Source organism: Erythranthe guttata, chromosome 8, assembly GCF_056151865.1.
Source record: "Erythranthe guttata isolate IM_541 chromosome 8, IM_541, whole genome shotgun sequence".
Lineage (NCBI taxonomy): Eukaryota > Viridiplantae > Streptophyta > Magnoliopsida > Lamiales > Phrymaceae > Erythranthe > Erythranthe guttata.
In genome coordinates this window covers 24235685-24378671 of record NC_142540.1, presented here as the reverse complement: position 1 = coordinate 24378671, position 142987 = coordinate 24235685, and the positions used below count along the sequence as shown (strand labels likewise).

Sequence of the window (142987 nt, the reverse complement as noted above, 5' to 3'; positions counted from 1 at the left end):
AGACTTTTATCTAATTTTCCTTTTAAAAAACCATCATTTCTCGCTGATGAATTTTATTGTTGTTCGTTGGGTTACAATAATGTGGGCAAGCTATCTTAAAAATTAAATAAAATATATTTTGGGCTAGTTGATACAGCTTGCAGATTGGACTAAGAATTATGGTCGATCATGAAATTATACACGCTCTAAGCATATTCATACCAATAATCATAAATCGCAAATCTTTTGTTTTGATATATCGGATGATAGGCATATTTAGAACAATAATCCTATATCAAAAATATTTTGTTTTGACATGTCGAACATATGGAATTTTCTGTGTTTACATGTTTGTTTTGTTGGTTTACAAATGAAATTTGAATTCTATATATAATATTCCACCTTCGTAATTAATGGTATAATCAATTTAATTCTACGGTTGAGAGCAGCAGTTCTATAGAGCAACTCATATTCTAGTTACATTCTAGAAGGTAAATATAGTCGAAGATTGTAGAAAACTCTTAGAAATCTTTACAACTTGGAGATAACTTCATGTATATCTACAAGTGGTCTACTCGAGCTATTTGTTTTCTATTTTCATTCCAATGAAAACCTCTTTAGGCCAAATACCATAGAACGATTAGAATTGTATATAAGCATACAAACTATATTTTTTTCCGGGGACTTATTTAGTTCGGGCCCTAAATGAGTTTCTATATGTTACGGCCAAAAATCGAGTTTTAATTGTGCTTGCCATACTATTTTGGTTTTCTATATGTTACGGGCAAATTGCGTATAGATCCAGTAGCCCATACTTAAATAAACATATATTCACAACGAAGGTAGTTTCGTAAATAAGCTTATTCTTTGTCTTTTGTCGGAAATTCCCCTCTGAGTATAATTTACATCAATATTATCAATAAAATCATAACTTTAACTATTATTGCATATTGACCTCAATTTTAACAAATATATCATATTAACCCTATATTCTTTTGATTGATTTTGTTTTTTTCAGGAACTTTCAGTACACTTATACTAATCATTAATCAGTTAATCATTTGTGAGTAATGGATTCCGATAGGCCCAAACCAAAAGAACTTCAATTCAAGGGCCCAATATAGTTCAGGATCCAACAGGCCGACCGTCATTCTTAATACAGAAAAATATAAATAAATTTAAGGAAGTACTCCCTCTGTTAAGACATGATCACGGTTCGGTTCGGTTCGGTTCGGTTCGGTTTCGATTCATGTTCCAAACTGCTAGTTCTGGTTCCAATTTTGGAGGAATCGGAACAGAACCGAATATTTCCAGTTCTTTACGGTTCTGTTCTGAGCGGTTCCCGGTTCAATTCCGGCTCGGTTCCTAGGAACCGGCCGGTTCTTAGTAATATTTTTTTAATTATATTTTACTTTTAAAAAAATTAAAAAATAGTTACTTTAAGAAAAAAAAAACAATGGAACGGATACTTAAAAAACCTGATTTTTTTTAAAAAAAAAATACTTAAAAGTTTTTTAAAAATCCTTAGAAAAATATTTTAATACTTAAAAGTTTTTTTGCTTTTGAAAAATTGATCGTTTGAGCTGCCACGTGGATTTTTTTATTTATTAATTTGACCGATAAAAATTAATATTTATTTATTTATTTTAAAAAAATCGGTTCGACCGGTTATAACCGTCGGTTCTAGTTTTCGAAAATGGGGAACCGAAAGGGAACTGTTTTTTTTTATTTCGGTTCCGATTCTGGTCATACCAATTTCGGTTCGGTTCCAGTTCCGATTCGGTATGTCTACCTCCGTCTCATTTTATATGTCGCGCATATATTAAAATAATCAATAAATGTACGTGATCCTTGTACAAAAATCAAATTAACTCATACGAGATTCGAGGTCGTTCTTTAACAATCGTTTGAGGTCAATGTATTAATATAACAAACCAGACTTTAAAACGTATTTTCATTTGATAACATACGAAACTAGGTCGAACTCGAGTTTGATTAAAAATTAATAAATATGTGTTAATTATCAAATGACTCGAAAATGATCCTTGTTCGTTTTGATTAAAGCTCATTCAAGCTCAACTGATTGTTTATCAATAAAACACATACACAATTTTAAAAGCTCGATTTAATTCTTAAACAAACTTGAACAAATATGCGTATGACTCGACTCGAATCTTTTACACCCCTAATCCTCTCCGACAAAAAGAATCTAGATTAATTAGTAATTATTAATTCTTAGTTTTAAATATCTCATAATATAGATTTCTTTTTTAGAAAAATAAAATGGGTAAATTACAATGACCCCCCTAAACTTAGATTAAATTACAAAAATCATCTCCACATATTCGTAATTTCCAAAAAACTCCTGTGGTTTTTTTTTTCCGGGGAATAGACCTTACACAATTTCAGATATTTTCTTTTATTTCTCACCTATTTAACAGTAGATATAATAGACTGTACACATTTTCTGTTAAAAAACTCGATCATTAGTTAATCATAGGGTGATTTTGGTTATTACGGATAGATGAGGGGTGTTTTGTGTTATTTAGCCTATGTTCAGGGGTTACATAACAAATAAAACTATGAAATCTAAAGCACACCCTATTTACCGGTAAATCAACGACCCACCCAATTCCTTCACAAAACTCGAAACTACGATTTCTTCACAGCTACGCAACCCCACGCGCCCAATCACGCGCTCCCACATTTGGAAACAGAGCGAGATTTATATCCCCCAAAAAAATGATGGAGCAGCAGCAACAGCAGCACACAAACAACATCAGTAAAGAAGACGCCGATGCCGGCGAAAGGACGCCACTTTCACCGGGTAAGGATCCGAACCCGAACCGGAAACCCGAACCGGATCCGAATACCGATTGTAAAACTGATAGCACTACTATCGACATCGATTTAAATGTGAGCAGTAGCAGAGCGGAGGATGGTGGTATTAGATCGCCGACGGCGGGTGGTCTGAAACCGAAGAAATCGGTGCGGTGGAGCCACGATCTGGTGATGGAATCATCGGCGGCGCCGCCGCCGCCGCGGGATTTCCATTACGGATCCGCGGATCCGTACGTCAATTACGCCGGGGAGCCTTCCGCCAATTCCTCACCCTTCAATTTCAAAGGTCGGTGATTATTTATTTATTTTATTTTGTTTATTTATTTTAATTTGAGTGCAATTTGCATATATACGAAATATATGAGTTTATTAATTAATTTTGCTGAAAAGGAAATAAAAATACTGGATTTAAGGTATGTTGTTGCAAGTCCGACTGATGTCGATTAGTTTAATAAATCGAAGCAAAATTGAACGTATATTTTCATTTGATAAACTACAAAACTCAGCTAGAATAGAAAAGAATGTGGCTATGTACGAAAAATCATGCTACTCGAGCTCGACTTGATTGCTTATCAAATCAAGCTCAAACACAACTTTGATCGATAAAATTGAAACAAATCCAAAGAAGTGCGTGTTTGGCTCGACTCGATTGGTTTAAACCGTTAATTATGGAGAATATGATAAATGAATTAGGAAATTAGCTGCGGGCAAATAGTTGGGCTGCCAATAAAATGCAATTTGACTTAAATTGGAGCAAGGTTTTGCGTTATATTTTTTAAATTTAATTTTTACATGTTTTATATACCGGGTAAATTACGGCCACCCCTGAGGTAAGGTCAAATTACGAAAAAAAACCCTCATGTTTGGATAATTACAACAACCCTCAACTATGAATCTTCCTACACGTTCACCCTTGCGGTGTCAACTTCAACAAAATCCAGTAGAATGTTTTCTAGTTTGTACTCATTTTGTGTAAAAATGCAGCTCCAGATGCACCACAATTTGATAATTTACAAGCCAATAGACACATCTTATGATCATCTTGTTTCAAAATGTGGAGCTCGAATGGGTTTAAAAAATGGGTACAAACTGGAGAAGATTCCACTAAATTTGACACCGCAATGGTGGACGTGTAAGAAAATTCATAGTTGAGGGGGGTTGTAACTACCCTAACAAGAGAAGTATTTTCGTAATTTGACCTTACCTCACTTGGGTGGCATAGAGAGAGGGATCAGCGGGGTGGCCGTAATTTACCCTTTATATATATATATATATATATATATATATATATATATATATATATATATATATATATATATATATATATATATATATATATATATATATATATATATATATATATATATATATATATATAGAGTGAGGGATCTAGTTGTGGTTATTCTTTATTGATAAATTTGATATTAGGAATGGTCGCATTGGATTTGGAAATTCAATCGCTTTTGTTTTTTTATGTTTATGAAAGTTTAGTTCTGGCCCAAAAAGCATGATTCTATGAAGTTGATTTGGTTAAGTAGTATGTTCATATATACAATGAATACTGAATTCTTCTCTTTTTTTTTTGGGTTTTCAGATACTGTGGGTAGCATGAAGGATGTGCTGGGGAGATGGGGGAAGAAGGTGGGAGAAGCAACCAAAAAGGCTGAAGATCTTGCTGGGAACACATGGCAGCACCGTAAGTTTTCTAATGATTTCGTTTTCTTTTTTCCCGATTTTGCGGTGCTTGTTTTATATCTACTTCATATACCGTGAATTTATATTGTGACTGCTATACACTTTTATAGATAAGTTACAGAGTACTGCTTTACCCTTTCGACTTTCGTGATATTCTTATTAAAGCACACGTTGAAAGTTGAAGAAAATGTGTGATTTTTTTATGATCGTAATATGAGCACATAATTTTAAAGAGTGTATTCAGTGATAGCTTTCGAAAATACGGTTTAATAATTTTACTGAGTCGTACGGTACAGAGGATTTTTCTATGTCCTAATTTCGTCTCATTGAAGAGTACTCTCTTGAACTTGTATTTAGTTTTACCCTTGAAAATGTAGTAGATAATGGAATGTCGAATCGAAAAAATCACTTATCTTATAATAATGTAATAAAACTTATTTGATTTTCCTGCTGAGAGATTATTTTGCTGTGTTTGACAAGTTTTATTTTGATACTGAATTGCATGAAAATGGTTGCTCTTTTTTTTTTTTTAACATCGCATGGAAGTTGTTTGTACAAGATAACTTATTACATTTTGTCTTTGCAAAAATCTATGTAATCGCTTGATTGGTTTAGACAGTTATATCTCTTTATGCGCATGTTTTATTTGAGGTTTTATTGCGATAATTATACAAGTAACAATCACCTCTCTCTCTCTCTAACACAGTGAAAACAAACCCTAGTCTGGCGGATGCCGCCCTAGGAAGAATTGCACACGGAACAAAGGTCTTAGCTGAAGGCGGCTATGAGAAAATATTCCGGCAAACATTCGAAACAGTTCCAGAGGAGCAGCTGAAAAATTCTTACGCGTGTTACTTGTCCACATCAGCCGGTCCGGTCATCGGGGTTTTGTATGTCTCTACAGCAAAGCTCGCATTTTCGAGTGACAATCCGCTTTCATCGTACGAAGCTGGCGACAAGACTGACTGGAGCTATTATAAGGTATCTATCTATACATGTGCTTTCTTGCAAGGATATGTGTTTTAAGTTCTGTGTCGATGTACTAACACGAGCATTATAAATGTAAGCCACGTTTGGGAATATTGATAGGATTAATAAGATTGATTGCATTGGGTAGGAATTAAATTCCGGGCTCGTTTTTAATCACATGCTTGAAACATAAACTTTGAACATTTGATACATCTTGATTATAAAGTCGATCAAGTCCGATCCTTATTTTGCAAACAAGGCCTTAAGTGAATGTTTGGAATCAATTCCGTCATATATTTTTGTTTGAATATAGTTCTGGGAGAAATATGTTTCGAGTGATGCGCAACTATTAATCCGATGAATCATATAATGCTAATTAAATTATTGTATGATTTTTTTTTTTAAACAGGTTATCATCCCATTACATCAACTGAAAGCTGTCAACCCTTCGACAAACAAAACCAATTCAGCCGAAAAATATATCCAGGTAATATCAATCGATAACCATGAGTTTTGGTATATGGGATTCTTGAATTACGATGGAGCAGCAAAATGCCTGGACGAACTCGTACAGGATCGCCACCTCCAATCTGTGTAAAATAACAAAATATATCGAAAAGTGTAATTTTCAGGAAATTAAATTACATATTCTGCCTCTGGATATGAAAGGTTATATTAAGACAGTTTACAATTCATGATTCATATTCATATTCTTTTGTAATATATATTCAGATTTGTAATAATAAATTCGTTGATGGTATTATGGTACGATTAATTAGTTTTAAGGGCAAGTTGAGATACCCCTCGAATCTAATTTTATTTGAGGTAAGGTCCGGTTTTTATTTTCATTTGACAAAACCGTCCTTAGTCTTTATACTTGTGAAAATATTTCACATTTTCATTTGAATTAGTCAATCCAGCTCCAGAAATGGTTGACTGATATTATTGACCAATGCAAATCGACTTATTTACCTTAGCAACTACCAACCAACCAAATTTTACTTGGGTCGTTTGAGATTATCAACCCAAGTATAACGGGTTGATTACGATTTATTATCGATTACAAATTATGGTTTGATAATAAATCAATTCTTGGGTAAAATCGATCAATGCACAACCCTAATTATGAGTATTTATGTATGTAGTTGGGTATAGCCCCATTGGCCATTTTTGTTGGGTCCGATTTGGATGCTTTTCAAATAAATTAGTTTATATTGTCAAATCTATACTCTGCAATTTAAAAACATATTAATAAATTAGGATGATTTTTTTTTTCGACGGACAACGACTCGATGATTTAATCCACACCCACTTTGAGGAGTTACGAGCAGTCAAGTACGGAACAAGATTTTCTCCGCGGGCTATAAAGCCCGGAACAACACATATAACCCGAAAAGAAGTTAGCAAATCTCCACAAGGGGCGGATCCAGGGGGTTTTCTTGGGAGGCTGAAATATCGGGGTGATTTAAGAGAAGATTTTTTTTATGGACTAAAGTGTACAAAATTAAATATTTGAGGAGGCGAAAGTGCATTAACTAATACATAAATAACAAATAAAAAAAAATTCTTGGTGGGGGGCAGGGGTCACCTCAGCCCCCAGGCATATACATGGGTACGCCCCTGATCTCCACTTAGTAGTTAGCAAATCACGAGAGGGATCTGAATCATTCTAAGCATAGATCAATGTGTGACAAATTCGTTCTAAAAAGTTTTTGCACGAAAATCCAAACTCGAATAATTTGATTGTGTACTTACTCTATTATTCCATCAATTAGGCCACATTTTTTTTCTTTTCGAGGCGGCTGCCCCGAAGACATAGCTTGGGTCCGCCCATGCGAACATGCAAACACACACCGAAAAATTGTATCCGACAGAACACACACAAATTATTATTTAAGTCAACTCTCAAGTAAGTGAACTCTTAAATGAGAGTTGTATAAATGTTTTCTCTTGTTTTTACAATAGTTTTAACATATTCAAAAAATTAAAAAAAAAAAATAGATACCTTTTTATGTTTATATTTCAAAAAATAAATAAATCATTGATCCTAAGAATAATTTGATTCTGCAATTTTCTGTTATCAAGTGAGAGAATTGCAAGGAAAGGGGAACAAAGATTGTGACAAGACAAAGAAAGGCAAACCTGATTTTCCATTTCTAACATTTGCCCTTTTTTCCCCAAACCAACAAATCCTTATAATTAATTTATTTTTTAATTAAAATAAAAACAAATACAATTGTTTTCATGTTTTTTGTCTCCTCCCTCCTTTTTAACTTCTCATTTTCATTACAGCTAGGTTTGACATGACCTCAATAATTCTATTCATTTTTCATATTTTTTTAATTTATAAATAATGCTTCTACTCGATTTTTTTTAATAAAAAAAATGTAATAATTATCTATAATCAAAAGAAATATGTATTTATAAATACTTTCGACTTTCGGTTTCAATACAAAAAGATAAGAATACAAAATCACTAGTTACTCTTGTGTATTTCTTTATCTTGCACAAGTAAAATAATAATTTAGAAGTACAAAATAAGAAATAAAATATATTGTCAGTAATGAAAATTGCTTCAAAAGTTAAATGTCGTCATACATTTATTTATTTTTATTAAAATATCCCAATAAATCGACGCATAATGCATTTTGCCATAAGATATATAATTTGAGGGGAACCATGAAATTAACCCATTTTGTGTATAAGAAATCACATGATTTTCTGAGAAAATGGTTGAAGGATACTAAAAATTTAATTTCACACTACGAAGATAAATATATCAAAAAAACGAAAAATATCCGAATTGAAAACACCCGTTATTGTTTCCTCTAAGAAAGAACGTCACTATTTTTTTCACCAATTTCAATGAAAACAAACCTATGGATCGAATAATTTTTTGATACAAAATTTGTAATTTTATTTTGGGAAAGAAAATAATAATTAAAAGTAGTTTGATGAGATATAATTTTCTTTTATTTTTGGATTTTGTATCTTGGAAAAAGGTCGAACCGACGTGGAAAAATAAAAAAAATACTGGCCATTAAAAAGGAAAATCCCTCATTCACTTCTAAGATATTATTTTTTGGGGCATTGTGAATGATTAATTGTATAATGAGAGCGAAAAATAATATTAAATATTTTGGATATTTCAAATATGTACTAGGAGTATCTTATAAATTTAGCGAATTATTAATTTTGGTACGTTGTTCCAAGATCACGACTGATTTTTTTTATTATTTAAACAACGCTATTAATTTGTCGGAGATTAATTTATTTTTTTAATTAGTAGTAGTGTACTCATAATTTTCTAATTATTCAATAATAGTTGTCAGAGATTTTTTTTTTTCTTTTTTTTTTTAATGAAAAAAACATGACAAGATTGAGTAGCACCAACAATGGTGTTAGAACAATCTAAGAACCACATATGTAAGTATGAATTGACGTTTGTATGATTAATTTGGACAGAAAATGGGCTGGCATTTCTCTTACATATATAATTGCACAATTGAGGGATGTCATATTTTTTGATAGACATTTTTTTGTCCATTCATATTTGTCTCTATGATGCTTGTGCTAAGTTAGTACAACATTAATTCATATCATTAACTTCAACTTCTACTTAGAGTTTAAATTAATTGAATTGAATTGAATCTTAATTTTTTTTTTTTTTAATTTTGATAGAGTTTTTACTTTGATTGGCAATGTAGACATAATCAAACTGAACACGAATCGAGATAGTCTAATTTAGTTTTATACATTTATTTTTTGTATTTTTATTCAAATTGAGCCGGAACTCGAGTTTAGATCCATATCCGAAAGAAAACACCAAAAGAAATCACAACTTTGACAAGAAAGAAGAGAAACACTTGCCAAAAGGAAAAAAAAGACTCATAAGAACACGGAGCGCGATAAGAGGGGCATGTGCTATGTTTTGGGAAGGATATGGTTGCCTTCTCTCATCTCGTTACGTTTGGAAATTGTTATCGAATTCGAGAATCCAAACGAAAAATTATGTTCGTAGATTCTTTAATTGGTACAGCAAAAATTATTTCACTAAAATACAAATAAAAATAGTTCATTTCAAATTCTTCGTTCTTTTTTCCAACACTTTAAACACGGTTAACACTTGGCTTCAACATATACAAGATTTTGAATCACATAATAAAGAGAGGGAAAGAAAACCCATAAATAATTTGAAAGATATGAGTCTTAAGAAAAAACGACGCGAGTTCCATACATTTTTCTTTCATTCACATAACCGTACTCGATTGCCACTATAATTATACTAGTATCTCCTTCAATGCGATAACTATATTAAAGTTATTGTTTCAAGCAAATTTTACCGTGAGGAAGCGTAACTTTCGCTTCATCCTAAATACGGTTAGCCAACGACTACCCAAAGTATTTCCTTCCAATCTAGCAACTCAAAATACAAATAAACGATACTTTCGAATCAACATACCCAACATACCACACCCCTCAAAATGATGTAAGAACGACAATTCGTATCTTCGAATCAACTTGATATATAGACCATCATATCGTAATTAGGACTTTGGGAAGAAAAAAAAATAGAAGTGGAAAACCAATTAAAATCATATTTAAAAAAAAAACTTTGAAAGAAAAAAAATCACATATTAGAATTTCACAAATTAGGATGAACAAAAAAAATTGTTCCAAAAACTATAATTTTTCAGATCGAAATCGGCAGAAATCAAAAATATATATGAAATTAATATTACAAGTGCAATTTGGAAGTGAATGAAATATTTTAGGATTATTTCAAAATTAAAAACTAGGTCAATAATCAGAAGCTCGTATATAATTCACTTCCGTTCCAAAAAAAATAATACAAAAAAAAACCGAAATCGAATTTTTCGGAATGTTGTTGTTCCATACATAGGGCAATGCCAGCCAAATAAAATACGACATCTATATATATATATATATATATATATATATATATATATATATATATATATATATATTATCCAAAAAAAAAAAGAAAATACACACGTAGACACACAAATTAAACATAGATGGCCTACAAATATTCGCATGTACAAAAACACCATTGGTTTCCTTCCAGCTGACAGGAGTGTGTGAGTGTGTGTGTGTGTATATATAATATATATATATATATATGTGTGTATGTGTACATGTGTGTGTGTTTTGGGTGCAGTGTCAGCAGCAGTAGTAGCACATCAAGTCATTCATACGTCTTTGAAACCCATCCTCACTTTAAGGCTTCTCACATGAACCCCGTCAGTCCCATGGACCCTGCACCACCCACCACCACCCATTCTCTCTCTCTCTCTCTCTCTCTCCATATTTTCTAATCATTTATTTAATTTTTCCAAACAGAATAAAATATAATTTAGGGTAACTAACGGGGCAAGTTTTGAGGTCAGGTCAAATTACGGAAAATCCCTCTTTTTCGAATCTTTTTACATGTCCAGTCTTATGGTGTTAAATTCAACATAGTCTTCTAGATTCTGTGAAATATTCTCTAGTTTGTACTTGTTTTGTGAAAAAATGCAGTTGCTGATATTTGCAAGGCAAGAGACACATCTTATGATCATCTTGTTTCAAAATGAGGGGCTCGAATGGATAAAACGGGTACAAAACAGGAGAATATTCCACATAATTTAGAAGATTTCACCAAATTTGACACCGCAAAGTTGGTGTAAAAAGATTCATAGTTGATAAGGATGTTTATAACTACCCAAACATAAAGAGTCCTTTCATAGTTAGACCACACGTTAAGAAGATTGGCCGTAATTTACCCTATAATTTAATATTTAGCATTCACTTTCCTTGTGAACTTTTTTTTGTTTTTTCTTCTTTTAATTATCTGTGGGAATAGCTTTTTAGAAGAGCTTTATCATCACTAAAATTTCATTAATATAAATTAGATTTACTTTTATTTTTGTTTTAAAAAGCCCATCAAACACGGATCGCGGACGGGAGCTTAATTAACTATATACTATGCTCATGTTCGAAAGTTAAAACTATTACTTACGTTTATTAGATAAAAATAAGGTTGTAATGATATGCAATATTAATTTCACTTGTGCAAGATCAATTTAAAGAAAATATTTTATTTATTAATATTAAATATACCCATAAATTAAATTGGTTTTTATTTGCTCATACAAGACCAAATAACAAATAATGCAAAAAAAAAACGTGAAAATAGAAAAAAAAAAAAAAAAAAAAAAAGCCAGCTCCCCGTGAAACTCTTCCCGTCGACTCAGCAGCACCGCCCAAGCCCCTCGCCGTCCGCGCCACTGCCAGAGTAGTCAATTGTTAATTTCTTATTTTGTTCAACCTTCAAAAAAAAGAGGGAAAAAATTGAAACTGGTAAAAATCAACACCAAAGTGTCGAAAAACTATGCTACAAATCGACACTTAAGCGTCGAAAAAAAAAGACCCAAATTCGACCTCAAAAGTATGTCGAATTTAATAAGTAAAAATCGACATTGAGATGTCGAATTAATAGCACAAATTCGACATTGTCAAAAGTCAAATTTTATACTCCAAAATCGACATCTAAATGTCAATTTTTACCTATAAAATTCGACCTGTACATGTCGACCGCCTTTGCGCGAGATTTTTTTTTAGAAAAACGATATTCTAGCTAAAAAACACATAAATGCATACCTTGGGTTTTTCCACCGCAAAATCTTTTATTTTGATGTCTTTTGACTCCATACTTGCCATCTTTGTAAGATTTGTTGAGTTTTGGTGATTTTGAATGTTTAGGTTTTGTGTGCTTATGGAGGAGAAAGGGTTTGTGGGTTTTGAAAGATGAAGAAAATGAGAGTTGGTCTTATTGTTTTGTAATAGGATTTTTTGTGCTTTTGAGTTTTTGATATTGCACATTTGGAATTTTCTATTTTTTTTAACAAGTAAGGATATTATAGTATTTATACATTGGAAAATTTTAATTTGATCTTATACAAGTGAAATTAGTCTTGCATAGCCGCAGCCTAAAAATAATTTTGGGACTTGACTATTTTGATTAAACTCTTCAGTTAAGCTCTCAAAAGAGAGTTTAGTTCAGGGTTCTTAGTCATCAAATTCTGCATGTCGCGGTCTGTATTTTTTCTTTTGATCATGAGATTTATAGCTGATGATGCTAGAGATAGATCACCTTAAATAAATGAGGTAGGATGAGCTGGGAGAGCAAAGTGGATCACTGGCTCACGAGTTTGATGACCTTGAGATACCTGCGATCATAGAACACGTAAACTAAGTCGGGGGTTAATCCGGCGGAAACCCCTCCGACGCTCAAGTCAGACGTCCAGAGAATATACATTTTGTAGTATTACTTAGTTAATTGGACGCACCTAGAGGTAATGAGTTCAAACCTTGATGAATGTAAATCATGGTAACTCAACGGCCCGTTAAGGTAGCGGACCCGGACCTGGTGCCCACAAGGAACCAACCCTCATTGGAGTTGAAATTCCCACACTGCGGCTGCCAGGATTCGATCCTAGGACCTTGCACCAACTTACCACCTCCGGAACCAGTTGAGCTACACCCATGCGGGCTACAATGAGTTCAAACATTTATTTATAGCTTAGATGAGAGCTTAGATGAGATTGTTGGGTCCAAACCTTATTTGAAGGTGATTGGGCCTCGATGATGGTGGTCTTCAATATTGGGCTCATAGCCCCGTTGGTAAATAAATTGTAAGCCAATTGGGTTGGCCCAATTAGGCATATCAATAGCAAAAACAAATGTTGTCCTGGTTGTAATATAATTTTATTACACGAGATTGTTTTCCAAAATTCTCCATTTTTTTATAAAAAAAAATATGCATTCGGAAACTACCTTTAATTTATATATTTTTATAACCTTTTAATTATGATCTTAAAGTAATATTCTCTCCAGCTCCTTAAAATATTGTAAAAATGATTTTGCACTTTTCTAGTTCATTTAAGATTTGAAAATTAATATATGCAATATTACAGTACGTGTTTTTTTTTTTTTTTGAGTAAATTCAAGTCCATTACAAGCAGAGGTGAGAATGAGCCGAGCTCGAGCCACTTTTGGCCAGCTCGAGCTCGAGCTCATTTAATTTTTTTTTTAATTATTATTTAATTTTTTTATTGAAATTATTTATTTTTTTATTAAAATCATTTAATTTTTTATTAAAAATTATTTATAGGAAAATAAAAAAGATATATAAAATAAATAATGAACTCTAGTTATATATATTTTTTTATTTTTTCTATTATTATTATTATAATATTTTTATTACTATGAATTTTTTAAGTAATATAGATTTGTTTCTATTTAAATACTAGAAATATTTATTATTATAGACTATTTACTATTTAAGTTATATATATATATATATATATATATATATATATATATATATATATATATAATTAAAAAAAAAAAAAAAAGAGGCAGCTCGCGAGCCGGCTCGCGAGCTGTCGAACAACTAGATTTGGGCTCGAGCTCGAGCTGGTCCGAAGCTCGAGTTCGAGCTCGAAAAACCTGAGCTCAAGTTCGAGCCTTTGTCGAGCCGGGTCGTCGAGTTCGCGAGCCGGCTCGACTCGTTTACCACCTCTAATTACAAGGGAAAGTAGAAGAGGGGGGACTCGAACCCTGAACCTTTACCCTATTGGTGATGGCTAGGTACCAACTTTCAGTACGTTTCTCTTCAATGTATTCGTTTGTCATATCTACGTCATTTTCAAAATTGAAGAAATCTAACTTAAAAATGAAATTTTAATCAAGTTTATTTATTCTTTTGTTTAATTCTTACAATTATATTAGAATTTTTTTTTTTTAAACATAATATTTACAATTGCTTACTGTTCATCTTGCACGCCTTCCAGCTATAGAGTTATAGGTCAAAATTAGTCGGTTGACTATTAATCAAAACGTGGTATGATAATTTGGGACAAATTAAGGGATACACCAAATTTGATTTCTTGAAATTTGGACAGAAAATAGAATGTCTTAATATATATTTAATATTGCATCTAATCGTTAGATTTTGTAATATCCTGTATAATCATTAAGGTTTAGAAAACAGGGCAGGGGATGTGACGTTTTTTGTTTTATGAAAGCTAGGAATTTCAATTTCTAATTTGTTTTGGATAAAAGTTCGAAAGTATTATTTTGATTTTCAATCCGTTTTTAATTTCTAAAAATAATGCTCAAATTAATATTCATTAACGACACTTACAATATTGATACTTTTTAGATTTTTTTTTTTATTTTCATCGTTACTATCCAAACAATTCCAATTTTGGAACAATTTGTTGCATTCCAATTTTCAAAACTTCAATTTCTAATTGTTTGATTTTTTTTTTAATGGAATTATAAATAGTTTTTCACTTGAGAAAAAATTGAAGTTCCTTTAAAGTGCTAAGTCTGATTCATCCATCTGCTTTTCATCTTTATTTTCAAATAGGGCTCATTGTTTTATTTGTTTACATATTATCATATCATCACTAATTCCGAAGTCAAATATTTTCTAAACATAATTAATATAATAAAGTGAAATTTTATTAATAAATACTCATTAAATTAAATAGTTAAAATTGCATTTTTGACTTCTCAAAATTGTAAAACCAAAATTTAATTGTTTACAATTACTTGTCATTTTTCGATGTTAGTTTCTAAATTATTTTGTATGATTTCATGTGCTATCAGTTATCCTAAAATCAGTTAGTAATAGAAAGTGAGCAATATTTATTTTTAATACACTCATCGCACATAAATGTTCAACATCGTCCAATTATAATTTGATCTAGGGGTATGCGTGGGTCATAAACCAGCGAGTTCTAGCAAAACTGCCCTCGTCCTGTCAATCAATAGTTCTTTAAATAGTAGGACCCAACCTTCATGGGCCGAAACCCGTCATAATTTAAACATGTTATTCTTTTAATAATTTATAAGTTTTACGCAAAATTATTTAGAAATTGAAATGAATGACTACGCGTAAAATCTTAAATTTAAACCAACATGAATAACATCAATGTTAAATATCAAGAGTAAATCAAAATAATACGTTTTAATCATAAATCCATTAAAAAAATGTAACCAAATCCAAAGCTTTGTAAGACAAAATTTAAAATAAATAACGATGTCATCGTTATAGATATAAGTTTTAATATGTAAGATATTTTTTATTCATATATTATATATTATTAATTTATTATCCTACATAATATAAAGAAAACGACGTTGTTTTGTATGGCGAGACGGGACGGGTTTCACGGGTATTAAAAAGATTTAAACCCGTCTTAGACCCAATCTCGCGGATCTTCTCTATTTAAGTATACAATCCTATTGATAGATCCATCCGTCTGATTTTAATGGGACATTTTTTACTTGTTTGACTGGTTCAAACGGTTGATGGGTCCGAGTTGCTCACCCCTAATTTGACCTACTCTGAAATTCCAGTACAGCGCAATTGGTGACTTATTCCAAATTGGACCTCTATTATGGAACAATTGCAGTTGATACCTTATACCTAGGCTAACATATTTGAAGTTTTAAATAATGGAAGCCTATTTTTTTTTTTTTTTTTTGATAAGAAATAATAGAAGCCTATTAAAAGAGGATAAGTACAATATTTAATTTGAATTTGATGAAATAAAGATAATAACTAAACCATTCTTATCCCACATTATTTATAGTTATACTGCCGATACAGCATCATTAATTAACCCTGACGTCTGGATGGCGTCATCCAACTCAGTAACGCCACCTCCCCATAACATTGAATAACAGCTGTCTTGAATGCTGAGTACTACTTATATTGTAGTTAAGATTAGGGTAAAATTCATTTTGCACCCCTGTACTATGCGAAATGTATCATTTACCCCCCTGAAGTATAGAAAACATCAAACACCCCCCTGCCGTTAGTTTTTTTCTAATTCCGTTAGTCAAAACATTTGACCGACTATTGCAAAGAAATGTTGGTTTTTTTTTTATTAACGAAAATACCCCAAAAAATTTCTATATATAGGATGCTTCGTTTTGACAAATGTTTACCGGATTTTTCATCTTTTGCAGCCCTATTTTTTTCACTTTATTCAATCATTTTTTTAACATTTTCATATTATAATGGAAAAATCCTCGAAAAAGAAAACCAAAAATAAAATCAAATTCTAAAATCGACAAAAAACCATAATTTGAACGAACACTAGAAATCGTCAATAATCAACAAAAAATATGCCTAGAAAAAATTAGGAATTATATCAAACATAAAAACAGGGCACTCAAAATTTAACACCGTTAAAAATTTGACCATTGACCGTTAAAAATAGGGGGGTGTTTGATGTTTTCTATACATTAGGGGGGTAAATGATACCTTTCACATAGTACAGGGGTGCAAAATGAATTTTACCCTTAAGATTATATTGTTCAAAGGTAAATTAAAACCGTTACTATGTATCAACTTACGAAAAAATCCAATCTTGTTTGAATAATTATATTCACCCCTTCAATTATGATTTTTTCTCATAACTCCACCTTTATAGTGTTAAATTCAATATAATTATTTAGATTTCGTGGAATGTGCTCTAGTTTGTACTTGTTTTGTGCAAAAATACAGGTTTTGATGCACCACAATCTGATATATACAAGCCAAAAAACACATTTTGATCATCTTGCTTCAAAATGTGGAGTTCGAATGGGATAGAACGGGTACAAAAATAATAATATTCCATATACTCTCGAAGATTCCACTAAATTTGAAACCGCAAGCGTGGACGTGTAAGAAGATTTATAGTGGCGGGTGGTTGTAATTACCCAAACAAGAGGGGGTTTTTCGTAATTTGACCATACCTCAGGGGTGGTTGTGATTTACCCTAATGTTCAATTTTTCTTCTTTTTTTCTTTTTTTCTAATCGAGTTTTGTTAAATCACCACCTCAATCAAAATTGTATGCTTATGTTTGAAGTCTTGCAATCGAAATATTTAAAATGGAACTCGTGACCTTTTTATTTGAACTGTTGAATGACCACCTCCACTGAAAATCAAAAACTCAAATTTTTAGTGAAATATATATTATTTACTATTAATATTGTACCTTTTACTCTCTTTGTAACATATTATATGTCTTTTGAGGGTTTTTTTCTCCAAATTATTTGCCATTATATTTTAGAATATAATTTCCATAAAGTATTAATTGCATTTTAGAAGTATTATATGATACTAGCGATTATTAATTTATGTTGGATTACTAATTATGTCAAAAAAATAAGTATTGTTTCCTTAAAGCAATTCAAGATTGTAAATGCTTTTTAAATGCTCAAAATCTTCTATTTAAGGCATAAGAGTTCGTATTTTATTGATTATATTAACTCACCTAGTGAGGAAAGATTTATTTTTCCAAAATAAAATTGCAAAGTAGAAACTATTAAAATGAATTACAGGTCTATGAGATGTTACATGTGGTGTAACACACCGGTGATTTTAAACCACATATCGATCGATACAAATATAATCACTCACTAGGCACACTTACACACGAGTGTATGTGCGTTATTATATACATGTAGGTCTATAGTTTAAAATCATCTAGTATTTTTCACCGAGTATAATATCTACAAAACCTGAATTACATGTATCACAATAATGAATACGCCTGAAATATATTGAACGTACCCAAGAATTCTACGCAAGTTTATGGTTTTGTAGATGTTACAACCGGTGAAGTACATCGGACGATCTTGAACCATTGACTTACACATAATAACACACATTCATGTGTACGTGTTCTTAATAAATAGTTATTTATCTAGATCAATCGTTCAAAACCATCCGATTTGTTACACCAGATGTAGCATCTCATAGACATAATTCTATCGGCAATAATTATCGTTTTCTTATAAAATCGCCTCTTTTCCTCTTTATTTTACAACTTGTCTTATAATTTTAAATGTTTCATTCAGTTTATTTCTACTTTGATTTTCTCTTCATATGTCCATCTGAGTACAAAATTATTTTAATTGGGAAATAAAAAAAAAAAAGAAAAAAAAAAGTGAATAATAAAAAAAATAATAAAAAACCCAGTGAATATAGAACCGTTACATTCTGTACTGGCTTTATTGGGCGATGTCCAAAAATGAAAGAAGACAATTTTTCGTGAAATACCGATTTTGCATTATCTTATCTCTTCACTTCTCTTAAATAAATAAATAAATATTAATTACCCAAATATTTATCAACAAAATACATATATACAAAACCTGTACCTCCGGTTTTGCCTAGTATAATCTAACAACAATGCTATTACTATATGTATACATATAGCCTATGTATCTATATATATATCTATATTACTAATTATAACTTTAGCTAAGAAAAAAATGGAGTATGAGGATCAAGATGACCCGGGTGAGTCCGGGTCAGGACCCGGTTACAACGACTCACTCGGCAACTCCAACTCCACTCACCCGCCGACCAAATTGCCCAGCCCTGTCGGCGAGGCGGCGGGCACGCCGCCGCCTCTCCGGAGGCATCGCTACAAGGAGTGTTTGAAGAACCACGCCGTCGGCATGGGCGGCCACGCCGTGGACGGCTGCGGAGAGTTCCTCCCGGCGGGTGAGGACGGCACCCTCGAATCCCTCCGGTGCGCCGCCTGCAATTGCCACCGCAATTTCCACCGCAAGGAGAACGAGGGCGCCGCCGCCGCCGCCGCCGTAGGCGGCGGCGGCGCGTTCCCCCTCCACCAATACCCTCACCACCAGCAGATGTTCTTGACCCACCACCCACATGGGCATTTCGGCTACCGCGGCCCGACCGGGTACCTCCAGGTGGCGCCGCCGCGGGCGGCGGCGCCGCCGCCGCTGGCACTACCTTCCAGCTCCGGCGGTGGAGCTGGGAGCGGGTCGAGGGATGAGATGGAGGAGTACTACTCGAACCCGAGCAGCAGCGGCGGCGCCGCCGCGAAGAAGAGGGCGAGGACGAAATTCACGGCGGAGCAAAAGGAGAAGATGCTGAACTTGGCGGAGAGATTGGAGTGGAGAATTCAGAAGCAGGATGAAGAAATGGTGCAGCAGTTGTGCGGGGAGATGGGCATAAAAAGGCACGTGCTGAAAGTGTGGATGCACAACAACAAAGTCACTCTTGGTAAGAAAACCTAGGATCTTGGTCGGAAAATTATTAATTATTAATTATTAATTATTGGGGGAATTAAATCTTTTGATGTTGTTGTTGTTTAGTAAGTTTTTTTTGTTATTAGAGTACATGCAGAATTGAAGAAGAATTAATTAATTGATTAGAGCATTATTATTGTTTTGAATTTGAAATTTGAGAATTTAGTTTGTTCGGATTAATAATCTATGTTAAATTAGGGTTTCTTGAAAAAAGAAAAGATTCTTCATCTTCTCCAAAATGTGGTTAGAGCATTTATTTCTGCAGAAAAGCATAACTGTATTGTATGTGTTTTTTATTGGTGTTGGTAGATTTTGGAAGTCTGTGCTTTTAATTTTCTGATGAATGAATTGAATTGACTTTTTTGACATATTTTCAATTTTCAAGATTTACCCTTGTGCTATATGTGAATTTTGGTAAAAAGCACAATTCATTTTTTCTCTGTTATATTCTATTGTACATGTGTATAGATTTTTGTATTTCGTGTCCTGTGCACACAAATGAATTACTATTTTTATTCTATAATTACTGACTCTTTAGATTTCTAATACTGCATCAAATGCATTTTCATGTTTCAATATTATTAATTAAACTCTCAGTATTAATTTACTATTATTACTTCATTAAATGATCAAGGTTATTCTAGTCTTTCTTATGTGTTTTTTTTTTCTTAAAATCATGATTATTTATTGAGATTCTTAAATCTTAGAGCATCTCTCACCCATCACCAAATCTCATATTTATCACCTAATTTAGGTGTTTTTAGTCTCCCAACCTAAATTTCTAAATCACCATTACACCTAAAATTATAGTGATTTAGTTTAGTCTCACACCCTGGTCAAACTCTATATCATTATATCCTTAAATCCTATATTTTCACCAATTTTTTTGGTGAAGAAATTTTCATCTACCATATTTCTAACATTTTACCATTTTCTCCACTAAATTCTATTTTTTCTATCAAATATAGAAGTGAAAATAGGATTTGGTACAATTAACACCATTTTATAATTAACATATAAAATTATTATATTAACTAATTTCATGTGATTACCAATGAAATAATGTTTTTGGCAAAAAAAAAATGTTGTAATGTTTTTATGATTAATTTATGTTGTAACATTTTTAAACAATAATTTATGAAATTATTGTTTGTGTGGTTTTATTATTTTATGTAAAATAATCAAAGTCCGTTTTCATTCATGTTTCCATAAATTTTTTATATTTATCATAAATTTTAAATTATATACTTAATAAAATTATTGTTTAAGATCAAATTTATAATCAATATTTTGGTAATAAAATAGACTAAATTTACAATTAACATTAAACTTATAATTTTGTAATATATTTTGTGAAATGCCATGGGAGACCAAACCAAATCCTATTCATCAAATTTATAATCAATATTTTAGTAATAAAATAGACTAAATTTACAATTAACATTAAACTTATAATTTTGTAATATATTTTGTGAAATGTCATGCGAGACCAAACCAAATCCTGTTCTCTATAAAGGGTAAAATGATGAAATATTAATATTTTATTATTTGGTGTAAAATTTGATGGAATTGTTGGAAGAACAAATACACTATTTTGTCACTAAACATAAAGAAATTATAAAATGGTGTGCTACATGTGGGAGATAACACTATTTTTCACCACCAAAAGTAGGATTTGGTGAAAAAATGGTGTCAAGGGTGGGAGATGCTCTTAATAGTTGTTCAAAGCTAAAAACGACAGTTAATTAGAAATGAAAGGAGTATTTGCATTTACTTGTAATCGAGAAGCATATTTTATATAATTTGTAGCGTTTGCTAATTGCTTATCAATTCAAATTATATTTATGAATGAAATCGAAATAAAAAATTAAGTACCATTTTGAGTACTCGTGAGTTTAGATCGTATGTCATATGCGTGAATTATAAACATGCATTCGCAACTTTTATTCAAGTTATTGTAACTCGAAAGCATAATCACGAATTGTCAAATAACCGTTAGATTTTTCACATTCAACTCTATAAATTATGCACATTCCTTAATTGTTTTATTTGTTGTATGATATAAATTAAAAAAAAAAAAAAAATCAGATAATTGTACCTGTTAAAATCATGATTGCACAAGTGATTATAAGGGTGATATGCCTTTTGTGTTCAATTTTGCATAAATCAAAATGTATGTCATTCTAACTGGTACTCCTAACTTATAAAATATTGTTTCAAGTACTCCTAATAAAGTAAACTTTAGATCTATATATATTAAATATTAAAGAAATATATATGCACAAGAGTACATTTTGTACTGTGTTTGTGCATTGTAAGTCAATATATAGGATGTACCTTATCTAATTGAAATTTAATTTGCACCATGTTTCAGTTTCATCTTACACCCATCCATTATATATATATATATATATATATATATATATATATATATATATATATATATATATATATATATATATATATATATATATATATATATATATATATATATAGTGTATTTATTAAAATATTATCTAAGTATATCTCATTATTAGTAATTAACTAATTTTATCAAATAATATTTATATTTTTATCAGCAAAACAATGATGACATTTCAGATAGAACTCGCTACGATCCATATCATATGTCGTTTTTTTATGGTTACGCACGTATTAAAAAACTCAATAAATGTGCATAGATTATAGCAGAACAATATTAAAAATATTAAAATATCATTGTCATTAATCGTTTCTCAACTAACTAGTTAAGAGTGATACGAGATAAAATTGAAAAAATGCAATTAATATATTTATGAAATTTTAAAGTGACAAATAATTTAGGACAAAAAAATTCTCCAAAGAAAAAAATAATATGGGACAGAGAGAGTATAACCATATATTTATGAATATTTTTCAGATTTTTCACATAAATAATTTACTAATAACATAATAAAAAATTTATATATATATTATACATTGGGAATGAAAGAGCTGATGAAACAAATAGTTCCATGCATGTATACACATGAATATTGTCTTCATCTCATTACATTACTTTGTTTTATAGTATTATGTAATAACAAGAATACTGCATTGGGAAGGGAAATTTATATATACATATACAATATATGCATGTAGTTTAATTTATTTTTTGTGTATATATATATCTATCTGCTACAGTTTCAATATTATTGTGTGCTGTATTGTGTAGTATATAGTAAACCTAAATAATAAAAAAACTCGATAGATCCAAATCTTTATTTTACTATGTAATATAAAAAAAAATTATTGCTATATTTAATTTAATTATTATAACTTTGTAATATAATGTTCGAAAGGGGGAACATGTGGGCACAAGTGCAACATATAGCATAGACATAAATGCATGAATTTACACCAACATATGAAACATCGATTCTATTCTATACAATAAATATATACATACACAGATCTCCACAAACACATTACTACATTTTATTTGTGCAGTTGCACTTCCCAAAACATCAATCATTTGATTTTGTACTAGATTGATTTCGCATAATCAAAATGGTTGTAGGAGAAATTTTTAATTTAGATATTGCCATTTGATTGGTGGAATGTTTCAAAGATAATTATTGTAATGTTTCTTTTAGGGGTAATATGATATTTTGGTCCGACGTTTGGAATGTGTTGTAAATTAGATTATGATACAGATCTTAGTTATATCATATTTGTATTTCGTTACCCACTCCTCAAGTGAAGGTGAATAATATTTGAATTGGGTGGGATTCGAACCAATGACCTTTTTCATTTGATCTGGCTCTGATACCATGTTGAATGACCATCTCAACCAAAACTATAAGCTGTTTGTGAAGTGTATCATTTAATATTAATATCTCCAACATATCACAGACATCCATAGTCACTACTAATTTACTAACAAAAGTGTTGGTCAAGGACACAAATTCAAACATAATATTAGAAGTTTGATAAAAGTTCGAACAAGTTTGAACAATCATACGTGTTTTTGTTCAATTCGTTGTTGTCGTAAGAATTTTTTTTTTAAATTTTTCGGCCCGATTTAGATATGCATTGATATAAAAAAATGCAAATTATATAATTTCTCCCTATGATTTGTCTTTAATTTAGGGATTTGAATAAACTAAAAGGCAAAAAATAGGAGTTAATAATAATAATTTGAATTTTGTGGTGCAGCCCATGCTTACCTGCAACACCTCATGATATTGTGGGTGATTATTCAGGATCTGCAAAAAAGCTGATAATGGTGGTCCACAGGTCAAGGCTAATTTGGTCAATTATATAATCATTTGCCCTTGAAACATCAATATTCCAGACGTTTAAGAAAGTGACTACACCTTGTTTGGCTACTTGTTTTATAGACAAAATATTTTATTTTAAAAATAATAATGGCTTTCAAAATAGTCATTCCAATAAAGAATCCCAACCTCTTTTATAATAAAGATGGTAAATTTTAGGCGAAATTACAATTTGCACCCTAAAATATGTGCAATTTGGCAAAGGGCACCGTCAAAAAAATATAATTACATATTGCGCCTTCGCATTAATATTAATTTTTCAAATTGCACCCATATATACATATGCATCTACACATTGTTACCCCTATAGTCTATAACATCAGCTATGACTCAAGTGTGATCGAGTCATAGGTCGAAGTGATGCCAAGTGACAATGGCACCAAGCAGCCACACGTCGGTTGCACTTTGGTTGAGTGATACATACATTAATTGGGTGTCTATTTGGTCGATATGTGGCACGTGCGAGTTTCTGCAGTACTCGATGTCTGGCACAGGGGTGGCTCGACAGACGACACAAGTGATACTCAGCGGGACGACTCATGGCTGGCATGTACGTTACTCGATAGCCAATGTTGATAAATGTGGGCGGGACTTGGCAAATATACGTGCTAAGTAACTTTTGGAGTTGCACGGGTAAACTGTGTCCCATGGTACTAAAGCATGATTGGGTGGAACGAGCAAAGGGCTCAACACGGATGGGTCGGTAACACCCCATAATGTGGGGGCCTAATAGTGCGGACGCACGCACATGTAGTGAGGCAAACAACCTGATGGGCGGGCGCACTGGCATACCCGTGAGGGCATTGTGTAGTAATTCATTTTTAAAGTGGCCCATTAAATTTGGTCTCAAAATAAATAAATTCGGTTTACCTTAAAGTAGCCCATTAAAAGATATCAATTAATTTTTAGGTCCATCATATTAGATAATAAGCCTTTAACGTTGCCCATTAGAAGAAAATCAGGCCCATCTTGTATATACGATAATTTAAAAACATTAATATGAGTCACCAATTATATTTTGTTTACAAATAACTTTTTTTAATAAAAACTCTAATTTTATAGGATATATAAAACAGCTATATAGATACAAGTTTCGTTTAATTAGAGCTTAGTTTATTGTAAATAATAGAGTTTTATTTCTTTCATGATTTCAACCTTGTATTCTTCATCTTGTGAGCATCTCTTTCTAGTTCCGATTTATTGTTAGTTCTACGCTTTACTTACGTTTCATTGTGTTTTGCGGAAAATTAATCTATGTAAGAGATATTGATACAATTTTATCGAAACCAAACAAAATGAAGCTCTTGATTAGACGAATAATATAGTGTGAAATACTAGTCAGATTCAGCAAAGAAAACACAAATTAAAGAACGTAATGTTATTTGGGCGGATGAAGAAATAATATGGTTAACACAATTTCAATGCGGGTGTGTCAATTTTTTTCTATATATTGATTTACTAGAAACACACAAATTAGAATTCTGAGTTACTTGGATGAAAAACTGATTTATGAGTTAGTTCTTAAGTTGCATCTCAGTGAAATGTGAAAACGATACAGAAACGACATATTCCAAAAATTAGGATACATGAATGTGGGGATACGTGTAAATATTAAAATATATCGATATATTTATATATATGTAACACACACATCTCTCTCTCTCTCTCTCTCTCTCTCTCTCTCTCTATATATATATATATATATATATATATTATATTTAGTATATTTTCAAACAAATATGTTCCAATAAATATTAATTATGAACGGTCATTTTCAATTGATTATTAAATCATATAAATAATTAGGGAAATAACAAAGGGTTATAGAAAATTGCTTTATACATATTCTTTTATGTTCAAAATTTGCAAAAATGACCTATAAGTGTTCGGTGGGTGTCCGCTAGTGTTGAACGCAAAATAAGTCCGAAACGCGAATATTTTAAGAAGTTGAAGTGTCTGTATAACACAAGTCACTTATGTAATAACTTGATCGGAGAGGTGTCTCTCATCTTACACATACACAAATAGGTTTCATTTCATTCTAATTTTATCGTTTTTCGGAAACGAGTTCGTGTTTATTAAACTTTTCAAAAATAACTTAGACAACAATTTCAAAAGTTTCTCTTTCCTCTACACATGATTGACTGCTATTGTAAAAATATTTGATTGGTATGAGTGAGTATGACAACAAATGTTCTCACAAAAAGAAAACAAACAAGCATCACCTTAATTTTAAAAGTTTTCTTCTAAAATACATTTTCTCCATATTTTTAAAATGATTTGACTGTTATAGTGTATTTTATTTCCTCTCAAATTACAAATAAACATTATTCTCATTCTCAAATTATTTCCACAAATCAAATTTGCCCAAAATAAAATGAAAATAAATCCCAAAATGATTCCGCACACTCCTTGGACTATAAAATGTAGTTGGAAAAAGAAAAACTAGAAAAATAACTTAGGATAAATAGCATTTAATCCCTTGTGGTTTCACCTTTGTGCACTTCACCCCCCTTTAGTATCAATTTAGACACTTAAACCCCCTGTGGTTTTCCATTCGTAGCAGCCGTCTAATTAACTAACGGAAAATATTAAATACCTAAAATACCCTTTTATTTTTTCAACTATTTGTAGGTCAAAACCATGACTAAACTCTTATATTTTTCTTTTATTAAAAAATATGAATTTAATTTGATTTAATCATAAATAACCCAAATCCATGAAACTAAACTACAAATTTTCAGATTTTCTTGAAAACCCCCATCTTCTTCTCCTTTCACAATCCCTTCCATGCTTCTCCGTTCACATCATCCACCTCTTTCCTTCCACTGTCTTCTCTCCACAACAATCCTCCATTCCCTTCTTCTCGTTTTAATTGGCGTCGCCGGAGGATAAGGTGAAAGGTTGGGGCCTGGGGTGTGTGTGCGTACGGCGGATCTTCTGAAGAAAGAAATAATTTTAATTAAGGTTTAAAAAGTTTCAATCTAACCCCTTTAGTTTCAGTAATGTTTTCAATTTGGTCCCTTAATTTTAAAAATTGCCTGTTTAGGGACTGAGCGAGTCAGATGCGCTCAATTTGGGAGAGTGGGCTGCACTCTCCGTTAGTTTTAACAGATTCTTAAACGGCCGCTACACCTTGACAACCATAAGGGGGTAAAGTACTTAAATTGGTACCATAGGGGGTGAAATGCAAAACTGAAAAACCACAAGGAGGTTTAAGTGCTATTTACCCAAATGATTTATAATGAGTTAAGAAAACATTTTGATGGTTTATCCACGTGGGGTGTCAGGTGAAACCAAGAAAGAATGTAGGACCTATTTGCACAAAATCGCAAACATTAGGGTTAATATCGTCATTGCAAAAAAAAAGCCGCTTTCAATAATTCGATAAACCCCCGTTGAAAAAGAAAAAAAAACACTAAAAAGTAACATCAGTTGTGAATATATTCTTTGTCGGCTACCCATTATACAAATTTTCCTCTCTCTTTCTCCGTCACTCCGATCACCCCACTCACATTGTTTTTCTTAATATATATATATACATACACACATATATACATACACATGTTCGTACAGGCTTCTGAAATTTCTAAGCTAGGAAAAATTTCAGTTGCCAGTTGCTCAATTAATGGAAACGATTTCGCCGGCGATCAATCCGGGTTTGATTTTGAGGCGAATTACTACTGCTAGCTCCGATCACGCTCAGCTCAATTTCGGGTCTTACAGGAATCCGACCCGTACCCGGATCCGGAAGAGAATCGAGGTTAAAGCCCGAGTTGGGAAGCCCGAAAGCGTTGATTTCAGCGATCCGGATTGGAAGTCAAAGTACCAGACCGACTTCGAGGCCCGATTCCGCATCCCGCACATCACCGATGTGCTCAACGACGCCGTTTCGTACCCCTCCACTTTCTGCCTCAGAATGAGGTTTTCTTTTTTTTTTTTTTTTTTTTTTTGTTTTTATTATTATTGATTGAAAAAATTCACTTAAAAATTGGATTTTTTTTTTGTAATTTCTAGAGAGAGAATTAATTTGAGATTTCTATTACAGGACGCCGGTGAGTCCCGATTTTGCGGAAGGTTATCCATCGGATGAGGCGTGGCATGGTTACATTAACAACAATGATAGAGTTCTTCTTAAGGTATAGTATAATGTTTTATTCTTGATTTGTTTTTTCTTTTTTTTGTGTGTTCTTGTTGTTTGTTGTATTTTACTGCAGCTTTTTACTGTTACATATACGTAGGTTTTCTGATTTCGAATATTATTATTACATCTTGTTGGATTTTCTTGACAGTTCGCCGAGAAGTTGATAAAATGAATGTCGAACATGGATTGATCAGATAATTTGTTTGATCATGGTCAAAACTACTATTGATATCTAGGCCTCATTTGGTTGCCAGGATAAGAATAAATAATCTAATTAAAATTCCTTTTTTATTTTATTGAACCCCGAAAGGTCGAACAAAAAAGCTACGTACGAGAAGGATAAGGCATGATAACATAATACTTACGGAGAAGTTATTGGATTTACCAAACATCAAACAAAGTCCAATTATATAGTTAATCATGGCTAATCTCCCCAACCAAACGAGGCATTAGTGTTGTATTAGAGTCTATGATTTTGCTTCTATTGTTGTTCTCTATATTTGGTGACCTCTGATGTTAACGAATTAAGACTTACCAAAAAGATTCACATCGATAATCGGTTAGAGTAACGGATACAGAAAATCATATTTCTTGATTGGTTATTGTGAATTGGTTATATGAACTATTTGTACTATCTGCATTTATTAGTTATTCCAATTTAACTGTGTATCTCTAATGCCAATTAAAATCCTAGAATTTTACGATTTTACCACCCTCTATTTTAATCAGGATTCAAGTTCGGGGGTTAGTATCCTTAACGATTTTACTGGTGACATACTTTATTTATGTTAGAAAATGTTTTATATATGTTGATTTATGTAAGACTTTGACATGCTATATAAATGTATAAGATACGTACAGTACCATGAATTTACTATCCGATTTTACGATTTTTTTATTTTACAGCCCCGTTTTGATTCTACTTAAAAAATCCCGATTTCTTTGTTCTAATTGTCTCTGAAAAATTTCTTCATTTAATGGTTTCAGGTGATTCGTTATTCTTCTCCTACATCTGCAGGTGCTGAGTGTATCGATCCCGATTGTACATGGACTGAGCAATGGTAAAATATTTTCTATTCTCACATTGCAAAAAAAAAAATATCAAATAATTTATTTCAAGCTTCTAATTTTACAATATCATCACTCACTTAATTTCAAGGGTCCATCGTGCGGGGCCCAGAGAAAAAATATACTTCAAACCGGAAGATGTAAAAGCAGCAATAGTTACTTGTGGGGGCCTTTGCCCCGGTCTGAATGACGTCATCCGACAGGTATTTTTTCATACTCAAAACAAATATATTTACGTATTCTAACTTAATTAAAATGGAGACCAATATTTATTTCGTATGTTGTTATCGTTGCAGATTGTCATCACACTTGAGATATATGGCGTGACAAAAATAGTCGGAATCCCTTTCGGTTATCGTGGCTTCTCTGATACTAATCTAGCTGAGATGCCAGTGAGTATATATTAATTATTAATCCAATTTTGCGGATTTTATATTTTATTGAGTAACCATTTATCTTTTTATTTTTATATTACTAATCTTGCTGAAAACGACACTTTTAAAGAAACGGGAGTAACAATTATCCTTTATTTATGATATTTTTTTAAAAAAAATATCAAATTTAATCTTAAACGAGAGTTGCGCTTATTGATATATGATTTCAGCTATCGAGGAAAGTGGTCCAAAATGTGCATCTCTCCGGGGGAAGCTTGTTAGGAGTGTCGCGTGGGGGGCCCACAGTTAGTGAAATTGTGGACAGCATGGAGGTAATTAATTAATGCTAATTATACTTAGTAATTTTCACAAAGATTTGGTTTTTTTTTCTTTATTTTTTATTTTTTATCTAATACTAATTCAAGAATTGTTTGCAGGAAAGAGGGATAAATATGCTATTTGTTCTCGGTGGAAATGGTACACATGCTGGTGCCAATGCCATACACGAAGAGGTCTTTTTCAACTATTAGCCTTTATACTTGAGAAAAAAGCTACCTCCTTTATAGACGATTTGTGCATTTAAATATCGAATTTCTAATTTAGGGTTGAAATTGCAACAGAATTTGTGAATCCCACAGATTCCAATTTTGGAACAATATTTTTCATTCCAAATTCTGAAATGTCCGGTTCCGATTTTTACAAATTCTTTTTGGAATGCAATTGGGAATTTATACTTGATTCTTTTTAATTTCTGAAAATATTTCCGTACATTCCGATTTTTTTTTTTTTTTTTTTTTTTTTTTTTGGAATAATTCTTCTCATTCCATTTTCTGAATTTCCGATTTCCAATGGAATTAGTTTTTCACTTCTAAATTGTTTATATTATCCCAGTGCCGTAAAAGAAGATTGAAAGTAGCTGTAGTTGGTGTACCGAAAACGATAGACAACGATATCTTGCTTATGGATAAGACATTCGGTTTCGATACAGCTGTCGAAGAGGCACAACGAGCAATTTATTCCGCATATATCGAGGTTTGTTTTTCACACACTTTTCTTTTAAATAATAACTAGTTCCTCTTAAATCAATTTTTTTATTATTATTTTATTTATTCTCTCTCTAAATAATATGACAGGCGCACAGTGCTTATCATGGTATCGGAATAGTGAAATTGATGGGGCGTAGTAGTGGTTTCATAGCCATGCAAGCATCTCTTGCTAGTGGACAAATCGATATATGTTTGATCCCCGAAGTGCAATTTAATCTGCATGGCCCGCATGGCGTATTGAGTCATCTTAAATATCTACTCGAGCGAAAGGGATCTGCTGTTGTTTGTGTCGCCGAGGGAGCTGGCCAGGTTCGATTTTCACAATTTATTCCGATTTTATTAAATTCCACGATTTTTTTAAGTCTATAAATTCGGTAATGTGATTATATTTTATGGACTTCGTATTTGGACAAAAAAATGTAACTACAATATCCAGTAGGGGTGGAAATTGGAATTCCGCTGATTCGGATCCGAATTTTTTTTGATTTTTTGAACATTATTTTTCATTCTGGATTCCGATAAGTTCCAATTTACGATTTTGTTTTTAAATGGAACTGGAATACGTAATAGATTTTGATTCTGATCTGATTTGAATTTCCAAATATTCCTATTATTTTCCCCCAAAAATTACACTTATGATATCAATATTATTAAGTATTTTGGTTTATAAGTGACCAAAATATTGAAAACTTTTAATTCCGCTAATTACAGTCGGAATTTGTCGATTTTCGAACAAGTTTTTTCATCCAATTTTTCCGAAATTCAGATCTTCAATTTCCGAATTTCCGATTTGTTTGGAACGGAATTGGAACAAGTTTCCCACTTCCGAGAAGAAAAAAGATTGTTTTGTTTCCAAAAATGTGCTTAATCGGATCCGATCCTTCTTGCTAAAGATTAACATTTTGCGATGCAGGATCTTCTCGAGAAAACCAATGCTAAAGATGCATCGGGAAATACTGTACTAGGAGATATCGGTGTTTATATACAACAAGAGGTAATGCTTGTAACATATTCAACAGACTTATTTTTTCGCCATATATTATGCTAAAATCGGACTTGAAATGTAAATTATTATTCTACTTACGACTTTGTTATAGATAATACATGAACCAATTAAGAGATATTGTGATTGGGCAACAAAAGTAAATTAAACGAACATAGTTATTATGTATTCTAAATTGTCATGATACTTCTTATCTTTTTCGGTAAATTACAACCACCCCCCTGAGGTAAGGTCGATTTACGAAAAAAAAAACCTCATGTTTCCATAATTACATTCACCCCTTGTGATTTATAAATTTCTTACATTGACACCCTTTTGTAGGGGGGTGGATGTAAGATATTTACAAACTGCAGGGGATTGGATAATTTCTAAAAATAAGGGGTATTTTTTTAATTAAACTTTACCTCAAGGAGTTGGTTGTAATTTACCCTATCTTTTTTATAGTTCTATTTTAGATGGTTAAATGTTTAATTATGCCTCACAGACGAAGAAGTTCTTTAAGGAGCTCGGATTTCCAGCAGATGTGAAATACATCGATCCCACATACATGATCCGTGCTTGCCGTGCAAATGCATCAGACGGGATTCTCTGCACCGTTCTTGGTCAAAATGCCGTAAGTCCTTTTGTTTTTTTTTTTATAAATCAATTTTCAATATGCTCGAAAAACTGTTACATAAATTTAATCAAGAAGCATGCCCACATTTTGAACCGGACCCAATTAGTGGATCCGAATTGTACCGGATTTTGAATGGATCTAGACGGGGCCCTTGGTGAATTTATTTTCATTTATTATTTTTTATTTATTTTTAATTACTGAAAATCGAGAAATTGTTATGGGCAGGTACATGGTGCATTTGCAGGGTATAGTGGAATAACGGTGGGAATATGCAATACGCATTACGTATATTTCCCAATCCCGGAAGTCATTGCACAGTCGAGATCTGTCGATCCTAACAGCCGTATGTGGCATCGTTGCCTAACCTCAACGGGTCAACCGGACTTTATCTAGAAGTAAAAAAACGAGTAATTAATTTATGCTCGAGAAATTTAAACTTTTGTTTATTTTTAATTTAAAATTGTATAGCATTCACATAGCCATTTAGAAAGTGGTATGTTGGCAATAAAAAGAAAATATTTTTATGGCTTTTTAGGGGAGAAAATAAACTCTAAGAAAAGCCTTTACTTAATTGGGACAGCTGAATCTGTTGTTGTACTGGAAATGAAACAATTATTGGATTTCCTTGTGTACAATTAGTTTTTATTTGAATAAAAATGAATCAATCATTTTGGGTGATTTTTAGCTTCCAATTTCCTCGTTTCACAAAAAAATAAATTAAATTAAATTAATAAATTATCGTGTAATTTGCGAGCTATTGCATGATAACGAAGTTTACCCACAGCATGTTAAGTGGTGCGATTTCTGTTGTCAACAATGATAATCATAACAAGATAAAGTGGATGATTGATTTACACTTCACATTAGGGATGGTAAATGAGCTGAACCGACTCGTGAGCTGACTTGAGAAAAGCTCGAACTTTTTTTTAGTTATTCGTGAACTCACGAGTCGGCTCGCGGGCCTTCATTTTATTTATTTTTTTATTTTTTATATAATAATATAAAATGTTCTAATAATAATATAAAAATTAAAAAAAATTGCTCATTATTTATTTTGTAGTTTTTTTGTTATAATATAAATAATTTTTAATAATAAAAATTAATTTGAAAAAAAAAAAAAAAACCAAAATGAGCTTGGGCTCAAGCTCCTCAAATTCGACTCGAGCTCGAGTTCGAGCTCAAGCCAAAAAAAAAAATACTCAATGAACTCGAGTTCGACAAAATAGTTACGAGCTCGAGCTCGAGCCTGCCACCCTACTTCACATTCGTTAAATTGGTTGTAGGCTATGTTGTACGGACACTTCTAGGAGGTGAAGAGTCTCCGTATCCGACACCTGGACACTCGGACACGCCCGGACACCCCTCGAACACCCGTGTCGGGTCGTATCGTAATTTCGCTAAAATAAGGATACACGTGTCGGGCAGTGTCCGCAATTTTAAAAAAGTTAGACACACGGCTCTTATGTTTTAAGAGAAAAACCTAATAAAAAATATGCATTTTCTTTTCTTTGTAACACATATTTCCTCTGTCTTCTTTGAGAATCAACCCAAAAGTCCAAAATTCTAGCGACAACGGTGACCAAGAACACGAGCAGCAAGGGCGAGCGGCTCTCTTATGCGATTTGGCGACTTATAAATATATTTTTACAATTTATAAATGTATCTCTATATTTTTATAATTTATAAATATTCCCCTATATTTTTTATATTTACGCGTATCCCCACGTATCCGTATCCTAGTTTTTTGGAAATGTCGTATCACCGCGTCCGTATCTGCGTATCGCCATGTCCGCGTATCCGTGTCCGTGCAGCATAGGTTGTAGGAAATTAATATGAAATGGGAACACGTATTAATGGTTTATGACTACCAAATTCTGAAGCTGATGACTTCATAGCGAGATTGAAAAACAATACAGATTGGCAATGTTGAAATATAAGTCTAATGTTGGGAACAAAAAATATATTTTTTTTATTTTAAAAAATTCGGTTTCCAATTTTGCCATGTTTTCAATAAAATTTAAAAAAAAAATTAGATTCTGATTTTCGACTTAGATTTTAATTTTCAAACTTACACTTATAATAAAAATATCATTATTATTTTATATTATATATGAACAAAAAAAAATGAAATTTTCGATCTACAATTTTCTTACCTTTTTAAATTGAATTAAAATTAGAATTTTTAAAATTAGAAACTCCATAGAATCATCACCACCCAAAATCCAACACTTCACTTTATTTATTAATTCAAAATGTTGATTTATTGATTAATTTAAGTAGTATACAAAATTGCATTCCCAAGGTTTCTTATTCCACAGAAAATTCATTCTTTATATAGTAGTTTCAGAATTAAATAATAAAACAAAATAAAGTAATAAATAATAAAAAAAAAGGAAGTTGACTGGTCATACACAAAAAACAGTCAAAACAAAAAGGGGTGTAGACTGTAGACTTGGGGGAATCAGGCCCACTTGCCCAATTTTCAGATCCCAAAAAACAGCACGACATGTAATCATTACCAAAACGACATCGCATCACGCATATAGCCATCTAGTCTTTAATGCCCTAATTGGGAAATTGGATGTAGAAATTGCCTTCACATGATGAATTGCACTTATCAACTTCCCCTTTTTCTTCTTTTTAGTGTACATGTAAAATTAAATAAATTGTATTTTATTTCAAAATTATTATATTTATTTTAAGTTTGACTATGAGAATATCTATGGCATACAAAAATACTAAAAAATATATATATATATCAAAAAAATAGTTTTTAAGTGCTTATCAGCTCGTAAACATTGTATAAGATGCTTTGAGATTTTTATAAGCTTAGTCGAATCTCCTCTTAATAGTATATATTATGATATATATGGTTGCGCCTAGCGCGTGCTTATTATATATAAGATATCATGTAAAGAATTCAAAAAAGGAAATCGACGGTTATATTAATGTTACATCGGGTAAAATGTGCTTTACTGTTGTATTTACGTATACACTTTATACATAGATAAATAATGATAATGTTATTTCCATTTAATTCATCCAATGTAGCATCAAACAAAACAAACTCGAGCATTAGTTACTTAGTACAAAAAATTTATTCTTTATTATATAAAAGGGGAAAAAATACATAGTGTGGCCCAAAACTAAATAAATAAAAAAAATTAAACAAAAACTATTTGAGACTCCATTTCTTCTTATAGTATTTCTTTTAATTTTTTTTTAAATTTCAAAGAAAAATATAATCCACACATAAAATATATTTTTTTTATTATTATTATTTATTTTAATTTCAAGAATCACTAATTTTCCTCCTTTTATTGTTTGGAGTTGTGTGTGAAGAAGAAGTTGGACATGACTCAACTGTCCTAATTTCATCACTTTTATTATTACAGCTCAAACACATCCCTGCTTCCAACACTCCATTTGGGCTATCTGGCTCTATTCTTGAATTCAAATAATTACTAGTAGTAATATTTTTTGATCCCATTTCTTTTATCAATTCATAGCACTTCACCACTCTCCCCTGCAACAAAGGAACACAAATTAAAAATTAAAAATTAAAAAAAATTAAAAATCTTGTAATAAAATTAAATAGCCAACATTGTAATAAAAATAAAAATAAAACTACCTTGTCAATTCCTACAAAACTATCAAGAATGTCAATTTCTTGTTGTGTTTCCCCTGAAACAACATGTACAGCCACAGCTGCAGCTATTTCAGATGACCTGAATTCCAAGAATTCAATACCTGCATTCATTTTTATTTAATATTTATTAAATATTTATTTGTTTATTTATTTTTATTATGTTTCGAGTAAACGAGATCGACCTTCGATTGTGCTTAATATGATTCGGAGTGATCTATCGATCGAATCCCTTGACGGGAATTCGCCGTTATTCATCTTTGTGAGGTAATAGTCTATGAAATTGAACGGCGTGTACGCTTTGATCTTCCAACTGAGTCGACTCAGCACCAACATCTCCATTCTTTGGATCGTTTTTCCTTCGAACAAGAACTTGGGTCGACCCACCTGTTCCGTTATTATTACACCACATTACTTAATCAAATTGAACAAATAAAAAAAAAAAAAAACACGTGAAATTCGAACGAAACATCGTAAGTCCTATGTTTTTATTACCTGCAAATCCACCGTAGACGGAACGTTAACCTCTTCGATTTTGGCTGCGATTGATAAACAAGCGACGGCCACCAATTGAATTGCCCATATTTCATTTCCCTAATCAAGAAATAAATAAAACCAGCATTCAAACACAACATAACAAAATTCCATTCAAAAGTATTGAATCAAGAACACCTTTTTTTTTAATTTATTTACTATTTTACCCTTTTCAATGAGCATACAGGCAATTCATACACAGATAGGAATCGATCAAGGTAACTCATTGCTGAGTATAGACACATTTCTCCAAAATTGTAGTGACCACAAGCCTGCAATAAAAAAAAATAATAAATAAATAAATAATTCTTGAATTATTAGTTAACTGATTAGAAAAGAAAAAGATTAATTTTTTATTACCAAATCCAAGAACCCTTTTGAATAAAACCCCATTTTAGAAAAAAGAAAATCAAGAGAAAAAAAAAATTCAAGGATTCATAAAAAAAATAAACTTTAATTAAAAAAAAACATTTCTTGAATTATCAATTAAATTATTAGAGAAAATTATAAAATAAATAAAAATAAATAAAGATTACATTTTTAATACCAAATCCAAGAACCCTTTTGAATAAAACCCCATTTTAGAAAAAAAAAATCAAGAATTCATAAAAAAATAAACTTTAATGAAAAAAAAAACATTTCTTGAATAATTAATTAAATGATTAGAGAAAATTAAAAAATAAATAAAGATTACATTTTTAATACCAAATCCAAGAACCCTTTTGAATAAAAAATCAAGAATTCATAAAAATAAAAAAAAAATAAAAATTATAAACCTTAAACATCCAATCAAGGGCCTGTCTTCTCAAACTGAAATCCAGCTGTCCACACCTGAATCTGCTGACGTAGTCATCTCTGGGCAAGTGCTCCCTCTCTCTCTCCACCATCCAACGTATGCACTCTTCACCCAACAAAGGCAGACGAAACGACGCCGTTTTTGAATCCGACGGTGATCCGCCATTGTTAAAGATCACACCTTTTTCAACAAGAACATCTGAATTATCCTCCTCATCGTCGAAGAAGCAGAACCCTTTTGTTTCTTCATTACAGAGAAGGTCAGTTGTTGCTTCTTGGCAGTCAAAGCTGCTGCAATCATCAGCCATTTTTTTTTTTTTTTTGTCAATTGAAAGTTTTTATCAAAATCTCATAAAGAATGGATTTTTATTTAAAAAAAAAAAATTTAATGCTAAAGATTTATTTATTGGCACTATGTTTCTGCCATATCTGCAATGCCCAGAGTGATAAAAGAGAGGAGTGTGAGTCAGAGTCTAGAGAGAGAGAGAGAGAGAGAGAGAGAGTTGTTGGATGGGACAGTGGGGATGGAGGGGGGGAGCTTTATGTAGGAAATGTGAGCATTTTGTCTTAAAGACAAATGTAGGGTCAAAGGGAAAGAGATTATAAATGTAATGCAAAAAATCAAAAACCTCTACATAAATATTAATGAAATAACTAAGTGAACAATATTGAGGGTATAGAATTTTGATTGTACAAGAGAAATATGTTGAAAATGCACTTTGTAATTTGGATTTTGTAGTCAAATGTGTGAGATTTGATGGAAAAGAATTGTTAATTCTCTTTTGGGTACATTTTTCATGGGAAAATAATGGTATTTTTAGATATTATGTATCGTGAAACGGACCAGATCGGTTTTTGTTTTCATATTTGATTTACATGCAGTTACATATTAATGTGTATGAAATATGTATAAATTTATATACGTGTATGGTATGATATAGCTCGGTGAAGTTCAGTTCGGTTCAACGGAGTGTAATGTAAAACAAATAAAAAAATAATTGAGGTGTTAGCAAGGGAGTTGGAGTAAGTGATGATGTAATAATGAATCCAATATAATTGAACAAGATTGCATTTTATTTTTGATATTGAAAATTTTAATCACATTTTCAATTTTTACCACACTATTTCCTTCAATTAACACCTTCTAAAATGAGGTATATTTAACATAGTTACTATTTATTTCGGAATAAATTCATTACAGCTATGTACGTTAATACGACGAGTTCGAGCTGAAATCACAAATATTACCGTTTAATCTTATTTGATTTTTTTTTGGTAAGTTTTTAGGTAAGTGAAGCTTGAATATGATGTAAATGTGCCGAGTTCGAGTTGGAAATGCAAACATTACCGTTCAATCTTATTTGAATTTTGTTAGGTAAGCAAAGCTCGAATAGCTTCATTAGTATACGTATTTTTATTTTATTTTCTCTAATTTAGCGAATTTGTAAATAGTTTTATACTTTGTTCGTTTCACTTTACTAATCAGCTCAAACAAATTCTTAATCCTCTATTTTGAATCGATGTCAAACCATCGATAAATTGAACATATTTTTCCGCTATAACTATATATAATTTCAATTTCCCAATATCTCCATCTAATTTTCTTTTATTTTTATTTTTATTTTGCACTTTTCCACATATACTAATTAGTGTTATTTTGTCCTAGGTTATGTTCGGCTCGATCGCTTATCTGACCATCTCAATCAAACACAACTTTGAAATCTCGACAAACATTTAAACTAACATTATATTAAATTGGACCCAATTTAAATATTACACTCCTTTAGTTCCATACTTTTTTTTTCTTCTCCTTCATGTTTTCAATGTTTTAAAATTTGTGTTACTTAGGTAAGAATTATATAAAATAAAAAATAATAATATTTTAATTCAAATAAAAACAATATATTATAGTAAAGAATTGCGAACAAGATTCACGCTATACGTCACTAAATCGATGACTACGATGAAAGAAAAGATTCCTATATTCTCTAAAGTTATATAACCTTATTTGTCTGCATCTTACTTATAAAATCACATTTGTAACGTTTTCATCCCATATTTTCAGTGGTGCAAAAAATCAAAATTAATAATAATAATTAAATAAATTAATAAATAAATTAATAAAAAAAAAGTCCTCCAAAATTATATAATTTTGACTGGGAAGAATTTTGTGAAATTATGTTTGGATATACACAACTTAACACGAAATTATTGTTGCACAACTTGTTTTACATTTGGAATTGTTGTCACCTTTCCATATAAAATACAAAGAATTAAATGAGAAAAATATGATGCAACTATACGAGATTTAAATCTAATCACCCTATTTTTGCTTGTCCTGCATTTTTAGTGTTGAAAAGAGTTAACAAATTACGTGAATGGTCGGTTTTGTAGATCAGTAGATGCTACACTCAACGAAATATTATTGGGTGATTCTGTACCATTGATGTATACATAATAACACACACACATGTGGATGTGTGCTGAATGTGTAGTTATTTATCAAATAATTTTAAATTCATGACGGACATTTCAACTTATTAACGTATCCCGTGTTGGATCCGAACGCCCATAGGACGCTTGTTGGGCCACTATTGTAATTATTGTTTAGAAAATCTACAAATAATTTTGTTAGTCCCTTAATTCTTTACATGATTTGAAATCGATTGCAAATTGATGGATCATAGCAATATTTATATCAATTGCAGAACGAATCGACGAATCAAATAATAAATTATAAGAACTACTCTATGAATCACGTTACGAAAAATTACGGAATTACATTGTCTTCCTCATGTGAATATAATCATTCAACAGGTCAATAATGATATATCTATGTTGTACGGACACTCAACTTGTTAATGTATCTTGTGTCGCACACTTTTTCGTTGCATAAAATATGAAATTTTCGAGCTCGAATCGATTAAAATATAATAAAAATAAAATAATAATCAAACTACTCGATCTCGAGTGTGTATTAATCAAAACAAATAAATTAAATATCGATAAAAAAAATTGATGCGATTCGTCTGCACCCCTATTTCCAACCCAAACGCACAAAAGAAAATATTAACAAGAAGCCTCAAATATCACGTGTTTCATACAAAGTTCATGAATCAACTTTCTTGCAGCTCAATTTTGTGTTCGTGACATAATACTTAATAAATAAAAATAAAATTGGATCAAGAAATATAGTGAATAAAATAGAAAAAAAAAAAAACTTTCAGCTTGTTTTATATATATATATATGTAAAATAAATTAATTATTTGTCATATTTTAATTTCGTTTTATATCCTTTAATCTTTGTATCTTTATGGGCAAAGACTCATCATTCCAAAATACAGAAATGGTAAAAGAAAAAGAATCAATCGAGTCAATACAACTTTTCTACTGGTGCTATTGTACTCTTAAGTTGCTTGAAAAGTTTAATAGATTTATTCAATAATGAAGCAAAATAATCATATACAACATTCTTTTAAAAAAATTAATTAGAAATAAATAAATAATCATATATAATATAGAGAGAAACGTAAGAGAGTACTAACACCTGTTATTCAAAATGAGTACACCCAACTAAAGCTCCGGTACCACTTATTGTGTACTCACTTTGCAATAAATATTTTACCAATAGAAATACAAATGAAAGAATGAGTACAAAAAAGATGAGAGATACAAACATAAATAACTCCAACACATGGAGCTGTAATTTATATTCATTGGTTCAGTTCCGTCACACGGTCCAGTCATTTGTTCAGAATATCTAAATGGAAGTAGCACCAACAGGTTTCGGGAACAAAACATTCACCAAACTCAGAAACGCCCCACTCGCCACTAAGATGACTCACCAACGCATGCACAATCAACCAGGCAACAAGAAACACTCTCAATTACTCAAAAAGACATTGTTTCACTCAGAAATATTCAATCTACTCATAAAAGGAAGATTGAAGTCAGAAGATGGATTGACTTTGAGAGGAATGTGTTACCTTGTCTCTCTCTCTCTCTCTCTAACAGCGGTATGAAACTCCACAAAGGCAACGGTCTGTAGCATTAAATGTGCTTCCAAAGTCACCCATTGTCGGTAAGGACTGTAAAGCTGTCGCCGAAAATCTTTTTAAATGACCACATGAACGGTCAAGATCAATCAAGTAAGAATTAGTGGTCAAGATCACTCAAGTTGGGCTTTGGATCTGGGTTTGGACTGAAGCCAATGTTGTGCCGCACTTAAAAGAAAAATAGGATTATGAGATTGGCTGATAACTAATCGTATCAAACACATTTTAAATGGCATTATTTCTCCTGCCCAATCGGCATTTGTCCCTAATCGCCTTATTAATGATAATATTCGTGTTGCCTTTGAAGTTAATCACTATATTCGAACTTTGGAAAGGAAAAAACAAAACAATTGTATGTATGTTAAGCTTTAGTAAAGCATATGATCGAATCGAATGGGGGTCTCTTCGACAAGTTCTATTACAATTTGATTTTCATATTTATGTCATTGATCTTATCATGAGTTGTGTTTCTACCTTTACTTGTTATTTCCTTGTTAAATGTATTAGGTGTGGCTTGTGTGCAGATCTTCTTGTGTCGATGCTTGATCACGAGACGAGTAGGAGCAGCTTAAAGGGGGTTTGCATACGACACGTTACAAAAGAAGAAGAAGCAATATTCTTGAAGGGTGTGCTGGAATTTTATGAAAGAATTTCGGGTCAGATTCTAAATGCTGCTAAAATCTACAATGACCTTTTACGTCCGGGAACAACTGCATGTATCCGAAAAATAATTGTTCCGTAGAAAAATCAGAAACAGTCCAATTTGTCGACGATGTGGCTCGGCGACACATGTTATGAATGTTTGGAGAAGCAACCATTTCGTAATGGTGCTAAATTCACTTTTCATATTCTACATACATAGACTATATTTTTTTTTCAATAACAGTGATTTACTATATAGTATAGTGTCTTTTTTACAACACTAATAAAATTTTCTATTTTTTCCCTTAAACAAAAAAAGAGTAAATACAAAATAAATTTTAAATTAGATATAAATTAATTGTTAGAATAAAGAAATTTAAAGAGTACCATACATAATTTTATCCCTTCACACAAAATTAGAACATTATATTCTCTTAATATAATATCACTAGCATTCTATTTTATATACCGTATCACTGTTTTCAAATGCACAAATGCAGTTGATAATTTTCAACCTTTGATTACACACAATCACACACATAGACGTATAGATCTGTGTAAGTTATGTATAGATATATGCACGCGCATAGTAGAATATAACTCGGTAAAATTCACCGAGTATAGAATGGACCAGATCAAAGGTCTAACCCTAGTCTTAAAATACGGACTAAAAAATGTTAAAACAAGGGGAACGAGAGCACGAATCGAATCGAGTATCGTTGAAACCAACCGCGAGACAAAATTGTACATGCTCAAACAAAGGATAGATAATGAAGAAAAGGCATGATCAGCTAACAACATATTTTGCTTCGATGTGAAGGGACATTTTCTGGAGTCGATCATTTCTTTTTTCCTTCTTTTTTTTTACATTCTACGAATTAACAGAGAAAAAAGCATATTTGAGCATTTTAACGAGCTTCGGTGAGGAGTTTAGATGAATCAAGTCACAATAACAGAATACGGAAAATACAAAAGACGTTTTTGCCAGTTGTGTATACGAAAATTACAGAGAATTCATGACATTCAGCCCACCTCCTTGAGGAGTACGACAAAGACACGCGTTCAAGCATCGTCAATTTGGTCCTGCGTAAATCCCAAAAGATACAAACATAAATTTCTCGATATATAAAAAATCAAACACAGATATATCTTTGTAAATGGTATGCAGTAATTGTGACTAATGTATGCAAGAGGCTTGTATATAGTAAGATGAATAGATTACTTAAAAGAGAGGACTCAGATTAATGTTTGCATAGGCTGTAAACGAATACGTATATTATTTTAGTTTATATTCAAATCACCACCACATGGAAACATAGTATCAATAAATTAAAATTTTGTAATCAGCATTAGAAAATGTTTCAGCACAATTGTAGTGCATGCAACAAAAGCAAAGCAGCAAAATTAAATCAGACAAAAATTTTCATAACGCCTTGATCGTGAACCAAATACCGACTAGCATAGATTATGACTTATATACCAAATCCTATTTCACAAACTTACACGTATTTCAATGTATACAGAGAGAAACAAAAGAACAATTTGGTTGAAATCTGATTCATAAAGCATATTGCAGCTTGCGAGGAAGAAAAATCGGAACAATGCCTAAGAGTATTGTGAAAAGGGTAAAAAAAAGTAATTTGTTCCACTGATAAGACGGAGCGAAACCATTATTTTGAAGATATATTCTCATTTATTGAAACAAAAACACTCATAATACTTCCGTTAATTTACAAAATCAAAGGAACATCTTGCATTAAATTCAGTGACAAGCGACGATTCAACAACATACGAAATAAAATATCTTCTTATCACATTCTGCAATTTGAAATACTTTACCAATGTCGAGCATTTAATGTGGTGCTACATGGTTAAAAAGGCATGTTAACTATTATAGAATCTACACAAAATTTAAGATGGATTCTTAACCCAACATTTCTGATGAAAGCATAAGATTCGACTGGGGTCTAGGAACAAAGCTATGAAAAAAGATTTACCCTATCATTTATCGAGCAGACATATTTTGCGTGGAAGTATGAAAATTCTCAATTTGAAGATATGAACTTAAGATAGTTCTAACTATATATCAACCTCTAATGCCCGTCATATTTATGTATCTACATTAGTCTATGTTCACCTATGAAAAAGTGACAGGTGTCTCTTATTATTTTCGTAGAAAAACTACCATGTACTGTTTCGTACCTGCATGTCTGAGGTCCAAAGAGTGAGATTGTCCCTCAGAAGCTGCATGATGAGAGTGCTATCCTTGTACGACTCTTCACCCAAGGTGTCCAGCTCAGCAATCGCTTCTTCAAAAGCCTGCTCATAAACATTAAAAATATTTTCAAATTACTGCCAATAATTCTCGGTTGCTGTTTAGATTTATGTCGGACAAAAACATCATGGTACAACTATTATCTGTTTTATTTTTCCTTAAAACATGTTGCAAATGAAACAGAAATGAGTTTCGTATCACCGCTAGGTTCACACGAACGACAAATGATCATGGGAAAGTGTCATTAGTTAAAATTTACAAAGTTAAGTTCAGGGAAAAAATCGAGGCATTGTAGAGTGAGTGCAAATAATTATTACAGGATGATGTTTAACTGACCTGTTTGGCCATGCTGCAAGCTTTCTCAGATGCATTGAGAATTTCATAGTAGAAAACCGAGAAGTTCAGCGCCAAGCCCAAACGTATAGGATGTGTGGGTGCAAGATCAGCAAGTGCAACATCCTATTTATCATTAATCACGCCATAAAATAAATGGTCAGGTAATAGAGAACAAATACACATAATATACATTACATATATACAGATACATATATATAGAAACAATGTAAACTCGAGTGTCTAATTTATTAGTCACAAATTTAGAGAGGATCACATGGCCTTCAATTCTTAGTAAATACAAGTAATCAATTCACAATTATAAACTAAAAGCTTTGCATCGTAATCTCTTAATCTGAAATCGCCACGTATTTACAGAATCAAAAGATCCTCCCAACTATAAGAATATTTCCGAGTGTTCAATAATACACACCACACTCTGTAATATCTAGATCGACATCTTCGATTCATAAAACGTGATTTACACGTAGTCTAATACGATTGGATCCAGTCCAACAAATGTATTACGCTGGTGTTTTGAGTCTAGTTTACACTGTTTCATTTCATTGAAACAAAATAACAATTTCCAATTTTAAACAAGATGATGAGTTGCTACGACAGTAGAAAGTATACAAATCGACAAAGAAAACTCGCGATTCTAATCTACGAACTCTGCATCTTATGCTCTTAACCTAAAATCGACACATATTCGCAGCATCAACTGTTCCCTTGCGACTAAAGAGTAATTTCAGAGTATTCAATAATACACACCACATACTGGAAAATCTAAATTGACATATACGATTCGTAACACGTCATTTCAAATGTATAGTTGTCACATACAAATGTATATGCCACTGCTTCGAATCCAGTCTTCTATTTCATTACGTTGAAACAAAATTATAATTTCCAATTCAAACAATACCGTGAGTTCCTACAACAGCAGAAAGTATTCAAAACGACATAGAAAACCTCACCATTTTAAGAGAAAAAAAAACAACTATACCCCAATTTTCATAAAACACCATTTCCAGGTAGTCTTATACGATCGAATCTACTGCTTCGAATCTAGTTTTTGTACTATTCATTTCATTGAAACAACAATAATAATTACCGATTTCTTCAACAACAGCAGACAGTATACAAATCGACAAAAAAAGTCACCGATTCAAGCAAAATCAACACCAATCCCCAATTTACCCTAAACAATTATATCAGCAAATTACTTCAAACAATTGTACGCATATGTATATGTAATATATATACCTGAGCAGCTTTGTAAGCGAGCATAGTGTTTTCGGCAGCCTCCTTGCCCTCAGCCCCAACTTTGAACTCGGCCAAATACCTGTGATAATCGCCCTTCATCTTCAAGTAGAAGACCTTCGACTCGCTCGAAGCCGCCGACGGGATCAGATAGTCCTCGAGGAGTTTGAGAATTCCGGCGCAGACCTGCGTAAGCTCGGTCTCGACCTTAGATCTGTAGTTTTTGACGAGCGGCACGTGGTCGTCGTTCTTCCGCCCTTCCTCCTTCTGCTCGATGGAGGAGACGATGCGCCACGCGGCTCGGAGCGAGCCGATGACATTTTTGTAAGCGACGGAGAGGAGGTTCCGCTCCTCGACGGAGAGCTCGGCGCCGCCGGAGCCGGCGACGAGGCTGTCCATGAACTGGACCATCTCCTCGTAGCGCTCGGCTTGCTCGGCTAGCTTCGCCATGTAGAGGTACTGCTCGCGGCTGAAGGAAATCGCCATCGGAGCCATCGGAAAGCTGTTTCTAGAGAGAGAAAGTGGAGAGATTGGGATTTTTTTTGAAAAATAATTGGGGAAATTTGTTTGTGAGGGAAACAGCGAGGAAAGAGATTGAAATTGGAGCATATATAATACACGAGGTGTGTGTGTGTGTGAGCTTTTATCTGAGGGGGAGTAGGGTTGGACTTTTTTCCAGTGGAGATTTTTTTTTTCTTTTTTCTTTTTTCTTTTTCTTGACGGCGCGTGGAATTAGGAATTAGTGGCTGTTAATGACTTGGATTTCTTTCATTTATTTTATATATATATAAAATATAAAATACATTATATATTATTGTATTTTCTAAGAAGCCTTAAAAAATTAAAATTAATATTTTAAAAATGTTGGAAAGGGATGGGGGGGGGTAAAATAATTTTGTTTGCATACAAATACACAACTATTAACGAATTATTATTAATTTATTGCATGATTTTGATTATAATGATTATCACGATTATCAAAATTAAGTCAACTTATAGATTCCATATTTTAGCTAATAGGAGAAAGAAAAAAAAAAACTCACTCTTCACCTAATGCAGCACGGCCACGAAAACATAATGCAGCACGGCCATGAAAACAGCCACGCGTGGAAACGGGGAATTGAATACGAGAAATGGAATGTCCCAGAAATAGCGATACGAGAATTTGGGGAAAACGTGTAAATTTTAGAATTATAACGATATATTTATAAACAGGCTATAAAACCATAAATAAGGTTTTATTTATATATAATTTTTTTATATATATTCTCATAAAAATAAGTTCAAAATAAACATTATTATCAAACCATGAATTTGCAATTAATCAATAAATCATGTAAATAATTAGTAGAGCAACAAAAATATTTAGAAAATTTTCAAACAGGTTTCTAACTTTTCAGAAATTTCAAAATGGTCCATAAAGTGTCCGGCAAGTGTTCCCGAGCGTCGGGCGCGAAATGTGTCCGGAACACAGATACGTTAAGAAGTTAAAGTTTCGGGCTACATAGGTCCTACCTTATTTTATTTAATGACGTCGGTAGCAAATATTTGTTGTTTTAGATTTAAAAAAGTATATGGAAGGAGTATAAAAACAATATTTACATTTAGAAGCAAAAGAAAGAATAAAAGAAATATTAACGTGGAGGCGAGTACATATTAATATCATAATCGCGCGAGTAGTCGGCAAATTGTTTGAGATAAGTATCAGCTGAGGTGGGGTCGAGTCAGATTCCACAAGGACCACTTCAACGGCTCAACGTCAATTTCCGCGCTATTTGTTTGGGCTACTCTTATTGCAAACAATTTTGGGGCCTACTTTCATTTATTGCTAGTTATGTTTTCTTAATTTCTCTCTTTAAAATATATAAAAAAATTCACCAACCACCAAAAATCTTTTCTATATATTTTTCTAATTTTACTCTCAAAAAATTTTATTATCCATTTTTTGCAATTATTTTATGTTTCACCAAAAAAATTAGCGTAAAAATAGGATTTTAGTATACAGTGATGTAGGTTTGACCATCATCGAGGCTCAAGCTAGAATCAGTTTTCCAATATTTAAGTCTAATGAGGGTTTGAGAATTGATCAGGGTGGGCTGGCTAAAAATATTTAACGGTAAATTTCAGACATCCCTATCAGTTAAGCTTAAATAATTTACGAACACCCCATAAAACTGACAGTGCATTATAAACTCTAATAGGATGAATGAATCGTCTAAATTACCATTTTATTAAACAAACAAATTATGAGTAAATTATGGTAAAATTTTGAAGTAAGACAAAATATTACATTTATTTCCATGGGTATTATTACATCTACCCTCATGGGGGTAAATTTGAACATTCGTATAGAATATTCTATGGAATCTTCAAGATTATGTTAGTCATAGATTCGTTATAAGATGTAACTGTTAGACAGACCGAAATGTGTAAGTAATTTGGTCTTACCTCAAAAAATTCCCGTCATTTACCCAACATTTAAATTAAGTGGTAAAAATAGGATTTAGAGATTGGTGGAAAATGCTACAACATACACTGTTTATTATTTATAATATATGTTCTTTGATGATTTTTTTTGTAAATCACTAATCGAATACTATATTGTTATTTGTTGTTTAGTAAATTTTATATTGTAGGGTTGGATTTATTTTATTGTTTTTTGAATATTACATTATACATAGAATCTATTTTCAACCAATTATATAATTATGATTATAATAGTGGATAGAAAATTTGATAGTTGAGATGGAAGGAGAGACATTGAAGCTGCAAGTGAGGTGTCATGTAACTGAATCTGATGACAAGTGGACAACAAAGTTGCTTCATACATCTCTACACCATGTGAATTGCAGTGTGGATGACAACTAAAATTATAATTTTCAATATATAATATGTGTGTACTATATATATAATGTATGTATATTTATAAAGGAACAATATGTTAAGAGATTTGTCAATGAAATTTAGTAGCAATAAGTAAAAGGGCAAATTACAACCATCCCAGATGTATGGTCAAATTACGAAAAAATCTCTCATGTTTGGGTAATTACAACTATCCCTCAACTATAAATTTTCTTACACGTCTACCCTAATGGTGTCAAATTGAAAAACAATTTCAAGATTTCGTTGGAATGTTTTTCTAGTTTGTACTCGTTACTTTTGTGCAAAAATACAGTTTCTGATGCACCACAATCTGATATATGCAAGTCAAAAAACACATCTTACTTCAAAATGTGGAGCTCGAATTGAATAAAACGGGCACAAACTTGAGAATATTCCATATAATCTAGAAAATTTCATTAAATTTGACATCGCAAGAGTGAACGTGTAAGAAGATTCATAGTTGATGAGAATCGTTTTAATTACCCAAACATGTGAGGATTTTTCATAATTTGACCGGAGATGGCCTTAATTTACCCTTAATACATTTTTTTTTTTCAAAAGTATGAAGATAATTATATCTCCCTATCATCGAGCTGTCTCGGTTGTTCAACATATCCGTACACTCCCACTACATATTTTTCTATATAAATAATTAAATATTCGAACTACCGTTGACTTGTGTTCGTTGACTTGACCATCTGTAATTTATGACGATTTAAATCACAATTCTTATACAAATTAGTTCAATAGACTTTAGTAAAATGAAAAAACCCATGGAAAAAAAATAACAATTTTAAAAAAGCATATAAATTAAAATTACACAGAAAGATGAAGTGGTTATACTTATACAGTTACACATACTCCATACTTCAACCATTATAAAAGGAAGCAATTATTCTTCCGAGGTAAACAAGAATAAAAGAATTTGAGAGCAAAATAAAGAACAAAATAAAACAATATTAATTCAGTCCAAAAATAAAGCTTCCAAATAGTCGTCGACATAAGCCAAGCAAGGCCAATGATCGGTTCTAATCCGAACCAGAGTCGAAAACTCACGAATTTCCATTCGAAAAAGCAGATGGAATCTCGGAGGTAGAAATATCAAAACCTGAAAATAGCCGATATTTTTCCTACTCGCCGGAATGTGGGACCCACCCTCGTCCTCATCCCCCAAGTACTTGAGGTAAAGCGGGGCCCCCACAGCGCCAGCTGGCTGACGTGCCACGTCAAACTCGGAATCCGAATTAAAATATTCCCTCCACAACACATCCTTCACCACACCCCCACCTTTCACCATATCAACAAGCTGATCCCCAATAACACAAACAACGAAAGGCGCCAGGTGGCGCTCCACGCCTCGAACCAGATCCGCAGCGGAAACTTCTAGAAGCTTCACGGACCGGGTCCCGCTTATAGCAGCCGCCCCTCTCCCTCCTTTCAAGACGAACGTTTCTCTACCTGTACTTGACGACGACTCGCACGCTTCCCATAAAGCGTCGAACAGATCAGCGTAGTAACTCGCCACATCAGCATCCGCCACGTCATCAGGTAAAATAGCTCTGAGAAACATATCCTCGATCCCGACGGATATACCATGAAGCTGTCCCTTAATTATCTGACCATTGTCCGAATTAGCTTCGACGAAAATATCTACCAGACCAGGCATGGGTTCGCGCGGTTCCAATTCTATACATACACGAGCTTCGAAATTCTCTTCTCTTGAATAATGACCATTATTCTTATTCTCATCGATTGGAACAATAGCTAATAATGAAGAATCGTCGGTTTGGCTCGAACGCTCGCCTTTCTTCGGTGGTGTTCCTAAAAGAAAAGGAATATGAAAAGACGAAATGGTTCCGTATTGTGCGGAGGAAGTGAATTTGAGAATCGTTGCGTAAAGGGCAGGTAATTTCTCCACTCCGTCGTCGGATAATAAGGGCTCACATTCGAATCTCAAACTACATTCGATTTTAATCTTGAGTCCTTGCATGTGTCTATAATCGGGAATACACGAAAAATGCCGCCTCAGTTGACCGACAATTTCGGAGATTTTTGCATCCATTACACGTAGAGGCTCTTTTTGCCGATGAATGGTTATTTCAGAGTCTTTTTCCTCGACTATTGGTTCAGGATCGGCTATTCCTTGAAATAAACTAGGTTTATCGGAACTGGTGCTGAAATTTGGCAAGGAGAGGGACCATGATTGCTTGACCAATGACGGTGTGACACGTTGGATGTGCATGTAAGAAGAGATAGTGCTGGATTTTTTTAGGTTGGATAACGAGTGAGGAGACTGTGTATTATTATTAAAGAATGAGGCGGAATGAGTAGATGGAGATATTCCGGGTAAACTTCCCCCGGTTTTCAGTATGTGTTTGAGTTTCTTTCCTGGTATACACGTAAGCATTCGCAAGTGAAATCTGCAATAAAAACACCTTCAGTGAGAAAAAATACTCACTGTGTTGCTATTTTTGTGCAAAAATAACTCGTTCGTAGGGGTGGGAATTGGAATGGAAATTCCGATTTCCACCGATTTTGGAATCATATTTTTCATTCCAAATTTTGAAATTCCGTTTGATTTTTTTTTTATCGGAATTGGAATACATATGAGATTCTGATTTTCTGATCCGGTTTTAATTTCAGATAATTCCGAAAAATACACTTACAATACAAAAATTATTATTATATTAATTTTAGGTTAAAAATTGGAATTTTCCGGATTCCACTGATTCCAAACCGAAAATTTCCGATTTTGGAATAAGTTTTTTCATTCCAATTTTCGATCTTTTTTTTAACAGAATTGGAATTACTTTGAACTTCCGAAAGTCCTAATTCTGTTACGTCCGATTTCTACCCCAACTGGTTCGAAATTTTCTCCAAGAAGTAAAAATCGAACCACCCTCATCGTATTCGAAAGTTCTTCATTATATAAAGAGAAATTATAAAATCGAAGGCGTACCTCGCGGTGTCACGAACCTCCAAATCAGGAAAATAAAGACAAGTAGACGCCAAAAGATGAGACAATCCAGTAAATAAGCTCGAGCTGTGATGGTGGATTAGCATCGTTCTGCAAATGTGGAGAATTTTACTGCCATGTCGCCACGATTTCAACCCTGTGTCAGGACCATGTTTCTCAACGAGAAAAACCATGAAACTCATGAGGAGTTCCAACAGTCCACCTGGCGATACTTTGGCGTTTTCGGAAATTCTTTCGAATATGGGGAAGTACGATCCGAGGCTGTAGTCCTTTTTAAGTTTTGGAAGTAGACGTTTGTCTAGGGTTTCTAGAAGGTGCTCGCCCAACCAGCGGTGTGTTTGGCAATTCAATAAACGGTCGATGGATGCGACTATTATTGGAACTAGTCCCTTGAATTCTGAGGTAGAGTCCACCATCATCTTCTGCTCATTAAAATGGCATGTCAGTATGCATATGCAGGTTTGTGTATAAATATAAACGAGCATCAGATACATTATATTGACATGCATAGAGAACTATTCGTTTTGGATTATTGGACTTACTGACGAGCTTCTGACAAAGAAATATCATTTTAAAGAAAGAAACAAATAGTATCGCCTAACAGAAGCCACACGTGGCTATATTTCAGTCAATCATAGCAACAAGTAGCTCAACTGTGCGTCGATTTATATCAACTACATGAGTTAATAGTATAATTCGTTTGCTGCTTATATAGTTAATATTTTCCATGAATAAAACTTGACGTTAAAACAAAAAATATCTTCCCTGTCTTACAAAAGCAGCCTAATGCATGATTTTGTCGGTCATTTCAGAAGGTTTCATGTGCTTACACTATAATACTGTTTCTCTCCTTATTGTCATTTTGGTTCTTTTTACCATCAAATTCAGATTATTCGTTTGGGTGTGTACAGGACAAGTTTACCACGTCTAATCTGATTAACTTGTGATTAAGCATCACATAAGCCCAATAAAAAGGCAGTCCTCCATCCTGAAAGACGGCAAAAAATATTTTGATTAATCATAAGACTAACCAAATTAATGAATATTTTTCTATACATATGCAAGTCCATGATAACAGCCTCATTAATCGGCAATACGAGGCCACAAGCCCTTCTTGTTTTGTATCATTATTTAGGGAAAGCCCGACTGGTTTTAACGGCATTAACGAACAAAGATTTATAACCAAAGCAAATAAGCAACTGCAAGCAAGAAGCAACAAAAAAATCCGTATATATTATGCAACTCAATGATACAATCATGTGAACAAGCCTTTCTTTGATAAAATCAAGGTACCAATAACTGGTATAATCAAATGGGTTGGACTCCAACTTAACACAATTTATGCAGCAAAAAGCAGTGAATAAAAACTTATAGTGTAGAAGTTCAGAGCGAGTTATCAACTTCCACGTTTATATATTTTAAGATCTTTGCAGAATTCATGCAAAAAAATTCTTCAAAAAGTTTGTTTTTCTATTACCTGACGACAAACCAAATCTTATTAAGGCAATTCCAGACTCGTTAATTTCATAACAGAAAAACTGTCATAATCAACTGATATTACTTAATTGGGTGACGATGCTAATAAGCAAATTGTATCATCCCCTCAGTTTCAAAAATTTTAAAGATCATAAATATAAAACTTCAAAATCAACAAATTTAAGTTACCTAAGCCCATCTCAATAAGCCAAAGAAATCGAAAGGGGTACAATTATAAATAATCTGAAACAAAGCTTCAAGAAGAATAACACACCTGTAATGCATGAAAGATATTCGATTCCATAAGAGCACTAACAGACGAAGCAGCAGCATCATCAGAATGTGGCAATCCACCAATCAGAAACTTATGAAATGCTCGAAACGCCACCGCAGTTTCCGTACTGTACGAAGGCATCCATTTGAAAGCCGATACAGAAACAAGCCCATCTTTAAACATCTTCACCTCATACGCCTCCTTTTCTCCCTCCACACCCTTTACAGCAACACCATTTGCATCTCCACGATTAAAAACCAAACTAGAGCAATAAGCAAGCAAGTCGAGCTTCAACGCCTTCATAGCCAGCGAATCGAAAATTGTAGGATAAAAGCTCGAGCTCATATCAAGAACGCTTTTCTTCTTCGCCTCCTCATCACCCACTACCGAACCGAAAAGTCCCAAAATCCAGTGAAGACCCAACAACCGAAAAACCAAATGGTGCTGCGATTCCTTCGACAGTAACAACAAACGAGAAGCCACTTCGAATTCTTGCCCTCCGAACGAATTGAAAAACTTCAAATACAATCCCAAGAAAGCGTGACAAAGCAACGGCTCGAACGTGTATAAAAGCCACGAGAACTGTACCCTCAACAAAGAAGTTTGGAGCTCCAACTCTTCAGCTACGGGTATTATAGCAATCATGAATTCGACCAATCCAAACGGAGTTAATAACTGCGGGCATTCGAGCATAAAAGCAACCACTTTTCTCAACTCTTTGTAACAAATCTCCTTCTCCTTCCACACAAAATCGCCTCCGACCCCATCGATTAAAAACTGCGGGAAATTAAACGGGACTAAAGGGATTGTAGCATTACCAATCGAAGCAATCGAGGTGTCGTTGGGCTTCAATTTGACAACATTGAGCATTGTTGTTGACAGTAACAGAACGTACCATTGAGAAACGTGGGTGCGCTCGCTTTGGCAGAGAGACCACAAATGGGGGACGATTTCGGACAGCAGACATGGGAAAGCGAGCTCCAATTGGCGCAGACACTCGCAGGCGATGCCTCTGGTGTGGCGATCGAGGCTGTGATTGGGCCGATTGATGATGGTCAACAGGAGCTCGACCAGGCCGGCGAGCGGAGAGCCGGAATTCGAACAATCGTCGCTGTCCAGTAGAGATGGGATGAAAACGGCGGTGGCGGAGACGAGGAATTGTTCCTTGAGGGAGAACGGTTCGTTGGGTGATTGGATGACGGCGCGGAGGGCGTCGAGGAGGCGGGATAGGGAGGAGGACGGCGGCGATGGATCGTCGAGGGAGTGGTGCTCGAGGAAAGTGAGGAGATGGAGTTTGAGTTGGAGGGGAAAGTCTTTACGGAGGAGGGAGGCGAGGCAGAGGTCGAGTACGGGAGCGCCGTTGGTCCAGCGGTGGAGACGGGCGGCGCCGGCGAGATTGTATTCGTCGATTAGTGACTCCCATTCCGCCGGGGATAAGGGTTTCGGCGGTGCTCCGGCCATTGGTGTGTACCCCTCTTTGGTTTATGAACTGAACATGTTCGATAAAATGTTTGACAGACTTGAATTGAAGTAACCATCCTTGTCAAAAATGAAAATCGAAAATAAGACCATTTCCTTTTTTCTAATGAGAGATGGTTTGTAATTTGTAAATGAATCCAATCAAAATGTATTTGATAATTAAATAAAAAGAAATGTATTTGATAATTTAATTTACCTGAATTTATCTGAGTTTTAAAAGTTGTGTTTGAATTTGATTTGCTACGTAATGGAATTGCACTCGATCGAGCTCCCATGGAGCCGAATACAATTCGAGCTAGAGTGATTTGATTTTTTATTTTTTAATACATGTTATGCTAATTTATTCTAATCGAGCTCCAATTTGAACCAATGAAAAAATTAGTTCAAAAAATTTAATTTATTATGTTATAGATCTCGAACTCAAATGAATTTTTAAGTTTTAACCATCGATCTCGAATAAATGTCATGTAACTCGATTTAATTGTATTTCATATTATAGAACATGAAAAAAATATTAGGTTATCTAGTTGTTGGAGTAAGTGAGTGATGTGTTATTTCTCTCGAGTTCGAACCTCAGTGCTCAACCTTTTTTAAGTTGAGCTCGTTGTGCATCTTATATTTTTGGTACAAGTGTACTTTGGGTGGCTGCAAGTTCTCTTATTAATAGTGATATGTCTTATTAGACCAAGCATAAGTTCATTAGGATTTACTTATCCCACTTAAAATTTTATTTTAATAAGAATTTTACTAATTACATTATAAATAACTCATCTAGCTCACTATTTAAGATACGTAATATTCTCTACGCATGAGTTACCTAGAAGTCTATTGTGTTACGTAGGATCTGGTTGCCTAGGCAACTATATATTGACTTGAGCGCGAAGGGGTTTCCGCTGAAAGAACAATCTAGCTTAGTTTATGTGTGCTTACACGTGCAGGTTCAAGACCCAAGCGTTTATAGTTCCCCATGGCAGTGACTCAACCTGAGTCACATACTCGCGTGAAGTGACCTACTATTGCATTCTCTTAATCTACCCAAGGTGAGTGATACAACATCAAATAGTAATACTATATATATATATATATGTTATTATTTGAGGTGATGACAATTTTTCTTTGATTAAAGTTCATTGCACAGTCTTACTATTATTTGAGGTGGTCGCAATCTTTTCATGTCTATTTTTTTGAGAAAAATAAATTCAAACAATTAATATTATTTTGCTTGACCATATGGAATATATGGACCACTCCATAATAGAATTTTTTTTGGGCTAGTTCACCATATCAAGCAGTTCTATTCAAACACCGAGGCCCAAATTTATTTGTGCAAATATCCATGCTATCAATTATCTAGTACTTTTTTTTTTTGAAAAAAATTATCTAGTACTACTAAGGGTGAAAATGAAAACGATTTTCTTTTTTTCGTCGATTTGAATTTGAATTTTGAATTTTTATATATAATCTTCAAATGTAAATTTAAAACATACGGATTTTTTCTTTTAGAAATACCCCTGGATTATTGGATGTATTTGGTACATTTCGTAATTGAAAGGTGTGTTTGCGACACCCCATAATTCAGGGGTGGCAAATTGAACTTTGCCCTTAATATTATTATGTATTTGATATTTCCGATGAGTAAAAAATAGAACTTCCAAATTCCACTACATCTAAAATAATTGGAATTAGTTTTTCACTTGTATTTTTGTTCCAAAAATGACAACCCAATATGTCCAATCTTCACCCCCTAAATACTAACAATTCTAGTTTATTTAATTATAAGCAGACTTACTATACAATATAAACAAGACAAATAACTTTATAAACCATTTAAGCGGTTTTCCGTTAATTTAGCTTATGATCTAACTTACCACTATTGCATCACATTTCAAAAGTTGATAGATGTGCATGCCTCAAATATAAAGTTGAGATTCATGTTATACATAATTACAATTTTCATCCCTCAAATTTACACTGATTTCACGTTTCGTTTTCCATATTCAAAAAAAATTATTTGATCGTCTGACATATTTAATAATTCAACATTTTTTATCATTTTCATCAATTTATCATTAGTCAGTCAGTTCATGCAGTGATGGGCACATGCTTGATTCCGTTAATACAAATGGAAAATTGACAAAATGACCACAAGTGTTAAATATTTTAAATATGATGGACCAAATGTGAAATCGTTATAAACTTGAGGGATATTTTCCTCTATATTTATTTATTATTTGTTTTATGAAGGGGGCTAAAACAATAATGGAGCAGTCACCAAGTTGTTGGGACTCACCTAAAATAATATTTATTCCTTAACAAATGTACCTAAACAGGTGCCACTAATTATTGATTTTGGAACATCCCATCATAATTGCACATTGTTACATTAATGTTTTACCCCACGTGAACTTTGGTCATCAAATTGAAGGATTGCTAATTCTAATCATTGTCTTGTGTAACGTTGCAGTGGTAATTATAGATGGTAATGGGTCGATTCTTGAATGAGTTTGTCTAATTTCGAAACTCGAACCGCTTTATTTTATACTCATCGATAAACGAATCTAACGTTCTGAGTTCTGACCCACTAGACCTACTAAATCTGATAATATCAAACAAGATTTTTAATGAATAATGCATATATATTATTAATTATATTTAGTTTTTACAATAAATAATGTTGAAAAGTTAGGACTGTTAGATGTAGTCGACAAGTGGAAGATATGACTTACGAGAAATGAGACTCGAGAAAGTGAAATAGTGAAAATATACGTAAATGGAAATAACGGAAAAGATGGAAATTGAAACTTTGATAATAAAATCACAACTTAGCTTTTTATGAAATATAACTCTGATTGATTCTTACTATAAGATATGTTACTCGATCATATACTGTCCATTTCTAAAAGTTTAAACCCATGATTCGACCCATACTCGATTAGCCTACCCAAGTCCCCTCAAACGTGTTGATTTTGGATTCAAAACCCAATAAACATGTATCCATCGACTATCCCTAGTGACAATTGGAATATACGAATTTCGAAAAACTCAAACTGAAATATCATCGGATTTTATTGTTGAAAGCTAACATTCACGTATCATGTTGTTTGATATTTATTTGCCAAATTCGACTCACATATTGTTCAGACTTCAGGTTCATATCGGACTCAAATCCAACCTATAATACTAGTATACTATTACTTAGATGCATATGAAAATTGCTAAATTTATTAATGCATGGTAGTATACAAAAAAAATTGCATGTGTAGATCATAATACAATAGAAACTTGATAAATTAATAACCTTGCTTAAATAATAGTTTCTTTTGGTTCCAATTTGGTAAAAACCTACTAAATTATTAGTTCGATAATTTAATATTCCGCTAAATTAATAGAATTTTGGTAGTCCCTACTGCATTAATTTATAGAGGCTTAGCTGTACAAAATAATGAAATATTAAACAATAACTAAAATGAAAAGTACTAAATGTAAAATGACAAAATTGCCCCTACAAGGGTATCCAAAGAAACACCTTTTTTCAAATTGAACTCGACTGGTGTCTCACATTTTCGGCACAAAAAAAGTGAAAGTGTAGAACCAAAACCCAAACCAAACCGACCAACATTCGTTAAACCCTAGCTTTTTGTCTCTATATATACTTCCAAGAACCCTAACCCCTCTTTTAATAAATCATGATCGCAACAATGGAACTCTGCACTGCTCGAGGCGTTTCTAACCTTCCTTTAATAATCCCTCCGCCGAAGATTCTTCCTCCCAATTTTCAATTTCAATCCTTCAATTGCAGAAACCAGTCGCCTTTCGCTCTCAATCAACTTCGCTCCAGCTCTGGTAATTAATTTTCAATTTCCCCCTTTTTTTTGGAGAATTGAGTGTCATTTCTTTGCGATTGAGCAAGATCTAGGGTTTTTTATTCTGTAAAATATCTCTGATTTTGTTATTATTATCAGTATCGTTTGATTTTGCTTCAGCTCAAGCTCTCTCGATTCTTCTTTAATGGATGTTACTGGAAATTGTTGAAATATTTACTGATTTTTATCTTTATTTATTTTTTTTTATTTTTTTTTTATTTTTGTGTAATGAATCGTTTGGCGTTATTGATAATTTCCCCTCACCGATTTTTTTAACAAGATGAGAAATATGATTTTCGATAAATGCATTTCGTATGTATAATTAGATTGAAATTTCGATTAATTTCCTGTTCTATCTTACCGATTTTCAGTCAATTTTTTTATTTTTATTTAAATGTATTTGGTTATGGAAACAGGATTGAGACAAAGCATCAATTTATCTTTGAGGTCATCGACATCTGATGGAACATCTACAGAGACAACTCCGTACGAGAAAATTAATTTAAATGAAGCTGATTCTGTGATTGATGTGGAAAACACGCGCCCCAATGAAACGAATCAAAATTACGATATTCAGCTGAATGATTCGCCGCAAGAAGGTTCTTTAGTTGACGATCCCCTTCAATTGTTGAAGTTTTTGGAGGATCTTGATATAAAGGTTTTCTTTTTTCCTTCTTAAAGTAATGTTCGATTTTCCGATGTGAAATTTTCGATTTTTGAAATTTAAACCAGCTAAGGGAAAACAGAGAAAGCTCCTCTAATAAAGGTTAAATGATATATTATTTGTTAATGTAAGAGGTGCCAGCTGTCGGTTAGAACTCGGTTGCTATGATGAGTATATTTAACTCTTTCGAAAGCTCTTGAATGCTTTATGACACATCGACTATAATGTTGGTGCTGAGCGGTTACCTGAGCAACCTTATATGTTTTATTCTTTTGATACGAGTGAAATTTTATTTGGGAAGTTTTTTTTTTGTATGATTTCATTTTTTTAAGTATTGTTTTATCTGTTGTCATGTGATATTTTGTTATATCTTATATTGGAAAAGTAGAGCAAAATAATGTGTTTGTTGGTAGAGGGTATTAGGTGAATTAAAAATCGGGATATTCCTTAATTGGATTCTATGAGAGTATCCGAAAAAATTCTGCAAATTTTTCAAATATATTACAAAAGAAATTACTTAAAATGCATGTTTAAATAATTTGTTACGGAGTTCGAATCTCATGAAAATTATTCTCCTTTTTTTTTCTCAGTTTGATTATGAAGATACATATTCAGTTCTCGTGTTTGGTGGTGGCGCTGCACTTGCACTTTGGTTATCTGCAGCTGTTGTTGGTGCCGTTGATTCTATCCCAGTGGTGAGTGATGATTTTTCAACGCACGAATAATTAATATTTAATTAATTGACCTTTTTTTTTTTTACTAATTCGGAGATGATTTTTTTCGATTAATATTCAGCTCCCAAAAGTTTTGGAACTTATTGGTCTTGGATACACAATCTGGTTCAGCTCTCGGTATCTAATTTTTAAGGTTAGCATCTTCCGAGAATATTCCCTTCAATGTCTGACACTGCATTTTCTTTTCGTCTGCTCGGAGTTGAACTGATTATTATTCATAATTATTTGCAGGAAAATAGAGATGAGTTGTTTGCGAGAGTTGAACAGATTAAACAGCAGGTTCTTGGTTCAAAGGATGACTAATGACTGAAGATCTATAATTTGCTCTCTCTTTTTTTCCCTCGTTCAATAAATTGTTTTTCGCCTTAGGCCATTTTATTTGATTCGATAAATGATAGTATCTTTGTGTAAAGAATATAAGTTTATGCATGCAATCTGTGATTGTAAACTTGCTGTGAACTCAGTTTGTTTAAAACTGAAATAGAATGTGCATGTCACAGTTTAGGGTAAATTACAATCATACCTGATGTATTGTTAAATTACGAAAAAATTGCTCTTGTTTAGGTAATTACAACTATTCTTCAACTATAAATCTTCTTACATGTCTACCCTTGCGGTTTCAAATTTAGTGGAATCTTTTAGATTATATGGAATATTCTCAATTTGTACCTGTTTTATCTCATTTGAACTCTACATTTGAAGCAAGATGACCATAACAGTGGATGTAATTATCCAAATTGAAGGAATTTTTTCGTAATTTGAGCATACCTCAGGAATTGTTGATTCTAAAATGATTTACGCGGTAGCAAAATTACGAATGCCATTCATAATAGTTTTCTCTTTGTCTCTCTAAAAACGCTCAAATCCACCCAAACCCTAAAATCCCCAAAAGCCCCAAAATTCACAAAAATCCTCAACCTTTGTCACAAATCCAAAAATCTCGTCAATTTGAAAGGTAATTAATCATCTAAAGTAGTTATATATATTGAATTTGTGGTTAATCATGTGAAAATCTCCAGAAAATCACGATTTGGGGTTGTTGTTAATGTTAGGTTTTCGATTTTTCCACGCCCAAACCGGACGCGGAAAGCTGTGTTGCGCGCCCAAACCGGGCGCGGGAAGTACTTTTGCGCGCCCAAACCGGGCGTTCGGTTTGGCCGTGAATCAGGCTTTTTCGCGCCCAGTTTGGTCGTGAAACGTATGTTTCGGCGTCCAAATTGGTCTTGAGTCGCGTTTTCGTGATTTATAGAACAAAAACGAACAAATTTTACCTCATTGGGTTCCGTATCTCGATCCTCATTTGATGCACTATTTTTTCTTTACAAATCGCTACAATAACATAGGTTTTGGAACGATTTCTAATATAAAAGCTATTAAAAATAAAATTGTAGAGAGACAAAGATAGGTAGAGAGTGGATTTTTTAAACCCGCATTCGTAATTTTGCTATCGTGAATATCACCTCCGTTGCCGATTTGATAAACATGAGAGATTTTTTCGTAATTTGACTATGCCTCATGGGATTATTGTAATTTATCCTATACTTTATTGTTTTTAATCTTTTCATTTTAAAATTATTGTGTGTTGAAAATATTGTATGAAATACTAGCTTATTATGTCGGCGAGTTCCTCTGTAAATAAAATTGTATGAAATACTAACCGGATAAAGTGATATATGGGTTCGAGACCACAAAATGTTTATTTCGTGCGGATGATTTATATTTCAATTATAACTTTTTATTCTGGAATATTTATTTATCACCTGAATATTTTGAGTGATTGTTTTTACTAATCTAGTGCTTACCTATTTATTTGCCGATTGCAAAAACCAATGTCCTTTTATTTCTCATTTTGGGATTTGTATTTACATTTATTTTTTATTGTGCAATAGCTCAAAATGAAGTCTCTTTCCTATTTATACAACCCTCCCTTGAATGGACATTGAATGGACAATGATAATCATGTTGATCATACACCTGTGAAACGTATTCAAGAACAAAAGACACAAAAGGAGGTTATTGCTAGGACCCTTGCTTATTTTCAAAAGTTTAGAATGTTTAAAAATAGGGGTTTTAACATATAAGTCCCTGGTGACAAACTTTATTATAACTAAATGACATGTCTAACTAAAATTTGCTTTACATCATTTATTAAATTCATTCAAAAAATGTCCATCCATTTACAAATTCGAAATTAAAGCAGATTGTAAATATACTATGATAAACTATGGTATTATTTAACATTTTTAAGTTTGCATCTAGCATTTATTTTTTTAATTTTTAAGTGGAACACATTTTTTTCTTTTTTCTTTTTTCTTTTTTCTTTTTTTCATTTTTCGTATTTTTTCATTATATAAAAAAATATTTTTTCCCCTTCTTTTCTACGTAAATTGAAAATTATGATTTTTTTAATTTCTTTTTCGGTCGTAGACATCTACAGAAACCCGTAGGAACCGTAGTAATCCGTAGTCACCCACAGACATCTTGAAGCCCTAACTCCTCATTTGAGCCGCCAAACACCCATAAATACTCACAAGCATCTGTAGACATCTAAAATCGATTTTTTTTAAATTTTCCCCACCAAACCTTAGATCCGCTCCACAACCACCACCACCACTACACCCCCTCTCCCTCTCCCCACACCCATGCCCACCTCATGACTATCCCTATTGGTTATAAACTAACAACGAGCCTGCCATCCCCTGTCCAACGTCGTTGAGCTTCCAGATGCAACCTCTACATCGAGCGCCGCTGTCAGCCAATGCCGTCCTCCATGCCCAACACCGTCGCTGCACCGTCCACCATAGATGTTGTTGGGATGTGAAGCCCAGGATTCAATAAAAATTCGCAAGAGGTTCTAGATTAGCCGGTTTTAATTTTATTAACATGCTTTGATTAGATTCGTTTAAAGCGGAATAAATCTAATCTAGCAACTTACAGTTTTGGCGAGCAGATCCGCTTCTATCTTCGGCGCACGAACGAGGATCCACACCAAGCCTTCAATCCTCGATGAACTGCTGTCTAGAAATTTCCAGTCATCTCCAGTCATCTTCCTTCATCGATATCTCCGCGATCGTTAATCCGATCGAGAAACCCTTTGGATGAATTGTAGAGCTAAGGGTTAGGAAGCTACTGTATAAATTTCGAGCCTATCCGACTAAAGGTTGATTTATGGTGAATTTCTTCGCAGGACTGCTCAGAAAATTCGGGATTTATAGTTTGCTCTAAAAGCCTATAATCTTCTATTGTATATCCCGGATTAATAATTCTTCTACAAGGGTGGACTTGTACTTGAAGAAATCTAAATCTATAATCGAGAAACTTAGAGAGAAAAGAAGAAGAGAAAAATATTCTCATCTCCGGAACGTGAATATGCGTGTAGGAGTTATCCCCTCTCATCAACCTAATCTCTATTATATATAGCACAAGGAATTAGAGTCACACATAGAGAGGATTATATGGAAACAAATCCAACTCCTTCTATAACTCTATATAGTCGAAAATTACAATCCAAAGGGGACTTAATTTTCGGCTATATTAATTCTAATATATAATATTAGTTGAACTTTATTTTCTCGATTAATTAGAAAATCCATTGGGCTACAATAGGGACTAAAGGAGAAAATATAAATCGGACAACTAATAATTAATTAAATCCAAACTCTTAAAAGAATTCATTTAATTAATCATTAAATAATTATTTATTTTCCACTACCAAATAATTATTGAACTCCCGTTTATATTCTCAAATATTACATTCGAGCTCCGGTCGATCATTACTTAGATTCTCCCCACATTAAGATATCTTATAACCACCAAATAATTTATTCACTGCTAAATAAAATAAATGGTTTCTTTCCATGAGTCTTGCCCGCTTACCTTATTTGAGTATGCCGGATACGAAATCCACCTGGCCAGGACTTGGCATAAACAAATCTTATAAGCTACTCAAGGGTTAATATCAATCTCATATTTCAGAGATGTGGATTCCTTTCGATAATTAATTTCCACCTATTAATTCTTAATGTCTCTACCCAACGCACCGGGGGCCATTTGACTCAATATAGGAATCTCTCCCATTGTGACATCAAAGTAGAGATCATCAATTAAATATGTATGTTAATTATCTAGGGATTAAGAGAGTAAGTAATTTACTGTCAACTAGAAATAATACAGTTTCATTTTGAACAGTGATGAAACAATTATTTCACTTTGTCCGGTTCAACACATGCCGGATGTGCTAGCACAATAAGTCAAAACAATAACTACAAAAGTTATTCTCTATTCACTGTGATCAAGACCAATCACTTAAATATGGTGCTACAATCTTTTACCAATGGTTAGTCCATTTTCATCTAGATTGTGAACATTTATCTTTATATTCTAAACGAACTTTCGAAATGATCTTTCTGTGCGCCGTAGCACACCATCTCGAATACTATTAGAATATTAGACTTATGCTTTTAATTAATTGACAAACAATCAATTAAATGCATTGAATACCATAGTGCAGATTCTTATAAAATGATAATAAACTATTTTATTAATTCAGTAATAAAATTATAGCTAAAACCGAGATTTTTAGTCTACTATCCTAACAGATCTGACCTTACACCACCATAGTCGCCGCCTCCTTACCTCTATAACCATCCTCTTATTGTCGCCGTCTCCACTGCCATAATCACCGCCCCACTCAATAATGGATTGGAGTGGTGGAGAACGAAAGAGATAGAGAGATAGAGATGGCGAGAGATAGATATATCGAGAAATAGAGAGAAATAGAGAAGAAATAATAAAAATAAATATGAGAGAAACGTGACTTTAGAATTTATGGATTAAGAATAAGAGTAAATTAGAGATAAAAAAAAATTGAGGATGTGACTCATATTTATTTTTCTAAAGAGAATTTAGTTCATAAAAGTTAGAATATTTCATATACTTATAATTATAAACCACTAATCAATTTCCTTAATTCCTAATTAACCACAAATATGAATTAATTAATTACCTATAAACCCCCCATCTTAATCGGCGCCACTAAAACTAGAAAAAGACTGAACCCGACCGTTGCAAGAAAAATTCAAACTCCAAACCCCACCACCTCCCATTATAATCTCTCCCCACTTTTTTCATTTCTCAACGTATACTTTTTTTTCTTTTTCTTTTTTTTGCAAAAGAGAGGAATTTAATTTTCTTTACCTGAAAAGAATTTGCATTTAAAACAAAAGTTTGAAACTTTAAATGGAATTCAAATATACAGCAGAAACAGACGGAAAAATAGATTCTTGAAAGAGGGGAAAAAGCTAAAAAGGAAAGCTATTTAGTGTACACGGAAGGAAAGAGTGAGTTGGGCTCTCTCGCATTTCTCATTTTCTCTCACGAGAATTCACATTGTAAGTGGTGGTTATGGTAATTTCTCGAGTTTTTTTTTTTTTGAGTTTTTATTTTTTTTATTTTATGGTGATTTTTGGCACAAACTTCGAGAGCAATGGAATCAGTTCTGTAGATATTTTTTTTTTGGAAATTGAGTTGTGTTCTGCATTGGGGATTTATGATGAGTTAATTCTCCCAAATTAGGGTTTTAACACTGCGTTTCGCTGCTGAAAAACAAAACTCGATTCACAAATTCTAGTTCAAAATCATGTTCTCTTTTGTTTGTTCTTCTTCGTGAAGAAATTTGGTATGCTTAAAGCTTCGATTTCTCCGTTGATTAATTATCTATATCTGTTCGGTGCGCATGTGTTTTGGGTTGTGCGCCAAGTGTTTTGGGTTGTGCGCCAGGTGTTTGTTTATATGTCCCAAAAGCAAGAAGTAAAGGAATTTTTTATTTAATTTACTTTTTTCTTGAGATATTTGAAATTTGGATTTGGAATATGTTTGGGAACAGGTGAAATTTCTCAAATGTCGCATCAGAAGCTACAATCCGATTCAGTTCATGGGCTGAGATATCGTGGCAGTAGCCTCGGTTTGCCTTCTGTTTCGAGATATCGGAGCGGTCATATGAATGTCAGCCGGGTAATTAATGACCTGTCGGAGTCTGACATGGACACTTCAGATTCCGAGGATGACCGCTACGGGGCCCGCTACTCCCCGGAAGCTTCTCCGCAAGATGATAAAGTCCCCAGTGCTAAACACAATGTGTATATCAATGCACGCACTACAGGTGGTGGTGGTGGATTTAGTAATAATGCGAACCGCGGTTTTGTGTACGATGAGTCGTCGGAATCTGCCACGAGTTCGGAGGTGAACTCTACACCGCCTAGGGGCAAAAGCAATAATGGGGTTTTGCTCGAGAGGAAATTTGATCGAGGGGGTAACTTTTTTGGCACGAGTAGTAATGTGCAGCCAAATAAGGATTCTCTGAAACAGGTTCGGGTTTTTTTATTAATGAGTTTTACATAGTTGTTCTGATATGTTTTGGAAGAAGAATTTACAAAATGAAGTGATATTTGTTTGCTTTTTTTTTTTTTATTGAAGACATTTCGAGGAGAGAGAAATCTTTGAAATCGTGTTGGAAAACTTAACAAACATAAATTATCATAGCTAATAGCAATTTTTTAGGGACTTCTAGCCCATCCAGTTATCTAGTTATTTTATTTTTATTTTTGTCTTCTAATTTTACATAATGGTTTTTGCAGGAATTGCGCAATGAAAAACAGCAGCATAAAATCTACGATGATGATGAAGATGATATCCCAAGTGCGCCCCCATTAGCAAGCTCTTCTTTTCAGCCTTCAAATCAAGTCTTCGAGAAACTTCCGATTTCTCGAGCTGATGACTCCAACACTTGCTCAGCAAAATCTGAGATTGAACCTAACAAGTGCAAAAGCACAATTTCGAGTTCTGCACAAGAAGTCGAAACTCCTGCTGAAGTATCTGTAAGGTACATATATGTCAATAATAAAAATAAATAAATAAATAAATACGTCTTTGGAATTTCTTGGTTTTAGAATAATAACCTTCAATTTTTCTGAAGTTAATAAAGATTATTTTTTTCCACAGGAATGCAGCTGCTGCATCTTCTTCTAACCCTTTGCCAGTTCGATATCCTACTTATCATGCAAGGTATATATATATATATATATATATATATATATATATATATATATATATATATATATATATACATATTCTTATGACGTGAAAAATCTGTATTTCGCAATACTCATTTTGGATCTTTTTATTTTCCTGTTATTACAGTGGGCTAGGTTATTGGTATGCTGTTCTCTCGTACGATGCATGTGTACGTCTATGTCTTCACTCGTGGGCCAGGGGCTGTTCTGAAGCTCCTCCTTTTTTGGAAAACGAATGTGCTTTGCTGAGGGATGCCTTTGGGTAATCATAGTTACTTTTTTTTTCTCTTCTGTTTTGTGTGTGTGTGTTTCTAAATAATCTCACCGAATTTATTTTTTATTTTTTATACACCTTTGTATTTCATTTGAAGTAATGTTGGAAGTTATTTCATCTTCGTTTAATTGCCAGCTGGTCATTGTTCTGTAAAAAAGCATCTGTTATTAGTTATTGGCTTCTTTTGCATGGAAATATGATAGATTCTTACCGATGGTATTTAAATTATTTCTCGCTGAATTATAGGTTGAAACACATATTGTTACAATCAGAAGAAGAACTAATGACCAAAGATTCCTCAGAACTTGTCAGTGAAGGTGCTTCTATAAAGACTAAGAAAACAATCGGCAAAATTAAAGTCCAAGGTAAAAAAAGCCGATACATAATTCTTGTAGAAAATGTATTTCCTTTTCTAAAATCCAATTATTGTGCAGTGCGTAAAGTGAAAATGGGGGTGGACCCACCTAGCGGCTGTACATTTATATCTTTGAAGTCAACATCCATGGTGAAGTTGGAATCTTTGCATCTTCGGTTAACGAATGTGAAATCAATTGTCTCTTCTGAGAGAAGGGCTTTACGAAGAGATCGTGTAATAACACCGGTTATGGGTGTGAATGGATCTTTGTTACATCAAAGCATGGCGTATCTAGTTGTTGGAACTCGAAGGTATTTAAAAGAATTTCCCGAGCTTATTAAGATTGGATTTAATGCTTGGCGTAGCAGTTCGTCATCCTATCAAGTTGTACAAGGTATTATGATTATTTTTATTGACTTATATTTATCTTTCTTGTATTTGTTGCTTGAAAATACTGAATTTTCGGAATCATGTCTGATTGAGAGAGAAACTTTTTCGGAATTGATTAGGGGATATTATGTGTTTTGAAAAGCTTAACAAATATTGATTTATTTTGGGAACAAAATCGAAACGTGACATTGCCATAGTTTCTTATTGATCTAAAAATCGTTGAATGGAATTTGTTAATTTATTTTGATGCAGAATCATATTCGTGTTTGTTGAGATTAAAAAGTTCGCCTGAAGAAGATGCAGCTAGAATGCAGCCAGGATCTGGTGAAACTCGATTGTTGTATGTGCTTTTTTCACATTTTTCCTTTTATTATTTCTTTATCGTGACGAAACAGGAACGATTTTTTTATTTATGAACTCTTTTTGTGTGGCATATAGTTTGCCAGATGGATTTGGAGATGATCTGATAATTGAGGTCCAGGATTCTAATGGAAAGTGTTGTGGGCATGCTCTAGTTCAAGTGGCTGATATTGCTGACGAATCGGTAGGGTATTTAGAATCTCAAGTTGGACTTTTTATTGACTTTTTCTTAGTGTGTTGTGACCGACTTTTGTAATGGTTGTGAAATGCAGGGGGACAAACTACGTCAGTGTTTTATATATCGGGAACCGGAGCATGAACAAGTCGGCAAAATACAGTTATGCATCAGTTATTCAACTACCACTGACGAAAGTAGTCGTAAGGTATTTTACGATTTTTGTCAAACAATATTTCTTGATTATTTGTAACATTTTGCATGTAAAAATTGATTGATGTTTAGCTGTTTTTACAATTAATGTTTTTCCGTTGAAAATATATTGACTAACTTTTGTATCTCTATATAGTGTGCATCTGTGGCGGAGACAATTGCGTACGATATTGTTTTAGAGACTGCGATGAAAGTACAACAGTTTCAGCAAAGGAATTTGTTACTACATGGTCCATGGAAGTGGCTGGTGACGGAATTTGCATCTTATTTTGGAGTTTCAGAAGCATACACGAAGCTCAGGTACATATATATTTTTATTGGAACAGTTTTTGTTCTATTTTTTTTTGGTTGCTATTTTACTTGTTTTAATTATTTAATTTCAATTTCCTTTGCTTTGTTACAGATATCTTTCGTATGTTATGGATGTTGCTACTCCAACTGCAGACTGTCTTGATTTAGTGCACGATTTGCTGTTACCTGTGATAATGAAAGGGAAAACTAAAAGCACGTTGAGTCACCAAGAGGTTCGTGAATTCAAATTATTAAATTTCACTTTCATTTTTTGGTGAATTATCATGTATGCAACTCGTATCGTATCACGAAGTGAATATCTTATATCTTGTGAAAAATGAATGAAAATGAGAGAACCTTTCAAATATTGTTAATTAGTTGTGTATTTTGGTAGGGGTGGAATTTGGAACGGAATTTCTGAATCCGGCCGATTCCGACCCGATAATTTTCGATTTTGAAACAATTATTGTTCAGCCTGGATTCCAAATCTCTGTTTCTTTAAACAGAATTGGAATGCATATTAGACTCCAATTTCCAGTCCTATTTTAATATACGAAAATTCCGAATTTTTGTTTTTTGAAAATTACACTTATAACATCAATATTATTATGTATTTTATGTTATAAGGGGACTAATAAAATGGAAATTTTGAAATCCGCCAATTCCGATTGAAAAAATTCTGAATTTCCGATATTTTTTGGAACGGAATTTGAATTAGTTTTACACTTGCAAAAACAAAATCGAACTTTTTCCGGAAGTGCTGATGTTGACAGTTTTACTCCTCTATGCTTAGGTTCGCCTATTGGGAGAAGTATCCGAAGAAATCGAGCAAATACTCACATTAGTTTTCGAGAATTACAAATCACTCGACGAATCATCTCCCTCAGGTATTGTAGATATTTTTCGACCTCCCACAGGAGTAGCAGCACCTGCTCTGGGCCCCGCTTTGAAGCTTTACAAGCTTCTTCACGACATTCTTTCACCCGAGGTGCAGTCAAAGTTATGCAGATATTTTCAGGTATAACCAAAAAAAAAAAAAAAAAAACATTTTCCAGTCTCAAATAAACACATGCTCATTTTTCATTTTCCTTTTTATTACAGAATGCTGCAAGAAAAAGGTCTAGAAGACACCTGTCAGAAACCGACGAATTTGTTTCAAATAATCACGAAAATATATTATTGGATCCAGTGGCTCTCAACACAGCTTACAAGAAAATGAAAACACTTTGTCTGAATATCCGTAACGAGATTTTGACCGACATTGAAATCCATAAACGGGATCTTCTTCCTAGGTGATTTTAATTTGCCTTTGTCCAATGTTTTTTTTTTCTACACTCAGGCTATTTTTGCTAATTGATATATATTTTATATGCAGTTTTGTAGATCTTCCGAATCTTTCATCGTCTATTTATAGCACGGAACTGTACAGCAGATTGAGGGCATTCCTTAATTCGTGTCCTCCTGCGGGACCCACACCTCCAGTCGTCGAACTTGTTATAGCTACTGCCGATTTTCAAAGGGATCTTTCTTTGTGGAATATTAGGTACTAATAGATAAATTAATGGTGATTAATTTTTTTTTATAATTTTAAATATTGATTGTTAATAATAAGGAGTTTGTTGCAGTTATATTAAAGGTGGGGTTGACGCAAAAGAGTTGTTCCACGTGTATATAAGTATTTGGATTCAAGATAAGCGTCTTGCTTTACTGGAAATGTGCAAGCTTGATTCGGTATGATTCTTGAATTAGTTTTAATATTTATTAATCCTGTAAATCTCGAATTATTTTTTCGATTTTACACAGTTTGTTTGACTGCTTATTCTGTATTATGTTGTTTCATTTTTTTTAATGTAAATAATAATAACGCAGGTTAAATGTCCGAGCTTAACCACACAGCATTCCACAACTCCTTTTATTGACGATATCTACGGCCGCCTAAAGGAGACACTTGCCGAGTATGATGTCATCATCAGTCGTTGGCCAGAATATACTTTTGCACTGGAAAATGTATATGCATTAATTTGTTTAATTTTTTATTTTTTGAATTAATAGGTTATTTCTAATGTGTGCTTTTCTTTTTGTATATTGAAAAAGGCGATTGCGGATATCGAAAAGGCAGTAGTGGAAAGCTTGGAGAAGCAGTATGCTGAAGTTTTATCTCCGTTGAAAGAAAGCACAATGCCTATGAAATTTGGACTCAAATATGTCCAGAAATTCGCCAAGGGGAATATGCCCCCTTACAATGTCTCGACCGAGGTATTATTATTAATATGAACCTTTTTTTTTTCTTTTTCTTTTTCGAAAAAGTTGTTTATTTATTTGACAAATTTTTTTTTTGTTTTTTCAGTTGGGGGTTCTTTTGAATTCCATGAAAAGAATGCTCGATATTTTACGACCCCAAATAGAATCACAAGTGAAGTTGTGGGGCCAGTGCATACCCGAAAGTGGCAATGTGGTCCCCGGTGAGAGCCTCAGTGAAATTACGGTGATGATAAGATCCAAATTCAGAGTTTACGTGCAAGCGGTTATTGATAAACTTGTTGCAAATGTGAGTATTTTTTTTTATTAGTAATTTCATTTTTTTTTATGCACTGTTTTAAATTTAATTACCATAGACGAGTGACTCTGGGGGTGGAAATCGGAACAGAGTTTCCGAATTCCGTCCGATTTCCAATTTTCTTTTTTTTTTAATGAAATTGGAATACATATACTAGATTCTGATTTCCGATCCAATTTTAATTCCAAAATTCCAATTTATTTCCGAAAATGATACTTATTATATCAATATTACTATGTATTATATAGTATAGGTGACTGAAAATTTGGAAATTCCGATGATTTTGTTTTACAGACGAAACTGCACAACATTACGAAGCTGAAGAAAATAATCCAAGATTCGAAGGATAATGTGATAGAATCAGATTTGAGAAGCAGAATACAGCCTTTGAAGGAGTTGTTGGCTAATACAGTTAACCAATTGCACGCTGTGCTCGAAACCCAAGTTTTTGTAATACTTTGCCGAGCTTTTTGGGATCGCATGGGCCAGGTTCGATTTATTAAAATCAGATTTTGATAATTCATCTTATTTTAAATAAAATTTACTTGTTCTAAATAGAGGGTTTTGATTAATTGCAGGAAGTGCTAAAGTTTCTTGAAGACAGGAAAGAAAATAAATCGTGGTACAAAGCCTCTCGAGTCGCAGTCACTGTAAGTTAATTCAAGAGTCGATAAATTTCGATAAAAAATATTTCCCTTGTTCATAAATATTCAGTGTCGACAATTTTTTATTTTATTTTGTATTTGGGTTCGCATCGATAATATTTATACTTTGTTGGTAAAATATATTCAGGTTTTAGACGACACATTTGCTTCGCAAATGCAACGGTTGCTTGGAAATGCGTTACAGGAGAAAGACATCGAACCCCCTCGATCTATTCTTGAAGTTCGATCGATGCTCTGCAAAGATGTGAAGAACAATAAAGGAAATAATTACTATTATTAGAATTTTCTGACAAAGTTTTCGATGTTTTGAGAGAAAGGGGGGCTTACTCTAGTGATGGATGAAGAGAAGGCCAATCCTCATGGCTTATTAATTTATTTAATTTTCTTTTATTTATTAGTATAAATTATAGGAAGATCAATAATAGTTTTTTCATGGAGCAGTTGGTAATTTATAAGAAATAAATATTTTGTATTATAGCTATATTTCATTTCAAATGCTTTCTACGTTAATTAATTTTCAGGTTACTTGTTTGTTTGTTTTTTTTTTTTTGTAAATTTAATTATACAGCTAGTTGTAAATTTAATATGAATTTCTAATTTGATTATCAAGGTTAATATAAATTACAGCAGTGTTTGGGAAAACTATATCACCATTATATACATATACAATAACTCCATCAACAACAAAATTCACAATTTAAATATTTATATTATGAAACAATTTGTAACAAACAAATATAGATTGGAATACATAATCACATAGATAATATGTTTTTAAATGTTAATACAATATATATGACTACACCAAATTTGCAGTATATAGTCGGCTATAACTTGAAACATATATCAAACTCGCCAAATTCGTTTATAACTTAAATCATATTTTTGGCACTTTCAGGGAGAAGACATCAATGGCTTCCAGCGTGGGGGAATTTTTATAATTGCGAATAGGTGGACTTTGTTCGTAATTTAACTAAGTTCAGGGGAGTTTTTGTAATTTACCCGTATTAGATTGATGTGTCCCCTAAATTTATGAGAACCACATTTATATATCCAATAACACTCAGACACGTGTTTCCTAGCACAATTAATAATGTACAACATTCTAATAAAACTCTCAAATTATGAGATATTTATTCAAATCAACTATATTTTAAGACAGATTTCTTTAATAAAAAATAATCTTTATATTCATAATTATTGCGTCTCTGTATGAATATTACTCGCTGAAACAGAAGTTGACTAAAGATTCCAATAAATATTCAATATATAGTATTTAATTTGTTACAAATTTAGTATCATAATTTCATACGTCATCAAAATAAAGAATAAATAAATTAAATTAAATTAATTCTTCTTGTTCATAAATCCTTGAACAATTTTCTGACTTGTTCAAGAGTGACAAACAGAACGACGGTGAAAGGGCCCTGCCTCGATATCGTCGGAATGAATCCTTTGTAGAGAGCCATCGGACCCTCCGCCCTAATAGTCTTCATCGCACAGTCCACCGCCCCCTTGTACGGCGGCGCCGCCCCCTCCTCAACCCTCATATTCATCACCCTCGTCTTTATCACGTCCACCGGATTCGACGCCACCGACGCCACGAACCCGGCCGCGAAGCTGGCGGTGACGTGCGTCCCGAGGCCGTCGTTCATGAGACGCTTCTCGAGAATCAACTCCTTGAACTGGTCGTACGACGCCAGCTGTGAAGCGGTGACCAGCATAGCGCGGTTCACCGTAAGGGATGAGCCGCGCCACAGGCTACCAATCCCCTCGCTCCTGCTCATCTGCGTGATTGCGTCCACCACGCTCTTGTAGTTCCGCCTCTGTGGTATTGGGAGACGCCCGTCGGCCTGCATCCGTACCATCGCCACGTCGGCTGGGTTCCCCACGGCGGCGCCTATCCCTCCGGCGACTAGTCCGGCCCCGATTTTACTCGTCAGCGGCATGGTTTTGGTTTCCGGGTCGGTCCACTTTGTCTTGAGGACCTCGTAGAGACCCATTCTCGTGGTGGAGTAGAGTGTCTGCCGGAGTACGGTGGCGGATATGCCGGAGAATAGAGCTCCGGCGCCGTCTTGTTGTATGATCCGGAGTCCGACGGAGACAGGACCCACTCGAGGAGGAGGAGGAGTTGGGAAATTGTGGATGTGGTTGGCGGTGGCGGTGGTTTGGAAGGCGAGAGCAGGGCGGAGCGACGCCGTATGAACAGGGGCGGCGGCGGAGGACTCGCCCTGAAGCTGCATACGAACCTTGATGAGATCGAGAGGGTGGGTGCTGCAGCCGGCAACAATGGAAGCGATTCCTCCTTCTGCAAATCCCTTCAAACCCATAATTAATTAATTAATAGATTGGTCCGAATTAGGAAAATTGGAAGAAGAAAAAAGCTTAATTAATTGATGAGAGAAAATGGTTTGTAATGAAATGATGAGTAATGGAGGTATATATATATATATATAGAGAGAGAAACTAGGTTTAACAGTGGGCACACAAAAAGAGAGAACAATAATTTAAAAAAATGGAAATGTATTAAGAATCCAACTTTTACGCGGCTTTTTTTTTTTGGGGGACTTTTTCAAATTGTTTAATCATTGAAAAGGTAAGCTCGCCCTACTTGATTTTGAAACTCAAGTCAAATTATATAATTTTCCATTAAGATTCTGAGTTTTGTTTATTTATTATTATTAATATGTAATATAAATATGAGTAATAATATTGAAAATTCAAAGAATAAATTTCTCTAATTTTGGAAAGGATTTTATGGATATAGGATATCTTTCTTTGCTCTTTTAAACATGGATTGTGAATTTTATGTTGGTCAGTGATATTAATAAGAGAAAAAAAAAAAAAAATCGGTCTCTATAGAAGATATAGGGTCCGTTTTGCTAACATTATTATAAACTCTTACATTTGATAAGTTATTTTAAGATGTGACAAGTTTTTTTCTGATTAAAATTTGTTTCGCATCATTTATTAAATTCATTCCAAAAATATACATCCACTCACAAATTCGAAATTACATCAAATTGTAAATATACTATTATGAACTATGATATTATTTAACATTTTTAAGTTTGCATCTAGCATTTTTTTTTAATTCTTACGTAGACTACGTTTTTTTTTTCTTTTTTTAATTCTTACGTAGAATACGTTTTTTTTTCGGTATTTTTTGATTATATAAAAATCTGTTTTTTTTTCCCTTCTTTTTCTACATCAATTGAAAATTATGATTTTTTTTTTCCGATCGTAGACATCTACAGAAACCCACAGGAAATCGTAGTAATCCGTAGTCACCAATAGACATCTTGAAACCCTAACTCCTCCTACAAACCCTAGCCGCCAGACATCCATAGACACTCACAGACATCTGTAGACATCCAAATCGATTTATTTTTTTTAATTTTTCTCACCAAACCCTAGATCCGCTCCTCCACCACCATCCACCACCATCACCGAACGTTGCCGTCACGCCATCATCCATGCCCAACACCGTCGCCGCGCCTTCCACCATAGATCTGACCTTACACCACCATAGTCGCCGTCTCCTTGCCTCTACAACCATCCGCTTATTGCCGTCGTCTCCATCGCCATAACCACCGCCCCCCTCAATAGTGGATTGGAGTGGTGGAGAACGAAAGAGATAGAGAGAAATAGAGATATCAAGAGAGAGAGAGAGAGAGAGAGAGAGAGATTGCGTGAGAGAAGGAAAAAGAAAAATAAATTTGAGAGAAACGTGACTTTAGAATTTATGGATTTAGGTTAAGGGTAAACTAGGGATAAAAGAAAAATTGAGGATGTGACTCATATTTATGTTTCTAAAAAAAGATTTAGTTCATACAAAAATATTAAAATTGTATTCCACATCTAATTATGTTTTCAAATAGGGGCCTCTAGCATATTACCCCTTTTATTTATAGGGTTAATTTTTAAAGTGTTTGAATAATAATCTTATAAGCCATTTTTATTCATTATAATATTTTAAATTAAATAGGTGGAGTAGGTGTACTTTCAAAAAAAAAAAAAACATCATTTGCTCTCCATGAGCTCCATGAGATTATTTTTTTCAAATGTTTCATTGGGTTAATGCTTTAGGAAATCGATACTGAAATTGAACTCCAGCAGCATATTTTTTTAAAATTTTAAGATCTTTTAAAAAATTAGCAAACACTTTGGATTGCTCTCCATCGGATTATTTTTTCGAAAGTTTCCTAGGGTTAATGCCCTAGGAGATAGATACCGAAACCGAACTTCAGCAGCTTATTTTTTTAAAATTTAAGATTTTCGTATAAAAAAATAGCAAACACTTTGGGAGAGCTTAAAAGTTAATTTTAACAGTTTATAAACTTAGCCAAACATTCTCCCCGGATTAAAAATTTCATTGCATAATAATTAGAGAGAACTACTGAAAAATAGGAGATTGAGGTTGAAAGAATTCCACATGAATTTTTTTTAACGCAATATAATTTAATTTTAAAAAATATATAAAAAAGTAATTACAAAGATATCATTAAGGTTTCCTAGGTTTAATGTAGAGGTGAACGAGCCGAACTCGCATGTATTGGCCGGTTCAAGCTCGTCGACTTTTTTTTTTTTTTTTTTTGCTTGAGCTCGAGCTCGAGCCCAAGCTCATTTTGATTTTTTTAGGGTAAATTACAACCACCCATTGAGGTATGGTCAAATTACGAAACTCCCCCCCCCCCCCCCTCATTTTTGGGTAATTACAACCACCCCTCATTTTTGGGTAATTACAACCACCCCTCAACTATAAATCTTCTTACACGTCCACCCTTGCGGTTTCAAATTTAGTGGAATCTTCTAAATTATATGGAATATTCTCAATTTTGGACCCGTTTTATCCCATTCGAGCTGCACATTTTGAAGCTAGATGATCATAAGATATGTTTTTGGGCTTGTGTATAGGGGTGTGAACGAGCCGAGCTCGCCTCTTTTGGCTGGCTCGAGCTCGAGCTCGAGTCAATTTTGTCGAGCTCGAGCTCGAGCTCGTCGAGTTCTTCTTTTTTTGGCTCGAGCTCGAGCTCGTGTTAATTTTGTCGAGCTCGAGCTCGAGCTCGAGCTCGAGCTCGAGCCCAATCTCTCTCTCTTTTTCTTTTTTTTTTTTTTTTTTTAAATATTTTTTAATTATTATTTTAATATTAAAAATTATTTTAAAAAAATACAATAATAAAAACTAAATTGTGATTATATATTTTTTAATATTTGTATTTATTTCTATAATATTTTATATTATTATACATTATTTAAATAAAAATAACATATAAAAAATAAAAATAAAAAATAAAAAATAATAATAATAAATCCGGCTCGCGAGCCGGCTCGCGAGCCGATGAACAACTAAAATCCGGCTCGAGCTCGGCTCGTCAGAAAGCTCGAGCTCGCGAGCTCGAAAACCTCGAGTCCGAGTTCGAGCTTTTTACGAGCCGACTCATCGAGCTCACGAGTCGGCTCGGCTCGTTTACGACCCCTACTTGTGTATATCAGATTGTGGTGCATCAGAAACTGTATTTTTGCACAAAACGAGTACAAGCTAGAAAACATTCCACGGAATCTAGATGAGTATGTTAAGGGGTAAATGTAATTATCCAAACAGAAGGGGGTTTTTTCGTAATTTTGACCATACATCTGGTGTGGTTGTAATTTACCCTTTTTTAACTATTAATTTTGTATTCTTAAAAATTACTTTGACTATAATAAAAAAAAATTACAAAATAAACAATAAACTTTATATATATATATACATTTTGATATACGTTCTTTTATATTATTTCTATAATATTTGATATTATTATACATTATTTAAATAAATAATAATATATAAAAAGAATAAAAAAACAAGGCTCGCGAGTTGGCTTGTGAGCTTACGAACAACTAAAAAAAAGTTTGAGCTCGTCATAGAGCTCGAGCTCGCAACCTCGAGTTCGAGTTTGAGCTTTTTCAAGCCGGCTTATCAAACTCACGAGTCCGCTCAGCTCGTTTACCAATTACCACCCCTAGATTAATGCCCTAGCATTCATTACTTTTATGTATAAGATATGCAGTTTCCATATTTTATTTATATTATATATATATATATATATATATATATATATATATATATATATATATATATATATATATATATATTATATTTTAAATTTTTGCATGTACGACCACATATACTTTTTCCTTTTCTTTTTTCAAATAACAATATTTTGTGGTTCAAATTAAAAATCCAATTTCCATCAACTCAACCAAAAATCATTTTTTTAATTGACAAAAAGAACCTTAATTTGACAGCAACCTGTAATAATGTGGACACTTAAAATTTCAAGTTTCAATTTCAACCATCACTTGACCTGGACAAAAGGGCAATCAACAGTCAAATTAAAGGTTAAAAGTCAAGAATTCTTGGGTTTATATGATTTAACAAAAAACAGGCTGTTGAGTGTTGAGGTATATCTGGGGGAAAATTCAAGAAATTTGACTTAGAATTTGATTATTATTATTCCAAATTTTTTGGGAGTAAACATTAAATATAAAGGATGAGTTAGTTGACTGTCAAAAGCATTGACAACATATAATTGGACACCTTGATAGACCGAGTTGCTGCGTAGAAGGCGGCCTGGGCCCCCTAGAGAATTAAAAGTGGTTCTATGAATTCTACTTCTTTCGAAAATTATTTTTATAATATTAATATAATTTTATTTTTCTCATAATATTGGTGTATAAAGAAACACAGTTTTAAGTTTCCATCGATTTAAATTTGATTTTTTTAAAAACATATTTTTCATGCTATATATGTCTACAGTTATTTATATGCTACACCGGGTGAAGACTACATCGGATATTTTTGTTATTTGGGTGTGTATATTTCGAAATGAGAACGAACAAAATTTGGACAAAAGTTTGACAAGAAAAATGTAGTCGAGGCAAGAACTAGGTTCTTTCTCCTTAAGACAAATTTGCCCCGTGCAGTGCTCTCGGTTACGGCAATTGTCTCCAAGATACAACGACTATTTCAGTTCCAACAAAGCAGTACAACAATTATTGGAACAAGGCCAGTGGCGGAACCAGGTATATATAATTGGGGGGGGGGGGTGCGAAATTTTATATGGTATACTAAAAATTTGTAGGGGCGCAACTTACTCGAGGGTACGTACTGTAGTCGATTTTTTCTAAGGAATTATATATGTAGATGAATTACGTAAATGTGTGATATTATTACAAAATAAAATAAAAAATCAAATATTGATTAGAAATGTATAATCCAAAATCAAATTTGAAAGAAAATTATAATAAAAATATTATTTCTTAATATGGGTAATACATAAAAACATTTTTAGGCTCTTTAAACTTGTTCAACTTTGGTACATTTACCTTATTCAAAACACCCCCACATTTCTATGGTCCAAAACCTTTATGTGGTAAAATAATGAGAAAGTGGTGAGCCATTATCTCCCCCACAAATTCTAGCTTACTCTAGAATTATAAACATGGCTTTCTTACTCATTAACAGTTCGAGTATTTCATTTCTCAATACTTTTAACTGTGGTTGATAAGGACTAGCGATTTGATAAGTACAAAACTTGTCAAAAAATACTCCATATCATCCACGTCAATTACTTTGAATAACAATTTTTATTCATATACCATGATCATTCTCATTTAAATGATTGTAAGGCCTCATCTTTGTTACTTAACAAAGAGACATGATAAATTTTTTGGTATAAATATCACAAAAGTAACAAATACTTTTCTCATAAATTGTACAATTTTGTAAATCACCAATGTGACTTAGCTTTATACAAATTGTGTTTATTTTGTCTTAATAGAACACACTATAAGAAACTTCTCAAGATACTCAAATCAAGAAAGTTCTTATCAAATTGTGACAGTTTGTACACAATTCAAATCTAGAGTTTACAAACTCCTACCGTTCACAATATAGAAATATTGATCCAACAGTACAATTGTCCAAAACAATCTCTCGTATAGAGTTTGTTTTACATTTTCCTTAAGAAAAACATCCATTGCTTTACGAATGGATCAGATGTTCAACATCATAAAATTCGATTTCATTCATTCATAAACTATACTTATGTCTTATGAATACAATATCTAAAAATCAAGACGATCCAATAGATTGATCATCTTCGATGTTCATTTAGATAACAACTGCTCAAATATTCCTTTAGAAATTGAGCTTCTTGAGTTTCGATTGGATATCAATTTCAAATATTATATGCCTCTAATTGCACACACATACAAAATTATCATTTTAAAGATAAAAGTGCATCAACTTGATATTCAATATACTAAATATTGAATTTAAGTATAATAATATCACAAATACCATGAATATCTATGGTATAACATAACATTTAGAACTAATCATGGGCTTATAAACATACATATATGCACGTAATCATAATTACATAATTCCAAATATTCACATATATCATATAATTTATGCATACAAAATACTTATATAGTTATATGTACATAAGCATTTCAAGATTAATATGGAATAAATAATCCATTTGCACATTTAATAACCATTATCCGAGTAAACATCATTATTCATGCTGAAAATCATTTATATCATAGCATAAATATCCATATAATTTAATCACGTACTACAACATAATTTCCAATTCATAAAAATTATGCTTCAACAGACATATGTTATATGCTTCTAATTATATGTACTCATTGACATAGACATCATATAAATAATATAACATATCATAAAAAAATATTATTATATGTTGTCTCATGTATGCGACAATACTAACATCTCATAATATTATGAACTAATTTAATATAAATAATGCATACGAATTTCAACAAAATCTCATGCATATATCAAGATTAATCCATGTATCTCAACATATCGAAATAACATTCAAAGTATCTATACATGCTTCGAGCATTCAAGGTTTATCATGCTCTCATAAATAATGTTATCATGCCAAATATAATATATAGTGCAATATTATTACGCCATAACTTTATCATGCAACATAACCATGTTTCTATCTCATATAATACCATATTATTTATCATATAATATTATCACTTAATTGCATGAGATACAGTGTTATAAACAAAAAGGCGTACCAGAAATAATTATAAACGTGTCGTTTCAAACTTTTGGGACGAATTTGAAATTCTCGCATAAGGAATGCATCGGCAGTTTTGGCAGCAGTGAAAAGCTTAATCATATCTTTAGCATCCGATGTCCGATTTTGTTGATTCAATATGATCCGAATAGCCAACGAAATTTCCTAAAACTTTCGTCTTTTATGATTTTCTAGATTCGGATTGGATCATGATCAAATTAAGCCTCCAAGTCGAAGTATGTGTGTTGTGTAAAATTGCACCATAATGTGTTAGAGACGTGTTGGTACGGCGGGGTTGCATCGCCTCACGAACGGTTGCATTATTCATGAAAAGATGCGTTGGCGGTTCTGGCACCCTTTCGTATTTTCATCGTAACTCCTTCGTATGAACTCCGATTGGGATGAGTTAACAAGTTCTGGAAAGAAAACTTGATTTTCTGCAGCGTTTGTGAAATGATACTTTTACAGATTCTGACCGTATCACCTCCGAAAATAGGCTGGAACATAGACGTTGTGTTCTGTCCGAAAATGACATTTTCCTCCAATTTGATTTCGTAACTTCTTGGATTTTGAGTGGAATATCTTCTTCTCCATCTCGAAAATACAACTAAAAAATTTGTCTTAAGATTGTTATTTGGGTGTGTGTATTTCGAAATGAGAACGAACAAAATTTGGACAAAAGTTTGACAAGAAAAATGTAGTCGAGGCAAGAACTAGGTTCTTTCTCCTTAAGACAAATTTGTCCCGTGCAGTGCTCTCGGTTACGGCAATTGTCTCCCAAGATACAACGACTATTTCAGTTCCAACAAAGCAGTACAACAATTATTGGAACACGGCGAACGAAACGACGTTTAGGACTTTATAAGACACGAAGAAATGGACTTGATAAATGCAACAATATGCAATGATATGCTATGATGAGAAGTGAATTCAATTAATGTATTGAATTCCATGTGAATAATGTACTCTTCAAATGGTGGATTTTGGAATCTATTTATAGATTTTCAAAGGTTATGACCACAAGTCACAACTCTTAGAAAAATAATTTCATGAAAAGGTATCACACATTTTCCCATTAACCACACACCTATTCAATTTAATAGGTGCTTAAACACTTCCATCTTTTTCAATGGTGGCATTTCACTTTATTATTTTCCACACTTAAATATTTTAAATGATCCATTAATGTATCATTCATCAAAAAATAATTTTGAGAATTTAAATTAAACCACTTAAATATTCAACAAACTTTGAGTTAAATACTCAAAATTTCCAACAATTTTTTTACCGTTGATCTACACACCAATTTGGGGCTGTCTGTGTTTGTGTGTATATGAATGATAAAGATTTATCTGGTGTATTTCACCCGATGTAGCATAGAATAGACCATATGTCAACAAAGATATACTTATACTTACATCTTTAATCACTATATATAATCCGACGATATAAAACCATAATAGAGTGCTCAAAACTAAGATTATCTCGATTTTTTTTCATGTACTACTATAAATTAGTGTATATTTTATACAAATGAATCTCGCATTCACATATGTGTTCGACAAACTATGTTCACATTCAACAGTCTGCATGTCATACGAGAGACATAAACTGCACTTGGCAACTCTGTATGATGAGTTCGACTTAGATCGAAAGTCTTAAGTAATAGAGATCAAACTCAGTAGTATTAAAAGTAATATTCTTCTTAATTACTCCATTTATATTTGCTTATGGTCACTAATTCAAACTAGAGATCAAAAAAATCTAATTTAACACATACATTTTCAATATGGAATTCAATTATTGATCAACTTTTGTGAGTAGGCCATTGGATAATTAGAACCGTAGAGACTAATTCAACTATCATACAACTTGAATTGTAGCTTTCTTAAATAAAGCCTAACACGCAAAAAATCTAAATTATTGGCTTTGCATTTATTTCTCAATCAATTATACAACTACCAAATACCCCACTCCCACCCCATTTGCCAAAGTCGAATGATAATTTTGAGGTTTAATTATTATTTTTTTATTATTTTTTTTAAATAACACAGTCATAAAAAAATATCGAATATGAACATAAAAAAACAATGGAACCTTGATTAGTAATATAAATAAAACATGAATTAACCAACACCATAAATCATAGTCCATATTATAGATCCAAAACAAATATCCAAATTTGAGATTACACTTGTAAAAATAAATTTTATAAGGCCTCGTTTGATAGTCAAGATAGGATTAGATGTAGGGATGGCAATGGGTATGGATTTGCCGGGTCTTAGACCCGAAATCGACCCGTTTGGAACGAGTTTGGATAAGTTATATGGTTCTGGATCGGGTAATTGGTTTAAATTTTTACAACCGGATGGTTCTGGGTCAGGTTACGGGTCTTATTGGAACCGACCCGTATAAATATATTATATTTTATAATTAATCTATATATAAAAATAATTTATGATTTCATATATCAAACTTTCAATTTTCATCGTGTCTATTATCATTTACCTATTTTCACCATTTCATTTTTTGAATCTCATTTTTCGTAAGTAAAATATATCACTTGTCAACCACCGCTAGCCGTCTTGCCTTTTGAATTTTACTTATCGTAGAAGTTAAATATAATTAATCATATAATTTAATTATTTACTTTATATCACTTGTAGAAGTATTTTAAAATATTGTTTTTTTAATTTTTAGATTATTTTGTTAAAATATAGAAGCAAAATATTATGAAAGTTAAAAAATACCAAACTTTGTTTTAATGGGTCTAGCGGGTCTGGTGGGTCAAAACCGTTTAATTTGGGTATGAGTTATGGCGTGTCTAGATCTAAGCTGAACCGGATTGGGACGAGCTGGGTTTTATATATTTTTCACGAGTCGGGGTCTCAAGTTTAGACAAACCCAGCCCAAAACCGACTTGTTATCATCCCTAATTAGACGGGACAAGATTATATAATCTAATTATTCTTTATGGACCATAGAAGATACAATTGAAAAAAAAAAAATCCTAAAAGCCTAGATAAACCATAATAACATGCAATTATTAAACATCAAATAAAATTTAATTATTTGGTTTATAATGGTCAATCTCTCGGACCAAATGAGGCTTAAATCGATTATCTTCGACACTCATCATCTTCATATTCATTTCTAGTTTGTTTCTTCATATACATCTCATCTTTAAGCCAATTACTTTTAAATCATATTCTCCACAATCTTCACATTTAAAAAGTAATTAACTGGATGTAATCATAAATTACATTCAATCCATCAAAAAAAAAAAAAAACCTTGTGCAAGTGAATTGAGATATTTTTAGATGCCAAGCACCTGGCACACACCACTTGCAGTGTGAGTCACTAGGTAAAAACATCTGACTAATAAACAACATGTCACACTCAAAAACTAACTAAATTGTTAATTTTCAAATTTAATTCAATTAAACCTGATGTGCCTAATTCTTAATTGGATTTTTGGCCTAAAAGGCCAAATCAATCCAATTAATAATAAAAGCCCAATTATCACATCTACTAAAATTCAATAGGATTTTAGTTATAACATATTGTCCCACATCGGATTTCTACAAGAAGTCTCCATATTCCATCACCTATAAATATGTGATTTAACTCATATAATAAGGTAAGCACTAGTTAGGCAATTAACTAATATTATTTGCTTATATTGTGATAGTTTTCTGACTTGAGCGTCGGAGGACAATCGCCGGGCCACCCCCGGCGTGTCACCTAGTGTTTTCAACTGTTTTGTAGGTTAACGAGTGGAGCGATCCATTCGACTACCTCAGACGCGTGGCAAGGACTCTCGGCATTCCCGATATTTGGCTTGAAGATTCCCGGACTTAGAAGACCTGTGGGCTTCAAGACCATTGGGCTGACCCATCATTTTTGGAGCAGCATCATTTTGGCGCCGTCTGTGGGAAGGCAAACTAGAACCACGTGTCATGACGAAGAGGATCAAGGCGATCCCAACCACTCGCCCCGAAGAGCGGAAGAGTCTTAGAGCCGCCTCGAGGAAGCGACGGAGTCTCAGAGCCGCCCGAAGAGCGGAAGAGTCTTAGAGCCGCCCGCCTCGAAGAAGCGACGGAGTCTCAGAGCCGCCCCGAAGAGCGGAAGAGTCTTAGAGCCGCCCGCCTCGAGGAAGCGACGGAGTCTCAGAGCCGCCTCGAAGAGCGGAAGAGTCTTAGAGCCGCCTCGAGGAAGCGACGGAGTCTCAGAGCCGCCCCGAAGAGCGGAAGAGTCTTAGAGCCACCCACCTCGAGGAAGCGACGGAGTCTCAGAGCCGCCCCGAAGAGCGGAAGAGTCTTAGAGCCGCCCGCCTCGGGGAAGCGACGGAGTCTCAGAGCCGCCTCGAAGAGCGGAAGAGTCTTAGAGCCGCCTCGAGGAAGCGAGGGAGTCTCAGAGCCGCCCCGAAGAGCGGAAGAGTCTTAGAGCCGCCTCGAGGAAGCGAGGGAGTCTCAGAGCCGCCCCGAAGAGCGGAAGAGTCTTAGAGCCGTCCGCCTCGAGGAAGCGACGGAGTCACAGAGCCGCCCCGAAGAGCGGAAGAGTCTTAGAGCCGCCCACCTCGAGGAAGCGACGGAGGCTTAGAGCCGCCTCGAAGAGCGGAGGAGTCTTAGAGCCGCCTCGAGGAAGCGACGGAGTCTCAGAGCCGCCCCGAAGAGCGGAAGAGTTTTAGAGCCGCCCGCCTCGAGGAAGCGACGGAGTCTCAGAGCCACCTCGAAGAGCGGAAGAGTCTTAGAGCCGCTTCGCGGAAGCGACGGAGTCTCAGAGCCGCCTCGAAGAGCGGTAGAGTCTTAGAGCCGGCTCGAACCAAAAGAACTACGGGAGCGGCCAACGAAGGTGGTCAAGGCGATCTCCGCCAACCGCTTCAAGGTAACGCTGGAGTCATAGAGCCGCCTCGAAGGAAGAGAACGACGGGAGCGGCCAACCTTGCGGGATCTTCAGCGCCGGTCATTTAGATGACTGCAGAGGAATTACAAGCCTTAAAAGAGTATCGCTCGACAGCCAAATTTATTTCTCTGAACGAGCTCCTCGAAGAGGCTCACCACCACTCGCCTCAGTGTAGCGCATCCTCAGATCGTGAGCCTCGAAGATACGCTCGCCACCAATCGCCTCATCACAACCCATCATCGAACCGCCCCCTTCGAAGAGAAGCTCGCCGCCGGTCACCACGCCCCTTGAGGCAGAGGGCTCCTCCAAGGGAGAGAGCGGTGCATAGCCGTCGAGAGAGAAGTGTTTCTTCTCGGCCGGGTGTGGCACGCCACGAATCACGATACAACAGGAATAGCGAGCGCTCCTATCGCCATAGAGACTCTATTGGAAATAAATTTGGAAGTAGATATTCCCAATCTGAAAAGAAAATGAGTCGTGATGGCATTGATGACCGTAACTCAAGGAGACCTCGACGAAAAGCTTCGAGGCCAACGACCGCTCGCTTTGAAACATTCCCCGCTCGAATAAGCCCATTTGTTCCTGCCATTATGGAAGAAGTCTTACCCCTCGGATTTAGGATCCCCAATCTACCCCAATTTGACGGGACCGGAGATCCCCAAGAACATTTAAATAACTTTTACGCCAAGCTTGACCTCTACGGCCTCAGTAACGCAGCTTACTTCAAGATTTTTCAGACTACGCTGACTGATCAGGCACAAGTTTGGTTCAACGGCTTGCCCGGAGGGTCCTTAGACAATCTGGACCAACTAGCGACACATTTCCTTAACCACGACTCAATGAATAAGAAATATGCCAAAACTGGATCGTATCTCTTCAAGGTCATACAACGAGACGGAGAGCCACTCAGAGATTACATACAACGATTTGTCAAAGCAGTACATGAAGTGCGCCACGTTACTCACAAGATGTTAGCCGGCATACTACAACAAAATTTGAAGCATGTTTGTTTTCGAGAGTCCATCACGGGCCGACCCCCTAAGACCCTGGAGGAGCTCTTGAACCGCGCTGGGAAGTACATACGGATTGAGGAGATCACGGAGATGAGAGTACCCCTTAAATGAAAGCGCGAGGTGGAAAGCCACAACTGTAATAGAGAAGAAGAGAGACATCCCATCGAAAATCGCACCTTCGGGAAGTTCTCACCTCAAGGATAAACTTCTTGACATTATGATCATCGCTGAGCAGAAGGGTATTCTTCAACCACCGAAAAGGATGAATGAGAATCCAGAACGACAAAAGTCGGATAACTACTGTGAAAACCACAGAGATCGGGGTCACACTACTGAGGAGTGCTTTCAACTTAAGCAATCACTCGAAAGACTTCTCCAAGATGGGCACTTGAGCGAATTCCTAGAACAATCGCAATCCTGAAGAAATACTTTACTTAATATTTATTATTGCCTCACGCGGGCTCCATGTAATTTCTTTTCAGCAATAAGTCGGGGGCATATCGTCCCTCGCAATATTTCCAATCAGGTAATAAGTCGCTAGCATACCGCACCGCTCAATATTTCCAATTATGTAATAAATCGGCGGCACACTACCAGCCGCAAGATTATTAATAAACTATTTTAGCCCGTGGGATACCGCCGCCATAATTTCTACATCAACAAAAGTAGCTAAATGGGAAGATATCAAGGATCACAAAGGGTCTGGCCAACTCGAACCTTGGTTTCTCGCTCCCAGAGCTCCAAAAAATAGAGCAACTAAAGCTCAAGGAAGTCTGATCTGCCATAAAAGTTCGTATAAAACACTTAGGCAAACGGACTTCCCACATAAAAAACTTGAGGGTCTGATCAACCGCCAAGTACAGAAATACGGACTCCCCACTAGGCAATAAAGCCAAGGGGTACCGTTTCACCTAGAAAGATAAAGCATAGCTCATTCTTCACAAAAATACGGACTTCCCACTAGGCGTTAAAGCCAAGGGATACCGTCCTACCAAAAAAGATAGAGTAAAAGCTTATTCTTTACGAGAGTCGAGCCTCCTACTAGGCGATATAGCCAAAGGGATACCGTCTCACCGAAAAAGATGAAGCATAACTCATTCTTTTCAAAAATGGACTTCCCATTAGGCGTTAAAGCCAACGGATACCGTCCTACCTAAAAAGATAAAGTAAAGCTCATTCTTTACGAGAGCCGAACCTCTCAATAGGCAATATAGCCAAGGGATACCGTCTCACCGGAAAAGATAAAGCAAAACTCATTCTTTAGGAAATGCGCGAGTCCGATTAAGCACTAAAGCCAAGGGATATCACCTATTAAGGAAGATAAATTAAGTTCTCGTTCTTGAAGAAAAACAGACTCCCAATTCACGAAGTCTCGAAGCATTTTCGAAAACAAATTAGCCATTGGCAATTTTTTCCGAAAAAGATAAAATGCAATTTCGGTATTTTCTCCTAACAGAAAAAAAGGGGGAGATACGTATTCAAGCGACCATTTCTTATTTACTCCCAGGCAGGTCCACGAGGCCGTGGCCCAACCTGGGAGTGGGGGGCTTAATGATGTGCCTAATTCTTAATTGGATTTTTGGCCTAAAAGGCCAAATCAATCCAATTAATAATAAAAGCCCAATTATCACATCTACTAAAATTCAATAGGATTTTAGTTATAACATATTGTCCCACATCGGATTTCTACAAGAAGTCTCCATATTCCATCACCTATAAATATGTGATTTAACTCATATAATAAGGTAAGCACTAGTTAGGCAATTAACTAATATTATTTGCTTATATTGTGATAGTTTTCTGACTTGAGCGTCGGAGGACCATTCGACTACCTCAGACGCGTGGCAAGGACTCTCGGCATTCCCGATATTTGGCTTGAAGATTCCCGGACTTAGAAGACCTGTGGGCTTCAAGACCATTGGGCTGACCCATCATTTTTGGAGCAGCATCAAAACCAAATTAAAAATATCCAAAAAGTCAACATATAAATTTAATTAAACAATTTGGAATAGTTCCAAGTCAATAAAATAAGCCGCGTCCATTTCCGCTGTTAATTAATAATTAGCTTCCACCCTTTTTCCTTGTTCTTCACCCACCCTCTCTCTCTATATATACACATACCTCCACCACTCATAATCATCTACTAACTATTAATTTCTTCATTCTTTCTTTCATTTTTTTCTTCTCCGGCAGACATAAATAATTCTATTTATATAGTACTGCATTATGGGTTTAAAAGGATTTGCAGAAGGAGGAATCGCTTCCATTGTTGCCGGCTGCAGCACCCACCCTCTCGATCTCATCAAGGTTCGTATGCAGCTTCATGGCGAGTCCTCCGCCGCCGCCGCCCCTGTTCAGCCGGCGGCGCTCCGCCCTGCTCTCGCCTTCCAAACCACCGCCACCGCCCACAATTTCCCAACTCCTCCTCCACGAGTGGGTCCCGTCTCCGTCGGACTCCGGATCATACAACAAGACGGCGCCGGAGCTCTATTCTCCGGCATATCCGCCACCGTACTCCGGCAGACACTCTACTCCACCACAAGAATGGGTCTCTACGAGGTCCTCAAGACAAAGTGGACCGACCCGGAAACCAAAACCATGCCACTCACGAGTAAAATCGGCGCCGGACTAGTCGCCGGAGGGATCGGCGCCGCCGTGGGGAACCCAGCCGACGTGGCGATGGTGCGGATGCAGGCCGACGGGCGTCTCCCGGCACCCCAGAGGCGGAACTACAAGAGCGTGGTGGACGCGATCGCGCAGATGAGCAGGAGCGAGGGGATTGGTAGCCTGTGGCGCGGCTCATCCCTTACGGTGAACCGCGCAATGCTGGTCACCGCATCACAGCTGGCGTCGTACGACCAGTTCAAGGAGTTGATTCTCGAGAAGCGTCTGATGAACGACGGCCTCGGGACACACGTCACCGCCAGCTTCGGCGCCGGGTTCGTGGCGTCGGTGGCGTCGAATCCGGTGGACGTGATAAAGACGAGGGTGATGAACATGAGGGTTGAGGAGGGGGCGGCGCCGCCGTACAAGGGGGCGGTGGACTGTGCGATGAAGACTATTAGGGCGGAGGGGCCGATGGCTCTATATAAAGGATTCATTCCGACCATATCTAGACAGGGTCCTTTCACCGTCGTTCTGTTTGTCACTCTTGAACAAGTCAGAAAATTGTTCAAGGATTTGTGAAGAATGATGATGATGACGTAATACAGATGGATTTAAGAGGCTATATTTTTTATTTATGACGTCATTGTTTTGGTATTATATATAGTAAAATATTAATGAATGAATCATATACGTAATTAGTAATTATTATTTGAAGTGGCAAAATAGGCAAAGTAAGGATCCACGTCACCTAGATTATGCTTATTTTGCTAGCATACTCACAAATATTTGTAATTTTGACATCTGCCCTCCTAGACTATCATAATTTGGAAGGGTAAATTACAAACACCCCTGAGGTATGGTCAATTTACAAAAAAACCCTCTTGTTTGGATAATTACATCTACGGCTGCAGCTATATGCAATACTAATTCCACTTGTGCAAGACCAAATTAAAGAATGATTCCAAAAGATTCTATTTTATTAAGATGAAATGACAAATATACCCATAAATTAAATTGACTTTTTTTTCTCATGCAAGACCAAGAGGAAAAAAAAAAAAAAACATATGTGAATTACAAAAACAAACAGCTCCCCCTCCTCAAACCCAACCTACGCCCACCTTCTTCGCCGTCAAAGTTCCGCCGCCCAAGCTCCACCACCGATCGCTGCCGTCGCCAGTCCTGCCGCTCACAATCATGAAACTGGTAAAACCTTACAAAAAAAGAGGAAAAACAAATTAAATTTGAAACTGGTAAAAATCGACACCAAGGTGTCGAAAAACTATGCTACAAATCGACACTTAAGCGTCGAATTTTATAGGCAGAAATCGACATTGACATGTCGAATTTATAGCACAAATTCGACATTGCCAAATGTCGAATTTGATACCTCAAAATCGACATCTAAATGTCGATTTTTACCCATAAAATTCGACATGTACATGTCGAATTCGTTTGCGCGGGATTTTTTTTTGGAAAAACGATATTCTAGCTAAAAAACCCATAAATGCATACTTTCTTGGGCTCTTCCACCGAAAAATCTTCTATTTTGATGTCTTCTAACTCCATACTTGCCATCTTTGTAAGATTTGTGTAGTTTTGATTATTTTGAATGTTTAGGTTTTGTAGGTTTATGGAGGAGGAAGGAGAAATGTCATGTGGTTTTTGGAAGATGGAGAAGATGAGAGTTGGTCTTGTGGTTTTGTTGTGATAGGGTTTTTTGTGTTTTTGAATTTTTGGTCTTGCACATTTGAAATTTTCTATTTTTTTAATAAGTAAGGGTATTATAGTATTTATACATTGAAAATTTTAATTTGGTCTTGCACAAGTGGTTTTAGTCTTGCATATAGCCGCAGCCTTACATCTACCCCCTCAACTATGATTTTTACTTACACCTCCACCCTTATGTTGTCAAATTCAACATAATCATCTAGATTTCGTGGAATGTGCTCTAGTTTGTACACGTTTTATGTAAAAATACAGTTTCTTATGCACCCCAATCTGATATATATATATATAAGCCAAAAAACACATATTATGATCATCTTGCTTCAAAATGTAGAGTTCGAATGGGATAAAACGGGTAAAGAAGTGATAATATGCCATATAATCTCGAAGATTCCACTAAATTCGAGGAGTTGAGGGGGTGGTTGTAATTATCCAAACAAGAGGGGGGTTTTCGTAATTTAACCATACCTCAGAGAGTGGTTGTAATTTACTCGAATTTGGAATTAATACCCTTCTTCATCTATTTTTTTTCATGAACATACCACATTCTTTTATTGTGCAAGATAGACATTTGGTGTTAATTTAAAAAAAAAAATTAGGGTATTCGTCATTCAATAAATAAAATCATAAATCATAAATTTGGAAATTCTAATAAAAGTTTTTTAATGTATCATAAATTTTCTAATAAAAATCGATGAAAATTTCATAGGTGAGATTATGTATGAGTCGAGAGACCCGGCTTGGGTAGTTGCATTAATCATTTACTGAAAATTATTTATCGAAGGAATTCACGACCTTGACAACTTATATATAACCAAGTGGTTTTTTATATCCGACATATTTAAATAAGTGGATAATAGATACGAGAGCTCAAGGAGTAGATGTCAGTTCATTTAGGATATCTTAATGATGGTTGTTTGATATCTATATATGAGGTAATTTGAAGTAATTAACTTACCGGAACTCAATAATATAATTTTTACATCTACACATGAGTGCAATAATTTATTTCGCACTTTGCATCCTCGAATTACATGCCATTAGAAGTATTTTAAATTTCTAAAAAAATAAAATAAAGAGAAATTTATCCATCTTAAAATCCCACAAATAGGTTATTTTTTAGCTAAAAGGTGAATGGGGTGCAAAGTGCCAAAAAAGTGTACTTGGAGGATGAATTCTGCCAAATTTTCAATTTAAGGGTATAAAGTGCGAATGACATGTAATTGGAGGGTGCAAAGTGTCAATTACCCAATTGAAAACAAGCAAATGATTGGAGGCAATTTTTAGCCTAAAAAAAGTATGAATCGTCGCCTGAGAGATTCGAACTCTCGCGGGGAAACCCCATGTACTTAGCAGGCACACGCCTTAACCACTCGGCCAAAGCGACTGATTGGTAATAGCTTTATGTTAAAGGTATTTATCTACTTTGTGTTTTTTTCGTAAATGATTAGAGTTGTAATAACTTCTAAATGCTTAACTAGTTATTCTAAATCATTAAGTAGTAAAATGATAATTTTTAGACCAGAAATTTTTTAGTATTTAATTCAAATTCTTGAAAGAACTTTTTACTCCCCGAAGAAAGCTTTAAATACTAGACCAATTATTCATTCTATATTTTGTCCAAATTATTAAAAAGGAAACCGAAACCGAAACCGAAACCGAATCATTTTCCTGAATTCTGAGCCAACTTAAATTATAAAAGAAATCCAATATCGAAAATATGCCACAGTTTCAATCATATAATTTTCAATAACTTAAAATATGTTTGGGCCTTGGCCCCATTCTATGTGAAAGCTTGAACTGATTATAAAGTTGAATAATATCACATAGTAAAAAAAAAAAAAAAAAACAAATTAATCTATTATATTCAGAAACAAAAAACTACAAATTAGATCCATGGCGGTGTATATGATATATATTATAAGTGCATGTATCATATTTTTAAAACCATAGTTCCCAACGTTTTTATGTTGGTAATAGTATAAGTAAAACGAGCTAGCTAGGTCATTTTATTTAGACGCGACGGGATGAATCTTACGGGTTTGTTTTCATAGGTGTAAAGAGTATTTAAAAAAATAATAATTCCAATTTGTTTTCGAATGTATTTTATATTTGTGTGCTTTCAGTCTAAATCTATTTTAGTAATTATTTTCTAAGCTGTAAGAGAGATACTCCTATGCTACATCAGATGAAGGTTACATCATTTATCGTTGATCTGGACACATCAATATGGATGTATGTGTATATGTGTGCTTATAAACGGTAAAAATATACTTTGTGCATTTCAGCCGATGTAGCATATTATAAACCGTAAAATCAAATCGAACGCTCAATTAAGTGTTTATGGACTGGTAAATTACTAAATTGGATTTATAATAAAAAAAAAAAGAATTTGAAGAAGACCCTTCACCCTCCAAATTAGCCAATTGTAATTTGGATATTTATTGTTATTTAAAAATAAAAATAAAGACTATACCATTATTATAAATAAGAATGTAGAAATTTGATTCAAGACTTTTCTTTTGCCCTTATTTAGAACCACTATATTTAGCAATAGATATTTTTAAAGTCTACACTTATGAAATTTGTAATTTCTCTTGCATGAAAATCCGGTTATTGAGATGCTACTTAGGATTATATATTAAGTGATTTTTAGCCATTGATATAATTAAATAGCCAGTCAATAAAAACATACATACACATAAATGTGTGTGATTATATGCAGACGAACGATTAATAATTATTCCGTAGTAATCAGAAAATCCCCCACACTATACGCTATTATGATTGTAGAAAGTTAAACCGTCAAATCGTGTACAATTCATAAACATGCGTGTGGGCCAAAAAGGTAATTGATAGTGGAATTATTTTGATACTCTAAAAAGATTGGAAATCAATTCTCTATAGTTTTATGTTTTTGTACTCTTTTGTAAAAGATATATTCTTTTGGATTCAATTTACAAATTCTGCAAACAAAAATTATTATTATTATTATTTTTGAAAATACAATATGCTCTGAATATTAGTTATTGAATTTGATTAACTCAATTGAGATATTAGATTTAATAATGAATAAATGATCATTTTGATTTTTGATTATGGATGTTGGATAGTGTTGTAACACTTTTTGTATTTATTAAAGATTAACTAATACCATTTCATTTTTTCAATGTACAACAAAAAAAGTACCTCATAATTCTCACATAATTATAAAATTTAAAAAAAAAATTATGTGGAGAAGTTCACATTTCACAATCATTATGATAACGAAGAGCGACTTAGATGCTCCAAAAAAGAAAAAAAAGAAAACGAAGAACGACTTATGTATGTAAATGTATTGAGTCAACTCGATAAAAAATTGTAGCTAAAGTTTTTCAAAGTCCAGTTTTCTGACGAGTTCGATCTTGAGTTTTCTTAGTTGTTCATGAGCTAACGAGTCGGCTAGCAAGTTTTTGTTTATTATTGATATAAATAAAATATGTAATAATATAAAATATAATAAATACATATAAAAAATATAATAATAAAAAGAGTAATATTACTAAAATAAATAATAAGGAAAATATGTAAACAAAACGAGCTTGAGATAGGCTAAAATATATGTATGTGAATTTGTATGGATTTATGATATAAATTATAAAATCATCATATATTTCATTGGGTGTAGCATTTTCACCCAAAAATATATATTGAATAAATTGAACACAATACGCATGGGTTCACCTAAAACTTAGGGTGAAAATTAGACGGATTAAATTAATGAAAAAAAAATCAATTCTTTTGGAATGAAAAAACTAATCCAAATTTCGTTAAGAAAATCGAAAACAAAAATATCGAAATTTAAAAATTGAAATGAAAAAGCTTGTTCCTAAATAGTAGCTTTTCCGATGGGAATCGGAATTCCAAATTTTTATTTTTTTTAGTCACTTATAATATATAACTCATAATAATATATATATTACACGGTAAATTTTTTAAAGAAAAAATGGAATTCTTGAAATATTTTGAAAATTGAAATTAGATGGAAAGTACAAAATTAATATGTATTCCAATTATGTTCCAAAAAAATTCGAGAAAATCGAAAATAAAAACTATTGCAATTCGGTTGAAAAATATTGGTTCGAAATCAGAAATATTATAATCGGAATCGACTGAATTCAAAAAATTCCGTTCCGATTTCCGGAACGAAACCAAAAAAAGGATATAACCGGAAAAAGGTTGGAAATGGAAAAAAGAAAAGCAATAAATAAGGTAGAAATTCGCACCCAACCAAACAGGTTCTAAACTCTATCTGTACGTCACTTTATTTTATTCTTTCCAGTTTTTTCACTCTCTCACTCACCAAAATTCCCTTTCTTCTTACCTTCCGAATTATACCCCCATTTTCCTCCGCCACTCGCCGCCGCCGCCGCCGCGCCGGATTATCTACGGCCGCCATATCTGGCACCAACCGTCGCTGCGAATCTAAACCTCTATGTATTGCAAAAAAATCCGGTTCCTAGGGTTTATATTCAGCTCCGTTTTAATCCTCGCCGCCGGTTAATTCGATTGAATCAACAGAAAACCAATGCTAGTGATTGTCGGGATATTACTGATTTTCGGACTCGTGGTTCGTCACAAGTGGAGGAATGGGGCTGCTAAGAAGGAGGAGATTCTGAGGCTGGTGGCTGTGGCATCGGAAGAAGAGGCGAACGTTGCTAAGCTTCAAGCTATTGAGGAGTACAACAATTCGCCGCCGCCGCCGCCGCCTCATCTACAGCCGCAGCTCGAGAAACAGTATTATTGCGCTGTTTGTCATTGCCCCACCACTACTAGGTGCTCTCGGTGTAAAGCTGTTAGATACTGGTGAGTGTTGTCATTCATTCCTATGCGATTTTTCGAAATTGGTACTCTTTGAATAGTGATTTTCTTGTTGATTTTTTTGAAATTTTAAATTTGATGCTCTAGCTCTCTCTTTTGGTAATTTTGAATTTGGAATTTAAATTTAGGAGTGATTTGGTTTCTGATTTGTAATTTAGGGCCGATGAACAGTAGGTCATTTTTATCGATTGTATTAAATTCAAAATTTTGATTTGAATTAGAGACAACTGATAAGGTTAGGATATGCTTATCTAGGAAGAATGCTGTAAAATACGAACAATGGGTGATTGAAGATCAGAAATATTAGAATAGAATTAGAGCGAGTGGGTAGGAATTTTAACAAGAACAAGTGGGCAGGAAGGATAATTAGATGCAGCACGAAATGGGCAACATGTACTGTGAAATTGTCAATTATTGTCCGTTTTGTGGATAAGAAGAAAAAAAGAAACGGTGATGGTTTTGTCTCGGCAGTTGGCAGAATATCGCATTAGATTCTAGAAGTCCACTGGGCTCAAATGGGAGGACAAAATATCCCATGATCTCTTTTAGGAGATGGGGTGGGTTTAGGCTGAATATCCAGCTTCGGCAGATAAGTGATGGTGATAAGATTAGGTCATGCTAGATGTGAGGTCTATAAGTTTATGGCATGAGTTGACATAAAACAATTGAAGTGTGAAAGCTACCTGTTGTGTTTGATAGAAAGCAAAATTGTCAAGACTTCATCTTTGTTTTAAAATAAACAAAGATTAAAAAAGTTTGTATGAAATTTGGAGTTCTTGCTTTGATAGGGTTCTGTTTACTAGCGAAGGCTTTCTCCAGAAAGTTTAGCTGTGTTTTTCCTTTAGTTAATATTAGATGGCGGGACAGATATTTTTTTTTTAAATTGGGCATAACTCATGTATTTTCACAGTTATTGGATGTAAAAGGTCTGAGGTCAAGTGGTTTAAGAGTGAATTTGGTAGATGCATGAACGATGTATAATGTTTATGTTTGAGAAAATGGATCAAGCATTTTAAAGTTTCAAATATTAAAGGATGCCAAGATGCACTTTAAAATGGAAAAAAAAAAAGCAATCTTTATTTTATATGAACTTTGTCAAATTGGCTAGAAATTACGAATTTTTGTTTTGATTGGTGATTCATTTCCTACTGTATCATTTGTATGAAACTTGCGAGTCTTGAGTGCATGAGGGATCTACTTGTAGTCAGTGCTGACTGATAGTAGATATGAAAGATAGCTCACAAGATCTTGTTGGTTAATCTAAGTCGTCAAATTATTTCTTTGTTAAGAATGTGAATTTTACCTCTAATTTTATTGCTCCCCCTGTAATTTACATTTTTCTTTTGTTGCTTTCTAGTTCTGGTAAGTGCCAAATTATTCATTGGAGACATGGTCACAAGGATGACTGTCAGCCAGCGATTTCATTGCATACTAGCAAGGAAGGTGAATTTACTTTTGAGACAGCTTCAGAAAACCAGTTTGCTATGCATTTGAATGATGAAGCTAAACTTTATTCTGATCCCAGTCAAGAACTTGATGACTCTGGATCTTCAAGTAGCTCGGCGTCTTGCTTCTTTTCTTCAACTGAACGAAGTGAAACATCATTTGATTCTTCTACCGGTGAGGCTGTTGAGTTAGAAACTCCTATCAGCCCAGATAAAGCATCTTCCATTGATATTAATTCTCAAATGTCAAGAACCTCTTCGGAATTTGATGATGCAGATGTACCAAGTCCATCCCGTCATGTTTATTCTGTAGATAAAAGAAAAGGACAAGAATTGCCTTTGTTGGAAGAGTTTGTACAGGGGGCAGTTGAGTTGAGGACTTCTCAACCCTCTACTTCTGCAAGGTCATCTTCAGCAGCAGATGGGAAAAATCGAGTACATATGTCTACTAGTAAAGCGACAAAATCTGTATCTTTTAGGCCTTCAGATAATCATCAAATGCCAAATGTAGAACTGAGTTCAGTATGCTCAAAGTCTTTGAAGATGGCTTCTTCACATGAATACTGGGAAAATGAATCAAAATTTCGCAACAGTAAGGAAACAAGATCTATGACAACAAATAAGAGTTCAGGAAATTGTCAGAAGCTGCCTATAAAAACCGTCAGTTCTCATGCTATTTCTTCAGAGATTGAAGATGCAAGTAATTTGACACAATCTACGAGCAAAGGTCTGAAAACATCAGTAAGGAAATTTGTACAAAATTTTAGAGCACCAAAGCCGTCGAAGTCCTGCACATTTGATATGGTGAAGGATTCTGGTGGAAACTATAATCAGAAGGTTAGTTTTCAGTGTGTTTTTCTTTCATGTCAAAACTTTCTGTTTTAGCATTCAAATGTTTTGTTCAAGACATGTCATTCATCATGTTATTCATCGGTCTTGTGTTCTTCTTAATAGGTCATATTTCCCCTGAAGCTTTTCATGCAATTGTATTCCTGTGACGATGTGGAACTGCATCCATTTGGCCTTGTGAACTGCGGAAACAGGTGAGTCAGATGTTTTATTCCAATTAATCTATGTTACATCACTCTGTTTTGGTATGCTGTCCTCATTGAGCTCTTAGGTGAACTTTTTATATCACATGTGTTGGTGTGTATGTGGGCACACGCAGGGGCGGCCCAGGACACTTTGAAGGGGGTAGGGGCTGCGGCGGATATATATATGTATATAAGAAATTTAAAAATAAGTAAATATTTATAGATTTTATTTAAAACAGTAGTAGTTTTAACTATGATATTTTATATTGTGAAGATAATATGAAAAAATATATAAATTTACATAAGGATATGGAGAAAAATAAAAAAAATTGAAAGGGCCAAAACTCATGTTTACAAAACATCTGGGGGTCAACACAAATTTATCATAAATATATATAAAAATTACCTAATTGTTTTTTTTAATCTTGGGGGTGGGGTGGTGGAGTGGGGGCGCCCATACTGCCTTAGTGTAGGTCCGTCCACGGGCACACGAATCTCTGCTCACGGAAATTGGTTGTTTGATCTAGTTATTTTCGTGTTCTATAGTTTTTGCTTCTTTTTCATAGTTATGGGGTTTCAAAACATCAAACTATAGCTTTTCTGCTTTCTATTTCTGGAGTATGACACCTTACATTCATGTAGCAGTTTAGCGTGTACTATGGGTTCTACCTGTAATGGATGTTGGTTTCTTTTACTGTAAAGAGTTTGCTAGAAGTCAGACGACCCTTTATGTATTAATTTCCCCTTTCATTTATTATATTTAATGAAGATTTTTCTAGAGCTAGAGAAAACAGGTAACTATATTAGGGCAGAAATGGACGAAAATGGTCATTTCCTTTTGTATTCAGAAATATTGTTTCATGCTACAAGAGATTGCAGCTTCTATTTAAGTCTACATCTTTCCAACTGTATACGTGCCATGTTATTCTTTATTTTCTTCATGCATATAGTGCAACTTATTTTATTCTTCTTGCAGCTGTTACGCAAATGCTGTGCTGCAGTGTCTGACTTTTACTCGGCCGATTACTTCTTATCTTCTTCAAGGATTGCATTCAAAAACATGCAAGTACCACTTTATGATTCACTGCTGGACGTCAAATTTGTGCTGATCTTTTATAGTCCTGTTTTTTTGTGACTCCTTTCGTAACAATGATTCAGGTCGGAAAAGGGATTGGTGCTTTATATGCAAGTTTGAACACTTAATTCAGAAGGGACAGGAAACAAGATCTCCTTTATCTCCTGTTGGATTACTGTCTCTAATCCAGCCGATTGGAAGAGAAGAAGATGCACATGAGTTTTTAAGGCAAGTTCGGTTTTGGTTTGCTAAATTTGTATTTGATTTTGATATGCTGACAAGGATCATATCTATGTTATATCAGAAATGTGGTAGACAAAATGCAATCTATATGTCTCGAGGAAGCTGGTGCTTCTGGTATACTGGCAGAAGACTCAACCCTTATGGGTCTGACATTTGGCGGTTATCTTCGATCCAAGGTCTGTCTTCATGTTGATATATCTTCGACCCCTGTTGTCTTCCTGTCAGTTTTTAATGTTTATGTTAGAAGTTAATATGGTTTCTAATAGTACATGTTACCACAGTTTTTGCTGATTACTGTTGAATTGGCTTCCCAGGTTAAGTGCATGAAGTGTTTAGGGAGATCTGAGCGATGTGACCAAATAATGGATCTTAGTGTTGAGATAGAAGGGAATATATATACACTTGAAGAGGCTCTTGTGCAATTTACGACATCTGAAACACTTGGAGGGGATGACAAATATAAGTGCAGCAGGTTTTTCCAGTTTCTCTCATGCTAGTAGTTAAACGTTTCTTGAAGATTCTTGCAAGTTTAGGTTGCTTTATCTTCATCGTACAGATAATATGTATTGTTACTTGTTATTTATTGGGTTTGCAAATCGTAAATTAAGTTCATAGGACAATGCTGTGTGTGTCTCATAAGTCTGTTGGAATGTTCTTTTTGGAAATATTATAGAGAAGTCGGAACCATTGAGAACGCATAATTGTATTTATCTCACCATTCTTATGGATCTTGCAGAAGCAGATCAAGATTGGAAACTTGAAAAAAATAATCTCTTTTTTGTTTCTCTCTGTTGAAATTATTGAATTTGAAGGGAAGTTGTGAAAAATAAAAGTGAAATGTTGGCTGAGGATGCAGAACTTAGCAATCAATGCCTAAAAATTCAAATGCATGAAAGCAGATTGATCTATTTGTTTGTGATTTCAATGTAGTTTGATGCGACCGATGTATTTTCTTGGCAGATGCAAGTCTTATGAGAAAGCCAAGAAGAAATTAACGGTACTCGAGGCACCGAACATTCTTCCAATTGTTCTGAAGCGATTTCGGGTAATTCATCTTTATTTAGCAGCGCATTTAATTTGTACGCTCATTACATCTTTATCTAACTCTGCACTTCTATTTGCAGTCAGGCAATTTAGAGAAGCTGAACAAGCTAGTTCAGTTTCCCGAGGTTCTGAACCTCTCTCCTTATATGAGTGGGACGAACGATAAATACCCTGTATACCATCTTTATGCTGTGGTCGTTCACTTGGGTGTAATGGGTGCTGCTTACAGTGGTCACTACGTAAGTTATGTCAAAGATTTGCAGGGAGATTGGTTTAGAATTGACGACAGCAGGGTATGTTATCACACTGTCGTGCAAATTTCGTAACTTTTTTTTTATGGTTTCAGTTATTTATATGATTTATCTTTTCTCAATTATTAAGCATTTTTTTCGAGCCTTTCATCATGCAGGTTAGCCATGTGAACCTGCAAACAGTCTTATCTTCAGAAGCATACATTCTCTTCTACGCAAGGTAAATCTAATTGGCCATAAATCGTTTCTAAAAACATCTATTTTCTTCCTAAAGATTAAAATTAAAAAAAAAATGTAAATCGTTATAGGCATACTCCGCGGGGCTCATCCTCTGTTAGGAACAGCACTACGTATTCCGATGGGAAAACCAAGCGAAGCATGGAAGCAATTTCTTCCAGCAACAACACCAAGAAGAAAAATCCAAAATCAAAACCGAGCTCTTTTAATCGAAAAACCGAGCCCACATTACCTCATCAAAGGCCCGATTGGATGTCTCCAAATGATTTTACGGGCAACCATGTGACAGATCCTGAGCGTTGGTTGCATAGAAATCCAACGGTGGATTCATCGAGCGACAGTTCTTCGATTTTCAGTGTATCTGATGCTGGCTCGTATAGTACAGATAGCACCAAAGACTCTAGTGCTGATGATATATCGGGCTATATATTCGGGCCTAGCTGGTACCACCCGTAACGGGCTTTTGTTGGGCTTGAATATATCTTTCACCGGAAACTGCTGATATCATCATCGGAAAATGAATCGATCTTATGAAGCTCCAGGAGAAGGTACATTATTATTCCCATGTATACTAAGACTGCAAAAAAAAGGGTAGGAAATTAAATTAGTCAACTCTAATATATAGTTTGTAGGAGTAGATGAAATTACAGCGCATTTTACTAACCCGGCTTTTTTCGGAAAATAATCACGTTCGCCCTAAAAATAGGGGGACGGTTGGAGTTGAGCAAGCTCAAACATTTTTTTGTTCTTTTTGGCGTTTGAGTTTGTCGGTAAGTTTTACTAGGTTGTAAATTATCGGGCCCAATTTGTATTTTAAGCAGATGGTGATTATTTGCCAATTAATCTATCTATAAAAAAGCTTTATTTAAAGTTGAATGAAACTTGTATGGCTTTTTTCGAAAAATAAATTGCAGTTGAGAATATGTATTCAGATTTATATGACAGTTGTAGCAAGTATAAAATAGTCGGTAACTTGCCTACATTTCGATATGATTTCTGTCGTAAAAATGTAGAAACGGAGTGGAGTTTACACGTGTGTGTGTGTATATATATATGTATGTATATACACGTGTATATATAACAATGAAAGATTATGAACATAATTCATTTCAACACCAATAAGAATTTAAAAGATAACTCAAGGCTGGAACAAATGTAAACCAACAGAGAAAAAAAATTATAAAAGTAAATTTCCTGATGAAATAATTGGACATATTATCTCAAGGATTAGTTGGAGGGTGGTGGTGAGAGGAAAGGGAAAGAAGGAATTGTCGTCGGAATCGAAGGCATTCCGGGCATTGGCGGCAATGCTACGTTTGGGTTGGTGGGCATGGTGGTTGGCAGTGGCGGCAGCATGGTGGTGGGCAGGTTTGGCATGGCGGGCAGTGGCGACAGTGTGGTGGCGGGCATATTTGGCATGGAGGGCAGATTCGGCACGGCGGGCAGTGGCGGCAGCGTGGTGGTGGTGGGCAGATTTGGCATGGCGGGCAGTGGTGGCAGAGTGGCCTGGGGCAGCGGTGGGATTGTTGGCAATGCCGGTTGAGAAGTTTGCAGTAGGCTGCGGGCCGCCCGATTTGCATCTATGTTTGACAGTGAAATCGCCATAATCAAACATAACACTAAGTGAGAGTTGAAGGTTGCCATTGATGGATATATATATTTCTTGAACTAAAAATATTTTAAATTTAATTATTGTGTTGTGATGTAGAACTTGACATTTGATTATCCCATATTTATAGATTGAAACTTTATAAAAAGTCTTTTGAGTTTCATTAGGTTTAGTTTAAGTTGGTAGGAAGATGAACTTATTAGGTTAACTTCATATGATGAATTAGTATTTTTATACCAACTCTTAAGAAAGTTGTGGTCATATTTAATATTGAGGTTCATATATGTGGATGTGTTATAAAATCGAACATATCGCATTGATGGTGTGTATGTATTGAAGGTGAAAATCGAACATATCTGATCGAAATCAACACTTTCGAAAAAAATTATAAACTTTTTATAAGAAAGTGAAAAACACATTTCAATTATGTTTCGAAAATTTTAGGAAAAAAAAAAAAAACATAAGTTACGCGTGCTCGATTGATTAAATGATAAATCCACCCTTCTAGATATCATTCAATTTATTGTGCATTCGGAGTCTTTTATGATTTCACGATGTACCGAAATTGCAAAATTTGAAGTATATTTCGATTCTCACTTGATACGGGGTGATTTTAACACTAGAAATGGCCAAATGGATTTCTTGATGGGTTTCAAATTTAATTTTGATATTCTTATTTTTTTTAAGTAATAAAGGAACCTGCAACCAACTATATAGGTGCTCTCGGTAAACTTACACTCTTATATAATAGGATGTAAATCACACGAGAGACGTAAACTACACTAGGCTATAAAATTCAAATTTAGGTCAACTGACACAAGTTTACTTGCTTCAACCGCTAGATCATCCCCTGCAAGACCATTTGTAGTTTCAATCTTAGGAAGAAGGGTTGAGGAAAATAAAAAAATTCATCTGACATTTTGCACCCTGAAAAATACGCCCGAGACAAAAGTACCATCATCAACTTAAAAAAATTCCAATTTAAAATACATTATAAATGATTTATTGTGTTTCGATTATGTAAAATGCTATATAAAGTACCAAAATAATGCAAAATGAAATTAAAGTATTATAAAATATAGGGTAAATTACGGCTACCCCTGATGTAATGTCAAATTATGAAAATCACCCTCAACTATGTATTTTGTTACACGTTCACTCTTACGTTGTCAAATTTATATATGGGTGTTCATCTGATTGGTAAACCATGACCGAACGGTACTGAACCGGTAATTCAGTTCGGTATTAAAACTAAAATTAGTATATATGAAATATAAGTAATATATATATATATATATATATATATATATATATATATATATATATATATATATATATATATATATATATATATATATATATATATATATATATATATATATATATATATATATATATATATATATAACGGTATGAAAATTTGGCGTGCCGAAATTTCTGTACGATTTTTACCGGATGAACTCCTCTAAATTTACCAACTAGATGGGTTTTTTCGCAAGACAATACATAGTTAGGATGACTGTAATTATGCAAACAAGTGGGATTTTTTGATAATTTCACCTTACCTCAGGGGTGACTGTAATTTGTCCTAAAATATATATAATAAAACAAAGGGTTAAATACAAAACACCCCTGTACTATGAATTTTGTACCATATACCCCCTGTACTACACATAAAACAAAACCCCCCCTATTGTTACATTTATTCCAAAATCTGACAAAAACACCCCTGATAAAGCCTATAAATATAAGTGTTTGTCTGAGCCCTTTTTCACTATATATTTTAACATTTTCGGTCAATTTTACTTGGCAAATTTGGGTATTTTTATTTTTTTCTACAAAACATCTAAATGCTCAGATTTTTTTTTTTTTTTTTTTTTTTTCTGAATAAAACCTTTTATTTTTGTCAATTTGAATTTCTTCATTTTTTTCTTAAATGTCTTCCGATAGTTCAAATTCTCAACAATCATAGGATTGGAAAGATGTTTGTAATCTTAGGATGTTTGAACTAGCGGAAGACATTTAAGAAAAAAAAAAATTAAGAAACTCAAAACGACAAAAATAAAAAGTTTTATTCAGAAAATTAAAAAAATCTAAGCAATTAGATGTTTTTGAGAAAAAAATATCAATACCAAAAATTTTCCGGTAAAATTGACTGAAAATGATAAAATATATAGTGGAAAATGGCTCAAACAAACCCTTGTATATATATGCTTTAGCAGGGGTATTTTCGTCATATTTTGAAAAAAAAAATAATGATAGCGGAGTTTTTGTATTTATGTGTAATATAGGGAGGTACATAATACAAACCTCATAGTATAAGGGTGTTTTGGTATTTAATCCTAAAACAAATGGCACATTCTCCAAGCATTGCACAAAGCAGGTTGACTAAATGCAAATAGTGACGAATTTGAATTAGAACCGTATTCGTTTCTTTTCCATGATACTACATCAGCTAAAATCAGTCGACTATATAATATGTTTACACATATACTTGTGAACAAATTATAAATTAATTAATTGGAAGATATATCAAAAAAAAAAATTCAATTTATTTACACGTGTAAGCAAATTATACATCCAAATAATTTTATAATTGCAAGCAAAATTCAAACTCCATTTGACTTCCATAGCATACTTGTGACGTAGTTTTTGTGTATCTATATATGCTTATACATATCCAATCTTAAGAACTTTGACTCTTTTATGTTACATATTATATAATCATGTATATCCAGTTTTATAATTTTTTTATGTTTTTGTTTTTACTGCATTCAGATTGAAGAATTTTAAATAGTGAGTAATATAACATGGAAAAAAATAAGTTATATATAGTGATGTTGATAAAGAAGCTTTAAATTTTTTTTATTTTTTTTTTAATTCAAGCTATTAATCTATTTGAATACAAGTGAATTAAAAATGAAATGTATTAATTAAAGATACAAAATCAATAAAAATAAAATTAAAGAGTTTAGGGCAAAAAACCTAAAGATACTTATCTGATTAAAGGTACAGTACAGTCGGGATTAGCAGAATTTTATTAATTTAGCGAAATATTAAATTACATATATTATTATTTGAGGTTCAATTGTATATTTTACATATATGATTTATATATACACCAATACATTTATCATTATATTTGTTTGAATAATTCTAAATTATGATACATTCGACTAACTTTTCGAATTATTTGCATAGTTCATATCCACTTAATATCGAAATCATTTTAAAATGTATATAACTCCAAATCTCTTCATTAAATTAAAATACGCAACGACCGATCGAACTCCATTTAAATCAATTTTTCGCCGCATTTGACAAAAAAAAAAAAAAAAAATAATAAATAAAAAATTGGATTCAGGAAAAAGAATTCGAGGAAAAAAATCTTTATATAACTCCTATACAACTCTATATAACACGATTTTTTTTCGCTCTAAGAAAAGCTCAAAGATTATAATCTAAAGATTTAAAATACATTTCAATACAAAATTATAGAAACTAAATGAATTATAAAAATATTTCAAATGTATATATATATATATATATATATATATATATATATATATATATATATATATATATATATATATATATATATATATATATACATTTGAAATATTTGGATTAGAAACAAAATGAATTATAAAAACGAAATCCACGAATTTATTTGGATAAATCACTGTACCGAAATACAAATAAATAGAAATCCGTAACCGTCAATTAAAACCAAAATGTTCAAATTATTATACGGTGAATTCGAAACAAAAATCATTCGATACAAATTAAAAAATCTCACGACTATATTATTAAATCATGTGTGTGAATTATATATAAGGTTCTTTATATATTTCAAAAATAGAAAATCGTAATCAACTTGATAAGACCCTTTGAACCAAACACAAAAGATCAAGAAAAAATTCAAACATATATATCTGCATTCATCGGCTCAACTATCCACCATAAATGCATGCAGCTGCCCTAATTTCATGACCTAGGTATATACTTGTCGTGTAGTAATTCCCATGCAACTATAAATAAACCCTAATTTTCACTTACATTTTCACAACTTTGCCTTCCATAATAATTCCTATACTATAATATAACTAAACCATGTTACCGAAAATGAAGTCGAAAAGCCTTTTTGTTTTCTTTGCCCTTCTTCTTTTCGTTTGTTCCGTTTTCGCAGATGAAGCGTCGAAAGATCACACTACTGAAGTCGCTCCAAACGAAATAAAAGGTATAAAATTCTTTTATTTCCTATATATATATGCACATGTATTAAAATTTTAGTTATTGATCGATTTTGTTTCGTTTTTTTCTCTATATGATATTAATTCTTGTATGTATAATTGTGTGTATAGGTGATGAATTGAAGGAAATCAACCAAGGCGGCGGTGGCGGCGGTGGAGGTGGTTACTGCCGCAATAGGTATTGTTGCGGCGGATGGGGCCGCTACGGCTGCAATCGCTATTGTTGCCGCGGCTCTGGTACGTAGGATCTATATTTTTTGCTTTAATAATAGTAATATGTCCGAGTTATTTTTATTATAAAAAATAAAACTACAGTAGAACCTCGATAAATTAATAACATCGCTTAAATAATACGTTATTCCGGTCCCAACTCAGTAAAAACATATTAAATTATTAGTTCGATAATTTAATATTTCGCTAAATTAATAGAATTTTGTTAGTCTCGACTGTATTAATTTAAAGAGGTTTAACTGTATATGATTTAATTTTTTTTAGCAAATTACCTCTAAAAATAATTATTAAAAAAAATATGTTTTGCAATTTTTACTAATATATTAATAAAATATAGATTTTTTTAGAAACTGAAATAACATAGGTAATTACTGAATGGTATACACAAATTGATTGAAATTTACAATTTGGTGCAATAATAGAAAATGAAGTGGAATCGGTTGAAGAAACAAAGCAACCCAACCAAGGCGGCGGCGGTGGTGGCGGAGGTGGTGGTTATTGCCGGAATAGGTATTGCTGCGGTGGATGGGGCAGATATGGTTGTAACCGCTACTGTTGCCGAGGTTCAGGTAATATATATATTTTTGCTATGCATTAATAATTAAAAAGTATCTTTTGTGTTATTAATATTAATAAATAAATAAAATATTATTATTTAATGATTTTTTAGCAATTCAAATTACTGAATGGTCATGATTCAAATTTATTAACAGAAAATGAAGTGGAGTCGGTTGAAGAAACAAAGCAACCCAACCAAGGTGGCGGTGGCGGCGGCGGTGGTGGTGGTTACTGCCGGAATAGGTATTGCTGCGGCGGATGGGGCCGCTACGGCTGCAATCGCTATTGTTGCCAAGGCTCAGGTAAGATATTATATATATATGTGTGTGTGTGTGTGTGTGTTTAAGTGTGTGTTTAATTAACTGTGTGTAAATTAAGCAGAAAACGAAGTGGAGGTGGTGGCAGCAGAAGAGCTAAAGCAACCGAACCAAGGTGGAGGAGGTGGCGGCGGAGGTGGTTACTGCAGAAGAAGGTGGTGCTGCGGTGGATATGGCCGCTACGGTTGCAACCGTTACTGTTGCAGCCGTGCAGCTGGTATGGAAATACAATTCAATTATGACGTCATATATAGTCAATTCTAAAACATTATTTAAAAAAATATATATGTAAATGTTTTTTTTTTTTGGTTGAAATGCAGAAAATGAAGTCGAGCCAGAGCACAATATAGGTGGTGGTGGCTACGGCGGTGGGCAAGGTGGGTACGGTGGTGGACAAGGTGGCGGTCAAGGTGGCGGCCAAGGTGGTAACGGTGGTGGGCAAGGTGGGTACGGTGGTGGACAAGGTGGGAACGGCGGCGGCCAAGGAGGGAACGGTGGTGGACAAGGTGGGTACGGTGGTGGACAAGGTGGCGGCCAAGGTGGGAACGGTGGTGGGCAAGGTGGTGGATACGGTGGTGGTCAAGGTGGCGGCCAAGGTGGTGGATACGGTGGTGGACAAGGTGGTGGATATGGCGGATCCGGTGGCTACGGTGGAGGACCTGGCGGCGGTGGGTATGGTGGTGGAGGTGGTGGCGGCCATGGAGGCGGCGGCGGGGGTTGTAAATTTGGGTGCTGCGGTGGATACGGCGGCGGACACGGACATGGTGGCGGCGGTTGCAAATGCTGCGGCAGTGCGGCGGAGGCAAAAGCCTTTGTGGAAAGTGAAGCCAAAGCAGAAACAAAGAACTAAATCATCTTTGGATATATGTATAATGCCATGTATGTATGTGTGTATTAGTAATAGAAATAAATGATGCATGGTTATGAATTTTAATATAATTAGTTAAAAAATGTATGAATAAAAATGGAGATAGGTGGTCTTAATCTAACAAAGACCTTTGTTGGTTATATGTAATAGATTTTACAGGACTTCTAATGTTAATTGCCTATTTCTATAACTTCATTTTTTTTTTTTCTCTATATTTACTTCTCGTTTTGTTTGATGTTATTATAGAACTAAACACTCTACAATATTATTTTTTTAATAAGTCAAACCTCCTCAATTGTACTAGTTAAACTGTTTTCTTTATATTTTCTCTTTGAAAACAACCCCCTACTTTACTGTACTCGAAGAACCTCAATCCAATATCTCTTCCACCAATAGCCTACCAGAACGTCTCCCTCAACTGTCGTTCACCTTGCAAGAAGCCATATCGCCGCTGGTGAAAGAGAAAAACCGATGAACAAAAAATTGTGCGCAAAAGGACTTTTACATAACAAAAATCAGAGATCAGAATCGTTCAAGGTCACAATCAAATGATAGATCTCGGCGAGAGGAATCCAACAGTGTTTGAATCGCCGAATTCCGAGCACCAAGTCTAAAGTTAATCTTCCGAGAAGAAAAAATGCAGCAAGACGCACAAATGTTTCCAGAGTCAACTATGTATATTGTTTCCAAAATCAACTATACTATTGCCAAAGTTAACTATAAAGATAGGATAGTTAACGATAATTTTTTCAATTTCAACTATAAAGAAATGGTAGTCAACTATAAATTTTTCATCAGTTGCCTATATTATTTTTGAGTTTAAAATCTAAATTAAGTTGTTCTAAAATGAAGTTTCGATGATAAAAATCTCACATCTCCTCCGAAAAATCATGACATATATAGTATGTAGAAAAAAAAAGAGAGATGAAAGAAGAAAGAGAAATAAAGAAGAAAAAATGAAGTAGAAACAGACGTTAAATAGAGTAACTGTGGAAGAGAGAGAAGAATAAAAGGAAAACATGTAAATGAAAGAAAATGGGAGAGAGGGAAATGGGGAAATAAAAAAGAACGAAGAAGAGATCGAAAGAGAGGTTTTAGCATCCGGTACTCCTGTGTATTACCTAATGGCTAAAAAAGACTCAGTATTGAAACAAGTAGCACATACCTCTTTGTTTTACATAGTTAACAACATTAACGTCCCTACGAGTTAGTTGTGTGATGCACTCGCCAAATATGCGACTGAGCTTCGATTTTTTGACGTGAAAAGACCCAAATACCCTTTACATTATAAATTTCAAAAATAAAGTTTTCAGTTTTTTCAGTTCAGTCCCTTGAAGTTTCAGAAAAGCCCTCTTCTTCCTTAAGTCAGGGACTGATTTACAATTTTCCAAAAATACACTGAATATAGCTAACTGCCGCTCTCCTTCCGGTGAACACCCTCTCCGGTCTCACCTCCTTCCATATCCTCAGCCTCCGCTTCGCCCCACCACTCCAACATTTTCTCTGACGAAATTCGGTTCGGTTGGGAGTTAAGATTCAAGCTCATTATTCTTCTGCAAAACCCATCAACAACCCGTAAAAATCCAAGAAAATATCTGCCCCCATCGAAAACATAGCTTTCCAGAGAAAAAAAATCCACGAAAAAACTATTTTTTGCATTTTTTGGCGTCTTCTCCGATCCGGCATCTTCCAATAGTAGCCCACCATTATGCATGGTACCTGATGCCTCCGGATTCAAACCTCTCCGTTGTTTTTATGCTTTTAATCGTCTTCTCCGACGGTGGCATAGGGCTTTCGCGGTAGTGGCGATAAGAGCTTTGGCTGGAGTTTAGTAATTTTGCTAGGCTTGTTAAGATTATAGAATTTGCGAAAGAAGAATTGGGTGGTGTGAAATTGGCAAGGAGAAGTTGGTGGTGGAGGGGACGAGAAAAGCGGAGGAGGCGGGTGGTGGAAGGAAGGGACGTCGGCGGCGTCGGCGTGTAAAAATGTGATTGTCGGATGAGGTGTTGTGAGTTTTGTGGTGGTGGTGATTTCAATGGGGAAGACGAATTATGGGGAATACATGTTCTTTAATTTCTCTCTGTTTGGAGGCGGTTGCTTGACGAGGTGATTTCCGATGTGGTGGTAGGAGTTTGTCGGTGGTCGTGGCAATTTCAATGGAGGAAGAAGAATTTTGGGAAGACACAATTTTCTCTATTTTCTTTTCTTTTTCCTTTTTTTTCCATAAAAAAAGTGTTTGTTTTCTTTATTTAAGAAATTTTAAAAATTTCAATTTGATCCAAAGTTTGGATTAATTATATTTAAATCCAATTCGATTTTATATTTGGGAAAATTACAATTCACTCCCCTAATTTAAGTTTCAGAAGTTTAGTAAAATTTTAATTTGGCCTCTATTATATATTAACTATAATTTTATATTATTAATTGAAGGATAGTGTAGTCACTTCCTTTTAATCAACATATTTATTTCCACTAGGAGGCAGTATTTTAACTAAATAAAATGCAATAGAAGGGGTTAATTGCTAATTATTTTAATATAGGGGATTTATTAGCCATTACAGCTTACATAAGGGGTCGTCTGTGCAAATAACTCAAGAGAGAAGGAGAAGAGAGAGAAATAAGAAGAAAATTAGGGCAGAAGGGGAATAACACAAAAGTTCGGAGGTTATCCCTTAATTTAAAAGTTGGATGAAATATATAATTAAGTAATACTTTAATTTGATTTACATAAATTTAAATAAATATTATTATTAACATTAATAGTTAATACCATACATTTTTTAAAAGCTTACGTCATTGGTGTGTTATTTACTTATTTAAGCTCCACGTCTTGCTCAAATTCAATCGTGAAAAAACTATAATAAAGTATCTTGTCTTTTAAAAATAGAATTAGCAAATACTTTGTGCAAAAAAAATCACCCATGCTTTCCGTGTATCATTTTTTAAGCACACCGTACCCATTGACATTTTAATTGTTGACCGAGTGTTAACACTTAAAAGATAAATATATCCTTCGTGAATAATATAAATAGGCAAATTGCATATAGCTCCAAGAAGAAACACTTATTTGCACTGATGAAAATCAATCCTATAAAAGGTCAATTCCCTTGTCTCTTACCCAAAATATCCCTGAAAATGTAATTTGATTAATTTTATCCATAATATCATTCCTAGTAAATATTGCATATTTGACCTCCAATTTTAACAAATATATCACATTAACCCCAATTTTCACCAAATGTTTCAATTTTTCTTTTTTATGAAATGTTTTTCCCCGCCACCGCCTCTGACGCCCGGATTTCTGCAATTTTTGCTCCCCGTCAGCCCAATTTTGCCGACTTCACTCTTCCTTCTCGGCCCTCCACCACGCACCACCACTTTCATTAATTGTTTGCGCCTTCTTCATAATCACGATATTATTAAAATTAAAACGACATTAAACAATTCAGTTTATAAATAGATGGGATGCTTGTGGAAGAAAGTTCCCAATCTGGCATTGTGTTTATTATTCGTTTTTGTTATTTTTCATTCGTTAATTATCTTAACTGTGTCTATTTTTCATTTTTTAGTCTTCTTAAAATGATTATTTTATTTCCTCATTTTTATGTCATCTCAAGTACGAATGAAAATTGGAACGAAATTTTTGAATTTCACTAATACCGATTTGGTATTTTGCAATTGAACAGTCCTTTTACAATTCAATTTTCATTTTTTTCAAAAATTACATATGGATTTTTCATTTTGAAAATTGAAAGCACACATAAAATTATAAATACAAAAAAATTCATATTTTCGACCCAAAATTATTTTCCAAATTAAATATATTTTAAAAAATATAATGTTTTCCATATACATATTAAAAAATATTAATTTTTAGAATTGTTGATGTAGTATATTTTAAATATAATTTATGTAAACATATATCTTTTCAAAAATAGAAAATCGTAATCAATTTGATAACACTCTTTGAACCAAACACAAAAAATCAAGAAAAGATTCAAACATTTATCTGCATCGGTGCCGCTGCCCTAATTTCATGACCTATGCATATTTTTGTCGTGTAGTGCTTCCCATGCAACTATAAATAAGCCCTAATTTTCACTTACATTTTCACAACATTGCCTTCAATAATAATTCCTACTATATATAATATAATTAAACCAATGTTACCAAAAATGAATTCCAAATGCTTTCTTGTTTTCTTTGCCTTTGTTCTTTTACTTTGTTCGGTTTTCGCAGACGAAGCGTCGAAAGAACACACTAACGAAGTCGCTCCAACTGAAATAAAAGGTATATATATATATATTACAATTTTAGTTATTGAGCGATTTTGTTTTGTTTTTTTTTTATCTATATGATATTAATTCTTGTGTGTATCATTGTGTGTATAGGTGATGAATTGAAGGAAATCAACCAAGGTGGTGGTGGCGGTGGCGGCGGTGGTGGTTACTGCCGCAATAGGTATTGTTGCGGGGGATGGGGCCGCTACGGTTGCAATCGCTATTGTTGTCGCGGCTCTGGTAGGATATATATTTTGCTTCAATAATAGTAATATCTTTGTGTTATTAATATCATATAAATAAAAATTTATATGATTTTTATTAATATTAATAAAATATAGAGTTTCTTTTAGTAATACGATATAATTTATATAGGTAATTACTAAATGGTCCCTATACACAAATAATTGATTGAATTTTATAATTTGGTGCAATAATAGAGAATGAAGTGGAATCGGTTGAAGAAACAAAGCAACCCAACCAAGGTGGCGGTGGCGGTGGCGGTGGTGGCGGTGGTGGTTATTGCCGGAATAGGTATTGTTGCGGTGGATGGGGCCGATATGGCTGCAATCGCTATTGTTGCCGCGGCTCTGGTACGATATATTTTGCTATGCCTTAATAATTAAAAATATCTTTGTATTATTATTATTATTGTTATTAATAAAAACCATAAAATTATTTTTTTTGAGCATTTTACCTCTAAAAACTCATAATAATAATAATTAAAAAAAATGGCAGTATATATATTGTAATTAACTAATAACACGTAGAGTTTTTTTTATCAATTAAAATTACTACACAAATTGATTATAATTTATATTATAATAGAAAATGAAGTGGAGTCGGTTGAAGAAACAAAGCAACCCAACCAAGGCGGCGGTGGCGGCGGCGGTGGTGGTGGTTACTGCCGGAACAGGTACTGCTGCGGCGGATGGGGCAGATATGGCTGCAATCGTTACTGTTGCCGAGGGTCTGCAGGTAATATATATATTAATATAATAGTATAATACTTACACACACACACACACACACACACACACACACACACACACACATATATATATATATATATTCAGATGAATTGATGTTTGGTTTAACTGTTGTGTAGAAAATGAATTCGAGCCCGAGCACAATAAAGGTGGCGGTGGACAAGGTGGCGGCGGCTATGGTGGTGGTGGACAAGGTGGCGGTCATGGAGGTGGAGGCGGCCATGGAGGTGGCGGCGGGAGTTGTAAATTTGGGTGCTGCGGTGGATACGGTGGCGGACACGGACATGGTGGCGGCGGTTGCAAGTGCTGCGGCAGTGCGGCGGAGGCGAAAGCTTTTATGGAAAGTGAAGCCAAAGCAAAAACAAGGAACTAATTAATCTTTGGATATATGTATAATGCCATGCATTTATGTCTATTATATTATTAGTAATAAAAATAAATGATGCATGGTTATGAATTATTAATTAAATATTAGTTTAAAAAAATGTTTGAATAAATATGGAGATAGGTGGTCTTAATCCAACAAAGACCTTCGTTGGTTGTTTGTAATAGATTTACAGGACTTATATTAATGTTAATTGCCTATTTCTATAACTTCATTTTTCTATATTTACTTCTCGTTTTGTTTGATGTTAAATTAATTATTATTAAAAAAAAAATCTATTTTCTTTTATTATTATTCATATTTGATGAAACATATAATTAAGTTAAATTTTATTTTGGTTTACATAGATTTGAATAAATATAGGGGTACATTTATAATTTCTAAAAAAATATTATAACGTTTAACTTATATATTTATTGTCAATTACGTATTTGCATCTACAAATTATATATAATTTACAAGTTGCAATCTGAATTATCATAATATGCAATTATGAGTTTTTATTTAAAATGAATTTTGGATTTTTTTTTTTTTTTTGTGGAAACGCATTTCCATTTTTCATTATTTTCATAAATGTCCCCGAAACTTTGAAGTATTTATGAAACAACATTTAACATTTCAGCTTGTAAAATTTGGATTAACGGAAAGGACTGCAAAAATAGTCAAGATCACTTTCGAGGTCAAATGATATTACTAAAATAGAAACAACATTTAACATTTCAGCTTGTAAATTGACCGGCGGCTCATGTAAGAAATTTCCTAATTTGCCATCGTGTTTATTTTCATTTTTTGTTATTTTAAATCATTAATTAAATTAACTCTGTCTATTTTCCGTTTTCTTTTCTTCTTAAAATGATTATTTTATTTTCTCATTATATGTCATCTCAAGTACGGATGAAAATTGGAACGAAATATTTGAATTCCACTAATTCTGATTAGATATTGTGTTATTGAACAGTCTTTTTTATAATTCAATTTTCATAAGTTTAATTTTTTTTTATTACTATGGATTTTTGTAAATTGAAAGTTATTACCTCGTAAATATAAATTTGAAAATCGAAACTTCATGGTAGGGCTGGAAAATAATTACCGCCTACCGAATACCACGGTATACCTACCAAACGATACCGAAAAATTACCGAAACTTCGGTAACCACTACATTTGGTACGGTATTGGTACCGTACCACTATTATACGGTACGGTAGCGGTATTGTATTTTACGTACCATGGTAATACCGTACCGTACCGCAAATTTGAATTTTATAATTTAATTAATATATATTTATTTTATATTGGTTAGTAATTAACTAAAATTAAAATTACTACATAAAATAAATAGGTCAAAACTTAAAAAGGTTGGATTACAGTTCTTAAAAATTTATGAGACAACATTGAAGCTTAGTGCAACAATAAAGCGTACATCTCATTTGATTTTCACTGAAATAGTACGGCTGCAAATTGAGATTGAAAAAAATCATGACTCTAGTAATCTTGTTTTGCAAGGTGTAGCTAAATCAATGAAGTTGAAGTTTGACAAATATTCAAGGAGCTTTAAAAAATTGAATATGATCATATAAATAGCCAATGTTCTTGTTTAAAGTGTTGTGTTTTTATAAAGATCGTCTTCAAAGTATAACAAATTAAAATTAACGGTAGAGTTACCATGTACCGATATACCGTACCGAAAGTAACGGTATACCGAATAACGGTATACCGCACTTGTTGGTACGGTAACGGTATCGAATTTTTCAATACCATATAATTCGGTAGGTACACGGTATTGATAAAAATATTCGGCAACCGTACCGAAACCACCCCTACTTTATGGCTTCTATATAAAATCTCTTAAATGTATTATTTTATTAATTTAGAGAATTATTAATATATCATGCATCCCCAAATCATGCCAAAACTATAATTGAAGTAATATTATTAATTAATTACTAAATTATCGAAGTTCTGCTATATATATATATATATATATATATATATATATATATATATATATATATATATATATATATATATATATATATATATATATATATATATATATATATATATTCGGTGACTCCATACGATACAGATTACTGAGATGCTGCACTGGCTCCCGAATGATTTTTAACTATCACTGTTGTTATGCGCGTATGCGTGTAATTATGTGCAGATCAACGGTTATTAATCACCTATTACTCTATAAATATATATATATATATATATATATATATATATATATATATATATATATATATTTATGATTTTGAAGGGGAATTAAAAAATTCTTAGAAAAACTAACTTATAAAAAAATTGTAAGAACATTAAATTTCCTTCACCAGATGGTGACATAAAAAAATAGTTGAAAGAAAAGCTTTAAAAACTCACCAGAAATCTTACGTTCAATCGGCGAAAAAATCCAAGAATCCGCCATTAATGCTGTTACCTCATGAACTCAACCTCTTCATGTGTCTTCTACTTCTTCTCTACACCTATAAATAAAGCTCCATCAACACCCATTTTTTCACTCACAAATTAAATAATTTTCTAATTTGAGAAAAAAGAAAAAAAATATGAAGTTTCGAGGGTTTATTTTCATTGCTGCTGTTCTTGTTTGTTCAGTTTTTGCAGAAGAGAAGTTTCCGAATGAGGTTTTTGAAGTTTCTCATACTGAAATAAAAGGTGTGTTATTTAATTATTTCTTGAATATATATATATATATTTTTTTATTCTAATGACGTGGAATATCATATTATTTATATATATATTTTTTAATTATATGTATAATATATATATTGTAGGTGGTGAACCAAAGCATACCAACACTTACATTGGTGGAGGGTACGGAGGGTTTGGCGGTGGTGTTGGAACCGGCGGCGGCAAAGGTGGTGGATCCGGCGGCGGGACTGGCGGTGGATCCGGTGGCGGAACTAGTGATGGATCCGGTGGCGGCGTGACTGGCGGCGGTGGATCCTGCGGGAGTGGTGGTGGATCCGGTAGCGGGACTGGTGGCGGAACCGGTAGCGGCAGCGGTAGTGGATCCTGCGGCGGCGGTACTGGTGGTGGATCCGGCGGCGGGAGTGGTGGAGGAACCGGCGGCGGGACTGGAGGTGGATCTGGTGCTGGAGGATCCGGTGGCGGCGGCGGCGGCGGAGGAGGAGGATCCGGATCGCCGGGAGGTTATTCGGCGGGGTTCAGCCACGGCGGCGCGTACGGAGGAGGAAAAATATGTAAATGGGGATGCTGCAGTGAATCGTATGGGTACAGTCATAAAGGCGGTGGTTACTACGGCTGCACATGCTGCTACACTGCTGCACAAGCGGAAGCCTATAAACAAACCCAAGCCAAATTAGCTGCACAAAATAATAATTAAATTTCTCAATTGCATATATATATATATATATATATATATATATATATATATATATATATGTATGTATGTATGTATGTATGCATGGATTGTCACAATAAAACTGCAGGTGATGGGCTTAATTTCACAAAATTAAGACCCTCATTTTGTAATTTTGTATTTGCAATGTGTTTTGGGAGATGGGATTGAGTTATAGTATTTTTATTTTGTTTCGTATTATTTATCTGCCGCGTTAAATTTTAGTAAAGGGGCTTTTTGAGGAACCCCTCATTGCTTCTTTTAATAGAGAGAGGCCCAAAATATTTTTCTCCATTTGAGAAAAGTTCATACCCATTTTCAGTCATTATATTTTCCAGCTTTGTCCCCACCCGCTACATCATCACTGTATCACGCGCTCAGCGTTTTTTTTTTTTTTTTTTTTTTTTTTCGTTTTTTTTTCCCTTCTTTTCTATATCAGTTTCCTTAATCAACTATGGGGCATAGTCGATTAGCCTTAATCGACTATGAAGCATAGTCGATTAAGGAAATTCTTTATTTTTTTAACTTTTTTTTTCTGCATCATATATATTAATGAACTATGATGAAACATAGTCGATTAAGGAAATTCTTTATTTTTTTAATTTTTTTTAACTTTTTTTTCTACATCAGATATATTAATGGACTATGATGAAGCATAGTTGATTAAGAATCTGCTATTAAACATAACAAATCACAATTGCAAAAAAAATGCAAAATCATTACAAAATACAAAAAATATACAAACATTATAATTGATTTATAAAATTGGAATTAATAAACAAAAAAACCAAAAAAAAAAAAAAATTGGAGTCGATCAACCTTAATCGACTACCAGAGCATAGTCGATTAACTTAATCGAGTATTGAATATGTACATAGTCGATTAAGGTTCCAGCCTGCGCGAATTTCTTTACACCACCAGCTCAGGCAAAACCCACCAAAACAAAACCACACATAAAAAAATTTGCAGCAAAATTATATTAAAAATCCATAACCTGCCCTCCGTTGCCAATAATCATCGGCTGAAATTTTTGAATCAAACCCAAATTATTTGTACCATCACCACACCATATCAACTCCTCTAAAACACTATACTCCACCCTTGCATCACCGCATTGTACCTTACCCTCCCTAAATTGTACATTGCACTCATACCTGAGCATTCTTCACTCTCCATTAGTATTCACGCTCTTTCGTCTTCTCCAATTTTCATTTGTAGCAAAGAGCTTCTGCAAAAAAATTGATGGTACAAAACAACCAGCCCCAACGAGCGGCTACTCCGCCTCAGGCGGCGGCATATCCCCTAAGCCGCCGTACCAACATCTCCTCCAGCAACAGAGCATGAAGGCCGGCAAGGATTATCACAGAATATCCACCTAAGCCATGTATTAAGAATATCATGAAGGCCGACGAGGAAGTGCGCATGATATCGGTGGAGGCGGCGGCGCAGCGGAGTGGAGAGAATATGGTGAGATTTGGATGGAGAGGAAAATAAAAGACGAGAGAAAGAAGTAGGGTTAGGAATTAATTATTAAAACTAAATAAGGATAGTTTAGGGATTATTAAAGATTCATTTTACTATAAATATACCTGAGGGGGTTTTCTCAAATTATTTTTGGGAGTGGGTGTTTCCTTAACTACATTTTCTAGATGAGGGGTTATTGCTAATCATCCCTTTAATAAATATGCACGAATTTATAATAAATAAATAAAAAAATAAAAAAGAAAGCATTGTATGGACTAAAATACCATTTCCTTGTTATGGTTCTATCTAATTATTGTTTTTGGGGAAAATACAAATTGTATTCCTACAGTTTGCACCAATTTCATATTTGCTCCCCAATGTTTACAGAAAATACATTTAACTCCTCATGTTTCAAAAATTCAACCGTTTGAAAAAAAATGCAATGTTAGTTATATATTGATTGTGATGAAGAGAAATAAGAGTTTCAAAAATGCACTTCATGAAGTTGAATTACCAAAAAGTCCTTTTATTAAATGGTTGATTAGATTTTTTAACATAAAATGTGTACAGTCTGTAATACCTAGCTCTATATTAAATATAAAAATGTAAATTACCAACGGCAATATCTATGCTACATCCGGTAAATATAACCAGGCACCCTAATTGATAAGATTTCCACTACGAGTTCAGTTATGGCTTATGAAGTTTTAGAAATATAATTATAAAATAAATTAAAAAGGACATATGTCAATAAGAGAGTTACCCAGTGAAAATCACCGGGTGTAGCATCGTATTCCCCATTACCAACGACCCCTTAAAATCGAATTGCCCAAAAAATCATAATGTAACCATAATTACCAAAGGAAATAAAAACTAAGATTTATTGTCGTCTAACACCATTCCTTATAAAGTGTGAAAAAAAGAATTGAAAATTAAGATTCTGGCATCAGAAGAAAGCCTTTTTTAAACTTTGAAGAAATGAGTAATGCTTCCTGTGAAAGACGATGATGACTTGCTTACATACGTGATTATGCACTTGAAGGTTCCGATGTCGGAGGTCGGTGGTGGTTGTTCTGCGATTGAGATCGGCAAATTTTCGTCGAATTATGAAGTGCATTGTTTTGCTATGATGACTTTTCATTCCCCTGACTTTGTGTGATTATTTGCTGGTACTACAATATCAATATTATTATGTATTTTATGTTATGAGTGATTAAAATATTAAAAGAAATATTTTTTTTCAATTTTGTTAGATAGAATTCTGAATTTGGAATATATGTTTCATTCCAATTTCTAATTTTTTTTTTTTTCTTTTTGAATGAATTGAAATTAGTTACTCACCTTCAAAACTCATTGATAAAAAAATTTAATTTAAAAGTTGTTATGCCCCTCATTTGAGAAGAGTTACTAACTCGAAGAAGCTAATTCTTTTTGAGGAAAAAATGACATATTATTAGACGGCGTCCGTCAAATTCATAGGAGGTTAAAACCCTCCAAATAGTCGATACAAGATTTTTAGCAATAGAACGAGCTAAATAATTGCCTGCACGTTTGATAAACATAAAATTACGCGAGTGAAAGGAACTCGCAATAAAACAACATTCTTCAACTAGTGATTCAAACGACGAAAATTCAGCTTATCCATTAAAAAGGTCGTTGATTACTTGGATTCAGTCCCCTTCCAGAATGAGGTTCTCCCATCCCTTCTCCTTTGCTCAAACAATAGCCCTTAATGCACCAAGAGCTTCTCGAAGAAGCTAATTCTAGATTCGGTGTTTTGAAGTTGGAACAAAAAATATATTTGAAGTTGGAACAATATCAGTAAAATTGAAACCAGATTCAGTATTTCAGTTTCGATATTTTAATTTGACCTGATTCTTAAAGCTATACAAGTAATATAATAAAAATTTCCATCTCCCTAAAACTACGGGTGAAAGTCGGATGGATCTGATTGGAATTAGCCTATTCAAAAATTTCCAAAAAAAATCGGAAGTATATTCCAATTCCAAAATGCCGGGAATTTCGGAAAAGAAAACGGAAATCACATAAGTTATAAAATTTCAAAACTTAGTAGAAATTTTCTGAAAATTTTATAATTTTCAAAAAATAAGAATATCCACATCCATAAAAGTAAAACTAATAACTACTCAAATTAAATTCAAAAAAATAAAAAATAAACAAACCACACCATAATATCCCGTAAAACTTCTAAGAACAATTCAATATGTCAAAATCCTAAAACAAAACTTAAATCAAATTATTCAGAAAACAAAAAGAAAACAAAAACTTAAATAAGTTATAAATAATATATATTATTTATAGGTGTATTTTTCGGGGAAAAAACAGAATTTTTCGAAAGTTTATTCGGAAATTAAATCGGTTCGGAAATAAAAAATTCCAAATTTTGTTATATTGTTTATAGGTGCATTTTTCTGGGGAAAAAAATGGAATTTTTCGAAAGTAATTTCGGAAATTAAATCAGTTCAGAAATCAAAAATTCCAAAAATTTGTTATATAATTCCAATTTCAATCCAAAAGAAATCAAAAAAATTCGAATGGGAATACCGGTTCCAACTCGCACCCCTACCTAAAACTTTTCATAATTAAAGAAAAAAAATAAAAGGAAAATTACAATCACTAATCAAGTTATATCACCAACAAGCAAATCCACACACCATATATACATACAGACAAAAAGAAAATGTGTAACAAAAATTCAAAATCTCAATAATTACTTGATTTACCTTTCACCACCAAACAAGTACTATATATTGTTCAATTACCATTAAAATTAAATTATAAAAAAAAAAAAATGCATGATAGCGAACCATGTTCTTGTCTTCAAACCCATGATAACAACAACTCCTTGCTAAAAAAGAAAATATGGATCATCACTACCGGGCGGGGCCCACCCAACAAAAAAACCCGAACCGTAAAAACAAAAAAATTATAAATCACTCACAGGTGATAGTAACGTGCCCGTTTGTTGTTCCCCGGCAAACCCTGACCCGAACCCGCCAACAAAGTTGACTTGTCCATGACCATTCTCAGCCCTCTCCTAAGTGTCCCCAATCCGACGTCGTTTTCGCCTCCGAATTTCACCCACAGTATGCTCTTTGTTCTCCCGCCCACCGTTGACATCTCCGCCCTCACCACCTTCCCCTCCGCCGCCTTCACCGCCGTTATCATCTCCGTTATTATCTCCGCCCTGTCGTCGCATGACAAACTCGCCTTCGTCAGACCCGTCTTCTCGCACCGGCTCACTTTCAACTCGTCCGTTTCACTCGGTATCATCATCACCGCCGTTTTAACGCCGTTATCTTCTTCGCCGCCGTTGTTGCTTGTTAGCTCCGCCGTTTTCTTGTTCAGCTCCTTCACCCGCTTCACTGCTTCTCCTAGTAAAGAAGCCTTGTCCGTCTGAATATTTATATTATATTATATTTATTAATTACTGTGTGAAAGAATCAAGGGTAAATTACAAAAAACCCCTGAACTTAGGGTAAATAACGAAAAATACCCCAACTATCTGTAATAATCAAAATCCCTTCTGATTAACTGTTGATCGAGTTTTTTTAACAAAAAATGTGTACATTTAATTAATTAATTCACCATATCCGACAATTTAATATTAATTAATTACTGTGTGAAAGAATCAAGAGTAAATTACGAAAACCCTCATGAACTTAGGTTGAATAATGAAAAATACCCCAACATATCTGTAATAATCAAAATCTCCATTTGATTAACTGTTGTTCGAGTTTTTTTAATAGAAAATGTGTACAATCTATTATATCTTCTGTTAAATAGGTGAAAAAAAAAATATACGGTATTGTGTAAATTAAAGTCTATTCCCTTGAATCAAGAAAAAACAGTGAAGTAAAGGAGTTGGTGTAAGACGGAAACAAACATCAGTGGGTTTTTGATAATTACGAATAGATGGGGTGTTTTTTGTAACTTTCCCAAGAATCAAAGATCGGACATTTATAATACTGTGTGAATGAAAAATTAAAAAAAAAACAAGATGTACTTTTCATTCAGCACAGTGGCTTTCTTGTAATTTCATGAAACATCTCATCAAGAACATGCTGTCTGTGTGTGTAAGTGTGGTTTTTTTTTTCGTTATTTACACCGTCACTGTGTGAAAACATATTTAATATTTACTGTCTGAAAATTAATGCGAGCTAAGCAAAGAAGAATTAAAGTGATTTACTATATATATATATATATACCTTGATGGTATTGGGAAGAATGGATTTGAGGGTGGCGATGTGGCCGTTGATTCTCTTCCGCCGCCGTCTCTCCGCCTCCTTGTGGCTGTTGCTGGCGGCGGCTGCTTTAGCTTCCGCCGTGGATCCTGGGCTGAGGGTTTCATGAGTTTCTGTTAATGGCGGCGGCGTAGTGAAAACCCCTTGTAGAATATTATTATTATTATTATCGTAGGAATTATCTGAACATGCACCGAGTTCATACAAACTCGGTATAGAAAACATCTCCTTATAAATTCTTTCAATAACTGCAAGAAAATCAAAAAGATGTTATTTTATTATTATTATTACATAATATATATATGTGGGAATAAATAAATAATTGCATTGAAGAGAGAATATTACAGTAATTAAAGAGGAATTTATGGAAATATTTTTAAAACCTGTCTGGTTTTTCTGAGTTGGCTGAGGATTCTGATTTTTTTGTGATCAGCAAAATCAATTTCGCAGGAAGAAATGGCAGATGATGATTTCACTTAGGTTGTTTTTATTTATTTATTTATTATTTTATTTAATTTATTTATTTAATTTGAAGAGAGAGAGAGAGAGAGAGAGAGAGAGAGAGTTGCTTTCGTATGGCTAAAGTATTTCACAAATCTTGGTCAGATGAGCAAATGAGATCTTGGGCTGCATCTCCTTTTATAGAAGTGGTGTTGGCCAATTTTTTTTTTCTTGGAAATATATTATCATTGAAAAAGGAAAGGACAAAAATAAAAGCTAAAATATTATTTATTTCCACAATCTAATTATAAATTTTGAAGTGTGAATTATAAATTACAAGAATATTGCGGAAATATTTAATTTAAGATTACACGACGATATCCAGTCCACGTATGCGAGAGATGTTCACGGGTATGGGTAAGTCGTCGAATGATTATTGGTCAATTATCAATCCGACCCAACGGACCGATTTTTATCGATGTCCATAATTACTATCGGGCCTATCTTTGTGGGCCGGGTAATATTTATATATTTAAAAAAAATTAATGTTAATAGTTAGTTTGTTTTGTATATACAACATTATTTAGTTTTCAAAATAAATATTAATAGTTAATTAAGTTACATATGTATTTAAAAAAATAAAATATATCTAAACGTTATTTTCGCAATAATTGGTTGGGTATTATCTCGATCCAACTTTCACTAACAGTCGATGGTTGATTATTGGCCACAATTTATGGTCGAAAATAAGTTAGATGTTTGGTAAAATTGACCCATAAATAGCCATATAGTTAATTTGTATGAATAAGGACACACTCTTTTTGGTTGATGATTCCACGTATTTGTGTTGGCTTAAAATTTCCGGGAATAATGTAGGCACGTCCGTGAATAGTGAAGGGTTGTTGTAGGTCCGTCGAAGTTCACTGTCAATTTTCAGCCAATTTTAGAAGCTCACTGTCAAATTTTCACACAACATTTTTAGAAGTTGGCTGTCAATTTTTAGCCGACTTCCTAAAATTCACTTTTATTTCCTATTTCATTTAAGTACCCAATATTTACGTGTTTATTTACGTGTTTATGGTAATACTTCATTAAAATACTCAATTTACAGAGGATCGCTATTAATTTCCAAAATTGTACTGCTAATTTTCAAATAAATACAATTCTTTAGCTTATTTGAGAAATTCGTTCTCAAAATTTTCAGAAGTTCACTACAAATTTTGTTAAAAGTTATAGCTCAATTGCCAGCCAATTTTTATTATTTCATTGTCAATATAAGGTTATACATTACAATATAAGGTTATACATTACAAATCCAAGCAAGTGAAAAGATTTTTATGTATACCTCGAGAATTCCATGTATTCTTGATGTGTTATAATATAAGCGTTTCACCCTTAATTAAACGTTGTGTTGCTTTATTTTCGCTGCGTGATACTCGTTAATGCAATATGTCTGCATGTTGCACATACCGAAATGAGTATAGTACTAACTGATTTAGTGAACAAATCAGGTCGTGCAAGGGTGAAATCCTAACATAGAAACGAACGTGACATTGTATATTTATTTTATATAATTTGATAGCTACATATTTGTACAAACATGAAAATAATTGGCCGCACAAAGACACACAAGTTGTGAGTAGAGCATTAAATTCAAAAAGTGAGATTGAGTGCATTCTTGAAAACCCTCCAAAAATCATGCAATCCCTTTATATATATATATATATATATATATATATATATATATATATATATATACACACAAAAGAGTGATGATTGATGAAAGATCAAAATTCAAACAAAAGAATATTAAGAGCAGTGACAAAAACTTAGAAAGACACAAGGCGAAAAAAGGCAGAGAATAGAACAGAATAGAATAGGGCAGAATATTTTGTTTCTTCTTGTTTTTTTCTTAGACCAACATAAAAGAAAGAAAAGAGGAATCAAGAAGAAGAAGATAGCTTTTTTTCTTTTTTTTCTTTTTTTTTTTTGGCAGTGGAGAGAAGTTCAAAAGGGCAATCATTTTACGGCGCAGTTTCTTATTACAGCACTACAAATTTTTTATTGTGTTTTTGCGGTCCCAATTATAAACATTAAATAAATAAGGGCAAATTGGACATTGCCCCTTCAAAAGAATCCTTTTTTGCACTTTCCCCCCATAAATATAAAAATGAATAGGTCCCTCTTTTAAATGTAGAACTCGGTGCATTTTACCCCATATGTGAATTTTCGGTCCAAGTCTCGCGGAATTAAAGGTGGATATATCATTTTACTTTTTTGGCTCGAAAATCCTCCTTTTCAGAGTTACTTAGGATTTCCAAATTAACAAAAAAAAATTCCCAATTTAATGAAATTCGCTTCTAAATTAGACTAAATTCTCTTCCAAATTCGACAAAATTTATTCTTTGTTCTTCATAATAATCATAAGATGGGGTGAAAAAGGTTAAATGTCATTTAAAGCCTTAAAAGACAAAATTACCATTCCAGTTTACGCACATCGGACAAGAATTAGACCGAAAATACACGTTTGGGGCAAAGTGCACCGAGTTGTATATTGCCCTTCATCTTTTTGAATTGAGACCCGCAGATAGATAGAGATCCGCTGCGAGCAACCCGACTGTGCCTTACATGTGCTCTACAGGCCGCACTCCATTTTTCTTCCCAATGAGCCCTTTTTTATTTTGATTTGGAAGACGGGCCTTGTCGTCTGTTCGAAAGGCATGGTTTTCATTATGTCTCCACATAGGGCCCCACTAGTCCGGCTAGCTAGTGAGCGGTTCTTTCGGGCGGGCATCTACAGCTGCAATGCAAACACCATTGTTCGCAGCCACCTGAGAAGCAAAAGATTCGAGAGTTCGGGCTGAAAATGAAAACGCACGATGAGAAAGGGGGTGGATCGAAGCGACTGCAGTTTTGAAGGGTGAGAGTCTCGATTTTGTACTTTGAGGGGGGGAAAGTGCAAAAAAGGATTCTTTTAAGGGGGCGAGGTGCAATTTGCCCAATAAATAATAATTATTATAATAAATAATAATAATAATAATTAATTAATTAAATAATAATAATGTGAAAAAGAGAATATAAGTTGTTTGTCCATTCCTTACCACACACCAAAGTCTGCAAACTATTCTGACAAACCTTATTACATCAATTTGGTTCCACACGCACAAACACAGTCACTACTACAGGTGGACCATTTGTTCATATCTCAAAGGTAACTCATCTACTGTAAAACATAAAATAAAAATTGATAAATATTTTAATAAAAATTTAAGTAGTTATTATTTTAATAAATATTTTAATAAAAATTGATAAATATCCATTATTTAAGTAATAGTTTCTAAAGTATAATTAAGGAGGTAAGTGTTACTAGCTTCACTAAATGAGCCGAGTCGGCTCCTGCGCTCGATGAGCCGGCTTGACAAAAGCCCGTAATTCGAGCCCGAACCCATTTTTAGTTATTCATGAGCCCATAAGCCGGTTTGTCGCAAGGTTTTTGAATTTTTATTTTTTATATTTAAAACAAATAATGCACATAATAATAGAAAATACAAAAATAATATTAGAAAACTTTATTATATTAATATTTTTATATCCATATAAATAATTTATAATGATAAAAGTAGCAATTCTAATATATATATATTAGAAAGACAAAATGAGATGAGTTCGAGCTCGAGCTAGCTCGACAAACTCGACTTGAACTCAAGCTTGAACTTAGGAAATGGAAGCTCGACGAATTCGAGCTCGAATATTTGACGAGCTCAGCTCATTTACATCTCTAATTTATATGTAAAAGTTTTGAATATCTATAATTTTAAGAGTAACAATATTTATTATTATATGTTTTAAGAGTAATAGTTTTCATCTCATTGTTTTCATCATAATGACGTCATTATTTCACTTTAGTGACAATAAAAAGGAACCGACAACAACATAAAGAATTACTAATATTTGTTCAAAAAAAAAAAAAAGAATCTTATATATAAAAGAAAGAAACGCTGGGCAACCCTAAAAAAACCCTAATAGTATTTCTGTAATTATTTATTTTTAATATTTTTTCTTTACTAATTTCTAACTATAATTTTTAACAATTATCAAAATTAAAACTAACCCGTGAAGAATCCTACCCTATTGCTACTTATGTAATTATTTATTTTTAATGTTTTTTCTGTACTAATTTTTTAACTATAATTTTCAACAATTATTAATCTCCTAATTTTCATCGATATATCTCAAATATTAAGAGATAAAGCTATAAATTCAATGTGAATAATACTACATTATTAAATTTTATTACATTAATGTACTATATTTTCTTATTATGTATTTAATTGATTATTTTTTTCACTATTTAAATAATATCCCGTGCATCGCACGGGGGAAAAATGCTAGTTACTAATAATAATAAAACACAACATCTGACGATCCTATTATTATGTCTATTGTAGTGATGGATTGAATTATGGTCAAAATTAAATCTTTTTATAAAAATAATAATTTGAAAGGGTTTGACCAGCACGTGCAAGAACCCTTTCATTGTTCATAGCCAAAAATCAATTCGAAAAGTTGAGCAAACCGGATAACATAATTTATGGCTTTTACTTATTCTCAATCAACATGATGAAAAAAGGGAAAATAAAATATTTGAATTTTAGGGCGGACAACATAATTATAATAAGACAGGTAAAAGATTAAGCAAAAACAGCTGGACTGTAATAAAATGGTTTTGTAAAATCTACACCCACACCCGATGAAATACACCACGTAATTTTAAATTGTAAATCAGCATATAATAACACATATTCATATGTATGTATACTTAATTAGTTAGTGAATACTTATTGATGTAAATTTACAGTTTAAAACTACATAGTGTTAGACTCGCGGTCGGTCCTTAATTGGTCTTACTTGTGTTTTGGTAAAAGATACCAAGTTTAGATTCATAATTTTTCTTTTAGGCTTTAAATGATAATTAACTTGCGCAGTGGGGAGCTAGTATTGTCAAGGGGGGCCATGGCCCCCCTCAAATTTCAATTATTGTTACTTTTTTTTAGATGAGATTTCAATTTTTGTTACTACTATACATGAAAATATAATTTATTGTCTTTATGTCAGGGCTGACATGGGTCGGTTTTATCGGTCAATCAACTCACTTTCGACCCGCTTCTTTCGCCCGATAATTTTGTTGTCGGGATGGTATTATTAACCGACCCATATATACATGGGTAGATCAGTGATTTTTAGTTTACTCAAAAGTCGGTTGACTGATATTATCGGTCTACCGATTTTTTTAATAATTTTTTTTATTATAAATATTAAATTGTTAATTTTAGTTTTTTAATGTTAAAATATAATATATAAAAACGTTAAAAATCAAAAACTCAAAGCACAAATTTATAAACTGCTTCGTACTATTTCTATTTTATACTTTTATTTCATATTTTTCATTATATATTTACTTATCGTAGAAGTTTAATAAATAAAAAAACTCTTAATTTTAAAATTAAGATTTTTACAACATAAGTTTCCCAAAATTTTGAATATCTTTTGAAAAAACTTTTAAAACATCTTATTATTATAAAAATAAAATAATAAATAGATGGCCGATAATACCAACCAAACACTCATTGTTTACTTGACAAAATCGGTTGCCAACCATTATCCGACCCATAATGGTCGGGTCGATAATGATTTTTAGTTTTCAGCAAAATCGGGTGGTCGGATCGGGTAGGTAATTAGCCGATAATTATCCGACCCGACTCATTCCCAACCCTACTTTATGTTGTGCTCTTATAATTTTTAACAATTTAGCTTATATAAACAAAAATAAAAGTATTTTTCATTAAAGAAAATAAAGAAACATAATAAACGAGGCTAATATGTAGGATAATGAAGTATTGCTAGTATTTTTTATTTTTTTTGATTTTTTTATATACATATATATCATTTTGTTTGTTAAAATTAAAATATTATTCAAAATAAATTGTAATGTATTTTGTATTTAATACATTTTTTTGCATTTTATTTGTGAAAATTAAATATTATTCAATTTCTTTTTAATATACTAAATATTATTAAAAAAAGTATAAATAATACTTTAAATTTTTAATTGTTTTCCAGCCCCAAAACAATGTTAAATTTATAATTTGGCCCCAAAATAGTATTTTCCGTTAGATGTGAACGGACATGAGACGGAGGGGACCAAATGTGTTTAAAATTGAACCTTGGAGGTGAAATTTGTTCACTTTGGAATAAGGGGACCAAAAGTGGAATTAGACCAAATATGAGGGCCAAAAAGTATAATTTCTCCCGACTTAGGACTGAAAACTTTCAAAACCACGGGGTTTATTGGTAACGAAATTAGTGCTGGGGGACTTTTAGATAATTAATTCCCCCATTTTATTAATACTAGTAACCATTCCCGTGCGTTGCACGAGATAGCATTCCAAAACAAAAGAAAATTATAATTGAAATGCATTGCTCTATAAATGCATGAATTTGTTTAAGAAAAACATAAATTAATTAATACATGTAAAAACCAACTTTAAATTTCTTACCTTGATGATTTTATTTGTTTAGAAAATATATGAAAAAATTGAAGCATCCATAATACAATTTATACTAAAATATAGATGTTATAATTAGATGTACGACGGATTTATTTGTCTAAGCTCTCAGTCGTTTATATGGAAATGCATTTTTTAAATTCTGGAAAAATAAAGAAATTACAAAATTTCGGTTTAAAAAATTACATGTTTGCATTATTATTGTAATGTACTTTCTTTCAATCTATAGACATTTTCGTCTTCGCACAGATAAATACTTGAACTATATTTATCTAGAAATTCATATTTGGAATTCTGCAAAAATATTAAATTATTGAGTTTACAAATATGTTTCTACTTTCCACCTTATTTTCAAGTGTATTTCTTTTATTTTGTAGTGATATTGAAATATTTTACACACAAAATGTTCTAGACGTCTTCTTAATAATATTATTTCGTGTCAAACGATGTAAAAAATTATTGCTCAAAAGAAAATAAAAGACGAACTTGTGTACGTTCAGGGGCGGACCCAGGGGGGTTTTCTTGGGGGGCGGAAATATAGGGGTAATTTAAGAGAGAATTTTTTTTTTGTTTTTAGGGACTAAAGTGTACAAAATTAAAAGTTTGGGGGGGCAAAAGTGTATAAACTAATACATAAATACCCAAAAAAAAAAAAAAAAAAAACAGCTTAAAAAAAAAATCTGGGGGGGCGGGGGCCACCCCAGCCTTAGGCGTAGGTACGCCCCTGTGTACGTTCATGTAACCATGTTGAGAATAGTGTACTCATTCGAACCAAAATCTGTCAAAATTTATGTTAAACGACCTTTTGCTGACATTAAATTTAACTAATGTAGAGTGTATACAATAAGATGCCGTATCATAAAGGAGAAAAAATGAAACATATTATATACAAACTGTTGTGATACATTACACTGGTTATACATACATTTAAAAAGGAAAAAAAGGCAGATACAGACACGGTACACATATTATATACAAACTTGCAAAATATTATACGCGTACTGTACTACATACAAATTTGAAAAATATTATACACATTATATACAGACTTGCAAATTGGGAGAGTAACTACCAATCTTATGATGGATGAGGATGTTAATCCATTCTTCATTCAATCAGATAATTTGTGTATTAATCGACAGATTAAACATCTTCTCGTCACAATTTTTCTCTGGAAAATAACCACAAACCTATAAAATAAAGGAACTCCATAACATTAAACATTAAGTGTGGTAAAATAAATTCAATTGAAATAGTGAGTGCATCCTATCAATAATGCAAGTTAAGGTTCTTCTTAGTGTTTCTCTCTTTGTAGGTAATTAGCCGATAATTATCCGACCCGACTCATTTCCAACCCTACTTTATGTTGTGCTCTTATAATTTTTAACAATTTAGCTTATATAAACAAAATGAAAAGTATTTTTCATTAAAGAAAATAAAGAAACATAATAAACGAGGCTAATATGTAGGATAATGAAGTATTGCTAGTATTTTTTTTTTGATTTTTTTATATACATATATATCATTTTGTTTGTTAAAATTAAAATATTATTCAAAATAAATTGTAATGTATTTTGTATTTAATACATTTTTTTGCATTTTATTTGTGAAAATTAAATATTATTCAATTTCTTTTTAATATACTAAATATTATTAAAAAAAGTATAAATAATACTTTAAATTTTTAATTGTTTTCCAGCCCCAAAACAATGTTAAATTTATAATTTGGCCCCAAAATAGTATTTTCCGTTAGATGTGAACGGACATGAGACGGAGGGGACCAAATGTGTTTAAAATTGAACATTGGAGGTGAAATTTGTTCACTTTAGAATAAGGGGACCAAAAGTGGAATTAGACCAAATATGAGGGCCGAAAAGTATAATTTCTCCCGACTTAGGACTGAAAACTTTCAAAACCACGGGGTTTATTGGTAACGAAATTAGTGCTGGGGGACTTTTAGATAATTAATTCCCCCATTTTATTAATATAAGCTATTATCAAAATCTCCCACCATGGACGATCTGATCAAAGCTTTTACCCCCAAATCCCTAAAAAGAATTCTCATTCTCTGGTAAGTAAACATCGAAACTTTATTTTTTTTCCCCAAATTTATTCGTTCCCCTTCATTTAATTCATATGAATTTTGGGATTTCTCCGCCGGTTTGTGGGAATTTAATGGCTTATATAGGATGCTTTTTTAACCCTCATTTTAAAAAATTCATGGGTTCTGTAGATTTTTTTTAATTAGGGTTTTACAGCAGAAAAATTTTGCCTTCTGGTTAGGTGTCGTGGTTAATTAATTGGTGTTTTGGCTGGATAAGAAAAATCGAGAATAATGTGCTTAATTTACCCGATGGATTTGCTAATATATGATGGGAGTTTATCGAATTAACTGTCGAATTTATACTTAAGATTTATGAAAGGTTTCTTAGTAAACTTGTGGATAATAACCTCGAAGAATAGAAGTAAGTGTTCAATTATTTCTGATTCGAGCAATTAAACTACAGTGAATCTGCCGGAAACAGGGGGCCGTTTTGCGTGTTCTTATCACGGAGCTGTTTTTAGCTATAATGGACTAATAATTTGGGGATGCTGTCTTCTGTGGAACTGTAGATGAAATTGTTATCTTTCATTATATATATATAGATTCTTTGGCCCATTCCGATAACCGTACAAATTGTTATGATTTTTCAAATAAAACCGTGACAAGCCAACGAGTTTGTCCAAACCAATTCTGGCAGTTTTCTGCAATCATCTTGTGGGCTGTTTTGAATACGTTGGGGTCGTAATTTGTGATAAAGGTCTCCGGTGAACGTGTAGATATAGATGATAGCTTTAATTTGAGATATAGTTTAGGCTATTCGGATAAGTATAGTAATCGTAGTGATTATTAGAATTAGCTGTGGCGACAAGAAATTCTTAATAAATGTTTCAAGAACTTGACTATGTGAATCTTATTAAGTGATATATATATTTGTATAGGTGTTGAGCGTAGTAAATCTCTCACTCAAGATTTAAGTTTAAAGATGCTTCTATAGCACTAGCGTCGGACCTCAAGTGAGAAACGATGACTCCTTATCCGATTTCTTTCCTGCGCTTAATATCTCCTTTGTTTGAACCGAATATTTTGTACATATTGAAGCCTTTGATACCTTGATTATATTTGCTCTTGGAATACTATTTTAATATCTACGAGCATATTCATTTCCTTGACTCGAACTTGGAATCTTGATCTTGTTTTTGAAATCTTGAACTTGTCATTTCTGGTGGTTGTTATGTTCGCGGCTAATTCTTATACTTGATTCCTTGGCCTGAACATTTTCCTTGAACTCGATATTGGACTGTATTTATTCTCAAAATCTTGTCCGAGAATAAATATTTCGTTGGCTCGAACTTGAATCTCATGTTTATTGAATTCCTTAAGATCTTGATATACTCGTTCTTGGAATCCGATATTGAACTTATTGTTCTTCTTGACTTCTGTATTCACGACTATTCTCTCATTGGCTTGAATTGAATTCTTGAACATGTTCATTATCCTGAGACTTGATATTTGATTATCTTGATCGTGATTTATCTTGTGAATGATTGACTTGATTCGTTTCTTGATATGAATGACTTGATATTCCTAAAAGGAATGATATTGATTCTTGAACCTACTGTCCCACCCTTGAGGACGTTCTTGGGGGAGCTAGCCCTTAGGACCATTTCGGCAAGACGATCGGGCAGTATTGGGCTGACGATGACTGGTCTCCCGAATGGTACCTCCTGATGGTTCGGACTCACGTTCGTTTGGAGTTAAATGTTCTTGAGCCGGATCGGCACGTTCCGGTCGTGCCTCTTGCTTGTTTCCGACCGAGTGGCCACTCGGGACGGAGTGGAGGGATAAGGATGTGATATGATTTTATTTGTTGGGAGTTACAAGGTTGGAGATCCCACCAAATATTGAACTTGAGCCGTACATGTTACACTTCTGTTAATGAAATTCTTGTAAAGTCTCGTTACATGTTCTGTTCATTCTCATCATACTCATGGTCATTCGGACTTATTTGTTTCTCCTTTCTAATATTGCGCGGGTAAAAGAAATCCTTGTACCTACATTTCCGTAAGTTTTAAAGCTCGTGTATGCCTATGATTAGTCACGTCGAGAGGTACTTTTAGTGATGCACCATACATGGATCTTTAGATCTAGAATGTTGTAATAGAGTAAGCCGTGGAACCCCTTTTTGTATAAGACGATTAGACATATAAATATTGAAGTTTAATGCTGTGATTATCGAATTTTTGTTGGAGCACATTTGGGATTATTGAACGTTATGCATGTTGAGTGGTGTTCCGCCACCGAGGTGCCTGCTACTCGGGGCGGGCCGCTACAAGTTTTTGCTTTTGTTTCTCATAAGTTGTTTTCTTAAAATAAGTTGTTTTAAGATGTTACTTTAAGGTGGTGTTTGCAAAAGCTTATTGAAAAGCAGAAATTAGTTATTGCGAGTTAAGTGGGTATTATGTGCTTATTATTAAAAGTTAGGGATGTTTGCAAATATGTTGGAAAATCAACTTAAATAGAAAAGCAGGTGTAGGGGTGCGTCTAAAAAAATAGCTTAAAGCAGATTATTTTAGAGAAGCAAAAGCAAAAGCAGATCTTACAAACACCTAACAACAGATTGTGAGCTATAAAAAGCTCAGAAGCTGTTTCTAACAGCTTTTGCAAACACCACCTAAAAAGCATCAATGGACCTGCTTTTTCAATTTAAGTTAATTTTCCAGCGCATTTGCAAACACCCCCAACTTGTAAAAATAAACACTTAAAACCATCTTAACTCACAATCACTAACTTCTACTTTTAAATATGCTTTTGCAAACACCACCTTAAGAATAGACATGTTTTATTAAAAAGCTTCAAATTGTTTATTGATATGTACATCTGAGAGGTCCTTCTCTTCCTCATTGCCAGGTGGATTTCTGGAATGCGGAAAACCCTTTTGCCCCGATAAAGTTTTGGTACAAAACCGAGCTTCCTCCTTTTACAGGTTCGTATTATTTCTGTCTTTTTCCCTCTCTTTAGATTTAGATTTTTTATGGTTATCTTTGGTAGCTTCATGTTTTATTATAAGTTGCATGATTGGTTTTGAATGTATGCAACTTTTTACGTGAAGCATAGAGCAAATATTCTCCTTAATACCAGTGCATTTTTGCCTATGGTGCATCTGGACGTTAAGGGAATAACATAATTGTTGAAACTGTTTATTGCGATTTAAAACGACGATCATATTGTTTGTTCTTTTAGAGAAAAAAATGGATATTCATTAATTTGGTTTTTCGATTTCAATCCTTTTGAAAATTTTGGACATGGGTTTGATTATGTTCTTATGTTCGATAAATTATAGATTTAAAAGCACTCAATGGTTTCTACTGGTTAATTTATCATCTGCGCATTAACTCTTATATAGATTGTCCTGCATATAGTAAATCTTTGGAGCTTGAAAAAGGTGTTTGTTTGATTATGGCTGAAAAGTAATAGAGAATGTGACAAGATAATAATTTTTTAATAATTGTGCTGCGTATAGACGGAAATTATTGAGTGATGTGAGGCGTGCCGTTATATTCAAGTAGTCAAGAACAGTTCTTTGCATTACTGTCGGTTAATTATATGAAACTGAATGAGTTCTAAGTGAAAAGAAAATCTGAAGATCAGTAATCGGTAAATTTATTCAGTTTACTACACAAACTGAATCAGTTTTAGTTCATTACACCAGTTTCGCGGAGCTGTTTCTGCTAAGGTTTTGAAAATGTCGTGCGTTAAGTAAAAGTTGCATCGAGTAAAAGTTGTCTTGCAATAAGCATTCTAGTTCTTGTATGGTCTATACACTTCTTATAAATCTAAAGTAGTTAGGGTAAATTACATGCACCCCTGAGGTATGGTCAAATTACTAAAAACCCCCTCCTGTTGGGGGTAATTACAACCACCTCCTCAACTATAAATCTTCTTACATTTCCACCCTTGCCATATCAAATTTAGTGGACTCTTCTAGATTATATGGAATATTCTCAAGTTTGTACCCATTTTATCCCATTCGAGCTCCACATTTTGAAGCAAGATGATCAGAAGATGTGTTTTTTGGCTTTTATATATCAAATTGCAGTGCATCAGAAACTGTATTTTTGCACAAACAGAGCACATTCCAAGGAATCTAGATGATTATGTGGAATTTGACACCATAAGGGTGGAGGTTTAAGAAGATTCATAGTTGAGTGGTAGATGTAATTATTGTTTGAGGGGTTTTTTCGTAATTTGACCATACCTCAGGGGTGGTTGTAATTTACCCAAGAAGTTATTCCTAACCATTTGCATTCTACATAGCAATTATAGTTGGTAACTACTACCACTCTGGTTAGTTATTATGCTCAATGCACAACAAAAAAATTAAAATGGTTTGTAATCAGTCTTTTATATCATAAAATTTTTAATATTTATTTTTTTCTAAACTCAAATAACAAGTGCAACAAAACATGTTACAAATATATATAAATAATTTTGATTTTTAGTTTAAATAAGAAGCCTGGGTATTTTTCGTATAAAGTGAAAATCTGGGGCTTCATTCTATTTTCAAGAATATACACAATTCTTTACACAGAACTTCTCTCATTTTCTTTCTATTTCTCTTTACACTTCAGCATTAAGAATCAATCCAGATTCCAGTCATAAGCTGCCACTGACTTACACCGCCGTGTTGTCGATCTGCCGCCATTAATTCTCCTTCCAACGACCCAAAGGTAATTTCCTTGCCGACTGACATTTGAATTAGTGATTTCCAAAATTCACAAATTGTAAGATTTTAGACATCAGGTACTTTTTTTTTTTTTTTTGCTGTTAATATCTCTTTATAATCACGACAAATATTGTTTGTTTTGGTATGTTCATGAAGATAACCGAGATGGTGAGATTCGGCATGATAATGATGCGAAAATTGTTGTAGTTTATTGTAACAATAGACTGCATTCATCTTGTTCGATGAAATGCCTACAGCTCCTTTTTTTTATTTACTGTAAACATTTTTTTTTTGTCTTCTTCTTCGGTTTTACCTATGCAGTACAAATTTATTTTGGTCAAAACCTAACCAAATTGAATCACTTCGGAAATTCAGTTTGTATTTAGTTTCACGAAATGGCGTACCGAAAAATCTGTAGTGAAAATAATGATGATAGGGTTTCTTGTTCGGAAATTGGTATACTGGGTCCGGTTATTTTTTAAGAATTTTGTTTTCTTTCTTTTTCCGAGTGTTTTTGGTGAAAAAAATTGCATCGTCCCTCATACGCTTACTCTCTGTTTTTCAGATTTGATTGCATATTGCACGTGTTGCTGCTGGTCAACCATCACAGGTTGCTGATAATGGCAATTTGGATATATACTCTTACCAGCACAGTTTACCGGCCACTGCGTAAGGTTATGACACAACCCCTCCCCTCAAAACAAAAGCAGTCCCAGAAATTGACGTTGCGAGATTTGATGTTTAATTATCGGTTTTACTATTATTTAGCTTGAAATTTTGATCTAGTTGTAACCGCAAAGAACGATCTTTTGCCATCAATGGGAAATACAGTAGCTTATGCTATTACAAAAGAAACGAACTTTCTATAGGAAAAAACAACCCGTTTTCTTAGTTGCATAAACTAATTTCTCGTCACGCCTCTATATTATTTTAATCCAATCTTAAACCAGAAAAGAAAAGAAAAAACAGGTTAATAAGCCTAGGCTCCTCGAATATTTAGTAGTGTTGTTTAGACCCTTCTTTTCTTTTGCAGATAGAACATCGCTTGTGACTAAAGGCCGCTTTTAAATTTGCCTCGGGATATTAGCAATGGCAGACATAAGTTTCCGATCTCTGTTTATATTTTCAGCAATATTTCGCGTCTTTCTAATTTTGTATGGTGAGTGGCAAGATGCTCATATGGAGGTCAGATACACAGATATAGACTATTTCGTCTTTTCTGACGCTGCCGCATTAATGACATCTGGAAAATCGCCTTACGAAAGATCGACGTATCGGTATTCACCGCTTTTAGCTTTCCTTCTGATGCCTAATTCATTCATTCATCGGTCGTGGGGGAAATTCATTTTTTCTGCATCAGGTACGTCATGTGGTATAATATAATATCTCAACGTAATTATTTTTGTTGGTCGATTTTAGCTTTTATGGTTTTATTTGGCTTTTTAACTGATACCATGTTTCTTTTTTTTTCTTTTTTCTTTTAATAAGAAAATAAGGACGAAATTAATCGAAAATTATGTATCATACCCTAAATTCATTCACATGACAGATTTACTGGTGGGGTCGCTTATACACAGAATTCTGAAATTACGAGGGGTACCCGAGAAATTACGCACATACTCGACAATGGTATGGCTTTTCAACCCATTCACCATCACAATCGGAACACGTGGAAACTGTGAGCCCATTGTTTGCTCCATGATTCTTTGGATTTTACTATGTCTTATGAAAGGTACGTACTCTTATCTATATACCGTTTTGATAGTAACGATGCTTATAGCAGCTAATTAGTAACTGAAATGCTAAATGTCGTTTCAATTTTACCGGTACCGTAAATCCAAGATTATGCTTAAATTTGTTAGAAAGCCATTTTAAAGGGGCTACAATATTGATATTTTAAGTTTTCCAACTCTAAGGAATATAAATCTGGTGCTTTGAGTTTTGCCAAATTCGGACCGAAAAAGGGTCAAAATCACATTTGAAGTCAGAATGGCACTAATAAAATTGAAACGGCATTTATCACCTCCCGTAAACTCATGTTTCTGTCTATTTCAATAATTTTTCATTAAAAGTCATACATCTTATATATAAAAGAAAGAAACGCTGGCCAACCCTAAAAATCCTAATGGTAATTCTGTAATTATTTATTTTAATATTTTTTTTCTACTAATTTCTAATTATAATTTTCAACAATTATCATAATCGAAACTAAACCGTGAAAAATCCTACCTTAATGGTACATCTGTAATTATCTATTTTTAATATTTTTTTCTCTAGTAATTTTCTAACCATAATTTTCAACAATTATCAATCTCCTATTAGTGTACTATATTTTCTGATTATATATTAAATTGATTATTCTTTTTCGCTTTTGAAATAATATCCCGTGCATCGCACGGGGAAAAAATGCTAGTTCGATTAATTTCTGCAATCTCTCATTCGAACTGCAGACCATTTTGTACAGGCTGCATTTTGGTATGGCCTCGTTGTTCACCTGAGAATATATCCGATAATATACGCACTTCCAATAATCTTACTTCTCGATCCTCTCCATTTTCAACCTGGCAAGAAACCCGACCTTGTAGACTGGAGTTGCAGAACATCAAAAAAATCGTGGGACCCGATCAATAGTAAAATCACTCGTTCGCAATACATTTGGAATTTCTTCGTAAAATTGTTCACTCGGAGAAGAGTAGTATTTGCTACCGTAGCAGGGTCCACTTTCCTCGTATTTACAGGACTGTGTTTCTTTTTATACGGATGGGAATTCTTGCACGAGGCTTTGCTGTACCACCTCACACGCACGGACCCACGTCACAATTTTTCCATATACTTCTACCACATTTATCTCCACTACGAACGCGAGTTTTCCATCCTCGAAAAGCTCGTCTCCTTTTTGCCTCAGTTTACCGTCCAGCTAGTGCTGATTTACCGTTTCGCCCTCGATTTGCCGTTCTGTCTCTTTCTTCAGACACTTGCGTTTGTGGCGTTCAACAAGGTTAGTTCCGTCATATTATGTCTGATCTATACAATGTGCCAGGTAGGGGTGGAAATCGGAACGGAATTTCCAATTTCCCCCTATTTCGATTCAATTTTTTCTGATTTTAGAACAATATTTTTCATTCCGAAATCCGAATAGCTGATTTTGAATTTTTCCATTTTTTGTATCAGAATTGGAATATATATATATGAAATTACATTTTCCAATCCGATTTTAATTTCAGAAAAAATTCCAAAACTTCCGTTTTTTTCCGAAAATTATACTTACAATATCAATATTAGTATCCATTTTATATTTTAGGTGACGAAAAACTTGGAATTTATGTGAATTCCGCCGATTCCAATCCATTTATTTTTTTATTTTTTTTATAATAATTTCAGAACGAGTTTTTTCACTTATGGATGGCTTGCTATCTAGCCGATTTTTTATTTTTCCAATTTGTTTTGGAACAAAATTGGAATTTATTTTTCACTTCCGATAAAATCGATTTTTTTCTTTCCGAAAATGCTTATTCCGATCTGATCCGTCCGATTTCGACTCCTAGTGCCACACCATCACCAACATTATCTTGTTTCTGTATACAGGTGATAACGGCACAGTATTTCGTGTGGTTCTTTTGTTTATTGCCTCTAATATTACCGTGGAGCAAAATGGAGCTCAAATGGAAAGGCTTAGGTTGTATTTCGTTGTGGATCGGAGCTCAAACGCATTGGTTGTTGTGGGGTTATTTACTCGAGTTTCGAGGCAAGAACGTATTCTTTCAACTATGGGTGGCGAGTTTATTTTTCTTGGCTGCTAATACTTTTGTTATTGTTAATGTTATTCGGAGCCATTTATATTGTCCTCTATTCGAAAAGTCGCAATCTAACTCAGGTGATGGTTTGAAAGACGAGTAACGTTACCTGTCGAACTCGTTTTTTCATCGTTTGTTGATTTTAATGGTAGGAATTTTTGTAGGATGTTTTGTGGCAGTATCAATTGATGGTTTTCATAATTTTATTTATGAATGTATATATACAAACTCTTACTACATCATGGTCATCTTTGTTTAATTATACATTTCAAAATTGAAAATAACTATTAGTTTGATGCATGACAATAATCTTATTAACAAAAGAAAGGTTCCTGGAGAAACCCTAGAAAACCCTAAGGTCAATTTTTCCCGCTCATTTGGAGGATATCTTATAATGGAATTAAATTTAATTTTCTAATCCAATTTTTTTTTCATATTATTAAATTTCGTATAATCTAATAATTAAACACCTAATTAAATATTATTTTCTACTAATTCTTTAACTAATCTCCTAAATATTGGCATAATTCTAAATTAACTTTCCGTATAATCTAATAATTAAACACATAATTAAATATTAATTTCTACTAATCCTTTAACTAATCTTCTAAATATTTAATTTTCTAATCCAATTTTTTTCATATTATTAAATTTCGTATAATCTAATAATTAAACACGTAATTAAATATTAATTTCTACTAATTCTTTAACTAATCTCCTAAATATTGACATAATTCTAAATTAATTTTCCCTATAATCTAATAATTAAACACGTAGTTAAATAACACAAGTTTAAATTAGTTTTCTAATATCTGTTTTCACTAATCTCCTAAATATTGATACAAAC

The 142987-nt window shown here is 33.5% G+C and overlaps 14 protein-coding genes, 1 long non-coding RNA gene, 2 other non-coding genes and 1 pseudogene across 20 annotated transcripts; 12 read left to right on the top strand and 6 right to left on the bottom strand.

The window, feature by feature from the left end:
* Positions 1–2579: 2579 nt before the first annotated feature.
* LOC148768886 (GEM-like protein 1) lies at positions 2580–6310 on the top strand. Its single transcript, XM_088822496.1, has 4 exons — positions 2580–3106; positions 4415–4516; positions 5222–5496; positions 5894–6310. The coding sequence occupies exons 1-4, from the start codon at positions 2722–2724 to the stop codon at positions 6080–6082; spliced, it is 951 nt and encodes a 316-aa protein (XP_088678622.1). The 5' UTR covers positions 2580–2721; the 3' UTR covers positions 6083–6310.
* A 12316-nt stretch (positions 6311–18626) lies between these two features.
* LOC105965012 (zinc-finger homeodomain protein 2) lies at positions 18627–19986 on the top strand. Its single transcript, XM_012989522.2, has one exon. The coding sequence runs from the start codon at positions 18834–18836 to the stop codon at positions 19608–19610; it is 777 nt and encodes a 258-aa protein (XP_012844976.2). The 5' UTR covers positions 18627–18833; the 3' UTR covers positions 19611–19986.
* A 7361-nt stretch (positions 19987–27347) lies between these two features.
* On the top strand, positions 27348–32849 carry LOC105965150 (ATP-dependent 6-phosphofructokinase 5, chloroplastic). The gene is made up of 12 exons (XM_012989671.2): positions 27348–27844; positions 27969–28059; positions 29052–29125; positions 29224–29335; positions 29429–29524; positions 29737–29838; positions 29944–30018; positions 30398–30538; positions 30640–30861; positions 31466–31546; positions 32040–32168; positions 32397–32849. The coding sequence occupies exons 1-12, from the start codon at positions 27549–27551 to the stop codon at positions 32562–32564; spliced, it is 1587 nt and encodes a 528-aa protein (XP_012845125.2). The 5' UTR covers positions 27348–27548; the 3' UTR covers positions 32565–32849.
* Positions 32850–35433: 2584 nt separating this feature from the next.
* Positions 35434–37658, bottom strand: LOC105965365 (cyclin-D4-2). Its single transcript, XM_012989910.2, has 6 exons — positions 37128–37658; positions 36519–36623; positions 36313–36411; positions 36003–36204; positions 35803–35921; positions 35434–35697 (listed from the first exon to the last, which is right to left on the bottom strand). Exons 1-6 carry the CDS (start codon positions 37452–37454, stop codon positions 35464–35466), a joined length of 1086 nt encoding a protein of 361 aa, XP_012845364.2. The 5' UTR covers positions 37455–37658; the 3' UTR covers positions 35434–35463.
* Positions 37659–42698: 5040 nt separating this feature from the next.
* Positions 42699–46390, bottom strand: LOC105965149 (14-3-3 protein 1). Its single transcript, XM_012989670.2, has 4 exons — positions 45719–46390; positions 44456–44578; positions 44047–44163; positions 42699–42927 (listed from the first exon to the last, which is right to left on the bottom strand). Exons 1-4 carry the CDS (start codon positions 46322–46324, stop codon positions 42907–42909), a joined length of 867 nt encoding a protein of 288 aa, XP_012845124.2. The 5' UTR covers positions 46325–46390; the 3' UTR covers positions 42699–42906.
* A 2999-nt stretch (positions 46391–49389) lies between these two features.
* Positions 49390–55000, bottom strand: LOC105965148 (AP-5 complex subunit beta-like protein). The gene is made up of 3 exons (XM_012989669.2): positions 53326–55000; positions 51558–51997; positions 49390–51018 (listed from the first exon to the last, which is right to left on the bottom strand). The coding sequence occupies exons 1-3, from the start codon at positions 54784–54786 to the stop codon at positions 49563–49565; spliced, it is 3357 nt and encodes a 1118-aa protein (XP_012845123.2). The 5' UTR covers positions 54787–55000; the 3' UTR covers positions 49390–49562.
* Positions 55001–58349: 3349 nt separating this feature from the next.
* Positions 58350–60576, top strand: LOC105965008 (uncharacterized). Its single transcript, XM_012989514.2, has 5 exons — positions 58350–58647; positions 59084–59325; positions 59922–60026; positions 60127–60198; positions 60297–60576. Exons 1-5 carry the CDS (start codon positions 58491–58493, stop codon positions 60366–60368), a joined length of 648 nt encoding a protein of 215 aa, XP_012844968.2. The 5' UTR covers positions 58350–58490; the 3' UTR covers positions 60369–60576.
* Positions 59491–59584, top strand: LOC148768885 (small nucleolar RNA snoR128). The gene has a single exon (XR_016033363.1). It is a non-coding gene; the product is annotated as a small nucleolar RNA snoR128 (small nucleolar RNA).
* Positions 60577–65118: 4542 nt separating the features above from the next.
* On the top strand, positions 65119–72940 carry LOC105965145 (uncharacterized). Of its 2 annotated transcripts, none has more exons than XM_012989665.2 (22): positions 65119–65455; positions 65950–66431; positions 66701–66945; positions 67065–67127; positions 67263–67397; positions 67656–67774; positions 67844–68158; positions 68407–68494; positions 68593–68698; positions 68787–68897; positions 69039–69202; positions 69306–69426; positions 69987–70211; positions 70295–70485; positions 70569–70736; positions 70819–70924; positions 71063–71200; positions 71288–71449; positions 71541–71741; positions 72045–72239; positions 72329–72400; positions 72543–72940. In XM_012989665.2, exons 2-22 carry the CDS (start codon positions 65964–65966, stop codon positions 72693–72695), a joined length of 3546 nt encoding a protein of 1181 aa, XP_012845119.2. In that variant the 5' UTR covers positions 65119–65455; positions 65950–65963; the 3' UTR covers positions 72696–72940. The 2 variants fall into 2 exon arrangements, with proteins under 2 accessions (XP_012845119.2, XP_088678621.1); XM_088822495.1 differs by lacking the exon at positions 65119–65455 and adding an exon at positions 65498–65742.
* A 713-nt stretch (positions 72941–73653) lies between these two features.
* Positions 73654–75070, bottom strand: LOC105965013 (mitochondrial uncoupling protein 5). Its single transcript, XM_012989523.2, has one exon. The coding sequence runs from the start codon at positions 74743–74745 to the stop codon at positions 73777–73779; it is 969 nt and encodes a 322-aa protein (XP_012844977.2). The 5' UTR covers positions 74746–75070; the 3' UTR covers positions 73654–73776.
* Positions 75071–89546: 14476 nt separating this feature from the next.
* Positions 89547–90699, top strand: LOC105965358 (mitochondrial uncoupling protein 5 pseudogene; annotated as a pseudogene). Its single transcript, XR_001173441.2, has one exon. The product of XR_001173441.2 is annotated as a mitochondrial uncoupling protein 5 pseudogene (transcript).
* A 2387-nt stretch (positions 90700–93086) lies between these two features.
* On the bottom strand, positions 93087–93168 carry TRNAS-GCU (transfer RNA serine (anticodon GCU)). Its single transcript has one exon. It is a non-coding gene; the product is annotated as a tRNA-Ser (tRNA).
* Positions 93169–95819: 2651 nt separating this feature from the next.
* On the top strand, positions 95820–102846 carry LOC105965144 (ubiquitin carboxyl-terminal hydrolase 17). Its single transcript, XM_012989664.2, has 11 exons — positions 95820–96626; positions 97999–98923; positions 99041–99129; positions 100097–100182; positions 100279–100423; positions 100500–100614; positions 100753–100910; positions 101399–101483; positions 101563–101775; positions 101892–101953; positions 102042–102846. Exons 1-11 carry the CDS (start codon positions 96349–96351, stop codon positions 102424–102426), a joined length of 2541 nt encoding a protein of 846 aa, XP_012845118.2. The 5' UTR covers positions 95820–96348; the 3' UTR covers positions 102427–102846.
* A 5933-nt stretch (positions 102847–108779) lies between these two features.
* LOC105952504 (uncharacterized) lies at positions 108780–115658 on the top strand. The gene is made up of 4 exons (XM_088821375.1): positions 108780–108923; positions 109017–109191; positions 109259–109618; positions 115225–115658. Exons 1-4 carry the CDS (start codon positions 108780–108782, stop codon positions 115446–115448), a joined length of 903 nt encoding a protein of 300 aa, XP_088677501.1. The 3' UTR covers positions 115449–115658.
* LOC148768883 (uncharacterized) lies at positions 114610–115135 on the top strand. The gene is made up of 2 exons (XR_016033297.1): positions 114610–114679; positions 114915–115135. It is a non-coding gene; the product is annotated as an uncharacterized LOC148768883 (long non-coding RNA).
* Positions 115659–117984: 2326 nt separating the features above from the next.
* LOC105964945 (uncharacterized) lies at positions 117985–119137 on the top strand. The gene is made up of 2 exons (XM_012989451.2): positions 117985–118137; positions 118257–119137. The coding sequence occupies exons 1-2, from the start codon at positions 118029–118031 to the stop codon at positions 118826–118828; spliced, it is 681 nt and encodes a 226-aa protein (XP_012844905.2). The 5' UTR covers positions 117985–118028; the 3' UTR covers positions 118829–119137.
* A 3816-nt stretch (positions 119138–122953) lies between these two features.
* LOC105965009 (transcription factor bHLH30) lies at positions 122954–125184 on the bottom strand. Its single transcript, XM_012989517.2, has 3 exons — positions 124956–125184; positions 124537–124820; positions 122954–123724 (listed from the first exon to the last, which is right to left on the bottom strand). The coding sequence occupies exons 2-3, from the start codon at positions 124795–124797 to the stop codon at positions 123266–123268; spliced, it is 720 nt and encodes a 239-aa protein (XP_012844971.2). The 5' UTR covers positions 124798–124820; positions 124956–125184; the 3' UTR covers positions 122954–123265.
* Positions 125185–133542: 8358 nt separating this feature from the next.
* On the top strand, positions 133543–142377 carry PNT1 (mannosyltransferase family protein). Of its 2 annotated transcripts, XM_012989661.2 has the most exons (9): positions 133543–133650; positions 134562–134636; positions 136531–136606; positions 138252–138350; positions 138912–139020; positions 139380–139706; positions 139896–140078; positions 140797–141344; positions 141932–142377. In XM_012989661.2, exons 6-9 carry the CDS (start codon positions 139436–139438, stop codon positions 142241–142243), a joined length of 1314 nt encoding a protein of 437 aa, XP_012845115.2. In that variant the 5' UTR covers positions 133543–133650; positions 134562–134636; positions 136531–136606; positions 138252–138350; positions 138912–139020; positions 139380–139435; the 3' UTR covers positions 142244–142377. The 2 variants fall into 2 exon arrangements, with proteins under 2 accessions (XP_012845115.2, XP_088678619.1); XM_088822493.1 differs by lacking the exon at positions 134562–134636 and having other exon boundaries at positions 133568–133650.
* Positions 142378–142987: the final 610 nt, after the last annotated feature.

What these genes read in the sequence shown, in the direction of transcription:
- LOC148768886 (XM_088822496.1), top strand. Translation starts at nt 2,722, where the DNA reads ATGATGGAGCAGCAGCAACAGCAGCACACAAACAACATCAGTAAAGAA. An exon ending in CTCACCCTTCAATTTCAAAG is followed by an intron (nt 3,107 to 4,414) that starts GTCGGTGATTAT and finishes TTGGGTTTTCAG; the next exon opens with ATACTGTGGGTAGCATGAAG. An exon ending in TGGGAACACATGGCAGCACC is followed by an intron (nt 4,517 to 5,221) that starts GTAAGTTTTCTA and finishes TCTCTAACACAG; the next exon opens with TGAAAACAAACCCTAGTCTG.
- LOC105965012 (XM_012989522.2), top strand. Translation starts at nt 18,834, where the DNA reads ATGGAGTATGAGGATCAAGATGACCCGGGTGAGTCCGGGTCAGGACCC.
- LOC105965150 (XM_012989671.2), top strand. Translation starts at nt 27,549, where the DNA reads ATGGAAACGATTTCGCCGGCGATCAATCCGGGTTTGATTTTGAGGCGA. An exon ending in ATGATAGAGTTCTTCTTAAG is followed by an intron (nt 28,060 to 29,051) that starts GTATAGTATAAT and finishes TAATGGTTTCAG; the next exon opens with GTGATTCGTTATTCTTCTCC. An exon ending in TGTACATGGACTGAGCAATG is followed by an intron (nt 29,126 to 29,223) that starts GTAAAATATTTT and finishes CTTAATTTCAAG; the next exon opens with GGTCCATCGTGCGGGGCCCA.
- LOC105965365 (XM_012989910.2), bottom strand. Translation starts at nt 37,454, where the DNA reads ATGGCTGATGATTGCAGCAGCTTTGACTGCCAAGAAGCAACAACTGAC. An exon ending in CTGTATGCTCATTGAAAAGG is followed by an intron (nt 36,412 to 36,518) that starts GTAAAATAGTAA and finishes TTTCTTGATTAG; the next exon opens with GGAAATGAAATATGGGCAAT. An exon ending in GTTTTGTAGGAATTGACAAG is followed by an intron (nt 35,698 to 35,802) that starts GTAGTTTTATTT and finishes CCTTTGTTGCAG; the next exon opens with GGGAGAGTGGTGAAGTGCTA.
- LOC105965149 (XM_012989670.2), bottom strand. Translation starts at nt 46,324, where the DNA reads ATGCTCCAATTTCAATCTCTTTCCTCGCTGTTTCCCTCACAAACAAAT. An exon ending in TCGCTTACAAAGCTGCTCAG is followed by an intron (nt 44,579 to 45,718) that starts GTATATATATTA and finishes AATGATAAATAG; the next exon opens with GATGTTGCACTTGCTGATCT. An exon ending in CTTGCAGCATGGCCAAACAG is followed by an intron (nt 44,164 to 44,455) that starts GTCAGTTAAACA and finishes GTTTATGAGCAG; the next exon opens with GCTTTTGAAGAAGCGATTGC.
- LOC105965148 (XM_012989669.2), bottom strand. Translation starts at nt 54,786, where the DNA reads ATGGCCGGAGCACCGCCGAAACCCTTATCCCCGGCGGAATGGGAGTCA. An exon ending in ATATCTTTCATGCATTACAG is followed by an intron (nt 51,998 to 53,325) that starts GTGTGTTATTCT and finishes TTTAATGAGCAG; the next exon opens with AAGATGATGGTGGACTCTAC. An exon ending in GAGGTTCGTGACACCGCGAG is followed by an intron (nt 51,019 to 51,557) that starts GTACGCCTTCGA and finishes TTTTTATTGCAG; the next exon opens with ATTTCACTTGCGAATGCTTA.
- LOC105965008 (XM_012989514.2), top strand. Translation starts at nt 58,491, where the DNA reads ATGATCGCAACAATGGAACTCTGCACTGCTCGAGGCGTTTCTAACCTT. An exon ending in TCAACTTCGCTCCAGCTCTG is followed by an intron (nt 58,648 to 59,083) that starts GTAATTAATTTT and finishes TTATGGAAACAG; the next exon opens with GATTGAGACAAAGCATCAAT. An exon ending in CCGTTGATTCTATCCCAGTG is followed by an intron (nt 60,027 to 60,126) that starts GTGAGTGATGAT and finishes ATTAATATTCAG; the next exon opens with CTCCCAAAAGTTTTGGAACT.
- LOC105965145 (XM_012989665.2), top strand. Translation starts at nt 65,964, where the DNA reads ATGTCGCATCAGAAGCTACAATCCGATTCAGTTCATGGGCTGAGATAT. An exon ending in ATCCTATCAAGTTGTACAAG is followed by an intron (nt 68,159 to 68,406) that starts GTATTATGATTA and finishes ATTTTGATGCAG; the next exon opens with AATCATATTCGTGTTTGTTG. An exon ending in AAACGGGATCTTCTTCCTAG is followed by an intron (nt 70,486 to 70,568) that starts GTGATTTTAATT and finishes TTTTATATGCAG; the next exon opens with TTTTGTAGATCTTCCGAATC.
- LOC105965013 (XM_012989523.2), bottom strand. Translation starts at nt 74,745, where the DNA reads ATGGGTTTGAAGGGATTTGCAGAAGGAGGAATCGCTTCCATTGTTGCC.
- LOC105965144 (XM_012989664.2), top strand. Translation starts at nt 96,349, where the DNA reads ATGCTAGTGATTGTCGGGATATTACTGATTTTCGGACTCGTGGTTCGT. An exon ending in AGGATTGCATTCAAAAACAT is followed by an intron (nt 100,183 to 100,278) that starts GCAAGTACCACT and finishes ACAATGATTCAG; the next exon opens with GTCGGAAAAGGGATTGGTGC. An exon ending in TACATTCTCTTCTACGCAAG is followed by an intron (nt 101,954 to 102,041) that starts GTAAATCTAATT and finishes AAATCGTTATAG; the next exon opens with GCATACTCCGCGGGGCTCAT.
- LOC105952504 (XM_088821375.1), top strand. Translation starts at nt 108,780, where the DNA reads ATGAAGTGGAGTCGGTTGAAGAAACAAAGCAACCCAACCAAGGTGGCG. An exon ending in CTATTGTTGCCAAGGCTCAG is followed by an intron (nt 108,924 to 109,016) that starts GTAAGATATTAT and finishes AACGAAGTGGAG; the next exon opens with GTGGTGGCAGCAGAAGAGCT. An exon ending in TGGCGGCGGTGGGTATGGTG is followed by an intron (nt 109,619 to 115,224) that starts GTGGAGGTGGTG and finishes AGCACAATAAAG; the next exon opens with GTGGCGGTGGACAAGGTGGC.
- LOC105964945 (XM_012989451.2), top strand. Translation starts at nt 118,029, where the DNA reads ATGAAGTTTCGAGGGTTTATTTTCATTGCTGCTGTTCTTGTTTGTTCA. An exon ending in TTCTCATACTGAAATAAAAG is followed by an intron (nt 118,138 to 118,256) that starts GTGTGTTATTTA and finishes TATATATTGTAG; the next exon opens with GTGGTGAACCAAAGCATACC.
- LOC105965009 (XM_012989517.2), bottom strand. Translation starts at nt 124,797, where the DNA reads ATGTTTTCTATACCGAGTTTGTATGAACTCGGTGCATGTTCAGATAAT. An exon ending in TTCTTCCCAATACCATCAAG is followed by an intron (nt 123,725 to 124,536) that starts GTATATATATAT and finishes ATAAATATTCAG; the next exon opens with ACGGACAAGGCTTCTTTACT.
- PNT1 (XM_012989661.2), top strand. Translation starts at nt 139,436, where the DNA reads ATGGCAGACATAAGTTTCCGATCTCTGTTTATATTTTCAGCAATATTT. An exon ending in TTTACTATGTCTTATGAAAG is followed by an intron (nt 140,079 to 140,796) that starts GTACGTACTCTT and finishes TTCGAACTGCAG; the next exon opens with ACCATTTTGTACAGGCTGCA. An exon ending in CGTTTGTGGCGTTCAACAAG is followed by an intron (nt 141,345 to 141,931) that starts GTTAGTTCCGTC and finishes TTCTGTATACAG; the next exon opens with GTGATAACGGCACAGTATTT.